Source organism: Lytechinus variegatus, chromosome 6 (assembly GCF_018143015.1).
Source record: "Lytechinus variegatus isolate NC3 chromosome 6, Lvar_3.0, whole genome shotgun sequence".
NCBI lineage: Eukaryota > Metazoa > Echinodermata > Echinoidea > Temnopleuroida > Toxopneustidae > Lytechinus > Lytechinus variegatus.
The window spans coordinates 385,687-507,962 of record NC_054745.1 but is presented as its reverse complement, the minus strand read 5'-3'; the positions used below and the strand labels follow the sequence as shown (position 1 = coordinate 507,962).

Here is a 122,276-nt window from a genome sequence, read left to right as displayed (position 1 = left end):
GATAGAGATGAAGATGTGGAATGGAGGAGAGGTATGAGGGTGGGGTATGTAATAAGATAGAGATGAAGATGTGGAATGGAGGGAGAGGTATGAGGGTGGGGTATGTAATAAGATAGAGATGAAGATGTGGAATGAAGGGAGAGGTACGAGGGTGGGGTATGTAATAAGATAGAGATGAAGATGTGGAATGGAGGGAGAGGTATGAGGGTGGGGTATGTAATAAGATAGAGATGAAGATGTGGAATGGAGGGAGAGGTATGAGGGTGGGGTATGTAATAAGATAAAGATGAAGATGTGGAATGGAGGGAGAGGTATGAGGGTGGGGTATGTAATAAGATAGAGATGAAGATGTGGAATGGAGGAGAGGTACGAGGGTGGGGTATGTAATAAGATAGAGATGAAGATGTGGAATGGAGGGAGAGGTATGAGGGTGAGGTATGTAATAAGATAGAGATGAAGATGTGGAATGGAGGAGAGGTATGAGGGTGGGGTATGTAATAAGATAGAGATGAAGATGTGGAATGGAGGGAGAGGTATGAGGGTGGGGTATGTAATAAGATAGAGATGAAGATGTGGAATGAAGGAGAGGTATGAGGGTGGGGTATGTAATAAGATAGAGATGAAGATGTGGAATGAAGGAGAGGTATGAGGGTGGGGTATGTAATAAGATAGAGATGAAGATGTGGAATGGAGGAGAGGTATGAGGGTGGGGTATGTAATAAGATAGAGATGAAGATGTGGAATGGAGGAGAGGTATGAGGGTGGGGTATGTAATAAGATAGAGATGAAGATGTGGAATGAAGGGAGAGGTATGAGGGTGGGGTATGTAATAAGATAGAGATGAAGATGTGGAATGGAGGGAGAGGTATGAGGGTGGGGTATGTAATAAGATAGAGATGAAGATGTGGAATGAAGGGAGAGGTATGAGGGTGGGGTATGTAATAAGATAGAGATGAAGATGTGGAATGGAGGAGAGGTATGAGGGTGGGGTATGTAATAAGATAGAGATGAAGATGTGGAATGAAGGGAGGTGTGAGGGTGGGGGATCAAGACAACTACCCCCGGACAATTACCCCCTCCCCCCGGAGGACAACTACCCTCCCCAGACAACTACCCCCGGACAATTACCCCCTGAGTACAATTACCCCCCGAGGACAATTACCCCACGGACAATTACCCCCCCCCCGACAATTACCCCTCCTGGACAATTACCCCCCCCCGGACAATTACCCCACACACAAACAAACATACACATGCTCCCACACCTGTATACAGAAAGTAATATACTTGCAAGGTATATTACACATGCCCAATATAAAACACATTGATGTTGAATTGCTGATCCTATAATCATGAGTTTAGAAGTTGGAAAACCTGTAATAATGCTGATATTATATTTTGAAATAGATATAGTAACTTGTTTTATATACTCTTTATAATTAGATCTAATAATCAATTAAACGTATGAATTATGCAGTGTACATGTAGTTTATCAATCGGATTTAAGTATCAGTACATTGTTAACATCCTTGTAGCAAGAGAGAGAATCTGCTGGTCAGACAGCAGATTCTCTCTCTCTCTCCATCAGAAGTGCAATCATGTTAGTTAAAGAACAATTAAAGAACAATTTGCAATAAATGCAAAGGGTCTGTATTACTGGATCACTTACTATTTTTTGGTTATTATCGATCTTATTTATTTGCCAGCGATACATTTTCCCCAATTCAATCATCAAAGTGATAACGGAAAACCACAGCTTCTATCCAATCCTTGCCTTGGAAGATTCTTTTACGAACGATACTGAATACAGAAGAGGAAATGATAAAAACATGGAGCTAAACACAGATTAGCCCCATGGTAAAAACATGGGCAAAACAAGAAGGTTTCTAGCCCAGTCACTGCACAATGCAGAAAAAACTTTCACACTGCGTCCTATGGTTGAAAAGTGCTAGAGGTGCCTGATGAAAGCAAACCAGCTTGGAAACAGTTGCAGAAGTCCAGTCTTGAGGCCATCCGGTCATTGACGGGATGGATGCGTATCACCTCATGTAAGACAATGTCTGATCTCAGCAATTCTTTGGAGCTGGTAATATGCAGATTGGCAAACATGTGATGTGTGTTTCTTCATGCTTATTGTTCTATCAAAGACTACGCCAAGATATCCAACCTTGCATACTGGAGACATATAGCTTCCTCACTGATTAAGACTGGAGTTGTAGTCATAATAATTACGCATATGGAGCTCCAGGAAGTTGATCTTCATCCAACATCGAATCCTCAATGGCAGCATCAACAACAACACCTGCACGAACCTCTCTATCTTTTAACCTTTGGATCAAAAGTCAGGTATGGATGTCATCAGCATAGAAGTGTATATCAAGACCATGTTGCCACATTATAGAGCCAAGAGGAGTGATGTACAGTTTGAAGAACAAGGGACCAAAGACAGACTCCTAAGGAACTCCATAGCAAAGGGTAGTCAAAGGAGACTGCATGCCAGTGATGAAGACAGACTTGACCTTGTAGTCAACCAAAGTCAGAAATAGTCAAATGAAGGGGAGCATGTACATGAATGTAATTAACATGATAACAAATGTGAATGGGAATCTCCCTGACACTTACATAGTGAATAAAAAAATTGGGATGAAAAATAAAACTGTAGAAAGTGAGACTCTATCCTGTTGATAATGGCATGTGAACTCAGAATTTCATACGTGTACATTACATCCCTGTCAAATGTTAGGAATTACTGTGTACATTTACTAAACATCTAGACGGGTGTATGTATTTTCATATTAAAGATAAATTTGACATTCTATCAAATAAACCATCAAACCTTTTAAAGAGAACATTGTGAGTTCTTTTTACATTGCTTGAAGATATCAGGAATGTTTATTATTAATTGCTATTGCCCTCACTGACATCTAGGTGTCTAATTCAGATATTAATGCTTATTCTTTACCTAATGAACATAATTTAATCAAAGGGATATTCTTCTTAAAGTGCATTTTGTGTCATTAGTTATTTAGTGAGTCTCAGAAAGGGAAACATTTCTTAAGAGACCCATATCACAGTCAACTTTAAATTTAGATTTTATAACAGTTTACCATGGATAAAGGATTGATGATGCAAAGTTTGTCTAACAATGTAGAATGATAGATGCATAGAGCTATTGTAGTAGCTATTGTAATAGCTCTATGATAGATGTAAAGATAGAGAGTAGGCATAATATAATTTTTTGGGAGACTATTAGATATTGAGAAAAAGAAAGATGGAGGAGTACATGTAAGGATAGAAAAGAGTGGTGGAATTTTTAAATTACATGTATCCTGTTTGATGAAATGATGAGAACGGGGGGGGGGGGGGGCACTTCCATTGATGAGTGGATACCCCCCTCCCCCGGCCATTTGTGAATTTGCATCAGGCAAAATCCATGTAGAAGCATTGGTATGTTAAATTTATTGAGAAACAGAAAGTTCAATTTTAATGTAATTGCTAAATGTTGGAAACAATTTCAAAATGATTATAACTTGCAAAAGCTGAACATTTAATTCCATCAGAACAATGGAGTATTAAAGCAAGAAAATGATTAAAGATGCAGTAAAAATATTGTGTGTCAAATAACACAGAAGGTTAATTCTTTTAATGATAAAAGATGTGAAAATAAAATACAATAGATACTGGTACATGTATATATTTATCAATTTCAAAATGATTACCGGTATAACTTACAAAAGCTGATACATATAATTCCATTAAAACAATGGAGTATTAAAGCAAGAAAATGATTGATTAAATAACATAGAAGGTCAATTCTTTTAATGATAAAGGACATGAAGTGTCATGGCAAGTTCAGATCTTGCAAGTAGGTCATAGGTTATGTAAATTGTATTTGTTTTCTACTATAGTATATTGGAAAAAGGTCGTATTTTTCCTTTAAGATTTATTGAAAAGAATTGGACGAAGAGGGGAGTAATATGTTTATCTTATCACAACATTGAAATATACATCTCAGAATAAATAGTTCCATTTTGGTAAAGTTATTACATTGAATATGGACTGTTATTAGAAATGAAAATTATATGTAATTATGTAAACTGAATGGAATGAAGTGTACGTCTTTTTTTATGAAATTATATTACAAAATGGTGATAATTCAGTAAAGAGGAAGGATCTTGTGGAAGTGATATGTTACGCGGGAAGGAAACCCGTTTAGTCAGTAGAGATCGATTGTTTTGAAGTCATTGGTCAAGCTACTCAGTGAGGAGAGCGATCATTCAGAGAGTTCTGTAGGATCCAGATAATTTTTGTCACAATCCTGTGGAGGTATGTTGATTGATATGTGCTATTTTATAAGAGAAGAATATCTATGTTTGGGAATATATTATCTCTAAATCATGAACTAAAATTAGAGCATTGAATCGTATTTTGCTGTATTTTTCTGTCATGCATACTACGTGGCATGTTACGTAACAATCGATGTGTGTATATGTGTAACGGGTACCTATCGATTCAAGATGGTAGCACTCTTTCCTTTTTGTCTTGGAATTGCTAAATTAGAAGAATATATTTATGTAGATGTTTTTCTTTAACACTCGATGAATTATTTACCTGGTGTATATAAATAGACGAAAAGTAGAATTTATCAATGTGAGTAATCCGTAAAGAGCATGATCGGTTAAGGGTTCGCATTGAGGTGAAAATTTTTTTTTAAAGTACTTTTATCAAATTTGCTTTTAAGATAATCTTTGATATCTCAGGTTTCAAAAAACTAAGTTTCATGAAGATTGATGATTCCGAAAGTACCGGAATAGTCCATTTTATTCATGGGGGTGCTGCTACCTCTCATCACGGACGGACATTTCTACTCAAATTAAATTCACTCTAGTTTTATTGTTTTTAAAGTTACTCTAATTTGGTTTGGATGTTCTTGCACTCTGAACATTACTCTATTATCAGACATAATATAGTAGAAAAAAAATATTGGGAAGTAATTTTTTTTGGTAGGTGTTAACATTTCCATTTTGAAATTTCCGTCCGTGATGGAAAAAAAGATGAAAAGTTTTTTTATTCTTTATCAGAATAGAAATAAAAAATAAAAAGGTGTAGAGGTATCTCTCTAAACACTGTACATCATTTTATTTGAACATAGCTGAAATCCATACATTTTATCCATATCATAAACTCAATCAAAAATGATCACGGACGGACATTAATTTCATCACGGACGGACAAAGTTAATTCACTCAAATTCATTTCACTCTAGTTTTATTGTTTTCAAAGTTACTCCAATTTTTTTTAATGGTCTTGCACTCTGAACATTTATCTATCATCAAACATAAATTAGCAGGAAAGAAATATGGGAAATAAACTTGTAGATGTTAACATTTCCGTCCGTCCGTGATGAAATTAATGTCCGTCCGTGATCATTTTTATTAGGATAATGTCTATGGATTCAGCTTTTTATTCTTTATCAGAATAAAAACAGAAATAAAAGTGTGTAGAAGTATTTCACTGGACACTGTACATCATTTTATTTGAACATAGCTAAAATCCATACATTTTATGCATATAATAAATCAATCAAAAATGATCACGGATGGACATTAATTTCATCACGGACGGACGAGTGAAATACTTGTGGAAAGATTCATATATGCAAATGAGAAACTTTGCTGAGTAGATTATGAATTTAATTTTAGCTTCTAACTGCAGTGAAAAATGGCTCTGAGAATTATTCAGAACTCAAATGGAATAAACCTACAACTCTTCACAATTTTTTGTGATATCTTTGTTTGGCCGTTATTGGGGCTATATTGTTGTCAGAATTTTTTTTTAAACATTATTGGAATGCAGATAGAGTTGAAAAGCTACATGTATGGTAGTGGATCGTATTACCGAACACTTTTCATGAATTTGATCATATCAAACACATTATTCCAATAAAATTCACTAAACTTTCACCATAAATACACAAATACCTACAAAATATAAACATGCAGAAATTTTGCCGAAATTGTTTTTCATTTTTACGACATCAGCTTCCAATCGGACCCCTCTTCGCAAGTGAAATATTTTGGTCACTTGAAAAGGTATCGTATTACCGAACGTGTGTTTTCTATGGGAAAAGTTGGGAAAACAACAAAGTCACTGATGAGCTATTATGACCATATTTTATTGTTTTGAGGATATAAAGACTTCGAAATTGTGTTTTTGATAATTTTTCATCATTTTTCTATTTAAGTTCCCTTGGAAGGAAGTTGCAAAGGTTTGAGCGTATTTGATTATTTTCTGACGCATATGATGTGCGCGTTCGGTAATACAAGGCCGGTCGGTAATACAATCACTCACTATACATGTATGTGCCAAAAAAGCGGGAAACAAAGTATGGCAAGAACAAGTCCAAAGCTGTAGATTTCACCAATTCAAGCTTGCAGAAAGTGATGGAGAAGAAGTAGAATGCAATGCATAATCTGATAAGTAGAAAAATCAATTTTTCCATACTGTGCAAACCTATGGCTTCACAATGCTTCTAAGAGAACATGACATCACAGTCTTGAGGTTTGTGAAAATTACATGAATACCTTTTTTCGAAGTCCATTTTGGAGCTAATTTTAAGCAAATCGCTTATCTGGTAAACTGTGAAAATGCATAAAGCTTGCACTGCAGTGTTTAGAAGTTTTAATAAGCTTTGGATTGGAATATCAAGTTCAATTTTGGATTCGGTCAGGGCCTAAATACATGAGGGCTGTTGATGTTATGGGGTGTCTCCGCTTTGATATGTGCAAAAGATGGATTTAAAGAGAGCCCCTGACAAGTGTTGATCCAACAAACAAGCATAAGGATCAGCAACCTGTTGATCTTTTCAATTTAGTTTTTGGACCTTAAAAAAAAACATCTTTGCTCTTGGAAAAAATACTTGAATCAACATGATCATTAATCAACTACATGTAGCTGTGGATTTTGAACCTACTAGTATTCTACAATTTAAAAAGACAATATTCTTTACATTCGATTTTGACAAGAACTGTGTTTAGAGCAATCGTATGTCTAGATTATACTGTGCGTCTAGCACCCAGGGGGGCCACTTACATTGACGAGTGGATACCATGCGCGACCAAAAAACACGTAAAAAGGATGTCTTTTTCACGATAGGGCACGTTACGTACGTAACGTGATAAGGGTGTCAAAAACACAAAAATAATGAAAACAGGGTATCTATTTCACTAGGAAATTACGTGTTTAGGGTCGAATTTGCGGGGATGATGAAACAAAATTAAAATGTTTTATAAAGGATGTCCTTTTTGCCCCAACACTTCGTGTTTAGAGTCCGATTTGCGCGAGGTGCAGAAGGTGGGATCGTACTAAACCAAACTACTGTAAAGCCGACGACCGAAGGACCCGGAACAATAAAACATTCCTGTACTTGTTTAGGGGTTAATTTCAGGGAATATTTGCCAAGAGTATCGTTTTGTTTCCAATACTTGTTAAGGGTAGGGTTTCACACGCCAATACTTGTTAAGGGGTGCATTTTCAGAATATGGAAATTACGTGATTAGGGTGCTTTTCGAGACCCCATGGTCGCGCATGGTATCCACTCGTGAATGGAAGTGGCCCCCCCGGGGTCTAGCATAGAAATCAAGTTGCTACATCTTAAATCAAGTTGCAGCAACTTGATTGAAGTTGTAGCAACTTGATTGTGCCACTAATACTGTTTAATATTATTAAAATATGTACAAATCATCAATACAATAGCATTTGTTTACCCAAAAAAGTATTAAGAACTTCTTACAGAGTTCTTCCATTGTATTTTGATAGTGTCCGTCCGAGATGTCCGTCCGTGATGGAAAATATTTGCAATTCTCTCAGAAGTTTGATATTGGTTAAGAATTCAATATGCTGAACATAGAAGCTAACATACCCAAGTGTTAGTTGCATTAACAATTATTGGTCCATGTAAAGCTGTTTAGATAGAAACAATAAAAATGTACAAAAATTCTAAAAACCACATTTCTATCATGTCCGTCCGTGATATGGCACATTTAGTGGATACCTATGTTTGTAGGTAACCATGGCAACAAACTTTTTTCATCATTCAGCATACTTTGTCCTACCCTTCACTATAAAACACAAAGGAACCTTGTTCATCTTATTCCTAATTTGTTACAAGCCTTCAAAACTTTCAAAATCTATCAAATGTCCGTCCGTGATGAACCGATCATGCTCTGATCCGGTAAATTGGCAAATGGTAGCCTCAAGGTCAGCCAAGGTCAAATCGTTTTGTACAAATGGTTCCGATTAATTATCGATTTAACTTAGTACTTTTGCCAGTTCGGTTATATACTTTAAAATTTAAATTGATACGTGATCAATCTATACTATACAATCATATATATTTAGGATTGGTGTATCGTTTATTTATTTAGGAGTTCGAATGGAACTATGTTCATTTGTTGGTGGAACTAGCTGGATTGTGAGGAAAGATTTCTGGGTATTGTACGAAGGTACGAAAAGTTATGAATTTTCCTTCAAATTTAATGACTGTGTTGTTCGTAGCGATATCTTATATTTGTATAAAAGTGATTGGTGATCGATTTGTATTTTTCCTTCGAGCATTGAAGGGTTAATGATATTTTCTTTCTTAGAGCAAGATGTTTGAATTAATAAGTCTATTTTTTGTCAATATGATGTACATGACACTTAGAGATTGAATGTAATTGAATGTAAAAATGTCTGTCAATACACTGAATTTCCCTGTAAGATGTATAGAAATCTAAAGGATATTATGATATAGTTGAGTACCTACTCATGCAAATGTATGTTATTATTGGGGACATCCCGATAGACCGCGGGTCCGATAGACCGCGGGTCCGATAGACCGCGGGTCCGATAGACCGCGGGTCCGTTAGACCGCGGGTCCGATAGACCGCGGGTCCGATAGTCCGCAGTGCGTGTAAAATTATGATCAGATATATCAAATGTCATCGAAAGGTCCAAAGGTCAAATGACGCGAGACCATGGGGTTCTATCAGGTGCGGATCCATGGGGGGTGGCAAGGGGGAACTGCCTCACCCATCCCCCCCGCTCAAAAAAAAGAGGGGAGAGGGGAATAGGAGAGAATAAAAAGAGAGAGGAAGACGGGAAAATAAGATAATAGAAAAGAGAGTAAGAGGGGAAAGGAAAGACAAAGAAAAAGGGAGAAGAACAGGGGAAAGAAGAGAAAAAAAGAGAGGAGGGAAAAGGAAGAGAAGAAAAGAAAGCTAGGAGAAAGGAAAAGGAGGAAAAAGAAGAAGAAAAAAAAAGAGGAAGGAAGAGAAGAATATTTAAATGGAGAGGAAGATGGGAAGAAATATAAGAAAGAAGAGAGATAGAGGAAGAGGGGAAAAGAAGAGAATAAAAAGAGAGGGAGGGAGAGAAGAAAAAAATTAAAAGAGAAAAAAGGGGAAAGGAAAGAAAAAGAAAGAGGGATAAGTAATGGGGGAAAGAGAAAAAAAGAGGAAGAGGGAAAAGAAAGAAAAAAAAAGAAAGGAAAAGAAGAAGAAAAAATAGGAAGAGAATAACATTAAAAAGAGAGAAAGATGGGAAGAAAGATAAGAAAAGGAGAGATGGAAATGAATGTCGAATGTCCCATTTGGGGATTTGAAATCTCATCTTTTTAGGTTGGAATATCAAAAATTTTCAGTTAATCGTTAAAATATGTATCGTCTTGATGACTAACTTATCGACCAGTCCATAATATTTAACATTTCTGCTGGCGCTTCGCGCTCACGGTAATTATCTAGTTACATACGCGTCCTGTTCAGGTTCTCAAACATTGCCCAGAATGTTAAATTTTCAGAACAATATACATGAAATTTAATTTTTGAGATTATGAGATTATAACACATTTATGTTGCTTATAATAGGAAATGACTGTTTGGACATGGGAGTTTGACCCCCCCCCCCACAAAAAAGAGAGAATCAAGGCTAAGAAAAAATAGAGAGAAAGGAAAGGGATTAGGATGAAATATACTACTATTTTCCAAATATTATGTCAAAATCTATCACAACCTTGTATTTTTGTAATAAAAGTGTCAACACATTTGCTTGCTCGCTTCACTCACTGCCAACTTCTTATTAATTTTATGCGATACGCCATATCGAGCCCCCTCGAAATTGTTGGCTCATTACGGCACTTGGACAAATCAACTTTGAGCTTCCGGTCGGAGAAAATATGGGTGAAAAAATGGCCCCTCCCCCTATTGCTGGAAGCTGGGTCCGCCCCTGACTAAGGCTTTCAGGATAAAATGCAGGAAAATTCTAAAAAAAAATCAGATCGCGCTTCGCGTTCTCATTATTTATTTAGGCCTTGTGAGATACCTCAATGTGTTTTTCAAGAATAAAATCTCAGATTTTCTTTAACGTCTTCCCCCCCATTTCATTTATTTCTTATCTTGGTGCCCTCGCCCCCCCCCCCCCGGCTGCACCCATGCTGAATAAATACGCCACTGATGAGGATAACTAGTGGAGATTGCATATTTCCTAGAGGTTATCATTGATAATATTGAAGGGTATACTAAACAACAGTACAGAAACTACAGCTCCCGTTCACAATATTCTAGTAGGGCCTACTCTGGTGAGAAGTTAAACCAAATTGAACCCCCCCCAATCACTCGTGCTTCGCGCTCCCATTGATATTACATCATGGGCGGAAATCCCAGGGGGACGTGTCCCACCTACTCAAAATAGTAGGGGGACACAATATCAAATGTCCCCCTACAATTTTGGTCTTTGATAATCATAGAAATACATCATTCTAAATTGAAATAAAACATGTATTTTATGACGAGATGACCTTACTTTGGCGATGATAACTTTTTTTCCCCCGCCCCTTGTCCCCATAGAAGGATCCAGGGGGCCGAGCTCCCTCCCCCCCCTTGGCGGAGCAAAAAAAAAGAAAAAAAAGGAAAGAAAGAAGGAAAAAGGGAAAAAGAGAAGAGAAAAGGAAGAGAAGGACGACGAAGGCATAAAATAAGATGAGGGGAAGACTTGGAAAATAAAAAGAATCTTTCGTGCAACTATATAAAACATTCGCTCGCGCTTCACGCTCACATTGCCTATTAAGTGATTTACATATCTTGTTCAATATGGAGTTCGAATATCAAGTTGGAAGTCAATATACAACACATATTTCACCTCGGAAATCGAACTTTCATTATTTTGTGTAATTTACAATTGGTTTTAAAAAGTGCTCTGTAAAAATGTAAATTTTATGGTTTGAATGTTAACATTTGCTGCTTGCGCTACGCGCTCGCAAATTTTGATTTATCAGGTACCTATATTTTCGTGTAATCCATAAAGTTCTCAAAATATCCCTTTTCTGGTCTGATTGTTAAGGCGCATCAGCTAGAGCGCTGCACGCTCGCATTTTTATTGGCGAGTTATATAAATGTTTCAATATTGTTTATACAACAAACTACTTAAAATCCCCTTTTCATGACAGTTTATCAAAAATTATAGCTCATCATTATCATTGGCTTATTGAGTGAAAGATTTAGAGGGGTAAGATATGGCCCATCATGCCAAAGTTATTTTTTAAAAATTGTGAACCAGTAAAAAAAAAATTTTATTACACAAACTCATTTTTTATAGATTATGACATCGTACTAAAACTCTTCTCTCTTTTTTTTCTCTTTCATTTTTTTTGTATTTTATCTTCTTTTTTTGAGGGGGGGGGGGGTGCTCTTACCCCCAAGATCATGATCCCCCACCACCTGTATTCCACTGTTCATTACCAACACCATCTACTATCGTCATAAACATCATCAACACCACTAGCTAACATCACCACCACCATCATCGACATCGTTACCATCACTATCATCACCACCTTCCATCTCATAACAATCACCAGTCCATAATTATCTTCATCACATCATCATTATCCTCATCACCACAACATCTTGATCATCATCATGATTATTTCATCTGTGATTTCATACACAGATACTAGTACAATTATGTCACATTATTCATCTCTTACCCTGCCTAAGATGGACTTTACATATTCTCACCCAAAAATGACATTTCAATGATTGTTAGTAAAAATCAATGATTAGGATTTATATCTCCCTTATCAAATCAGCGCGTGTTGAAAATGCCTTGAAAAGGGAACCAGATAATAATGTATTTCGTAACTATTAATGAGAATTAATGAAAAGTAAAATGTCAAAATTCAAACTCGCAGCTAAAGAAGTCATATTTGCGTTTGACAAAAGGAATATTTCAAGCTAAAGCTGTTTGTTGGAATTCTTGTAGAGTAGTGGCACGAATATTCATCCTTGGATAAAGACATGCAAGATTCATTTTCTAAATGTGTTGGAAACGGCATTACCATGGGAATAACAAAAGACGGTATTAATTTCCTTCAGTTCAGTGGTATCCCTTTTCTGCACTTTTATTCCTTTGCATTATTTTTCCTTTTTTTCATTTCTTTATTTGTGCCCCCTGAATGTCCCCCCTAGATACGACCCTGACTGACCTGGGTACAATACTAGTTTTATCTACTTGATGGTAGCTCCCAAAAAACTATCAACTTTTGACATGGCTGCCGAATAAAAAATATATCACTTGGGGGGGGGACCTACATATGGAAGTCAATAAAGCCAACTTTCAAATGACACCAAAATGTGTTGAGCGAGCACTTCCCACTTAAACAAAGGGTAATGAAAATTAGGCTGAGCAGGAAATAGCCTTCCAATTTCAGTCAGTTTTTGAAAGGCAAATCCGTTAGAACCTGCAAAGTTAAGGGTGTTGTGATAAATTAATGATCAATCGTGGCCAGTTTTGGTTGTTAAAGCAAATTTCATAAATTATTAAATTGAACTTTAATTCATGAGTGAAGTTCAACACACATTGCATTTTTTTGGGCAACATTTTAACTTTATTATGTGGATCTCAGCAATGTGTTCATGGGAGTCGGGAGAATAGGGGGTGAGATGGAACTTAAGTGGGAAAAGTAGGTTGATTGAATAAGGTTAAACAGAACATTTAGCCCCCCCCCCCCACCACCCTCTCACTCGCCCTCCCCTTCTGTTGAGAGACTGACTGCTATTACATGTATGTATGAAGTCCAGAGCAGAATTTTCGGAATTTAATGATAAGTTCCAAAACTTGGGGCATCAACTTTTACCTTTTAATCTTTTGTCAAAAATTTATCAATAAATAAACTCAATCAATGCGAAATATGCTTGATCAAACATTCATTTTTTCAATAAATTATTTAATAAATCATCATCGGCATAATCAGTCGATTTCTGGTAATCATTTGGCACCCCTAGTTCAAACACCACCCCCCCCCTTAGTTCAAACTTCAATTTTGCACTCCTACATGGATAGAACATGGCAGGGGATAAGGTTTTAATATCAATGACACCCTTGAAAATGTTATGAGGGAATGTGGTGACTGGGGAGAAAATCTTTGAAGAATTTGAATAGTAAAAACTTAATTGATTCTAGAGCACTTGATGACATGAAAGGAATAGTACATTAATACATAATATGGCCCACATATATAGCGATTATTTTTCTTTGGGGTTGAAAAATCTTGGTAGGGCTTGAGCAATTTTTTTTGGGGGGAGAGGTGGCTTTAATCCCCCCCAAAAAAAAACGTGCCTGAAGAAGAGAAAAAAGGAGGGAAAGAACAGAAAAAGTGGAAAGACAGAGCTAATGAAACAGTGGAATGGGGGAGAAAGGAAAAAGAAGGGGAAAATGAAGCAGAAAAAAGCAAGAGAAAGGAGAAGAGAGTGACGGTCCTACTTTAGGCCTTTTCAGATAAACTAATCGTGTTTTTGAGAATGAAATTATGATTTTCTTAAACTTTGGTCTGCAGGACTATCCCCACAACATATTTATCTTGGTGCCCCCTACAAAAGTTCAAGACCCCCAGTGCACCCAAAGCTAAACAAACCCAACTACTTCATGCACTGATGAGATCGAGTCAATGGATTGCATCATTTCCAAGAGGTTCTCAATAATATTCCTGAGATGATGAAAAGACTGTTGGTGGCGATGGTGATGATGGTCATGATGATAATGATGTTTATGATGATGATAATGATGAACATTGGTGATGACGGTGACGATGGTGGTGATGATGATATTGGTGATCATGATGATGCTGATGATGATTATGATGGTTATTATACTGGTGATACGATGACAATAATGATGATGTTGTGATGATGATGGTGGTGATGGTGGCGATGATGGTGATATGATGATGAAGATTATGGTGATAATGATGGCGATGATGATAGTGGTGATGGCGATGATTATGATGATGGATGAGAATGATGTTGGTGTGATGATGATGGTGGTGATGGCAATAGGTGGTTTCAGACCGCCTCAAAGTTCGCCAGTTCCAGGTATTCTCTGATCGGGAAATTTATCCCGATCAGAAAATACCAGGTATTTTGGTAATGTGAAAGCAAACTACGCGTAATATCCCCGAAAGAAAATACCCGCTAAATAGTAGGTACTTGGCGAAATTACGAGAACTTTCGTGGGGATTTTTCCAAGGTCGCAGGTATTTTGGCGATGTGAAAGCAAATTACGGGAACTTTTATCCCAGCGTGTCGTTGGGCGCGGCGGCGTGGGTGGCTGCTGGGCTAGTGATTTTGAATCTCCCGCCTTGCCTGCTTATCAGACCACACTGCGCATGCTCGTAACTTCGGGAACTTATCCCGAAGGATGTGTTTCGGGGCGGTGTGAATGCAGGAATAATTAACGGGTATTTTTTAGCCTTAAAAAGTTCTCGTAATTTAACAGGGATTCTTGTGATCGAGGCGGTTTGAAACCACCTAATGATTGTGATATTGATGGTGGCGATGATAGAGACAATGATGTTGGTGATGATGTTGAATGACAATGTGATGATGGTGATTAAGATCATGATGGCGATGATAGCGATAGTGATTATGGTGATGATGATAATATAGCGATAACGATTGTGATGATGATGATGATAATTAAGATAATGGTGATGATAATGAAGGCGATGATGATTATAGTGATTATGGTGGTGATGATGATGATGGCGGTGTGATGGCAATGATTGTGACGATCGTGATGGTGGCGATGATAGAGATGATGTTGGTGGTGAACTGGTGATGATGTTCCATTCCTCTTCTACATCCCCTCATCTCCATCGCCTCCTCATCTCTGCTCCTCTCAGCTTCATCTCTCTCTCTCATCATCATCCCCTCCATCCTTTCCATCATAATTTCAATCCCTCCTCTCATCATCTATTCCTCTCATCTCCATCCTTCCTTTCATTTCCATCCTTCCTTTAATCTCCAACCCACTTTTCATAACCATCCTTTTCATATCATCTCCATCCCTCCAATTTCAACTTCATCTCTCCCAAATGTCCATCTAATCACCACAGCACTTTAAGGTCAAATGTTCAGCAGAAAAAAATACATGGGAGTAATAGAACCCAATATTCACAATACTTTTTAGTAGACTCTTTATTTTCTATGTAACAATGTGATAAACTTGATCACAACTAAAATTACTAAGTAACACATAATTTTCTGTTATATCTTACAAACAGTATAGCATAACAAAATATGGTTTTGTTATGCTGTTGAAAAAAAAACATACATAAAGAAAATCAAATAGTGCACCATTCCTGGTATATTTGTTTACTATTTACATATTCACAAATTCATGTGTGCCCAGTCATACTTTTGCCTCTTAGTATAAAAAGCAATTGCCAATCCAACTTCAGACAAATAATTCCTGCTATACTTCCTTAAAGCCTGCTATATTTGTATACTATTACTAGTACATATTCACATATTCATGTGTGCCCATACTATATTTGTTGATTTGTAACTCAAATTGAGAACAATATCCTCTGCTTTGGGTGCAAATGTATATAGACAATCTTAAAACTACGATAGTAACCATGCAAAATTAACATATAATTATTAATTGCCCCTTTTGATTTAAGAATATACTTTTCAAAATTTATTGCATATTGATTACCATGACAACTAACGTAACCCTAACTTACAGAGGGCTCTTTCAAGGTTATTCCACCCCATGAAAATGCTAACTTGAATACATAAAGAAAAATCAAACTAGCATAGTGCTAAAAATTTCATCAAAATCGGATTTAAAATAAGAAAGTTTTGACATTTTAAATTTTCGCTTATTTTTCACAAAACAGGGATATGCACAAATAGGTGAGTAAGTCGATGATGCCCATCACTCACTATTTCTTTTTTTATTGTTTGAATGATAAATATTTCATTTTTTCAAATAGATTTGATTTGACAATAAGGACTAACTTGACTGAACCATATTAGCATTAAACAATGATAATTCCACATGTTCAGGGCGGAATTAATCGTTGTATCACTTGACAATGAGGAGAAAAATAGAATATTTCATATAATAAAATACAAAAGAAATAGTGAGTGGATAACGTCATATAGTCTCCTCATTTGCATACCAGCCAGGATTTGCAGATAACTGTTTTGTGAAATTAAGCGAAACTTCTAAATGTCAAAACTTTCTAATTTTACATCCGACTTTGATGAAATTTTCAGTGTTATGCTTGTTGGATTTCTCTCTTTTTATTCAAATCAACTTTTTGTTAGAGTGGACTTGTCCTTTCAGCACTTCCTTACAATTTTGTTTTAAATAAAAACAAGCTAAGTACGGTTTGCAATCCATGTTGTCTCAACTAAGTCAAACAGCTGGAAAGATGAAGGGGTATGAAATAAATTATTGACAAAATTATTGTAAATTTCAAATATTTGAAGATCTGCAGTCTGCACCACTTGATAATAAAACAAATTCGACCATTTTCAATCTTCACCTTGTCTTGAACAATTTAGAAGCAAATAAAATTTTGATATATCAAAGTTAAGTTAATTTCCTGAACACACTAGAACCATATCTGGTATCTTCTTGAAGATTTACATAACATAAAGGATCCACATAAATTTCGCATTACCATACACAAAAATTAATTTGAAATGTTACAACTTCTATGAAACCTATAAGTAAAATAAGTAAATTTTTTGTTCAATTCAAACAATGTATTCAAGACAAAAAAGTAAATTCATTATTCAATTCAATTGTCCTTTCTTTCTTTCAAAAATTTGAAAATACTAAAAAAAAATAAATTTTACTTTGATATGCCTGGATGAAGTACACAAAAATTGATTTATTGTATCTATAAGGCTGTATTTACCTCATCGATCAGGGGACTGCCGCTCTGATGCCCAAGACATTGGAAATCGGTAATATTTCTGCTCGTGACTGAAAGAAATGGAAAGGCCGTCGCTTGTCGAGTATGAAACCTCTTCTCATCCCTGGTACAGCGCAAGTGCTTCCTCCAGAAGACCCACAGTTACCAATGGAAGTTGCATTAAAAAAGCTGCGACAGTAATCGATAACGAAAAGCAAGTCTTTAGATTTTGATAAAAAGTTAAGTTTTTTCAATTTCAGCAGAATACATTTCATTTTTAAGGTAATATAGGAGCGCCTTGAGCACCTAACAAGGTGAATATGTGCGCAATATAAATATCCTATATTATTATTATTTAATAAACTATTCAATTTTGATAATTATAAATACCCAATCTATTGTCAGCTGTTTACCCCCCCTGCTCTTCAAAACTTAGAAAACAATAAAAAATTGTGATAGTTATTTAAGAACAAAAATAAACAATGACACTTTCCTACAAAAAATGAAAAACTTCATAACTAGTTACATGTACATACCGGTATGCCGGCTACCGAGACATTTTCAAATCTATTTCCTTTTATTTAGTGACATAAAAAAAAAAACCTGTTTAATAAGTGGAAGAGGCGTACAAATACAAAAATAGCACACTCTCGCCACTGGAAAATGGGCAATATGTCAAGAGACGGAAAATTAACTAAAATAAATAAGATCGACCTCGCATAGCTAGTTGAGCTGACTGCCTCATTCAGTCACAATCACAGCACAGCCAGTCGCCCAGCTGGCCGGTGAGGTGAAGCACCGTATCGGTGTCCTTTCCAGGTGTCCTTTCCCACTATCTAAAAAGTTTGCATTAAGTATCAGTTTTGTGAAATGCAATAACTTTAATAAGTATAGGAAATGTGAAAATGGAATATGAAAATACAAAATAGCACACACTTACCATTAAAATATGTAAAGTGACGGAAAAATCAACTCATTTGCTAGTTGTAAGTTGAATGAACACAGCTTGCCGGCGGTATCGGATTTTTCTCGTTTTATTTTCTTTCAAAATAGCTCAAAATGCACTGAAATGTCAATTTTACTGTCGAGAATGTATTGAAGAAACATGGATTATGCGGGATAATACTTTTGAAGTAAAGTTTGAAATTTTATTTAATGAAATATTGAAGAAGAATTCAAGTGGTCGAGTTGTCCGATTCAGAGCCAACCCTGGACAACTCAACCGGGACGAGTTGTCCAGGGCAGCGGGTCGGCTGTCCGGTGGTCGGGCTGTCGCGGAACCACCCTGTTTTTTTAACTAGCACACACAATTGATGTCAGCACTTGTCTTGACAGGTGAGTGAATGAACTTTCATAGATTTCTTGTGATGAGAAATCTTTGAAAACTGAGAGCCCCTGTAAACTTGGACGATCCCAATTTTCTGATCAGCGCCTGTACTACCGGTCTCAGCTAATAACTGGTAACTTTCTGAAGTTACCAGTAGGGCTGTAAACTGAATCGCCAGCGTGCAGCTTTCATGTGGGTCAGAGTGCTGCTCTGAAACTTTCTACAGATATTTTGTTCTTTAGATTCCAAGCTCTTGTTCTTAGAAATATTTTTTTCTAATTTTCTAATAACATGTAGGCAATAGTGTGTTGTTGCTGGCTTACTACATGTATGAAGAAATTTTAAGTTAAAAGTTCATTAGTTTTAGTGACGAATCCAGATCAAAACATTTGAATTGCTTTTATATTTTTTTCATATCAACAATGTTTGTAAAACTGTTGAAAGAAATATTGGTGTCATCAAGAAACTCAAAAAGGTGCTTCCAGCACAGGCGCTATCCATGTGGAATTGTGCATTAATTTTACCGTATCTTAATTATCAGATTCTTGCATGGGGAAATGCCTCTCAAACGAGACTCAACAAAGTATATCTACTTCCGAAAAAAGTACTAAGGAATATGTAATGTGCCCCTTAGATATATGGATTTTGTTTCGTCCGAAACGTATCCTTAAAGTCATTGATTTCGACCATTTACAGTTATTCCAATTCATTTATCAGCTAGATAGAAATAGTGTACCTAATGTCCTACAAAATAAGTTTACGAGAAATAATACATGTACCTTGCATTCATATAATACCAGACAGTCAAATGACTATCACTTAGTAATTTCGAGCAAAACTATATTTTTCACAGGACCCAAATTCTGGAATTCTCTGAACAGAATTAATAAAAAAGGGAACTACCTTGAATCGATTTAAATTACTCATCAAAAAATTCTTCTTAATTCTTAATGATTTAAGGAAATATCTACAGTAGTGTTGATTATTTTTAAGTTAGTATGTAATTTGTGTTAGCAAAAATGTGTCTGTAGGTCTACTGCTCAGTCTTGTGTAATATACATAACAGCACAAGTATTTTAATACACTCTCCTCTTATTTCTTCCAGAATTTGTGTTGGTAGACCTATTGAATGAGAATGGAAATGGAAAAGAAAGATAGAAGGTAAGGATGAGTTGAGGTAAAAAGAACGCAGAGAGCTAGAGCGTAAGAAAAAGGCACATCACCATATTCTTACACTATAATGTAATATTATAATAATACACATTAATTCCAAACTGCATGGATCCAGATTTAACTTACCAGATCGACAGTGGTCAGGGACCGACCAAACTCTGGACCTACTTTCAAACCAAAACCCAAAAAGATTCAAATTGAAGAGAAAGAAAAAAATGAAAACTCCTATTCTCCTAATGAATACCAAAATGAATCCCAAGCCCTGAACAATTTTCACTAGAGACAATGTCATGGAACCTTATGAACATCAAGGTCTACATGTGGGACTAGCATTGTTTGTAAATGCTATATTCTGAGAAAGGAAAGTACAGTTTTTGTCTCACCTGCGAAGCAGAGTGAGACTATAGGCGCCGCTTTTCCGACGGCGGCGGCGTCAACATCAAATCTTAACCTGAGGTTAAGTTTTTGAAATGACATCATAACTTAGAAAGTATATGGACCTAGTTCATGAAACTTGGCCATAAGGTTAATCAAGTATTACTGAACATCCTACTAGAGTTTCATGTCACATGACCAAGGTCAAAGGTCATTTAGGGTCAATGAACTTAGACCATGTTGGAGGAATCAACATTGAAATCTTAACCTGAGGTTAAGTTTTTGAAATGTCATCATAACTTAGAAAATATATGGACCTAGTTCATGAAACTTGGACATAAGGTTAATCAAGTATCACTGAATATCCTGCATGAGTTTCACGTCACATGACCAAGGTCAAAGGTCATTTAGGGTCAATGAACTTTGGCCAAATTGGGGATATCTGTTGAATTCCCATCATAACTTTGAAAGTTTATGGATCTGATTCATGAAACTTGGACATGATAGTAATCAAGCATCACTGAATATTTTGTGCAAGTTTCAGGTCTCATGATTAAGGTCAAAGGTCATTTAGGGTCAATGAACTTTGGCCAAATCGGGGTATCTGTTGAATTACCATCATAACTTTGAAAGTTTATTAGTCTAGTTCATTAAACTTGGACATATGAGTAATCAAATATCACTGAACATCCTGTGCGCATTTCAGGTCACATGACCAAGGTCAAAGGTCAATGAACTTTGGCCGAAGTGGGTGTATCAGTTGAATTACCATCAAAACTTTGAAAGTTTATGGATCTGATTCATGAAACTTGTACATAAGAGTAATCAAGTATCACTGAACATCCTGTTCGAGTTTCAGGTCACATGATCAAGGTCATGTAAGGTCAATGAACTTTGGCCATGTTGGGGTTTTTTGTTGAATAACCATCATCTCTCTGTAAGTTTATTGGTCTAGTTCATAAAAAGTGGACATAAGAGTAACCATGTATCACTGAACATCTTGTGCGAGTTAGAGTAGTATTCAAAGTCAGCACTGCTGCTATATTGAACCGCGTGATGCAGGTGAGACGGCCAGAGGCATTCCACTTGTATTATCATAGTCTTAGAAAAAAAAATATTTTTCTTACTTGGAGCATCATGGCCCAGTGGATTAGTCTCCAGACTTTGAAACAGAGGGTCGTGGGTTCAAATCCCAGTCATGGTGTAATTTCCTTCAGCACTTGACCCAGGTGAGGTAAATGGATATGTAGGAATTAATTCCTCAAAAAGCTGTGTGCACCTGAATAGGTAGCCTAGCTTAGACAGGTAATAATAATAGCAGTGCCCACTGGGAGAACAGTTTTATTTTTCGGAACTTAAGTGGCTACCATGGGTAAATATACCGTTATTATTATGTTGTAGTGAACGCCAGTAATTGTTTTTATTGTTGACTATATTTACATGAATGTATTGCTCTGGTGACAAACATGGGGTGTGGATTTAATGGGCTGTTTTTTGTCTTGAGCATCGACTAGAGGTGAAGGCAAAACTAGAAAGAGATACAAATGGCGTCTGCGTGTTGTCTGTCTGTCATTCGTATCTTGCAATATATTTTTATTCAGTTCCGTCACCGAAGAAGAATTTTTGAGATTGGCCCAGCTCATCCCACCGAGGTACTATTCAGATTTAGGGATACATTTGGGAATCTCATCTGCTGAACTTGATCATATCATTGTCCAACATTCATCGGATTACAAGGATGCATTGATGACAATGTTCACACGGTGGAGAGATGAACAACATCCAGATGAAGATATCAGAGCTCTTCTTGCAGAAGGATTAGAAAAGAGTGACTTAGGGGGATTGTCCAAAGAACTTCTAGCTGGGAATCTAATCCAGAAAACAACAGGTAAGATAATGATAATATCCAATAGACAACATGATACATTGGTAAATTTTGTTCTAAATGAAAACTATGTACCTGTCAGGGATTAGTATGAGAATGAGTTGGCTTACACATGTGAATAAAATGCCTTTTTGAGTATATTAATTTAAAACTATTTCCAGTACTATTACCAGTAAAATTATGCTGTAGGATTTATAATGTTCAAGTCCTCCACAAAAACAGTTGACTTGAATGTACAGAAGATATTCAAACATGCGAAATGTTGAGAATTAGAGACCTCCTAGCCCCCCCCCCCTTGAGATCTACGATCTTATCTGAAACATGCGCTAACTGACCGAGCTACATTACGCTGCCTCCCTAATGATCTTTGTAGTTGTGCTAATTTTTAACTAAAAATTTATTAACCCTATCATATGGGGTTTGGGGCGTGACCTCATAGGCTCCCCTTTGAGATCTCGGCTGCTGACTGAAAATTGACACGCAGGTTGTCTTGGACATAATCTACAAAATTGTATAGTATTTTAATTGATATGCGAAATCATACTTTTCCCTCCAACTCCCTAAATAAAGCTCCAAATTTTCTAATTTCGGGTATAAAATATCTTTGTTGTATTTTTAGCAAGTGTTTGAAAAAAATTGTGATATCAGATCAATTTCTCAGGTATTATATTGTTTTTGCAGTTCCTTATGTTTTTCTTTGTTTTTTTACCTTTTGCTTTGCATTGTTTTTTCAATGAAATTTGTTGGGACTCTTCTGAGATCACAAACAGCATAAAGTAAATACATTTAAACAGGCAAAATTAAAAATAATGATACATTTACGATTTTTGGTTGAAAACACAATCTCCATTGACTTGGTACACAAAATCATGTCTTTGAGCAATTTTAGGTCTGACATGTAGGGGAAGGCGGGGTAAGTTGTGACACTTTTTGCATGTTAGAATTGATATGACTAGTAATATTGTAGAAATAAGTACCTTGCCTTTAAATCTGATTCTTGGGAAATCTTTTTCACCAAAATATAACTTTCTACCCCCACAATGAAAGTCATCGTGACCTTCGAAAAAAACGATGTCAAATAGCTCAACTTGCCCCGTTTGTGGGGTAAGTTGTGCCACCGTCTGGGGTAAGTTGAGCCACAAAAACTATGTACAAAATGTATGCAGGAAGAACCAGGATGTCAATTTTTTATTTAAAGTCTTTTCACTTGCAAATATTCTATAAAATACTGACATCTTCGAAAAGTAAAAGAACTGTCATGTGAATTTGCTCATTTCTGCCTGCATATCAATGGCTTTTTACATTTTTAAAATTTTTTTAAGATACATCACCATAAGAATTACCAATCCTCAACTTGCCCCATGTTGATTTGGCTTAAATTACCCCAGTCCAAACTTATTGCGATATTTTCTCATCCACACATTCATCATGTAAAAGACTATGATAAGAATGAGAATCCATACCTGGAATAACAATATTGTTGTTATTTCTATATATATTTAAAGACGTGTATGGGTAAAAAGCACTAATCTATTTTACACCCTATTTTACTTTTTTGGCTGAAATTTGTATTTTTCCCTCTGAAAAATAGTCAGGGGCCTTAGGCCTTAAATTTGAAGTTTTGGGGACAGAGTTTACAAAAGCACCAAACTTTCCCTATGTCACTATTAGGTCAATAGCTTCATTTTTTCCCACAGAACATGGTGTTGAAAATTGCATCTTCATGCAAAAATATGCTAATTTATGCAAATTAGCAGTATTTTATGCATGAAACCATATGCCATTGGGAATTAATTAAAAAATTTTTTTTTAAAAAGATACCAAACTTTAGGAAAGTCTCTATCAGGTCAATAGCTTTAATTTTTCCCACAGGACATGGCATTAAAAATTGCATCTTCATGCAAAAACATGCTAATTTATGTAAATTAGCAGTAATTTATGCATGAAGCCATATGAAAATGGGAATTAATAAAAGTTAATAAAAAAGATACCAAACTTTAGGAAAGTCTCTATCAGGTCAATAGCTTTAATTTTTCCCACAGAACATGGTGCTGAAAATTGAAACTTTATGCAAAAATATGCTAATTTATGTAAATTAGCAGTAATTTATGGGGCAATTCCACGATAACACTGTGACATTTTGGAACACCTATTTACTCATTAAATGTGGAATACCAACAAACTATCTTTTGAAAAAAATTGGATTATGTAACTATGACTCTAATCACAAGTAACCTACAACAACAACAAAAATCTTTAACTTCATGCTAATTAATGAATTATGCATAATTAATTACAACTGTAACACCGTGACTCAAAATGGACATGCATTTTCTCGTACTTGATTCATTTAATAAACTCTGTGAAGTAACTGAACATTTTAAAAAGAGATTATGTTGTTGAGATGCAGTAGAGACTTGACAGTAATAACCAAGTAGTTTATAGAAAAATAATCAATAAACATGACAATGATGATACATATTATAAACAAATGCACTGTAACACCGTGACTTCTGAACTGCATGTACAAAATGTAGGTAGAATTTTCACATCATTCTTCCTTGACCTATAGTAATCTAAAAGGTATCATTGAGCAATCTTTTATCAATAAAATTTATGTCATACATCAGAGTACATGTAATTAATGAGGATGAAAAATCTAGTTAAAAATTTCACTAACAAAAACAACAAAAAATAAAACTATATACACTGTAACACTGTGACGGTTCTTGTAGGCCCCCATGTTTCATTCATAAGATACGGGAAAAGTTTTACTCAAAAAAGTTATGAACTCTTTCTAATGCAGAAAAACTTTAATGTAAATATGCAGATTAATTGAAATACAATTTCACAAGAAGACAAAGAAAAAAAGCTTAATAGAAACACTCAGCAAACTGATATATACTTTTAATTGCAACTTTATGGTAATTATGCATGTACATGTACGTATACAAAGATAAGTTGAGCCCATAACAATTACAGGAAGAAAAATTAACACACAGCATCTACAGACTTGCATGTAGATATTCGCTCAATTTCCAAGATGTTATAGAAATTTGTAAGATTTCTTGAAGTCCTTTTTAGTTTGCTTCCTGGATTGGCATTGCAAAGTGGTACCGCTCTCTGTTATCCATAACAGGTGCTGGAAACTTTCTCACTATTTGTTTTTCTTCAACCCAACCATACTTGTCAGTGACATCCTTTGCAACAAAAAAGAGTACCCCTTTCATCACTCTTATGATAGTGTATGACATAAAATTCACCGTCTTGAATATCAATCAATTGTGCCACATATTTGAGTGATTTCTGCCGAGCACCTTCATACTGCACCAAAATGCAGTCTCCGATCTTAATTGCATCCTCAGATGGTGGTGCATCAGTCATTCTTGTTGTTGATGTATAACCTGGGGGGGGGCCACTTCCATTTACGAGTAGATACCATGCGCGACCATGGGGTCTCGAAAAGCACCCTAAACACGTAATTTCCATGTTCTGAAAATGCACCCCTTAACAAGTATTGGCGTATGAAACCCTACCCTTAACAAGTATAGGAAAACAAATCGATACTCTTGGCAAATATTCCTGAAATGAACCCCTAAACAAGTAGAGGAATGTTTTATTGTTACGGGTCCTTCGGTCGTCGGCTTTACCTTATTTGGTTTAGTACGACCCCACCTTTTACACCTCGCGCAAAACGGACTCTAAACACGAAGTGTTGGGGCAAAAAGGACATTCTTTATAAAACATGTTAATTTTGATTTATCATCCCCGCAAATTTGACCCTTAACACGTTTTCCTAGCGAAATAGATACCCTTTTTTCATAATTTTTGTGTTTTTGACACCCTTATCACGTTACGTACGTAACGTGCCCTATCGTGAAAAGGACATCCTTTTTACGTGTTTTTTGGGTCGCGCATGGTATCCACTCGTCAATGTAAGTGCCCCCCCCCCCCCCCCCGAATCCAAACCTGCAATAAAAGCATGGGTTTCATCTTCTTGTGGTTTTCTCCATGGTCTCTTTGTTTATACCTTTCCTGGAAACAGCCAAGCCTCCATCCCAACTGACAGAAATCAGCTGGTCACTTCAACAAACATCATTTGGCAGGAACCTACTATGCTTTCTGTGCAATAGCAATGTAGGTCACGGTGTTACAGTTATTGTAACACCGTGACATGATTTAAGTAACTTTTAATTAATTAACAAACTGACTAATTAACTTGTAAGTACTTCTATATGATAGTTATATGTGAGAATGATTTGGGCACTAAAAGATTTTTATATTGTTTGTGTAGTTTTCATAAATTTAAAAAACATCAGTTTTTACTGTAACACCGTGACATTATTTATCATGAGAGTTTAAATGTTCACTGAAGTATAACGCAAAGAAAATTTTGAACTTTGGTGAACCTGTTATGAAATTCAGCCCTAAAACTCAGAAAAACACATTTAGATTTTTATGAATCTTTCAATGGAACACTTGCTACACATATTTAATTTTAATGCATTTTTCACACATTTAAACAAAAATTAATTATGCTAATTTAATTTGCATATTTGGCATCTTAAGGACCAAATTTTTTGCTATTATGGACAGAATTGAAAAATTCAGTCTTTTAGCTTTAATATGATACCAAACTTGTTCAAGTTTGACCATTTCTAAAATTTGATGGTCATGTCCACTTTATCATGGAATTGCCCTATGCATGAAGCCATATGCCAATAGGAATTGATTAATAAAAGTAAATAAAGAGATACCAAACCAAAGAAAGTCTCTTTAAGGTCAATAGCTTTAACTTTCCTTATCAAACACAATATTGAAATCACGTTTTTATGCAAAAATATGTTAATTTATGTAAATTAGAAGTTGATTTATGCATGAATAGTAAAAATTAGTAAAAACGAATAAACAGAAACCAAACTTAAAGAAAATCTCTATCAGATCCATAGCTTTAATTTTCCCTATCAAATGTGCTATTGAAAACCCTGTCTTCATGCAAAATATGCTAATTTTTGTAAATTAGCAAATTATTTTATGTGTATAAATTAGTTCCATTCCAGTGGGTTTAACAGTGGAAAAGGGGCCTAACTGTTGAAGTACCTCTATCACTCAGTTCAAATCTTCAATTGTATGCTATTGAAAATCCCGTTTCCATGCAAAAGTGTGTTATATCATGTAAATTAACAATAATTTTATGTATGAAGCTGTATTCCATTGACTAATCATATATTGCATAAGGCATAAAGCCGTATGCCAACCAGAACAGTGGCAAAAATCGAGCCAGAGCGGCCAGAATCGAGCCGAATTTAGCCCGAATCTTCGATTATCGCCAAATGACGACCTGAATAAGACCCGAATCGAACGATTATGCCCGAATTTGCAGAGTAGGCCTACGCCACAGAATTTCCCGAAAGTGTGCCAGATTCTTTCGAAATGGGCTATAATTTACCGATTCGGCAGCTTTTTGGATGCCATTTTTTCTAATTTCTGGCCGATTCATCTCACTCGTCTATATTCTTCTTTGTATTCGAGTAATGATTCGTACGATATTGGGGGGGGGGGGCAAGAGTGGGACCTTTACTCTACGACTGATACGAATAGGTCTTAATCTTCCCAAAATACCCCAAAATGCCTCCAAATATCCAACCCGAATTCCATCGGAATACATCCCGAATGTGGCCCGAATGGAATTTGTTGTAGTATCATTCGGGAATAGTCTGGAGGGTATTCGGCTGGTTTTGAACATTTCAAAATGAGCTGAATTAGTTTTCAGCGAATGTTCCCGAATTTCCTTGCATTTACGAAGGCAAAACAGAATATTCCTGAAACCACCAGAATACATGTATATGGATGGATTCGCAGCTAATTCGGTTCCGTTCTAACCCTAGCTTTAAGCAAAGGGTTACACCAAAACCAAATTCTCCCAAACAAAGTCGGATCAATTCTGCCCAAAATGGCCTGGATTCGGTACTTATTCATCTCGGATTCGGGGAGCTCCCGGAATCGCTTCGGAAGGATCCGGGACTATTCTGTTCTGCATACCCAACGGAAACATTCGTGGAGAGATTCTGCTTGTCTTGAAAATTTTAAAACCAGCTGAATATCCTCCAAAATACTCCAGAATGTGGCCAAAACACACTTTTTTGAGCCACATTTGGGATGTATTTGGATGGAATTCGGTTGAATTAATTTTGGGGAGGCATTTGGACAATTATTTTGGGAAGTCGATAGCTCCGATTCGGGACCTATTCCAGACAGATTCGACTCTGATTTCAGGGACAGCCTAAAATTGATTGGGAGAATTGGGTCTTGGATAGAGATCAATTCATAAGTCAATCAAGAAAAATCACTGAATGATTCAAGTCACCTTCAATCAAGGGACGACAGAAAAATAAGAAGGATCATGTCTCTTTGCTCAAATCTTATGTGTCTCTGTTCTAAAAAAAATGTACATAGTTGTCAGAGGGGCAGAAATGGACAGCTTTTTCTGCCATGAGAACCATCCATATACCCTCCTCTTTCTGACAGGGGAAAACTCTACTTGGGAAAGAAATCTGACCTCTTGAGTTGATTTGAAAAGAAAGATGAAATACAGTTTTTCTTTTCCATATGATTTCGGGGTTTTTTTTATTGTGAAAGGGGTATGCACAGGATTTATAATTTGCATAAATTTGCATTTTAAACATGATGCTCTCCTCTGGTCGCATGGAAAGTCACCATAATGAATGAATTGTGTAACAGTGTCTCATATGCATAGTGTTGTGCTTGTCCCTCGGTTTAAAACCTCAAAATACGATAGTTGATGAGTTTTACACATATTTGCATAAATTTTGCATAAATTTGCATTAACATTGAAAATTGATTCTTATTCAGGAGCTGTACAGAAATCAATCTAGATTTGATGCCCCGTCAAAATAAATCCCAAATACCCCCCACCCCCCGAAAAAAAAGAAAAGAAATAGGCTTCTATAGAAAAGTTTAGGTCTGTACTATACATATACAGTAATTCACAGTGAATAGTGTGATGTTGCATAATTTTGCACAAATTAGCCCTATGAAAAAGGATTCCAGTCATTGATATCGAGGCATACTATCAAGAAATTAATGCTTTTGGTACCAGTGACACATGTGGAAAAAAAATGTGATTTTGACAATTCTATATGTCGATATATGATAATACATGTGTTTTTATATGTGATTTGCATATAATTTGCATAAATTAACCTTAAAAATTAATTCATACTCACCAATTTTATAAAAATCGACCTGCAGTTGAATGTTTAGCAAAAGAAGACCCAAATACACAAAAATTGGGCATTTGAAAATTATTTTTAGTGAGACATGGTGAATTATGAGTTTTTGCATAAAATTTGCATAAATTAGCATTTTAAAATAGGGTGCCCTTCACCGATTTCGAGGCACCCTATCTAGAATTATTGCTTTTGATACCAGGGACCCACATGCAAAAAATGGCGCTTTTGTAAATCCTGTCCCCAAAATTTTGCTAAGGCCCCTGACTAAAAGTACTTTTTGTTTCAAAGTTGAAAACAAGTGGTGGGATTAAGGGTTATGCAATGGGTCATCAATACATGACACCACAATAATGTCTGATCATTCATTATTAGCCTGGGGGTGGTGGCTGAACTTGCCCCTATGCTCAACTTACCCCGCCTTCCCCTACATCCCCTACTACGCAACATAATGTTGCGTAATTTTTGCTTAACAAAACTGATCTCAAAAGTTGCGAAAGACTAGAAAGTAAAAAGTCAGCGAGCAGTGCAGTAAAAAAATTTCTCGCTGTGAAAATATTGCTTGAATCGTTTGTGGGGGGAAGGGGCTCCGAGGCCCCCCCTCCCCCCTGGCCTGGATGCGAAATTATTTTTCCCACCGCAGTTCTGGAACAAAATATGAATATTCATGACTTGCTTCTTCAGAATACGAGTATATGCACATGGCCTTGACTATCTTACAAAATTAATTCACTCAGTGGTTGTGTTTTGGTGTTCACGTTGCCACGAATGAATCAGCACCATCAAATTTTTCTTTTCGTTCTTTCTCTCCTTCCATTATTTTCTTTTTTTTCATTCTCTCCTCATTCTTTCCTCCCTCTTTAATTCCTCCTTTATATCATTTTTTATTTTATTTTTCCTTTTAAATCTTTTCCCTTATTCTTTCTTTCCCTCCCTTTTCTCCTTCCTGTTTTTCATCTTTCTTTGTTTCTTTCTTTCAAAGAATGAAGGAAACATTTTTTTTCCTTCATTCTTTCTTTTTTCCTCATCCTTTTTTCTTAATTTCTTTTTTTTCTCTCCTTTATTTTGTCTTTCACACATTTGTTCATCTTCCCTTCCTTTCTTTTTCTTTCTTTCTATATTCAATTCAAAGAATGACGGAAACCTTTTTTCTCCCTTTTATTCTTATCCTTTTATTCTTACTTTCTTTAATTTTTTTCCCTTTATTGTCCCCTTCATTTTTTTCTTTCTTCTCAATTCATCTCTTTTCTTTTGTCTTTTCTTTCTCTCCTTTATTTTTCCATTCACCCTCCCTTCCAATTCTTTACATCTTTTTTCACATGTCTAACACTGTGTAGTCCATTGTCCCATATTTCATTTTGTGAAATCTGGTCACCCTGTGGCTGACTAATATTCTGAACTTTACGTTTACCTACAGGGGCTTTCACAATTACTTGTGCGACTGTTTGCAATCACTTGGTCACAATTATGTTGCAACATACACTGTGAAAGGGGCTTAAGTTAGACCCCGGTTAGACCGTGGCAATAAGCCATGGTCGCCTTGGTTTAAATAAGTGTAGTCTGTATATAGAATTGGTAAAACAATTGCCCATTAGGAGCAGGTGAAAGCTTAATAATTGGTAAAGAAAATGCAGATCAATCTATTGTTGATCAAGAAGGGGATCAAGATCAAGAGTTTACTCTGCGATTGCAGAGTTGCATGTGTTAAACAGTTTATAATGTAGGCTATGTTCTGCTCACTGACGTTAATTTGTGCATGACGTTAGATTGTGTTCCATGCTGATACAGCGTAGATCAGAGTCTATCAAGATCTAGGGACTAGACTAGATCTAAGATAAATTTATTTAGATCTAGGACTGGTTCTGTATACGGACTAGACCTATTAAACCAAGGCTACTTCCAGGGGCCGCGGAACCAGGGGGGGCTGGGGGGGCTTCAGCCCCCCCCCCACTTTTTTCCAAAACCGTGTACAAAAACGCAAAACTGACCATACGATTGTGATTTTTAGCATGGTCAGCCCCCCACTTTGAAAACCGTTCTGTGGCCCCTGACTACTAGAAGCTAACCTAATTCAACATAAAGTTTCGCATTAACCAGTTTGAAGTTAACCCTGGCATTAGTTGGCTCCTTGTACTAACGAGTATTAGGCATTAGACAGGTCCAGATTTGAGGTATATTAATGCGCTAGCCTAGGCTAGCCCTAGACTTACATTTTGTCTTGTCATTAATGGCAGCTAGTTTGATAAGTGTTTAAGAATTCGATCTAGATATAGATCTAAGCCTATATGGCCCATGTAACTATGTAAGGGTACCGGTAATTTGAGGGTGCTGATTCATTCGTGGCAATGTGAACACTAAAGACCACTGATTGAGGCACTGAAAAAAAAATTTTATAAAAATTAAGTCCACGCGCATGCGTACTCTTATTCCGAAGACGCAGGTCATGACTATTCATGTTTTGTTCCAGAACTGTGATGGGGAAAATAATTTTACAGACTGGATAGAGTTAAAAACTCACTGTTACGATACAGTTTTGAAGAGAGTTGATGATGTCACTCACTATAAACATTTAGGAATAGGGATAGAGTTAAAAACTCACTGTTATGATACTGTTTTGAAGAGAGTTGATGATGTCACTCACTATAAACATTTAGGAATTAGGGTTAGGGATAGGGTTAAAAACTCACTGTTACGATACTGTTTTGTAGAGAGTTGATGATGTCACTCACTTTAAACATTTAGGAATTAGGGTTAGGGATAGGGTTAAAAACTCACTGTTACGATACTGTTTTGAAGAGAGTTGATGATGTCACTCTAAACATTTAGGAATTAGGGTTAGGGATAGGGTTAAAAACTCACTGTTACGATACTGTTTTGAAGAGAGTTGATGATGTCACTCACTCTAAACATTTAGGAATTAGGGTTAGGGATAGGGTTAAAAACTCACTGTTACGATACTGTTTTGAAGAGAGTTGATGATGTCACTCACTATAAACATTTAGGAATTAGGGTTAGGGATAGGGTTAAAAACTCACTGTTACGATACTGTTTTGTAGAGAGTTGATGATGTCACTCACTTTAAACATTTAGGAATTAGGGTTAGGGATAGGGTTAAAAACTCACTGTTACGATACTGTTTTGAAGAGAGTTGATGATGTCACTCTAAACATTTAGGAATTAGGGTTAGGGATAGGGTTAAAAACTCACTGTTACGATACTGTTTTGAAGAGAGTTGATGATGTCACTCACTCTAAACATTTAGGAATTAGGGTTAGGGATAGGGTTAAAAACTCACTGTTACTATACTGTTTTGAAGAGAGTTGATGATGTCACTCACTATAAACATTTAGGAATTAGGGTTAGGGATAGGGTTAAAAACTCACTGTTACGATACTGTTTTGAAGAGAGTTGATGATGTCACTCACTATAAACATTTAGGAATTAGGGTTAGGGATAGGGTTAAAAACTCACTGTTACGATACTGTTTTGTAGAGAGTTGATGATGTCACTCACTTTAAACATTTAGGAATTAGGGTTAGGGATAGGGTTAAAAACTCACTGTTACGATACTGTTTTGAAGAGAGTTGATGATGTCACTCTAAACATTTAGGAATTAGGGTTAGGGATAGGGTTAAAAACTCACTGTTACGATACTGTTTTGAAGAGAGTTGATGATGTCACTCACTCTAAACATTTAGGAATTAGGGTTAGGGATAGGGTTAAAAACTCACTGTTACGATACTGTTTTGAAGAGAGTTGATGATGTCACTCACTATAAACATTTAGGAATTAGGGTTAGGGATAGGGTTAAAAACTCACTGTTACGATACTGTTTTGAAGAGAGTTGATGATGTCACTCACTCTAAACATTTAGGAATTAGGGTTAGGGATAGGGTTAAAAACTCACTGTTACGATACTGTTTTGAAGAGAGTTGATGATGTCACTCACTATAAACATTTAGGAATTAGGGTTAGGAATAGTGTTAAAAACTCACTGTTACGATACTGTTTTGAAGAGAGTTGATGATGTCACTCACTATAAACATTTAGGAATTAGGGTTAGGGATAGGGTTAAAAACTCACTGTTACGATACTGTTTTGAAGAGAGTTGATGAGGTCACTCACTATAAACATTTAGGAATTAGGGTTAGGGATAGGGTTAAAAACTCACTGTTACGATACTGTTTTGAAGAGAGTTGATGATGTCACTCACTATAAACATTTAGGAATTAGGGTTAGGGATAGGGTTAAAAACTCACTGTTACGATACAGTTTTGAAGAGAGTTGATGATGTCACTCACTCTAAACATTTAGGAATTAGGGTTAGGGATAGGGTTAAAAACTCACTGTTATGATACTGTTTTGAAGAGAGTTGATGATGTCACTTACTATAAACATTTAGGAATTAGGGTTAGGGATAGAGTTAAAAACTCACTGTTATGATACTGTTTTGAAGAGAGTTGATGATGTCACTCACTATAAACATTTAGGAATTAGGGATAGGGTTAAAAACTCACTGTTACGATACTGTTTTGAAGAGAGTTGATGATGTCACTCACTCTAAACATTTAGGAATTAGGGTTAGGAATAGTGTTAAAAACTCACTGTTACGATACTGTTTTGAAGAGAGTTTATGAGGTCACTCACTATAAACATTTAGGAATTAGGGTTAGGGATAGGGTTAAAAACTCACTGTTACGATACTGTTTTGAAGAGAGTTGATGAGGTCACTCACTATAAACATTTAGGAATTAGGGTTAGGGATAGGGTTAAAAACTCACTGTTACGATACTGTTTTGAAGAGAGTTGATGATGTCACTCACTATAAACATTTAGGAATTAGGGTTAGGGATAGGGTTAAAAACTCACTGTTACGATACAGTTTTGAAGAGAGTTGATGATGTCACTCACTCTAAACATTTAGGAATTAGGGTTAGGGATAGGGTTAAAAACTCACTGTTATGATACTGTTTTGAAGAGAGTTGATGATGTCACTCACTATAAACATTTAGGAATTAGGGTTAGGGATAGGGTTAAAAACTCACTGTTATGATACTGTTTTGAAGAGAGTTGATGATGTCACTCACTATAAACATTTAGGAATTAGGGATAGGGTTAAAAACTCACTGTTACGATACTGTTTTGAAGAGAGTTGATGATGTCACTCACTATAAACATTTAGGAATTAGGGTTAGGGATAGGGTTAAAAACTCACTGTTACGATACTGTTTTGAAGAGAGTTGATGATGTCACTCACTCTAAACATTTAGGAATTAGGGTTAGGAATAGTGTTAAAAACTCACTGTTACGATACTGTTTTGAAGAGAGTTGATGAGGTCACTCACTATAAACATTTAGGAATTAGGGTTAGGGATAGGGTTAAAAACTCACTGTTACGATACTGTTTTGAAGAGAGTTGATGAGGTCACTCACTATAAACATTTAGGAATTAGGGTTAGGGATAGGGTTAAAAACTCACTGTTACGATACTGTTTTGAAGAGAGTTGATGATGTCACTCACTATAAACATTTAGGAATTAGGGTTAGGGATAGGGTTAAAAACTCACTGTTACGATACAGTTTTGAAGAGAGTTGATGATGTCACTCACTATAAACATTTAGGAATTAGGGTTAGGGATAGGGTTAAAAACTCACTGTTATGATACTGTTTTGAAGAGAGTTGATGATGTCACTTACTATAAACATTTAGGAATTAGGGTTAGGGATAGAGTTAAAAACTCACTGTTATGATACTGTTTTAAAGAGAGTTGATGATGTCACTCACTATAAACATTTAGGAATTAGGGTTAGGGATAGGGTTAAAAACTCACTGTTACGATACTGTTTTGAAGAGAGTTGATGATGTCACTCACTATAAACATTTAGGAATTAGGGTTAGGGATAGAGTTAAAAACTCACTGTTACGATACTGTTTTGAAGAGAGTTGATGATGTCACTCACTCTAAACATTTAGGAATTAGGGTTAGGGATAGGGTTAAAAACTCACTGTTACGATACTGTTTTGAAGAGAGTTGATGATGTCACTCACTCTAAACATTTAGGAATTAGGGTTAGGGATAGGGTTAAAAACTCACTGTTACTCACTATAAACATTTAGGAATTAGGGTTAGGGATAGGGTTAAAAACTCACTGTTACGATACTGTTTTGAAGAGAGTTGATGATGTCACTCACTCTAAACATTTAGGAATTAGGGTTAGGGATAGGGTTAAAAACTCACTGTTACGATACTGTTTTGAAGAGAGTTGATGATGTCACTCACTCTAAATATTTAGGAATTAGTGTTAGGGATAGGGTTAAAAACTCACTGTTATGATACTGTTTTGAAGAGAGTTGATGATGTCACTCACTATAAACATTTAGGAATTAGGGTTAGGGATAGGGTTAAAAACTCACTGTTACTATACTGTTTTGAAGAGAGTTGATGATGTCACTCACTCTAAATATTTAGGAATTAGGGTTAGGGATAGGGTTAAAAACTCACTGTTATGATACTGTTTTGAAGAGAGTTGATGATGTCACTCACTATAAACATTTAGGAATTAGGGTTAGGGATAGGGTTAAAAACTCACTGTTACGATACTGTTTTGAAGAGAGTTGATGATGTCACTCACTCTAAATATTTAGGAATTAGGGTTAGGGATAGGGTTAAAAACTCACTGTTATGATACTGTTTTGAAGAGAGTTGATGATGTCACTCACTATAAACATTTAGGAATTAGGGTTAGGGATAGGGTTAAAAACTCACTGTTACGATACTGTTTTGAAGAGAGTTGATGATGTCACTCACTATAAACATTTAGGAATTAGGGTTAGGGATAGAGTTAAAAACTCACTGTTACGATACTGTTTTGAAGAGAGTTGATGATGTCACTCACTCTAAATATTTAGGAATTAGGGTTAGGGATAGGGTTAAAAACTCACTGTTACGATACTGTTTTGTAGAGAGTTGATGATGTCACTCACTTTAAACATTTAGGAATTAGGGTTAGGGATAGAGTTAAAAACTCACTGTTATGATACTGTTTTAAAGAGAGTTGATGATGTCACTCACTATAAACATTTAGGAATTAGGGTTAGGGATAGGGTTAAAAACTCACTGTTACGATACTGTTTTAAAGAGAGTTGATGATGTCACTCACTATAAACATTTAGGAATTAGGGTTAGGGATAGGGTTAAAAACTCACTGTTACGATACTGTTTTGAAGAGAGTTGATGATGTCACTCACTATAAACATTTAGGAATTAGGGTTAGGGATAGAGTTAAAAACTCACTGTTACGATACTGTTTTGAAGAGAGTTGATGATGTCACTCACTCTAAACATTTAGGAATTAGGTTTAGGGATAGGGTTAAAAACTCACTGTTATGATACTGTTTTGAAGAGAGTTGATGATGTCACTCACTATAAACATTTAGGAATTAGGGTTAGGGATAGGGTTAAAAACTCACTGTTATGATACTGTTTTAAAGAGAGTTGATGATGTCACTCACTATAAACATTTAGGAATTAGGGTTAGGGATAGGGTTAAAAACTCACTGTTACGATACTGTTTTGAAGAGAGTTGATGATGTCACTCACTCTAAACATTTAGGAATTAGGGTTAGGGATAGGGTTAAAAACTCACTGTTACTCACTATAAACATTTAGGAATTAGGGTTAGGGATAGGGTTAAAAACTCACTGTGACGATACTGTTTTGAAGAGAGTTGATGATGTCACTCACTCTAAACATTTAGGAATTAGGGTTAGGGATAGGGTTAAAAACTCACTGTTACTATACTGTTTTGAAGAGAGTTGATGATGTCACTCACTCTAAATATTTAGGAATTAGTGTTAGGGATAGGGTTAAAAACTCACTGTTATGATACTGTTTTGAAGAGAGTTGATGATGTCACTCACTATAAACATTTAGGAATTAGGGTTAGGGATAGGGTTAAAAACTCACTGTTACTATACTGTTTTGAAGAGAGTTGATGATGTCACTCACTCTAAATATTTAGGAATTAGGGTTAGGGATAGGGTTAAAAACTCACTGTTATGATACTGTTTTGAAGAGAGTTGATGATGTCACTCACTATAAACATTTAGGAATTAGGGTTAGGGATAGGGTTAAAAACTCACTGTTACTATACTGTTTTGAAGAGAGTTGATGATGTCACTCACTCTAAATATTTAGGAATTAGGGTTAGGGATAGGGTTAAAAACTCACTGTTATGATACTGTTTTGAAGAGAGTTGATGATGTCACTCACTATAAACATTTAGGAATTAGGGTTAGGGATAGGGTTAAAAACTCACTGTTACGATACTGTTTTGAAGAGAGTTGATGATGTCACTCACTATAAACATTTAGGAATTAGGGTTAGGGATAGGGTTAAAAACTCACTGTTATGATACTGTTTTGAAGAGAGTTGATGATGTCACTCACTATAAACATTTAGGAATTAGGGTTAGGGATAGGGTTAAAAACTCACTGTTATGATACTGTTTTGAAGAGAGTTGATGATGTCACTCACTATAAACATTTAGGAATTAGGGTTAGGGATAGGGTTAAAAACTCACTGTTATGATACTGTTTTGAAGAGAGTTGATGATGTCACTCACTATAAACATTTAGGAATTAGGGTTAGGGATAGGGTTAAAAACTCACTGTTATGATACTGTTTTGAAGAGAGTTGATGATGTCACTCACTCTAAACATTTAGGAATTAGGTTTAGGGATAGGGTTAAAAACTCACTGTTACGATACTGTTTTGAAGAGAGTTGATGATGTCACTCACTATAAACATTTAGGAATTAGGTTTAGGGATAGGGTTAAAAACTCACTGTTACTATACTGTTTTGAAGAGAGTTGATGATGTCACTCACTCTAAACATTTAGGAATTAGGTTTAGGGATAGGGTTAAAAACTCACTGTTATGATACTGTTTTGAAGAGAGTTGATGTCACTCACTATAAACATTTAGGAATTAGGGTTAGGGATAGGGTTAAAAACTCACTGTTACGATACTGTTTTGAAGAGAGTTGATGATGTCACTCACTATAAACATTTAGGAATTAGGGTTAGGGATAGGGTTAAAAACTCACTGTTACTATACTGTTTTGAAGAGAGTTGATGATGTCACTCACTATAAACATTTAGGAATTAGGGTTAGGGATAGGGTTAAAAACTCACTGTTACGATACTGTTTTGTAGAGAGTTGATGATGTCACTCACTATAAACATTTAGGAATTAGGGTTAGGGATAGGGTTAAAAACTCACTGTTATGATACTGTTTTGAAGAGAGTTGATGATGTCACTCACTCTAAACATTTAGGAATTAGGTTTAGGGATAGGGTTAAAAACTCACTGTTATGATACTGTTTTGAAGAGAGTTGATGATGTCACTCACTATAAACATTTAGGAATTAGGGTTAGGGATAGGGTTAGAAACTCACTGTTACGATACTGTTTTGAAGAGAGTTGATGATGTCACTCACTATAAACATTTAGGAATTAGGTTTAGGGATAGGGTTAAAAACTCACTGTTACTATACTGTTTTGAAGAGAGTTGATGATGTCACTCACTCTAAACATTTAGGAATTAGGTTTAGGGATAGGGTTAAAAAACTCACTGTTATGATACTGTTTTGAAGAGAGTTGATGATGTCACTCACTATAAACATTTAGGAATTAGGTTTAGGGATAGGGTTAAAAACTCACTGTTATGATACTGTTTTGAAGAGAGTTGATGATGTCACTCACTATAAACATTTAGGAATTAGGGTTAGGGATAGGGTTAAAAACTCACTGTTATGATACTGTTTTGAAGAGAGTTGATGATGTCACTCACTATAAACATTTAGGAATTAGGGTTAGGGATAGGGTTAAAAACTCACTGTTATGATACTGTTTTGAAGAGAGTTGATGATGTCACTCACTATAAACATTTAGGAATTAGGGTTAGGGATGGGGTTAAAAACTCACTGTTACTATACTGTTTTGAAGAGAGTTGATGATGTCACTCACTCTAAACATTTAGGAATTAGGTTTAGGGATAGGGTTAAAAACTCACTGTTATGATACTGTTTTGAAGAGAGTTGATGATGTCACTCACTATAAACATTTAGGAATTAAAAGTTTTCAAATTGTCTTGATTTGACAATAAAGGATCTGCTTGATTGGATGACAAAAGGATTAAGTCAATGGCACTTGAAATCAAATCAAATTTTGAAATTTCATATTTCTTATTTTACATACGATTTAAATAGAATTTCCTCAGTGTTGCTCAGTCCTTTTTCCCCTTTTCAACTTTTGTATGGGGTGGTCTTCCCAGTTAGGTTTAGTCTTAGAACTGAGAATAAAGCTTTTTTTATCATTATTTGATATATAGATTACCACCTTTATGTCTTGTATTTGTTTCTTTTATATGATAAAGATGTCTCACAAGAAACTGTATCCTCAAGAGCATCAACTTCAACAGGAGCAGCAGACGTATCGGCATTATCACAGTATGTAAACAAATCAATATTTTACTTGGTGTACACATGGGGGATGTGACCAGAGCATTAAAAATCTGTTTCTTTTTATGCTAGAAAATTTGGACAAACATCAAAATAAGAAATCTAGATCATGATATATAATACTCTTAGATTGATATAAACATTTTGATAAAGACTATAGAGTACCGAAGTGATGAGGTCAGTTGCCATGGTATCATGGAAGCCTGGTTCTAAACAAATGAACCCGACAAATGAAAGCGTTTGTTTCTCATAGGAGAAAATGGCTGCTATGGGAATGATCGCTTGCAATCTATTATTCAGATGAGCCATTGTCATTTGCAAATACAGATGATCGCTAGTGTGACTTTGATCAGAACCAGCCCACCATGACACCATGGCAACTGACGTCACACTTCAGTACTCGAGATGATTGTACAGTATTTTAGTTTAGGTAGAAAATAATACATGTACATGTGTATTCTACTGGGTTTGTACATTACATTTAAGATAAGACAAGGCTTTGCATGATGTAATGCGTACCTCCAAATTTATAGTATAGGGAAGATAAGATTTGATTTTGATAATTGGTACTCAATATTGCATCACAATAATATCAGCACTTGATATTTCTCATTTCTTCTACAGTACCATCAGTGAGAGAGAACTTTTGATGTTGTCAACAGAGATCGGACCAAATTACTACAAGAAAGTTGGCATTAACCTGAATATCTCGTTTGTGACTCTTGATAAAATAAAGAAAGACACACAAGATACTACTGATGCATTGATGACAGTATTCACAAGATGGAGGGATAAACAGCTTCCAGACACAAACATCAGGGCTCATCTTGCAGAGGCTTTATATCATAGTGACTTAGGTTTCCTCTCTCACAAGTTGATTACTGGAAATCTATTAACAAAGTCAAAAGGTAAGGGGAAGAAGGAAGTTAAGATGGCTGCCTTCAAAAGTCAATTCAATCAATTCTTAAAACAAAATACTGTTTTTTTTTCATCTAGTGGCACTATTCCATTGACCTGCTTGATTGGGTTCACTATCATTATGTAATGTAATATTGACAATGATGCACTTATCTTACTTCTTATAGAGTTAGGCTATAAATGGTGATGTTTCAGTTTGTTTGAGCATTTTGATACCTCGTCAAAATCTCTCCTAATTTGAGATGCTGCCACTCAGAAAACAATTTTTTCCCATGGGACTGCGGTCGATTGAAAATGCATGCATTATACAAATAAACTGACATAAATTGACCATGAATTTTTTTTTATTTATGACTGGAATAGTAACACCTACGATTTCAAACTATAAATGCACACAAGAAAACAAAAAACCGAAAAACAAAGAAATAAATAATGTATGTATATTGTACATGTCTATCAGTGAAATGGACTTCTGGTGATCTCTCACAGCTACACTTTTCATGCTAAGGGGGCTCTGATTTAACCATTTGACGGGATCTAATTTTATTTAGAATTGGCAAAATACAATGGTCATTCATGTGACTTTGTCACCTCAAGCCAACTCCCACAATACCTCCCCAATCAATCATTATGTATCTACAAGCATAAGATTGATAAGTATCAAACATTAAAGCAATCGTAAATGTAAAATTGTGAATATATAATACTGCATCTACCATAAATAATGGGATATAGGGCAATAAGAATTGATAAAACCATATAAGAGTGATCAAATGACATGATGTTGAGGCTGAAATATGCTCTACAACAATGAGCTGTTTAAGTTTCGAGGTCACACGACTTGTTGGCCCAATAAATGACATAAGTTAACAAAAAGTGTAAATTTTTTCTCATTTTAGGAGGCACTTTCTTGTTTTTTGGCAAATTAATGGCCCAAATTCACGAAGGTGGTTTTGAAACCCACGATTGAATCGATGGTTAATACAGATTTCCTGTATAAATGTCCGATGCTGATGTACACTTATCAGTGCGCCAAATTAATGCCTGTTACCGTGGTTAAATACACTATTTTATTCATGAGTCCGCTGTTGATGAGTGGACTCTAATTCAAAACAATGGACTCATATAATAAAATAGCGTGGATAGCCACGGCAGCAGGCGTCAATTTGGTGCACTGTGACAATAGCGTGTATCTGCATAAGCGTTTGACATTTTTGGATATACGTTGTAAAATAAGCATAATTCATACAGGAAATCAACATTAACCATGGACTCAACCGTCAAAACCACCCTTGTGAATTTGGGCCTTTAAGTTTTCTGAGATAACCTCATGATCGTGACAAGAAATTTAATTGCATGCATTGTTTACAGGTTCATGTTAATGTGTTGTTTCGCGATGTCAGCACCAAATTAAAAAAAGGGCTATGATCGTCACTGAATTTCCACTTCAATTTATGCTTTGAAACAATACATTTTCTATTGATAAGTTTAAAAGAATTAAATTCATTTAGGACAAAAAAGCTTATGCTTGCAGAAATATGTCTATAATTGTTCCATGGGACTTTAAAGTTAAAAGATGTCACTTTTTTTCCTAGGTACACCTGTGACAATTCCAGTATCAGAGACCAAACCACTTACCCCTGACCTGATTAAGAGATGTACAGATGAGCTCCAAGACAAGTACAGGACTGATTTCTGTATGATAAGAGCTGATCCACTAGATCCTGATTCTATTGTGCCATTCGAAGATATGTACACAAGCCTTTTCTTGGAAAAAGAAAAACGAAGTAAAAGGAGTCAACTTGAGTACAAGGATCTCTTTAATCTCAGAGTCAATGGAGTGTTCCCCAAACGGATTATGATCCAAGGAGAGGCAGGGGCCGGAAAGACCACATTCTTGGCTAAGATTGCATGGGACTGGATAAACGATAGTCCAGATCTCTCAAACTTTGTGTGGGTACTCATTATCCCTCTGCGTGAAGCGAAGCGATACAAGATTGGTCAGATTGTTAAGTCATATCTCTCAAAGGACAACCCAGTAACAGCCTGTCAGATCACAGAGTACATCCGTTCAAATCCAGAAAAGGTATTCATTGCCTGTGATGGATTAGATGAGTTTAGTGGCAAGGTTGTACAGCACTCTGAAACCAAGCAAGGTTCAGAAGGTGCTCAGTCAGAGTCAAATGATCAAACTGACAGGAAATCAGAATCCCAAATGAGCAATAAGAGAGAGCAAAGTTTTGATCAAGGCACAAACAGAAAAAAATCAAGATTAGAGGAGAGCAAACAACCACGGGTAATGCAGCATTTTCCTTCAGGTACATCAAGATCTGCTGATCAAACCACAGTAGGATCAGATACAAGTCCATCAAGTATATCTATACACCAAAGAACTAATCCCAAATCCAGTGTAAATTCTATGGAGAGAGGTGATATCACTGTTGAAGATATTCTTTGCTCAGATGAACTTCATACTTGCTCAGTAATGGTGACAAGCCGTCCATGGAAGGCCAATGAAATAAGATGGAATGATAGTTTAAGAAGACTATACACATTCATCCACGTGGAAGGCTTTAGCAGGGAGAATGCTAAGGTTTACATTCGCAATTACTTCAAAGACACTGAGGCTACAGCAGATGAATTCATCCAATTGTTTGAAAACAATGATATCATATCAGAGAATATGGCGCCATATCCTATCTACATATCTATGCTCTGTCACATGTGGAGAGAACTTGATGACAACAAGAAAGAAGAGTTGAAGTCTTTTCAAACATTCTCTGAAATATTCCGTGAAGTGTTTGAATTCCTAAAGGTGCGTTATGTCCAGAAAGAGATCCCAGATTTAAGTAGCCCATTATTTAATACATATCGCTCTGAAATTGAGAAACCCCTGCAACCAATTGCCAAGGTTGCTTTTACAGGACTACAATCAAATAACCTTATTTTCAATGAAGAAGATCTTGAACAGTACTCAGACTCTGTGGAAACAGCATGCAAAGTAGGGGTGTTGTCACAGGAGAATAAGCTCTCATCCATTCATGATAAGAGCAGTCGCTACCTTCAGTCAACATTCTTCTTTCCTCATAAACTATTCCAGGAGTACATGGCTGCAGTCTATCTTGCTTCTCTCTATGATTCAGATCGCAATGAATTTAAGAGGCTGATTGAGGAAGTAGTGATCCCTAGGAAGGAAGAGTTTAGGTATCTCCTGTACTTCACTGGTTCTCAGAACAAAAACATTGCCAAGTATACCACAAAATGTCTGTTACAAGAGTACACCCAAAGCCAAGAAGATGAGGAGGAGATGAATTTCTTGGTTGATGTAGCTTTTGAGAGTCAGGATGAAGATACCAATGCCATGTTTCGGAATTCAGTATCATCTCTGTCCATCCATGTTGAAAACACACACACTATAGCTGGTTATGCATCCACTGGGATATATTCAAAGGCGGTAAGTTGGATACAAAGGAAAAGTACCCTGATATCATGCATGTTTCTATTTTTTCAATACAGGAGCACTCCTTCAGGAGTTATAGCTAAAACTCATCAGAAAAATCTTATTAGTCTTGAAATGGACTTACATAAAAACAAAAATCCTAAAACATTCAAACATCCATCTTTCAGTTTGTTTTACATTTATTGATATCAGTAATACATGTACATACAGTTGAGGCCAGAAGTTTACATACACCCAGGAAATTCAAAGAAAAGCTGACATTTGTCAAACGTCATAGAATTTACTGTATCTTATAAAATATTTGTGCTATCATGACAAATTTGATATCAAATTAATGAGTATGTCATACCCCTTCATCACATTGCTTTGTCACCAGGAGCTGAAAAATATTTAGGTGACAATTTTTCCCAAAAAATCTTCATATTTTAGACAAATTAAAAATAAAAACTTGACAAAAACATTTCATATTTGTGCTAGTTACTTCTCAAAACAAACATTTCAGATTACACATTTTTGTTCAGTGGTGAAATATTATGATAGAAAATGTAATATAAATCATAGATTCGACATTTATAAATTTTAATGAAACAATGTTTAAAATATAAAAACTAACAATAGAATACAATGGCATTAATATTACTTTTTTTCTTCAACGAAAATTCCACCTGAAATATACTTTGATCTCAACAGTATTCCTATCATGTGGAAGAGCTCAATATGCCCTTTAATTTGATACCAAATTCTTCATGGTAGTATTTATATTTCTGAAGATATAGTAAATTTAATGATGTTTGGCAAGTGAACGAATTTCACTGAATTCCATGGGTGTATGTAAACTTTCGGCCTCAACTGTACATATTGGAATCTTGAATGGGACTGAAATATTGTCCATCTTACCATGTGATATTATTATTATACTGGGTGATTTCAATAAAAACTTAACATCTCGAATCCCCAATTTACATCTAATTATTAAAAATGGCATGAAAGAGTATATTCTTCCAAATAATTTGATACCATATCTATGGGGTATGTGTTAATGCTGGGATGATCAGTAGGTATTCTTTGCACTGATGTAAATTTTTATTTTTGCCAAAGTAAAGCATGACACTGCAATGAATGAATCCAGATGTCAATGATGTCATAAACCTACAAGGGTTGCATTAAATTCAAATTCAAATAATTTACATTATAATTGTTAATCTTTTAAACACTGTTTATTATTAGTTCTCAATTTAACTTTATTGACAAGGGATGTACAAATATGTTTACTAACTCATGTAGGATTATGGCATCATAAAAATCTGGATTCATTCATTGCAGTCATGCCTTACTTTGGTGCAAATCAAAATTTACATCACTGCAAAGAATTATGCAAGTGTGAAGACATACCACATAAATGTGCTATCAAATTATTTGTAGGAAGATACTCTTTCCAGCCGTAAATAATGATTATGCCTCCATGCACGGCTGTACGCAGGAGGGTGGCAGTTACCCCTCCCCCCCACAAATTTTGAAAACTTACATTTTTTACTGAAAATGTTCACAAAATTCACCAAAAGTATGCACAAAATCCTTCAATTTCACTTGACAAAATGTAAAACGCCCCAATGCAAGCTTGGTCGTTTTACTCCCTAGCTTTTGATTGTTTTTTTTTAAAGTTTACACATGCTGCCCCCCCCCCCCTAGTGAAAAATCTCTGCATTCGGCCATGTGTTCATGACATATTTTTACCTTAAATTGGAGTTGTCAAGTTTTTTTTCTATTCACATGGTATATTCGTTGAAATATTCTTTGACTGTTTGAAAACAAGCTTTTCAATACAGTTAAAGCATTGATACTTTGTAAGCATTATTATGTAAGGGTGGTCCTTTTTAGCCCATTCCAAGTTTGCATACATGCAGCACTGCTACCACTTATATTCTTCACTGCCTAGCATATCAACCCATTTGATCATTCTCCAAGATATAACCAAGCTCATCAAATCATAACATCGCGCATGTTCGGAAGGGCAAAAACAGTATTTGAGAATAACAATTCATTTCAATTTTGATAAAGGAATATACACAATGATAGAGACAAGTTATGTATGTTTAATTGATGCTCAATTTTAACTATATTGCATTCTTGATGTCATTCCTTTTTATTAACTTAATGGGCTTAAGTTAATTCAACGGACCTTTTTGAATGAAAAAATGAAATTATTTCTACAAGTACATGTAATGTTTGCTTTTGCAAAGTATGATACACTTGTGGTTTGCCCTTCTATTAAGTTGATGCAATGATCATGAAAATAAAAACCAAAAGACTTCATTTTTGATGGTTTTTACCCTTCTGATCATGACCAGGTTAAATAATGAGTCCTGATAGATCACATAAATTTCCCTGCTCAGATCCTGGATGGTAAAATGAGGGTTATCTTGCTGATGAAGAAATACAGCAGTCTTGCAAACTTGGAATGGGCTGAAATGCACCACTTTTATGTAACAGGGTGTGTATTCAAAACCACTGAAGTGAGACCAGTGAAATTTTCATAGAAGTTAGATTATGAAATAAACTTTCTACTCCTCTACATTTGATTGAGAATACTACCACATTTTAAAATAAAATCAGCCCTTTTTCAGAGGGACATTTTTGGGAGATGCGCCATATAGTTATATTTTTCCTATTTTTGTCTAGCCTGCATAGCAGAGGGAGACTATAGCCATGTACTTTGTACTTGAGGCACTGCTTTTCCGCTAGCGGTGACGTCGTCAACATTGAAATCTTGACTAATGTTAGGTTTTTAAAATATACCTGTAAAAAAAGTATATGGACCTAATTCATGAAACATCCACATAAGGGTAATCGAGTATTACTGAATATATTGCCTGAGTTTCAGGTCACATGACCAAGGTCAAAGGTCATTAAGGGTCAATGAACTTAGACCATGTTGGGGGAATCCCGGGGGGGGGGCACTTCCATTCACAAGTGGATACCATTCGCGACCATTTTAAAGGAATGGATCATCCTGAAAAATGGCAAGTTATAGAGAAATGTCATTTTCGCTCATTTTGTGTGCAATCTCTATGGGAAATGACTTTTTCTCAAAACTGGATTTTACATTCCTCTATTTCGCAAGCCATATCTCAAATTCATATTTGTTGGTTTTCTCTGAGCTTGGAGTATGTTGTAGCTGAGATCGTAAGCTATCGCAAGTGTGGTCTTCGTTTTCCGATCAGATGCTGGGATCATGCCCGTATTTCACTTGCAAAATTGGATTTGAGATCCTCTTAATTTGCTTGTGTAGAAAGTCTATGGGATACAGTGCAGCTCAATTGGTAAGGCATCAGACTTGGGTCCTTAGGGTCAAGGGTCAAGGGTGAACATCAATTTTTTTTTTCTTTTCAACATTTCACAAGTGTTCCTTAATCACCATTACAATTTATATTAGTTTAAATATCGCACAATAAAGTAGGTTAAAATCGTTTTTAATAGGCCTATAACATGTACAATGTGTATCGCCTACACCTACATGTACGTGTATTTCACGTTTTCTCATTTCCCTCTTTTCAAGAGTATTCAACATGTTCTTTTCGTAATAAAAGTTTAGTTTCCAATATGAGCATCGTATTGTTCTCAATAAAAATGGTGATTGTATTCATGATCCTGAAAATCAGAGACGGATCACCTAATTCGTCCTCATGACGAATTAAAATTCTAGTTTAAAACTTAAAATTGCTATTGGAAATGAAATATAATTTTTCATTTTGAATGAAAACAATAGAACAAAAGAACCCAATGACAATCAATTCATAAAAACAAGAGAGTGACATGAGAGCATTGTCTGCTGAGTATCTCTAATAGGCCTACTATCAACTTGATTCTAACAATGTTTTAATTTGTCATTCATATGTACCAGATCATGCTTATATTTGAGTACAAGTCTTTAAAATTATTTTTTTCATTTGAGATGAATACAGGATAGACATATTGAAATAGGCTTCTTAAACTATGTACACACGAAAAATTGTAGATACCACTTTACGATTTACATTTATACTCTTATTACAGAATACACAATTTTAAATTATTCAATGGGGCAATCTCAATATCACATAATGCAATCCAATAGGAAATATAATTGTGATGTATGGCTTTACAATGTACTTTCAGATCATTATGAGTGTTGGTGATTTTGGATCTCCTTGCTGCGGACCAGGTATATCAAAAGAGGTTGCAGTGATGATATGCTCAGCACCGTCACTAAGCGATGTTAGACTGGATGCAAGCTTTCACCCTACCTTCTATGAAACTCTTGCCAGAGAAGGAAGGAAAGCCGCAGTAAGTAGAATTCATCTTAAAGAATAAGATGGTCATGTTGATGTTAGAATTTATAAGGAGGAAGAAGATGATGGGTGATGATAGTAATAATGAGAATGACAGTGCTAAAAACAATACTAATAGTAATTTGTAATTCTAAATTATGTAACACTGTAATCATAGTCCTGATATAAAATTTATATGATTGCAATTTAAGTTGCCTACATTATAGTGATTTATTATGCCAGTCTTGTGCAGTGACGTTCCTAGATACATGTAAGACAAATTAATGATTAAAAACCAATTTGGAAAAAACATTATTTTTTAATATAAATCACAATTTATTGATAAAAAGGGACACAATTACAATAACCCCAGGTTATCGGTTTTAGACGAACAGTATACAGGGCAACATACAATGAATATAAATGTACATAAACAAACATAAAGAAAACGATAATATGCACATGGATTATAACAAGTCATTTCAATTCAATTCATAACAAATTTCATAGTGAAGTAATGCACATGGATTATAACAAGTCAATTCATAACAAATTAAGGAGAAGGGGGAGGAGGAGAAGCTAATACGTGGTTTAACTTAATTCGTTCTAATTTCTTTTTACATGAATTCATAATTGTACAAACATATTGATATGTCAAATATATATAAATTATGCAAAGTATATGAAAAAAGCAAGAATGGTTGGAATTGAGTATTCATATCTTAAAGAAGAATCTTGGGGGCAAATGGGAGCTTGAAAAGTGATCACGATGGGGAGAATGAGGAAGCAATGACTGATGGGAAGAAAGGATATCGAACATAGTATGATAGAAAAGAGGAAGAAGAGAGAGAGACAAAGGGAGAAATATAGGTGAGAGGGCAAAGAGAAGGGAAAAGAAATCAGTCCTTATGCGGTAATAATCTTAAAGGTATTGTTTAACTTTGTGAGCAGCCAATTTAAAAAATTCTCAAACCAAGATGAAACATGTGTACAAGTGCATGTATTTGAACTAATAAACCCTGAAAACAACCATTGAGAATGAAAAGCTAAAACTACAAGGCAAACCCCAATTTTGTAAATAGGCGTCTTATAGACGCCTAAATAGTACACATAACTGTATGGGATGAAAGTGACTAAGATGGTGTTTCCGGTCACTTTATATTTCAATTTTTGAATCAGTAAATAATGATTTTCGAATGCAATTTTTTCAAGGCTTCATTTTTGTAACATATCACAGACATATGTGACAAGTGTGACCTTCTAGCTCAGATTTTTTAAAAGTCAAACCAATGTTAACCAATCACTTTAACAGCGTAATAATGCCAGGAATATTATCAATCTATCATTTCTAAAGAAAGCTAAAACAAAGCAAATGTAGCATATAATGTCATTGATGGTTTGGGATGGAGCTTTGCTCAGACCAGACAAATCAAATGAGGTACAGTGTAGTAGTACTAATTAGCACCAATCTCTAAGTAATGTTTATTTTAAAAATGAGGCCAATCTTTCAACCTAGCTGCTTTTATGAGGCTCTTGGTATTAAAAAGAGATAGAAAGAAACGTTTTAATAGATTACAATGGATAGTTGATGGACAAAGACATTGTACATGTACATTTAAGTGCAGTAGTGTAGCGGTTCTGACCTTCACCTTGTAATCAGAGGGTCGTGTGTTCGGAATACCACCATGGTATGGCGTCCTTTGGCACCCAGGACTAAAATCCAGTTGAAACCAATTGGAGCAAAACCAATTGAAACCAGTTGGCAACTGGTTTCAATAGGGAAATTGGAACAACTGGTTCCAGTTGAAATCCAGAAAGAATTGCAACTGGATCCAATTGAAACCAGTTGCATGCAGCTAATTGGTTCCAGTTGAAACCAATTGGATGCCAACTGGTTCCAGTTGAAACCAATTAGACACAGCCAACTGGATCCAATTGAAACCAATTGGATACAGCCAACTGGTTCCAGTTGAAACCAATTAGACACAGCCAACTGTTTCCAGTTGAAACCAATTGGAAGCCAACTGGTTCCAGTTGAAACCAATTAGATGTAACTGGATCCAATTGAAACCAATTGGATATACAGCCAACTGGTTCCAGTTAAAACCAATTGGATGCAGCCAACTGGTTCCAGTTGAAACCAATTGGATGCCAACTGGTTCCAGTTAAAACCAATTGAATGCCAACTGGTTCCAGTTGAAACCATACTGGATCCAATTGAAACCAATTGGATACAGCCAACTGGTTCCAGTTGAAACCAATTAGACACAGCCAACTGTTTCCAGTTGAAACCAATTGGATGCCAACTGGTTCCAGTTGAAACCAATTAGATGTAACTGGATCCAATTGAAACCAATTGGATTCAGCCAACTGGTTCCAGTTGAAACCAATTAGACACAGCCAACTGTTTCCAGTTGAAACCAATTGGATGCCAACTGGTTCCAGTTGAAACCAATTGGATACAGGCAACTTCTTCCAGCGCAAACCTAATCTAATATCTACACACCAGCTAATATATGAGAAGAAACCTTATTTGTATGAAACCAGAAGAAATGTTCAGAGTCATAATATTCATTATAAAACAACTTTTATTATGAACATAAATGCACGGGTATAAATATAACATTGTATCTTTGGCAAAGGATATCATGACCACTTTTTTCTTTGGCAAATGGCTGACTTTCATCAGTTTATGGTCAACACTCCTAACATAGTTTAGAATACAGACTGAGAGCACTATGGAGAAATTATTATACTTTTTGTCGAGGTAAGTTTTTTTTAGTATGGCAAGACAAAACATAAGTGAATACACCAAAGGTTCATGTAATTTAAGTGACAGACTACCTTGGAAGGATGACATACGTGACTAATAATTGTTAAAGGCACCTATTCAATTACATCCATCTTAAAATTAGACACCCAATTTTTTTCAAGTTATATTTTCTTGGTTACGTTGCACTGTGTTTTCACATTTAAAAAAGGAATATATCATCTGAGTTGTTTCAAAATGGGTTATGTTTCATTTAAGTTAATAAAGGACTCTGATGTTAAACATGGAGTCCCCCCCCCCCCCCCCGAAAAAAGACATAAACAAGTGAAAACAAAGTAATACACCCCCTTGCTCATAATCTTGACAAGGAATTTCAAAGCAACATTTAAATCATGCAGACTAAAGCAAAGTGTCTAAATCTATCCTAAATGTAAATCTATAGAGTGAATAATTATAAGAAATGAACACACTTCCTTTCGTAGCCAAGTAAAGCAAAGTATTAACATTAAGTTTCGTATAATCATTATAATAGTCTGTTTTTCATTTGAGAAAAATATCTGAAAGTTGGGGGTCAAAAATACAGTATCAATAAACTGCTTTAGTTAAATAACAGTTACTCTGGTAAAAACCATCAAAGGAAAAAATGTCTTTATGTTCTGTTTTAGACAAGTTCAAGTAAAACACTAACACATTGTTCTTTAGAATTGCACATATTACATGTATACCGTATTTCCTTTGTCATAGAACGTTATTAGCACACAATGATAGTTTTACAAAAATAAGCAAAATGTTATGCTTATGAATGAAATTATGAACAATTTTTATTAACATTCAGCCTAAATGACATAAATGATACATGGAGCCCCCCTAAAAAAAGACATAAACAAGTGAAAACAAAGTTACACACCCCCTGCTCATAATCTTGACTAGGAATTTCAAAGCAACATTTAAATCACTCTTAAATCTGATGGTGCAGACTAATGCAAAGTATCTGAAGCTACCCTAAATCTATAGACAGTGAATTTCCTTCAGTAGCCAATTTTACTTGAAAACTAGTAAAGTATTACCACTAACAGTTATATAATCATTATCATAGTCTGTTTTTCATTTTAGGAAAAAAAATAATCTTAAAGTTTTTGAAGAACAATACAGTATCAATAAACTGCTCACGTGGAAAAAACAGTTTTGTAGTTCAGGCTAAAAAAAAAAGAAGTTGCTCTTGGAAAAAACAAAAAAGGAAAACAACATTTGTTTATGATCTGTTTTGGACAAGTTGAAGTAAAATATTATCACATTGTTCTTTAGAATTGCACATATACAGTATTTCATAAGTCATAGAAAGTTAACAGCACAAAATGGGTTTACAAATATAAGCAAAATATTAACCTTATGAATAACATTCTTAATTTTTTAACATTCAGCCTAAATGATTGCAAGTTTGGGTGTCTATATATTTTTCCTTTCATAATCCCTGATACATCTGAGGTAGAAAATGAAGTTTAAATCTATATTTTCACAGGTTACTTGAAGTAGAATATACAAAGGAGAAACTTTTTGAAAATATTTTCATATGATTAATTACTATGCGAAAGACAAAGCCATGACCCTGATTAACATTGTAAATATTGAGCTTGTTTTACATTTATAATCATAAAAAGATACCATCAATAAAAATAAAAGTTTAATTCAAAATACTTTTTTCCTTTCTAAAAGACAACATGCATACAGCTGGCAAGGTTGTTTACACAATTTTAAGGTGACAGGTGCCTTTAAATTTGACACTTTTGCAATTACCAGTAAAAAACAGGTGAAATTGTTTGAATGAAAAAAAAGAGAAATACTGTACATGTAAATAAAGCAGACCTTAAATTTCAAATATTTAGGGGAAAAAAATAGTATAAAATGCAAGACCAATAAAATACACAGAAAGGCGAGTATATAAGGCATCAACAGGCATGGCCTAATACCCAGAGTCAGAATTTATATAATATTAACTTTGGGAAGCATGAAACTGTTTCAAGTAAATATTCCTAATCATGATGTATTGTTTTCTCAGCTTTAATTTTCTTGCCTTTGATACTTAGTTTTTTTTGTTCAAGTCCTGAATTTTTTCTCCAATATATTTTTTCATTCGTCCTAGTTCCTGTATTCTTTCCTCCTCGGACATGTTTTTTGTTTGGAGCCTCTCCTCGAAACATTCTGTACAATAAAAAAAAGAACAAAAAAGATGCAGGATTAATATTTTACAATACATAAAGTTCAACTTACACAACAGACAGCAGATCCCAAAGCTAATGAGCAAATAGGAAAAATTAATTCCAACAAATTTGTTAATAGCAAATCTTTTCTTTGAAATTAATCATTTATCCTCGAGACAAACATTGCACCACTGCAAAATAAAGGTTGCTCTAAACTACTGATCTGGGGCCCATTTCATAAAAATTTGCTAATCATAGCAAGTTATTGCGCAACAATGTGTAATTTATGGAATTAGTTATATGTGGGGAAGCTGCTCACATACATGTATGGCGTCAAAAATTGAAAATTTAAAAATGCAAAACTCTTTTGTTGTGTGATGACTTTCATCAAACATTCACCCACAATTTTCTCTAGACTAACATTTTCTGCGACCAAGCAAATATTTTTGACAGTGCTACTCACATACTCTAAAGTCTTGTGAACCTTTTAGTCCATATGAGGGCTGGGTACATTATTTGCATTTTGTACTTATTTGCATGTCCGACCGAAACTTGCTCTATAACATGATTTGGTGCACTATTTCTCATTTTATTCATAAGGTCAGACATATGACTATTTGTATTTTCATCAGCTGAAATCAATTGAATTCAACAGTTATGCCTCAAAAAAGTTGTGTAATAAATTTCATGAAAAACAAAGGAATACATAAGAAATTCATGACATAACAAAAATACATAACTACATTGTTTTTCAACTGAAAATTTTTCACTTGAAATTTTTGGACATGCTCGAAAGAATGTTTTCACCAAAAGTAGCATTCTAGGAGCTTTATGTGGTGAATAAGAGCAAAAAGAATGATTATTCAGAATTATCCTATTGAAGTAAAGGCATTTAAAAATTGAATATCATTTTGAATAAATGAAAGGAAACCAAAACCCAAGAGAAGCAATCTTATTGGAAAGAGTAAAACAAGAGGAACAATTTAAAACAAGTTTCATCAAAATTTGTTGTGAAGTATTAAGCAAGTAATGAAGTTAAAAAGTCTTGTACTTTCTATGGGGACCCTCTTCTGCCAATTTGAGGATCCCGATAGAAAATGCAATACTTCGTAACCCTAATTCTTGGGGGGGGGATAATGGACCCCTCAACAATTTTCGCAATATATTTGCTGCACAAAATTTTTTGACCTCACTGCTATCTCACTTTTTGCTTTCAAGTCTCGCGCAAATTTTGAGACCAAATTTGTGAAGCCTGTGTACATTATGTAAGTGCATGACAGACCCAAAATTGCTCATAAACTTGATTTCATGTACAAATCCAATGCAAATTTTGTATTTAGCCAAAATTCATGTATCATTATTTCTACTTTTACTGATTAAACTTTATTAGTTTTGCCTATTTCTGATCAGAATCAGTCTGGAAAGATTTCCATCACAAAAACAATTAAAAAAAGTAAAAAAAAAGAAATACATAAGAAACCATTAAAATACATAAGAAAATGGTCCAGAATTTTTTCATTCACAATTGTTAATAATGCTTTAGAGAATATTTTCACCAAAAAATAGCATTCTAAGAGCTTTATTTAGTGAATTAGAGCAAAAAGTATGTTTTCATGAATCAATTAGAAAAGTTAATATAAAATAAAAATATATGAATTCAGTGAAATTTACCAATGCAATGATTACATTTTTCTCTACCATAATGCAAATTTTCATTGTGATCGTGCAATCCGTGGCTGAGATCTTAAAGGGGAAGTTCACCCTGAAGAAAACTTTGTTGTAAAAATAGCAGAAAAAATAATGAAAAATATTGCCGAAGGTTTGAGAAAAATTCATCAAATAATTAAAAAGTTATTAGAATTTCAATGATTTGATTTGTGACGTCATATGCGAGCAGCATTCATACATAGTGAATGGTAAAAAAATCAAGGAAATGTCATTTTCTCAGAAAATTGAAAATGGATTTCACTGTACCTTTTGTATACCAATAGACAAATCATTTCACACCCAATCATGAATAGAAAACAAAATTAAGTCATCTGGAACCATACAAAATTTGAAATTCATGCATTTTATATTACATAACAAATGGGGCAGCTGCTCGTTTATGACGTCACAAATCCAAAATTTTGAACTCTAATAACTTTCTTACTCTTTAACGGATTTTCCTCAAACCTTCACCAATATTTTTTACTATTTTTTCTGCTATGTTTACAACAAAGTTTTCTTCAGGATGAACTTCCCCTTTAAGGGGGATAATAATGCCCCCCCCCCCGAAGAACAAGAATCAAAATACCAAGGGAGATTTAGGGTTAAATGTCCATAACTTGCCTATTTCATAACCGATTTTGATGAAAGTTATATTAAAATTTAATAATACAGCCTTTCAGAATACGTTGCACACTACCATCATGCATTAATTTCATTACGCTTGCATGATCAGCAGCAAAGATCTCTCAAAGGGGGTTGAGTCAACTGCCCTCCCACCCAATATTATTTCATCTCTAAGAAAAATAAAAAGCAATTCATGATCATTGAAGCATCGCACGATATGCTTCCAATACAAAGCAAAAAAGTCTGAAAATATACATTTATTGTACTAATTCATAATCAGGACTCATTTACTCATGAGACATAACGGCTCATAATTTCCAACTTCCCTTTCATAGGGAATAATTGTCCTTTACAAATTTGAATAGCATTTTTGAGTCAGATAAAAGCTCAACTAGTAATGCACAGTCCTACATGTATGTCAAAGTATGATATACAAGACTTTTATATTGCCAGAAGAGAAGACAGGAAGAGAAGTTGTGATAGGCAAGGGGTGAGATGGGAAGAACTAAGAGGACGAGGAATTGGAAGTGAGAGAAGGAAAGACAGAGAAAGGGGAGGTCAAGAGGTAGGGATGTTAGTTGAGGTCTGAGTGGGGTTAGACAGAGGGAAGGCAGGAGAGTATGAAAAGTTGACAGGGAGGTGTGACGGGGTGGTGTTCAGAGAGAAGGAAGACAGAAAGAGACAGGATGGTAGGCAGGGGATGAGAGGATGCTGATTTTTTATGGATGGGCGATAAGAGAGAGAGAGGAGGATGTTGACAGGAGATATCTTTATTTCAATTCTACTCTCATTTTATACTGGAAAATATTTCATATCTGATTATGGGTGCAGATATGTTACACTTTACAAGTCATTCTATGCGAAGATGAATTTCTCTTGTGAAATGAACAATGCCTTTCATAGGGATGCCAGTCAAAGCCATAATATTCTAGAGCAGGGGTTCTCAAAATTTTTCTTTGAAGGGCTAGATGAGACGGGCCAAGGTGAAGTGGATCTTCTATCACAAAATTAAATTTGGAGAGTTCTTGATGAGGAAAGAACATACAATCTGATATTTTTTTAACAGTGAGAAATAAATCAGACGAAAGGCATGAATGTTGATTTGATTGATTTCACAATTTGAACTAATTGAAAAAATAAAACTAAGTCCAGGGTATATGAACTTTTGACTCCAAATGTACATACATGGACATAAGTTTTTGGTGGGCTAAAGAAGATCCTGAGTGACTTACTTGTTATGGCATTCATCTTTTGCATGCATAGTGCTGGCTTGGCCACCTTCCCTGGCATCTTCTTGTGCCTTGGGCTCAACTTGCCCTCCACGGAGCTGTTTCGTAGCACTTCTGTTCCATACAACGCCACGGCCAGATCTTTAATAAAGATTGAATGTTTTTTAGCCGCTCGTACTCTCTCCCATACGCTGGTGTTAATGGATATTCCTTCTGCAAGGCAAACCTGCAGATTGAAAAAGAAATGAATATATAATTACATGGTCAAGGCTTCTCTGTCTATAGTATAGACATAGGGTTCTCAAACTTTTTCTCTGAAGGGCCAGATGAGACTCCAAGTAAATCTGATAGGCCCAGGGAAATTATACACATAATGAGCCCCCCCCCCCCTTTACGGTATTAGGAATAAAGGCAACATATATTCAGGTTGGATTCTATAGTGCACATAAGTTTTAAAACTTGATAAAGAACAAACTTTTACAAATTTAAGTCCAGTAAATTATGAAGTAGCAAAGTCCTAACTTTCTTGATAATGAGTGGAATCCAACATAAGGGTACAAGACTACCCCTACTTCAAGATGATTAGGACAGAGAGACAAAAATTAAACAAACACTGAAAATTTCATAAAAATAAGAAAGTTACGATATTACATTTTTTGGTGATAAATTTCCAAGATATATGAACATCCTGGTCTGTATGCAAATGAGGGGACTGATGGCATCATCCACTCACTATTTCTTTTGTATTTTATCATATGAAATATTTGAATTTTCTCCTGATTTCATGCAAAACAGTTTCATTGCTGTATCAACATGTGAAATTTGAAATATTGTATAATTCAAACAATGAAAACTAAAAGGAATTGAATGACATCAACTCTGTTACTTGCATATCACTGAGACTCTGTTTTGTGAAAAATAAGCAAATTTTGTTTTAAGCTTTTAAGCAGTATTCTTGTTTGATTTTTCACTATTTTTATTCAAATCAACTTTTTCCTGTGGTAGACTTGACCTGCAAAAGATGCACAGAGCTGAAAATAAGAAAAAAAAATACTTGCCTCTCCATCAACAGAACTGGAATTTGTTGCTGTATTCAAGGCATCCAGTTCCTTTGGTGGGGATGAAACTGTATGGGGTGCTGTAGGCCGAGATGTAGGACATGAAGCTGTGTTTTGAGAAAGTGTGGCAATAGCTATCCATTTTATGTATCGCATATAACAATATCACTCTCAATAATTTGAGTAGAATATATATAGTGTACAGAGTTATAAGAATGACCATTAAAATGAACCTTTAGTGTTTTATTTTCATTTTCTGATTCAATATGCAGAATACAAGTGGTCGCATTTCATAAGTTGGGTATGCAAAAAGGGTGGCGTATGAACAATTTTCCACACTGTGCCATGGATAAATTGTTGCTACATCACAGCATCTTGACCAAATTTATTGAGTAATATCTCATTTTGAAGCTAGAACTATAGGCTAAATATATTACTATGAATTAGATCAATACAATATCAGGAACAAAAACTATAGCACATTAAGTTTGAAGTAACAGGGGTGGTGGAGCTGGTGGATGCGGAGCCGGTGGATGCGGTAAATGATAAAATATTAATTAAACCTAATTAACAACTTACTATAATCTGTAATATGACTGTTATCCTCATATTTCTGGGTGTTTCAAAGCAGGGAACAACTAAATGTCATAAAAATTTGACAATTTTGAAAATATGCAGCAATTGAATACATGTGTATGTCAGCTCTGATCTGCAACCTAATCAATTAGTAAACCGGAGAGATTTGGTTAATTATCTAATTTGTAATCTCAATTTTTAGCACAAATGTTGTGTATCATTGCAACAAACATTTCTACCCATGATGTTGTTGTTTTGCCAAGCATATAAATACAGTGACAGGTATTTTGGGGGCAAAAATGTGAAATTAAATACTGTTAATTAATTAGTATAATTAATATGCATACAATAATAGATAATTATTCAATTTTTTGTACAGATTTAATTATTGATGTTTCAAGATTATAACTGCAATTTACTAGGGTGATCCAATGTTGCATTAACTTTTGACACCATTTTATGTGCAGCAGGTCCAATTTGAGAAAAACACATTTCAAAATTCACATTTACATTGATGTCTATGTAATAATTAGCTGTTAATTAGTCATTTTAAGGAGAAATAAAGGTAGTCGAGACTTAAAACTTTTTCATTATTTAGAGAATGGTAATAGCTATAACATATAAAAAAATAAAATTTTTGACCATTTTTACCCTGTTCGCGAAATTGGACCACCTTATGACATGCGACCAAGTATGCCATGCATCCAATTTGTTTAACCCTATCTAGGCCGGGGTATTTTGGGAGTTCCTATGGCCGGGGGGGGGGGCCTCCCAGGCCCCCCCCTAAGATCTCAGCCGTCGACCGCGCGATCGCGCCGAAAATTGGCACGCGGGTTGTCTGGGACATAATCTACAAGATTGTATATTAATTTATTTCATGTGAATCACTATGAAGTGATTATGCTAATATATGCGTAATTAGTATGCAAAATCATACTTGTTCCTCTAACTCCCTAAATAAAGCTCCAAATGTACTAATTTTTGGTATAGAAACTCTTTGTGGTGTCCTTAGCAAGAGTACATGAAAAAAATTGTGATATCAACTCATTTTCTTATGTATTATATTGTTTTTTGCAATTTCTTATGTATTTCTTTGTTTTTTTGACCTTTTGTTTTTCATTGTTTTTTCAATGAAATTTGTTGAGGACTCTTCTGTGATCATAAAAATCATAAAATGAATACATTTAGACTAGCAAAACTAAAAATAATCATACATTTATGAATTTTGGTTGAAAACACAATTTGCATTGACTTTGTACACGAAATCACGTTTTTGAGCAATTTTCGGTCTGACATGCACTTACATAATGTTGCGTAATTTCGGAACCACGTACCCGGGTGACGCAAAATTGGTCTCAAAAGTTGCGCAAGACTTGAAAGTAAAAACTCAGCGAGCGGCGCGGTCAAAAAATTTCGCACGGCGAAAATATCGCGCGATTTGTTGAGGGGGGGGGCCTCCGAGGCCCCCCCCCGGCCTAGATAGGGTTAAGTAATATTTTGCGATTTGAAATTAGTAAGGGTTTTATCTCAGCACTTGTATCCAATTCAGAGTAATAAAGAGGGGGGCAAAATCAGGCAGGGCTTTGGTACTCTCATCCAAAACTGATTCAGGCCTGACTACACACAAAAGTTCATGGCTTTTATAGTTTTATAGTGTTCATAAAAAACAGAACTTTGTGTACATGCATGGTACTTTGTATGAAAGAACTGTTTTATATACATTCACCATATTCATTCTCCAAATTATTTAAATAATAATGGAAAAAGGCCCCCATTGATTCTCAATGAGGTACAAACAATGATGTACATGATCCATGAAACAAACAATGATTCACGTAATTGGACCAAGAATTTTTTTTAAGGTTTCAATTTTGATTTTCATCTTTTAATATATGAAAGGTGCTGAAAGTATCTAGCATCATTGAGTCTCTCAGTAGCATGTCATCATATCATCAGAATATATAAATGTACAAGTTATAGACCTACATGTATGTAGGACATGAAAGAAGGTATCAGTATGAACTTGAAATATTCCAAATTGATCTATGAATTATCATTTTATGGTATATTCAACTTCCGTACACTACATGTTAACACCTATTTGTCTAAATATTGTAGCTTCACCTCCCTTTTATATAAGTTTTGTATACCCCCCCCTGAAAGCAATTGCACGATGGGAAGTAAGAAATTTAAATACGGTACACTGAAAGAAATTATCAGTTAGAAAAAAAGAAGGAAAACAACCAGAAATACATAATGAATGGCTATAAAAAGGGTGTCTGTCAATGAAGAGTTGTTTCTTACAGGAATGTACAACTGCATGAATAAAACTTACAAGATGAGGTGCTGGGTGAGGATGAGGTGCTGGCTGAGGATGCGGTGGTGGCTGAGGATGTGGTGGTGGCTGAGGATGCGGTGGTGGCTGAGGATGCGGTGCTGGGCCTGCTGGCCACTGATGTAGTTGCTTTTGCTTGAGAAGTATCACCTGAGATTTAAAAGATGTTTGAATTCAAATTATAAACAGTAATACCAGTTTATTTTTCATGTTACAGTTGGGGGAAAAATAATTGTCTTCACGTTTTTCTGAGTTTAGACATATGTAGTTAGTTACAATATGGAAGTAACAAAAATAATTAACTTACCGAAGAGAGAACGTGCGGAGGCCATCGAAGGGGCAATAGGCTTGTGTTGAACCAATGCTGAGATTTAAATAAGATAATGTATGATGAGGTTGGCTGTCAACACAATATCAAGACTCTACAGTACACTCTTTTAATACATGTGAAAAAGGATTCTTATATTAAGGCATAAATTCCTGCTTCTGTGTAATATTGCACAAAAAAATAGTGTACACTGTTTCTTTCTTAAATAATGTCTTCGGTAATGATTATGAAATCAGTGACATGGCTTCAATATATCAAACAAATTATGGGGGATATATTCTTTGTTACATGTGATATAATAGTCCTGTTGCTCATTTTACCTTTTGGAATTTTGTTGAGGACTTCTTCTTGAAGCCTTCTGTTGAGGTCGCGAAGTGTTTGGTTTTCTTTTTTCAGCTTCGCGACCTCAAGTCTCAGCTTCTTCTCTGTGCTGTCTTCCGAGGAATCTTGCTTTCTCTTCGCGGCCAATTTGTTTGAAATGATTTCTTTCAGCGCCGACTTGTTGGCCTTTGCCATTGCAGAATTTTGTTCTTTCTGAAATTGAGTAACAATGAATGGATTATTATTTAATAATATAACCATACCAAAAATGTATTTTTTTAAATCTTTTTTTTGGGAGGGGGAGTTGTCCTGACATATTTTATCTTACAGGGAATGTCAATCAAGCTGCCAAGCCTATATTTCGCAAATCTGACAGAAACAGATACATACGTACTTATTTGGTGGAAATTCAAAATAATCCTAAAACCAAATACTCTTCCAAAGGAGAATGAAAAATTTAATTAGGTTTGACCATTTGTAGTTTTGGAACTCATATTTTTAAAGTATGGTGGGCTGCGAAATATATGTTGCATAGCATGCTCAACTTATTTTGAAATTTCCTTTCATTATCACTCTCGTTGCAAAATATTAAGGGGGGGGGGGTATTCTACTTATGTGTATTGGACAAAAAAAGAATAATTGATATGACGATGACTACATCCACAAATTGTAGAGCTGTAGTGTGAACAGGGTTTCAAGAATAGTCATTATTAGTCATTATTACATTATATAGTCATTATTCTTGATCATCCTCTCTTCTCTGTCATTCATCAAAATTCCACCCTTTCTTCCATCACCTTCTTTACATTCCTTTAAACATACCAGATTCCCTCTTCCATTCCTCTCTTTTGTTCGTACTCATGTCCACTCATACTCTTGCTAAGTTCTTATTCTCTGATTCATTCTCTCCCTCTGACTTAAATTCATTAATATTCAATAGCAGCTATTCATTTGCCATTTACATGTATATTCATGTATTTCTTTTATTTGCTACCTTTGCTACTTGAATATTTATTATATTATTTATCTCTGCAAATCAAGCATGTAATCATTTTATGCCAAATAAACCCCTGATGTTCAAAGTTGTTCAGCCCAGGGCAGTTCATCACTGGCAATCATTGAGTTAGCCTGTGGTTGTCCACTTCATGTCTCTGTAAGTTAGAACCACGCCCTTTGCCTACCGCTCTGGCCATTCATTCCCCACACATGTACCTTCTACTATATTATACCCATTTTCTCCACCCAGGAAATTAACATTTAAAAACATTCTATTATTCCCAATTGAGTAAAAGTGACAGTGTGCAGAAGTGGATCCTGGTACATGAAATTTTTAAAGCGTAGGGCCCAAAGAGTGCATTTGGGAAGCATCTTGATACATGTACATGCATAACAATGAAACACAAATGCAAACATATCTATTACATTTAATGCCATCTGTTGATTGTACATGTAGCCTTGAAATACACTAAAGCTTGAAAAGTTCATGACCTGATCAGCATAGAGCTGTATTAACAGAGTTGACAGAAAAACAAATACATAAAAAAGATCCAACAACAGCTTTATGAGATATCACTCTTATTTTAACCTTGCTACATGTAGCATTGGAAAAGGCATAAACCCCCAAAAACTATTACCTTCTTCTTTGCAAAGTCTGTTGCATTCTGTTTGGCAGCAAGTTCTGGTGCCTGCTCATCCTCCGTTTCCTCGACCGAGGAGTCTCTGATTTTCGGAATTGCCATCCGAGGCCCATCTCTAATTCTCTTTTGTATCTCCAGTTCAGTCTCTGTTAAGAAACATACATGTATTAATCAGTATGTATAGGCCTACTCTTTAGTTTGAATACTACTCATTACATAAAAACATTCTCATTTACATTACTAGGTAGGCCTAAAATAATGTAATTGCTTGTCCATAAAAGAACACATTTTTTTCAATTTTCTACATGTATGATACTTCTGTATCAATTTGTACCAGTCTTTACCTGTATGCCAACTTAAAGATAAATTCCAGTTTTGGTAACGATCTCAAAATGACTTTTTACAGAATCTAATATAATGACCACCCAAGTGTCTGTTTGTATGAATAAGAAATATGTACAAAAGGATTCTGCGAGAAATTGTGTAATTCCTGAGAAATAAGCAAAATAAGTGCGGATTCGGTCACTTTCGTCGGGTCTTTATTCCAGCAATAATAATGCACTGTCCCATGTGTGCCTATCTGTATTGGGGATCTTCAGTGTGAACGTTTTTCAGCGTAGATTTCAAGATTTCACAAAGTTCAGTTTATGTAACTGTACCAGATCTAGATCCTCGATGATATACTGACAATTAAGCCTGGTTTTACAGACTTTCTCATGAAATCAGTGTTTCCTGCAACTACTGGAATTTCTCTTTAAAAGGGTGTGTTCAGTGTGAGTTTCCAAATTTAAACAGCAACACGGATCATGTTAAAATCATGATTACAAAAAGCAGATGTAATGACCAATGACCAATTTATTGAATTTTAAGGTTTATCAATATTTTGTGAAAATAGTTATATGCTTATGGTCATGAATATTCATTAGGTGGGCTGATGTCACATGCCCACTTCCTTTTTCTTTTGTGAAAACATGAAATCATAAATGTTTGATTTTATCATAATGTGTTTAATGATGTGTTTTCATTATGATAATACGTTACAGCAATAAATAACTACAGTAATGCACATTATAATCGGATGTCAAACTGATTGGTTTCAGTTCTTGGTAGAAAAATGTTGAATAAACCTCATTTCATATAAAAAAAATACAAAAGAACAAGTGGGAATATGACATCATCAGCCCATTGCAGGCATGCCTAGAACTGTTTCACCTGAATAAATCTTTAAAATTTAACTTTGATATTTGTCGCACGATTTCAATCAAATTTTCAGTAGTTTGGCTCTGTGAAGTCTACTCTATTTATCAAAATATACTGTAAATATCTCCAGCCTGGACCATCCCTTTAAGCTTGCTCTCACAGTGGAAGCCTATACAGATCTGTTGCTTAAGCAACCAAAACTGGTCATGGTTGATCATTAACTTATCACAACGGCCTTTAACTTTGCAAAATCGAAAGGATTTGTTTTTAAGAATATTAAAAAAATAAGTAGATTTATACCAACACAATTTCACATGGTAGTCATGCTAGGGTATCATGAAAATTCACTTTTGCATACATGTATAATATGGGAGAATTTATTTCCTTGAGTGGACCTACCTGTAACCTTCAGTTATTGCCAAACTTTTCTGAAGAGCTCATTTGTTAGGTCAATTTTTCATATTTATTGTTTTCTGTCTAAAAAACTAGGCCTATGGATTTTTAGTCGCTCTGATGACAATTAGAAATTTAAGACAATTAGAAATTTAAAACATAAATGAAATAAGAGGCAAAAAAATATATCTTTTCATTTAAATTAGATTTGCTCGCTTGCAAAAGGGGTTAGGCCCCCTACATGCCCTAGATCCAAAATGATAATTAAAAAAAATATATAGGCCTAGCTAGGGTCAATGCCTATACAGACTAGGCTATATCGTCACTAGGCCTATACTTTATCACTTGTTCACTGCTACCATCCTGCCTGTAGTCAATCTACAGGTAGGACTATGGTATGCCAATGCTGTATTGAGCACACACTTAAAAAAAAACATGAAAATATAACTTTTGTGGCCCATATTACTAATTTCCATACAGTTGCAATTTATTTTTCATTAGTAACCTGGGAATAATTTTTGTATTTACCAGAACGTTCAAAAACTTGAATTTTGGGAATATTTTTGTGTACGCCCCCTATTGGTGGAAAGTAATATGGCAAGAAAATTTTCATTTTTCAATCTCTATTTATAATATAATTAAGAAAAAAATAATTCATAAAATTAAATTTCCATAAGAGCCAAGTTATATAATGAATAGCTGTAATGAAAACTGACAGTGTAAGAAAATCAAGCATTTGTCCCATAAAAAAGAGAAAATAGGCCAAACATTGCCACCCTTATTTTGCCACACATGCATGACATGGTCATGGAGATGTAACTGAGATTGTGAGAACAAGGTTATATCATAACCTTGTTCATTGAATGAGTGTACTATGTAGGCTATAACCTGAAGACAGGTATCGTAGTCTAACTTAGACTTATTTTATTTACGTTTAGGCCTACATGATACAAAAAGTGAGAATAAAAAAGTTTTTGTTTTCTCATCAGAAAAAATGGTCCAACTCCAAGAATCTACGTTTTAACCGCTTTTTTGCAATCCATATTCATATCATAATCAGAACAGAAGAGAGGTGACTTATTTCATTTTCAAGAACAATTCACTAGATCTGTTCTATTTCTAGCTATAATCTAAGTGATAACGTACCTGCCAACATCAGTATTTGGGCTTTGTAGAATACATCCATCCCGTCGTCGTCGCACCAAGCCACCATATAACACTTGGACACTTCGTGAAACTTCGCATCAAACCGTTTGATGTCAGTGATGGGAACGGTAGCCTTATAATTATCCCTCAGAAACTTCACATATGCAAAGTTAAACTTGGTCATGGTGACAAAACAACACTAGAATCACCACTGCTGGAATACACGGTGAAACAATTATTGAAACAGATTTTGACGAAATTTGACAACACAATAATAATGGCTGATCTCAGAGAAAGTAGTGAAGACGGATCGTGGTCGTTTCCAAAATGAGCTCGCTGCGTGCTAGCGCTGGGCGCGAATTCGAATTGCGCGGGCATTTAATACGACCGTAGATCGTTCTGCATGATAGTCTTTACTTTCATAATTTTACTTTTGACCTACGGTATTAAGGTAATTTTGTACATCTAGTATATTGCCCAAAGTCAAAGTAAACAAATTAAGAGCTCAATTTATATCATGATGCATTATTTGTAATCCTAAGAATTGTCATTTTATGTATGAATGAAATTAATATGACTGCTTAATATGACAAGTGGTACCGTACGATAAGACTAGATCAAACAGCCAGTGAAGGAATCTGCTGACCTAGCTCAATTCGGATACCGCTCAATAGAGATCTTGGGAGGTGATGGCCAATTTGAAATAAATAGTTGCCACTAATTATTTTTAGTATTTTAATAAAAGAAAAGCATTGAAGTGTTAACATAATATGTATATATCATTAATTTATTTTTTTCTTTAAAATCACTATGCCAAATACCTTGTAATATTTTTCTTAACCAAGCGCGATGTAACAACGGACGGGACACGCGGCCGCGGAATTCGGAATTGCTTTCACCTGAGTCAACTCTAGACTAGGATTTAGAATATTTTCGTAATAATTCTACATATTTTGCAGCTTATTTGTTGATACAAATGGCACATCCTAGAAAGAGAAAATATAAAGATTATCTCGAACCAAATTCAGAGAGCGGGATTCCAAGGACAACTAAATGGAGGCAAGGCAAAGATGCAGAGTCGGAGGCCGAACCAGCAGCAGAGCCAGCGCCAGAGAATGAGGGAGAGGTTGATGATGATCCGGTACTAGTGCCGGCGGTACTGGCAGCAGCAGCAGTTGGCCGGAGGACGTCAACAGAAGATGAGGCGGACGAGAAAACCGGTACCACGAGTTCTGAACTGGAATTCGATGATGATAAATCATCATCACTGATTACATCAGCTGTATCGGATACAGAATCTGTTCATCACCAGTCCCGTGAACTTCGTCCTGGACCTGACATGCCTGATCCAGAATCTGATGTTGATCAAAGTTCAGAGTCCTCAGAGAGTCGGGTGAGTAGCCACTAATTATGTACAGCCTACAGTTTCTAAATGAAAGGCCTACATTTCGCAACCCCGGGCCACTCATTCTATGAACAAGGTGATTACAATTACATGTAGCTTAGCCCTAGCCCTAGGCCTAGGCAGCTAGGCAATGAAAAATATGTGCAAAAATCCAAAAGGATTCTGGAAGAAATTGGTAATTGCTTAGAAATAAGCAAAATAAGCTCAGATGTGGTCTCTTCCGTGGGGTCTTTATTCCAGCAATAATAATACACTGTCCCTCGTGTGCCTGTGTTGCCAGTGTGGTCGTATTTTCAGCTATAGCCTATACGCTGTAGATTTTATGATTTCACAAAGTTCAGTTTTAATATGTAACTGCCATTACCAGTACAGACTTTCTCATGAAATTAGTATTTTACTGCTACTACTATCATTTAGCTTTCAAGAGCCAAATACATGTAATTTAGTGGAATGATCATGATCATTGGGAATACAGTCCAAAGAATTTGCTGAAATTACATGTATATATGGGATGAATCCCACATGTGCAAAGACAGTGTATACGTGTAATTTATTAGGATAAGTTTATACTATAGGACAAGTCCACCCCAACAAAAACTTGATTTTAATAAAAAGAGAAAAATTCAACAAGCATAACATTGAAAATTTCATCAAAATCGGACGTAAAATAAGAATGTTCTGACATTTAAAAATTTTGCTTCATTTCACAAAACAGTTATATGCACATCTTGGCAGGTATGCAAATGAGGGAACTGATGACATCACTCACTATTTCTTTTGTATTTGATTATATGAAATATGAAATATTTTGATTTTCTTGTCATTGTCATGTGAAATGATGTGTCATTCCTCCCTGAACACGTGGAATTCCATTATTTCAACATTTTGTGCTTCAGGCAAGGAGGTCCTAATCATCAAATTCATTGAAATTGAAAGATTGTATAATTCAAACAATAAAAAACAAAAGAAATAGTGAGTGAGTGACATCATCAACTCATTTAGATGCAACAGGCTCGTTCATATCACTATTTTGTTGAAAATAAGTGAAACTTTTAAATGTCATAACTTTCTTATTTTACATCCGATTTTGATGAAATTTTCAGCATTGACCTTGTCTGATTTTTTGTCTATTGATTCAAATCAACATTTTTCTGAGGTGGAGTTGACCTTTAAAAAGGTGTGCATGTGCAACATGTGCATCTAGGTGAATGTCTTAGTGTGTTAAGGTCTGACACCATCAAATCGTGCTGGAAATCTGGCACATATATGTACGCAGTGTTTGAAGGTCCTGCACCATCACATTGTGCTAGTAGTCTGCCACATACAGTGTTTGAAGGTCCGACACCATCACATCATGCTGGAAGTCTGCCACATACATGTGTTTGAGGATCCGACACCATCACATCATGTTGGAAGTCTGCCACATTATACACAGTGTTTGAGGGTCTGACACCATCACACCATGCTTGAAGTCTGCCACATAAGCAGTGTTTGAAGGTCTGACACCATCACATCATGCTGGAAGTCTGCCACATACACAGTGTTTGAAGGTCTGACACCATCACATCATGCTGGAAGTCTGCCACATACGCAGTGTTTGAAGGTCTGACACCATCACTTCGTGCTGGAAGTCTGCCACATACGCAGTGTTTGAAGGTCTGACACCATCACTTTGTGCTGGAAGTCTGCCACATACGCAGTGTTTGAAGGTCTGACACCATCACTTCGTGCTGGAAGTCTGCCACATACGCAGTGTTTGAAGGTCTGACACCATCACTTTGTGCTGGAAGTCTGCCACATACGCAGTGTTTGAAGGTCTGACACCATCACTTTGTGCTGGAAGTCTGCCACATACGCAGTGTTTGAAGGTCTGACACCATCAATTGTGCTGGAAGTCTGCCACATACGCAGTGTTTGAAGGTCTGACACCATCAATTTGTGCTGGAAGTCTGCCACATACATGTACGCAAGGTTTGAGGGTCCTGACAACACATTGTGTGCCAGTAATCCACCACATTCATGAACAATTTTCACAATGATTCAATTGAAATATGTAATTTGAAATCAGTTTTGAACTTCATCATAAATGTAGATATTTATTGCTGACAAGGGGCCCACAAGGCTTAGTAATGATCGTAGAACTTTTCTACCATTGATTGCATTGACTACAATGTACAATCCATCATGAAAATCAAGCCTTTGTGTTATGGGACCCAGGACTTCCATAAAATTGTACATGTAGATGTCAGTTGTAATGTACATGAGAAAGTGGACTGTGAAAAGCGTATTTTGAAACTCCTATATAATCAAGAAAATAAGCCTTGATTTTTTTAGAAGTCTTGCGAAATCACTTCAGCCTCAGTTAAGAATATTGTTACATGTATGTAGAACTAGTAAATTTAAGAAACAGTGTTCCATTAATTGTTGGCTATCATTTGATTTGTTCCAAACATGTATAAGATAATTTTTTTCATTTTCTCAGCATTTTGGGTTTTGTTAAATACACTCCTTAACTACATGTAGGAGGCTTTAATATGGGATTGCTGCCTTTGCTTTTTGCTGCAAAATTAGCAGTCAGTTGTTTAATAAATTATGTATGCAAGGGCAAGTCCAAGAATTCGCGCGCGTTACGTATGGGACATTTCAGAGGCTTCAATGACCTGAAAAATAGTGTTAATTGACTTTGATTAGATTGAATACCCTCATGATAGTAGACATCTAGGAGAAGAATAATCATGGAAAAAATGGTGGCATATGACCTCGACCTTGACCTTTTATAGAGAAAAGATGGGCCGTTACGTATGGGACGCAGAAAAAAGACAATTTTTAAAACAATTTTTACAAGTTGAGAATTCTCTGAAAGTATTTTATTTGACAACTTGTAACTCAGTGTGATAGAAGTCACAATACTCTAGTATATCTAAGGCAAGTTTCATGTCATAAGCCAAATCCCTCTAATTACAGACTCTAATTAAACAAATTAATGACATGTTACGTATGGGACAGTTACGTATGGGACATTTTGTCCCCATAGAGAATGTACACAATTTCCCCCATAATTAAGAAAATTGAAATAATTTAAAATATGGAAATAACAAAAGAGTTTCTGTCTTTTAAAATGTTCTATTGAGACATATTTGATATGACTGACAAGGAAATTAGCCATTTCCACATTTTTTTTCGTGTTTTTCATGGTTTCATGAATTTCTTATGTATTTCTATTGTTTTTTATTTTATTCATATTTTTCCATGTTCACAATTTTTTCGCTTCAATTGTTTTCATTAATCAGTATTCATAACAAATCAGTCTTTAAAAACTAAAGAAAAGGTAAATAATCACTTTTTAGAGCACTCTTGAAATTTGTTTTTCTCCATTCACTTTGTACACAAATCTCCCCATTGACATTGTGTGTAAATGTCCCATACGTAACATGTTGTCCCATACGTAACAATTATTTAATTAACTTTTAATTAAAAAGTAAACTCTATTTTTGAAACTTTTTGGGGTATAACATTTTCATACTTTATAAATTAGAACTTCCCAGAGATGCAACAATACAAGTATTGTATTATGAGAAATAACTTAAAAAAACATCCTCAAAATGTTACGTATGGGACATTCCGCCCTTGGACAAGACCTAATTTGCATAATTAATTAGATGACATCACTTCTTTTCCCCCAAAAGTAATAAGATGTTAGGGGGTCCATGTCCCACCTATGACTAAATCTCACAAGTTTTGTTTTTATTTTCTATGAGTTTTTATAATTGTCCCATACGTAACGCCCATTTTACCAATTATGCAAATTAGGTGCCCCAAATTAGCATAAATATGCATATTATCAAATTTTTCTTAATGAAATTTTAAATTTCAACATATGGGCTTTCTTACCCCACCAAAGATAACTTCTTAAATTAAAGATGAAATTTTGCTTTCTAGGGTGACCTTTTCTTGGACTTGCCCGCAAGTATTAAAAACAGTAAAGTGGATTTGTGAAAAACTCTGTCAGTCAAAGCTACTTTTGTTTTTTAAATTTTGTTTTAAAAAAAATATAACAAATTGCAAACCCTAATTGATTAGTACGTGGCATTTATACCGAAGCTGCAGAGCGATTGTGGCCGGAGCAAATGTCATGGAACCTGTAATTAAGCCCAAACCCTGCTTATTTTGTTTTATATTTTTTTATCATGTGGGCAGTTTAAAGGTAATGGAGTGACATTCAGATAAAAAAACATAACATTCAAAAAAATTTCTCACCCATATTTGTACCATATTTGCAAAGAAATGTGACCTGACTGTACATGTATTTCCTGAAATTCACTCATACATGTATTAATACAATATTTGTTTCAACGGTACACTTTAAATAAGATGGATATTTATAAACATGGTTACTTATTGACAGAGTTTGGGCATCCATTTTTTAGGATAAAACATATCGCTCAAACTAACTACCTCAAACTCTGAACTTTAAATTGCTATCACAAGTTAGAGTCATTGATTGGATTCTCTGTTTTTCAAGATATAATATCTGCATTACATTAAAGAAATGGGGTACTATTTTTGTTAAGACTTAACACATAAAACCGTGGCATACCCAGTTATGGAGTGATGTTTACACAGTGACATCGGAAATATCCACACACAGGCAATATATAATGAATTAATATTTGAGAATTTTCTTTTATTATGATGTAAAATGATGACCTTCAGATTATCCAAAAGAAAATTTATACAAAACTAGCAATAGTTTTCTGTTAAAGTGAAATTAAGTAGAGAACAAACAAAAACCAACAGAAGTCCCATATCAAATTGTTTGTATGGTTTGGATTCTCCTAAAGGAGATGCATAAAAATATGGGTAATTATGTCTCCCTTGTGTACATGAAATTCCATATGAGTCTTGATTTGATAGAAAACTTTGATCCAGATTTGAAATACATGTTCAGTGTTGAGCCAATATTTTTCTGAAAAGGTCCACTTTTGCTTGGAATTGCCCATGTGTATTCACATGTATTTGTTTTGTTTGTATAAACGTGTTATGCAATGTAGGTTCCCTATTAATACCAGCATATTGCTGAAAGGCACCTTCATATGAAGATATTGTTGAAATAAAAAAAAATGAATGAAACCTCTCAAGTTGATCGGACATAATCTTGTTTTTCGACCTCTGAATGCGCCAAGAGGCATTTCAAATTTTGTATGGTTGCCGTTACTGTAGATTGTTCTCTTCTGATCCAATTATCGGTTTATACAGCGTTGCATATGAATCATTTTCAGGTTTAGTGAATTCTGCTACAAAATATTAAAAAAATTGACATACATTTCAAGTTTCAATGTACCTGTTTGAAGGTTTAGAATGGGGAAAACAATTGGTCCACTGAATTGATTCTTCTCTGGTTAAAGCAGATAGTCAAAGAAATGTGACTGGCACATGTACTGTATAGGCTGTGAGCCAAACTTGTACATGTGTATGTATTAGGGAAGAACATCTGCTGCACCAAAGAAATTTGGAGTCACAGTCATAAAACAATGTGGAGCAAATTGCAATGCCGGGAAAATTATTTCCTGTTCACATTTTGAATCTTATTTGAAAATAAACGATCACTTTATTATTTTATTTTCATAACTTGCAGAAAAAACATTGCAACAGAAAAAAAAGGAGTCTTCGCTCAAAAGAAGCTGTTAAAGGGAGGTCTAAAAGAAGGAGAGTTGCCAAGAAATTAAGACTTCACAAAGAGAAAGTTAAAGCAAAAGAACACCTACATGTAAATTATACATGTAGCTCGAGCTCATCTCAGAGTACAACGGCTGATGATTCTAGCTCCCTGGAAAGCGCGTCGACAAAAGGGGATAAACACAGACACAATCCATTCTCGTACAAGAAGGATGAATTTTATTACAATGAAGATCCATTGGCAAAAAAATTTTGCCAGTGGCGAACTCTCCATCGGAAGATGCAGCTATTAGAAAAACAGCCGATTTAGTAAGATGTACGTATACATGTAAGAATGATTATCTAGCTTTCCGAAAGTTTTTGTCCACCATCACTTATAAAGGAATCATCACCACCTTGATCATCACAAGCTACAATCCTATATCTCAAACAAATATAAGCTTTCAAATGAATCTTCATATATAGTTTAAACTATAATTTAATGATGAAATTGTTTGATTAATTGATTACATGTAAATTCCCATGTTTCCCTGTGTAAATGGTATAAAATGCCAAAAAACAGTTACTGGGTACATGTAAGCTGATAAAACCAGCATATTTGTGAATGTTCAAATAGAAGGAAATAAAGATTGCATGTACTGTACTGTAAGAAGTATACAAATTCAAGGTACATGTTCATGGAAATTTTCAAGATGTGATTGAGTTTTGTGATTGAATTGCTGATTATGTAATTTTATACATGATAGTAAATGAAGTACACCATACATGTACATGTATGTACTACTAAGGGACCAGGCTACTGTGGTGTTGTAATTTGGGAAATCACACGTAAATGTGGGTCAGAATTTCAAAATGTGTACATATCTGCATACTGAAGTAATAAGTATAGTGTATATCAACAGTTTTGGTCATTTTATTCAAGTGTCCAGGACTTGAGAATGCTGATTTTTCACATGATAAAATTGAAAATTGGTAGGGTCTGAATAGTTTGATTTCATAGTTCTATCTTTATGATAGCTGGTATTGGACTCTTGATCATATTGGATAGAAACGAGTGATGGAAATAGGCATTGGGTCTTACCGGTAATCACAGGTGTGAACTTTAAAACGAACTCGATATTAATGTCCTCATTGCATTTGAAGAATTTGTGCTCCTTTGTAATTCTTCCTATTTGTGCTTTGAACCAAGTACATGTAAATTCCTTTGGAAAAGTGTATGTAAATGAAATTACATTACAGCTCCTTCCTTGAAGTTGTTCGGAATATGTTGCTGTGCTGAAGCACCAGCCAGGGCAGCCATGCAAATGTATTAATCCATGAGAGGGGCAATTGTTATGGCATGCAATGTACAGTATATTTTAACCCCCCTTTTGATTTTGAATTGAATTGAATGGACATAATAAGGAATAGTCCCCAGGCCCCTTCATGTTTGTGTGACTTGGGTCAATCACATGTGAGGTCTTTACTCTTTTTAATTTATTTATTTCACAGATTGAACATGGAAAAGGGGATGCCTTGGATGATTCTGACTTTGCAGGAGAGGATAGTGACACAGCTGAAGGTGGTCCGGGTACAGGTGTGTATGATTTGAAAGAGCTGATTTATATTTTAGTCTACATGTAAATATCCTTTGTTACATGTACATGTAGATCAAAACTTTCACATTTTTTCAAATCTTTAATCAACAAAGTAGAGATTTTGAAATGATAGTAATGAGCAGGACTAATCAATTTTCATGCTTGATATCGGCCCGTAATATTACAATCCTAATTCATGCACACTGAAAGGTTGTTTCATTTGTGACTCTTAGTTAATCCACTGCAGAATTGCCAGGTGAGAAACTAAAAGTGTCAAACAGAACTAAATGGCTGTGCCAATGCAAGGATTTTAAAGTCACAGGCCAATAAATGTAAGCAAGAATATTATACGACAAGTCCACCCAAACAAAAGTTGGATTTGAATAAAAAGAGAAAAATCGAACAAGCACAACACTAAAAATTTAATCAAAATCTGATGTAAAATAAGAATGTTACAGTATAAAAAGTTTTTGATTTAATATGCAAAGGAGGGAACTGATGACATTGATCACTCACTATTTTATTGAACCCTGTACGTATAGAATTACCATTGTTTAACATTTCATGTTTCAGTCAAGTTGGTCTTTATTGTCAAATCTGTAAAAAATAAAATGTTATATAATTCAAACAAAAAACAAAAGAGATAGTGAGTAAGGGACAGCATCGATTCTCTCATAAATTTCCATGTTACTTAATTGTGCATATAACTATTTTGTGAAAGATAAGCGAAACATTAAAATATCATAACTTTCTTATTTTACATCTGATTTTGATGAAATCTCCAGCATTATGCTTGTCTGATATTTCTCTATTAATTCAAATCAACATTTTTCTGAGGTAGACTTGACCTTTAAGAAATAAATACTGTACATGAAGTAGTATTTCCATAGCTGAAATATAGTATCATGTGAAAATATAGATGTACATGTAGAAAAAAGTGGCTGATATTCTATAGTCTTAATGGATCTCTTAATGTGGAGTTGGTTTAAACCATTCACCATGTGTAATATGAAGATGGGAATGAAAACACAGGCAGAAAATTGAATTGAAAGATGAGAAACAGAGGATATTAGAGCCTTTAGAGGCATTCTTTTCTTAAAAGTGAGTGAAGTCTTGAGAAGGACTGTAAACCAGATGAGATGAGCTGAATATTGAGTAGCGATGGTTTGAGAAGTAGCAGGTTGAAGTGAAGAGAGATTACTCATTGTTTCAGGCAGTGTGACTGACTCCATCTTCAGGAAGACGGACAGTCAACCTGTTAACTACTAATTGTCATCCTTCCATCAATTTGATGACAGATGTACATGTAATCCATTTACGACTATCTGTAATTAGGAGATCTCATATTACAGCATCTGATTGTATTAACGCTTTAAAGAGGATCTGTATAGTATAAAATATTAATTATCTTACAGTCTTTTAATTTTTTTATACACTACATTTTTTGGCAGACATCACAAGTGACGATCTGACTAATGAACGATACAATTTAGGAGAGGACACTGTTGGCACGGACACAAACTTGTCCACAAGTAGAAGTGATGAAGATGTTAATGAACGTGATGCCCTGTTCGAGGATACACTTACCGACATTGGTTTCACAACAGATGAGGATCAAGATAGCGGAGAGGGTGAGGATAGCGGAGAGGGTGAGGATAGCGGAGAGGGTGAGGATAGCGGAGAGGGTGAGGATAGCGGAGAGGGTGAGGACAGGGGAGATAGGGATGATGATGATGCGGGAGATAGGGATGATGATGATGCTCTCAATGGCGCAATTTTCAATGGTTCCCACATTTCTAAAGCAGAAGCAATTCTCATGATTTTATCCTTTGTAATGAGGCATTGTTTATCATCTGCTGCCATATCCCATCTATTAGAGTTGATCAATATTCTTTGTTGTAAAGAAGTCTTCACTTCACTTACGTCAATCATGAATAGTATATTTTCTGGAAGAGCAATATCTCTCACATTTCATTTTTATTGTGTATCTTGCTACAGTTATGTCAAGTCTTTTGCAAATCTGTGTGAAGATCAAGTTCTATGTCCTCAGTGTAATGACACATGTGTCACAAAAAATCTCTGTAATGGCAATTTTTTTGTCACAGCTGACTTGTCTTCCCAGATAAGAGCCCTATTTGAAAGGGCAGATATTGCACCTCACTTGTCTTATCGCCAAACCCGCAAAAAAAAATCTGATGATGCTATTGAAGATATTTATGATGGTGAATACTACCAGAAATTATTGGCTGATGAGGAACTGCTTGGAAATGAAGCCAATTTTTCATATATGTTTAATTCTGATGGCTTACCTGTATTCAAATCATCAAAATATTCTATGTGGCCAATTTTCCTTATGATAAATGAACTTCCCCCAAAGTTGAGACATCAAAATCTTATCCTAGCTGGTGTATGGTTTGGTAAGGTAGAGCCAAAAATGGAGGTGTTTTTAGACAAATTTACAGATTGTGCAAAGAAATTGGCAGAAGAAGGTGTTACTTGGAAAAAGAGAGAAGAAAGAATCCACAGTAAGTTGTTTGGAATATGTTGCTGTGCTGATGCACCAGCCAGGGCAGCCATGCAAAATACAGTTCGCTTCAATGGTTATAATGGATGTAGCCTATGCTACCATCCCGGTAAACTTGTTGAAAGGGTGGTAAAGTATCCCATAGATGTGTGCAATTATAATGATAGGACAGATGAAGAAATATTGGAAGATATGGCACAGTCTGTTGAAGAAGATCGATCAGTGAGAGGTGTAAAAGGTCCAAGCCCCTTGATAAATCTACCACATTTCCCAATTTGTTGGGGTTTTCCCCCAGATTTTATGCATTGTCTCCTCCTTGGTGTAGCCCGCCAGTTGGCTGATCTGTGGTTTGCTTCCACAGCTCTTGACCCATTTTACATAGGTTCAGCGAGAGTAATGGGAGTTATCAATTCCTGCCTTAAATCTATCAGGCCTCCCAGCTCAGTTGTCAGAACACCAAGACCTATCAATGAACGAAAGTACTGGAAAGCATCTGAATGGTACATGTGGCTTTTGGTATACTGCCTGCCTTGTTTGTATGGCATTTTGCCCCATGAGTATTGGAATCACTTAGTTATCTTAGTTCAGGCATCATATTTGCTCTTACAAAAATCCCTCACAAATGATGATCTCCTTAACAGCGATCTTCTGTTTGAATCTTTTGTTGGTAGATGCCAAATATTGTATGGTGCATCCTCAATGACATTCAATGTCCATTCATTGACACATTTATCAAAAAGTGTGCGGAAATGGGGACCACTGTGGACTCATTCATGTTTTCCTTTCGAATCAGGTAATTGGAAAATAAAACGTCAGCTACAAGGAAATAGAGGGATGATAATGCAAGCAATGAGAAAATTTTTGTTTATGCAGATGCTTCCGAACCTTATAACAAAACGTGTAGTTTCCCATGGAGTCAGGGTGTTTTGCAACATGATGTCTTGTTCTGGGAAGAAATCAGCACAAGATTATAGGCAAGATTCTGTTCTTGGTATGGGTACAGTCAGACGGCTGAAGGATTGGGAATATGCTGCATTTATTTCTTCTGGCCTAAGAGTTGAAATAGATAGAATAGTAACCACGTATAAACGAATGAAAAGAAATGGCTTGCTCTTTTGTACATCTGAATATCGAATGGACACAATCAAGAGGAACAACCAGTTAGTGGTTTTTTCTGACAAAAGAATAGGTGAATTGCGTAGTATCATAACTATGGATGACCAATGTTTCATGATAGTGCAATGGTTGATACTTGAAGAAATTGAATCATTCTGTGATGATGAATCTGATGCAAAAATAGCACATATTAAAACATGTACAGGAACTAACAATTTGCTGTCAGCCGTGCTTGCCACTGAAGCAGAAGTAAATTGCTTAGAATTAATTGTGAATGATGTAAGGTACATAATAACTATGCCAAATTATGTGGCATTGAATTAATGAATGACCTAAATGTAAGGTGGGTTAGTTTTTAATCTTGAGTAAAATTTAGAGAATGAAACCCTTGGAAAAATAAATCATTCTTAATATGAAAACAAAAAATATCAAAGAATAAGATCTATTAAATTTAAATAAAAAAAAATACCCTTCCTGCAACTTACAATATGTTTGCATACTTTTAATCTGATGTAAAATGATGACCTGCAGATTATCCAACTGGAAATTGTACATTTCACACAATAGCTTGCTGACAAATTGAAAATACATAAAGTAAAAAATATTGTATTATAACTAAATACAAAATAATTCAATAAATTCAGTATTCATAACCAGATTTTCATGAAATTTTCAGCTTGGAGTGCCGCTTTAAGCTACAGATTCATTTTATGCCCATTCAATACATGAGAAAAGGTTTCTTACAATACAGATATATTTCGTTAATAGGGACCCTTTGAGAATCAAGTGTTAGATTTTAAATATTGCCCATCTATTGTAAAAAAAACACCTTCATTTTATTCATTTTTTGCAAACTGCACAAAATGGATTTTATTGTGACATGCATTTTGCAAAATAGGATTTAATGTGTCCATAAATATGAGTTTGTTAATTTGCAGGTCTATGCAGTGTTAGCAGGGAATTAAAAAGGCCATGGATATTTCTGCAGCATGTTCTTAATTCCAGACCATAGAATATTGGCTGAAATTCCTCGTTTCAATTTCTGGTAAAGATAACAAAATGGAAATTAATTTCTGCTAAAAGCAGTTTTCAGAGTTCTTTCCCTACGTATCGCATGCAAAAGCTACATGTAGAACTAACTTTTTTGTTTACATACATGTACATGTTTATCACAGGAGTGTGAGAGTTCAGCTTTTAGTTGATTTGAGATATTTTTGCTTTTGGGCTCTTTCAATTTCATCTTTTTTTACACTTTTCAGTTACTTTTACCAGTGGTTAATGATATCACACCCCCAATATTAAGGAATGGAAGCATTTGCTTTGCACCAATTTTCAGAATGTCAGCTTGCATGAATATTGACATACATGATTTTACTTGTACCTGTATGTAAATATACAGTACTGTACATGTACATAAATTTCTTTGACTTTTCCAAGAGTACTTTTTCCCCTTTAAACAGACCTTGCCATATAACATGCCCCGTTTTTCTAATGTTAACTATATTTCATATAGCTTTAAATGAATTTGTCGCTGTTTTTACCAAAAAGTAATTTTTTTACGGGCTATTCAATATTTTCAGAGGAGAAGACTATTTTTCTGTAATTTACAATGACATATTTCAGCAAAAATTTATAAAATAAATTCTGATGGGAATGAGAAGGGCATTCAAGGCCACAGCATTTTAAAGTGGTTATGGTTAATGTAATTTTAGCCATGATCTTCTTTGGTCTGTTTTAAGATCTGATTTCATAACTGTTATTATTACCGGTCCTATGATTTAAATGCCTGATCCGGAAAGGAAAGATGAAGTGACACCACATGTAACTCACATTCACTGCACATCTTCATAAACAAAAATTGCATTTGAGGCAGAATAATTCAATAAAAATCAAGTCAACCCAAGAGAAAAAGTTGATTTTAATACTATGGAGAAAAATGCTCAAGTAAGTGTAATGCATATGAAAGAGTCAATGCGAGTCCTTATTTCATTTTTTTTTTATTGTTTGAATTATACAAAAATTTAATTTTTACAGATATGACAATTAGGAACCTACTTTTTGAACCATAAAATATTAGAACAATTGAATTCCTCATTTTCAGGAAGGAAAGAAACTTTGTTGAAACTACATGTATGTATTACGTGACATTGAGGCGAAAATAACATATTTCATGTAACATGTTTAAAAAGAAAGATATAGTGAGTGGGTTTTGTCATCAGTCCCCTCATTTGCACTCCTACCAGGATGTGCATATTATTTTATGAAATTAAGCAAAACTTCAAAATGTCACAACTCGCTTAATTTTTTGTCAGATTGTGATGAAATTTTCAGTGTGATGCTTTGAATTTTCGCTTTCTATTCAAATCATTTTTTTTTGTTGGGGGTAAACTTGGCTTAAATCATTTTGAAGATATGAAAAAAATGAAGTTTATTCAATATGTAGTAATGATATAACAGCTAAATCATCACCCATGGCCTTTGAAAAAAATAGTTTTCAGTTTCTGGTGGCACTGGTCACATACATAACCCAGTGTATTTTTTCATACCTTGTTTGATTGATGCTATAGTAAAAAATTGCTTCTTTTATTTCATTCAATTTTTTTTCTTTTTAGCAATCATAGCGATACTCAAAGAGCTATCAAGAAATTTAAGTTTGGGACCATTTGATTGCTAAGTTCAAAGCCATTGTAGCTGCTTACATGAGGCTCAGGTCGCAATTGGCTCAATGCATGTACATGTACACTTGTTGGATGTCATCTGACAGGTCTTTCGTTCTTTTCCTTGTTATTTTCAGCATAAAGTTTACCCTGGTGTGAAGTTGATTCAATTACCCCCCCCCCAAAAAAAAAAGATAACAAAAACACTGTAGCGAAAATCCATCAAAGATTTACTGCGGGTTTTTAAATATTGAATTTAAAATGTCTTTGACGAGGCCTATGAACTGATCCCTGCCCTCCTCCCCATTGTAAAATTGTGATAAATTATCAGAAAATATACTATTTTACATTTACATCATTATATCACATTGAAACTCACTTTGGTAAGAAATGTGTTATCAGTTTAATGAACTATCCAAAAATGTATTAAAATTAGATTTTAGATACTCATAAACACATATCCTGGTGTGTTGGCTCAGTTGGTAAACGTAGAGTGTCCGTCTCACAAAGAAATTTGGTAGTTCATGCCCTGGCCTTGTCTGACCAAAAAGACGTTAAAAGATGGGAGTTGCTACCATTTTTGGCATACATATAAAATGATTAACGAAAAAGAGCAATGTCCATCTGGCGCTGCACAGTGGCTGTCGGGCCCGCAATCAATAGCAAAATGATTTTTGTGAGTTTATATACCAGATTTCTATTTCAAACAATAAAATGTGGAGTTTAGGAGCTGCATGTATGTGATGTCACAAAATCATAGCAAAGTTTAACACAACCACTTTTTTATGTATTTTCATTGAATCTTAAATTTTCTGCTTGTATTAAAACAAATTTAGTGTCAGGGTGTCCTTTCCCTTAATCACTATCAAAGCTTATCCTTAATCCTACTTCAAACTGATATTATTCTTCAACAGGTTGTGCCATTGGTATTTCAATGGGTGTGATACTCATCTACTGTCATATTTTTTTATAAATAATATAGGGTGTCATTTTGTATTTGATTTTTAGTGATGATTGAATAGAAAAGGTAAAGCATTGAGAGATCTGTGTGGGTTTTTTTCTATAGACGTTTCTATTACAAATTTCACTTGCACGACCACTATAATTGTAAATTTACTCTGGCAATCATGTTTCTAATTAAGTGATCAGAGAAACTGGTTTCATTTTACATTTTTTTTCCTGAATTAAAAGTTATACAATCTGAATTTTGAGCCAATGTATTGATCCATAGATGTGGTAAACTTCAAATATCTACTTTCCACTTGGTCTCATTCCACATAGTGTAAATTCCAGTTCAATAGGCTACACATTTTGTTCCATTGCTACTTGATCTAACCCTTGGTCTTGCAAGAAAATACTTGCAATAATAAATTTCTGTTGTCATTTTGTAGTTAATGTACATCATACATTTTAGAAGTTTTCACTCCTTGTCACACTGCAAATTTTCAATTGTGTGCAAGTTTTTGTATTCCCCACTGATCTACATATACATGCTTGTAAAACAGTAAATTAGTTTGACTTATGTGATTAGTGGAAATCAGATAATCTGGGCATTAGACTGGATGAGAATTACATGAAGACCACATGTAGTGTACACAAAGCGACAATAAGACAAAACTAGACCAATAGCCCATGTATATTTAGACTTTCTGAAAATATGTAGACTATCTGAAAAGTAGGTCAAGTGAATGTACATGTAAACCCATTTCATGGCTACAATATACACCTCTGTTGTTGATCACCATGCAATTGCTTTAATCGCTCTACATAGTTTTTCTAAAGAAGGAAGTAACTATAATGTGTATGGGTCAGAATGGATGGTGGTGAGTTCAAAATTAATACATGTACATGTAGTGAGTTTTACAAATTTGTGTAAAATTTTATCATGTTCAAAGCAGTTTTTTTTTCTTTGACACAATATTTGATACATGTAAATGTCTGTTAGCAAAAGGAGCAACAAAATTTGTTATCTCTTTATTTATTATTTGATGAGATTACCTGCAATATTCATTGTATTGTAAAATTATCTATTGCCTATGCAACTTGAAGATAGCAATACAGCCTGTATCCTTAATTTTTACTCCATATACAAATTTATGTGAGATTTTTAATTTCTCAGAGCAGCCAACCAGTAAAATTTGGTCGTATTAACATGTAGTATGTTTTTGCAACCAAAATACCTCAGTACGTCAATCATTTCAATATTCATAGATCTTACGCAAATATGGGTAATTTGATGAATGTAATTTCAGGTAACTTTATTTTTCCAATCATTGCAACATGAAATAATGTTTTAATCCTTTTGTTTAAATCACAATGAGTTATACCTGCTTCAGTTTTTCCCATCAGCAAAAGCATTGCACATTTTATCAGAGAATTAAGTTGTGGAGACCAAGAAAACAATTTTCATTCCTAGAGGTTGGCAGGTCTGTAAATTTTATCTGATCTACACATGTATGTACGTGTATTGCCCTGTAATTGATTTAAATTTGTGCATCTTTTGACTTTAATGTAATGATTTCTTCACAGAGGATCTGATTTCATTAGTAGTATGAAAATGTACATGTACGATCACATCTGAAGTTATCACTTCTTTCCAAGCCTTTCAGAACATTATTCCATGTCTAATCGATTCTCTGCTCATCCTCGCTCTCCTCGAACTTCATAATTTTCCTTACATGTACATGTATGCATGCATGTACGTCTCTTTTTTTGCATACATGAACATTTCAATTATTAATCGTATCAGACATCTGAGCAGGGCAACTTTGTTGCCTGCTTAAGACTGGGAACAAATTGCTGGTCAATTAAATTCCAATTGTTTATCCACGGGCCCAATTACCCGCTCAGGAAAGTCAATGAGAAAATGCGTGGAAATGTAGCGGGCAATAAAAAGCAGTGCTAATATCCAGGTACCGTATTCTACGCGTCTTTGAACCGCGCAGTGCTGTACGTCATAATGGTAATCAAGTTAAGACAACGCTGGATTCTGCGTCCCCAGGCCAGGGACACGTCATTTCAATTACGTCACAATGGTAAAGTTCAGTGGCCCAGTCTGCTCAACATGATAAACTAGATTCTCATTCTAAAAAATTTAAATGTCTAGATTTTAACGATTTTTGCTCTGGATGCCTGATTTGGTTAATAATAGCAATATTGACTGGCCTGGGGGCGAAAGGACATATATCGCCCTCACTAAATTGATATCACCCTCGTCTGCGACTTGGGCGATATAAATCTAGTTTGGGCGATATATGTCGTATCCTCCCCGAGGCCAGTCAATATTGCTTTATTAAAGGACAAGTCCACCCCAACAAAAACTTGATTTGAAGAAAAAGAGAAAAATTCAACAAGCATAACACTGAAAATTTCATCAAAATCGGATGTAAAATAAGAAAGTTATGGCATTTTAAAGTTTCGCTTATTTTCAACAAAATAGTTGTATGAACGAGCCAGTTACATCCAAATGAGAGAGTTGATGACATCACTCACTCACTATTTCTTTTGTATTTTATTATATGAAATATTTTTATTTTCTCATCATTGTCATGTGAAATGAAGTTTCATTCCTCCCTGAACATGTGGAATTCCATTATTTTCACATTTTGTGCTTCAGGCAATGAGGTCCTAATTATCAAATTCGTAAAAATTGAAATATTGTTTAATTCAAACAATAAAAAACAAAAGAAATAGTGACGTCATCGACTCTCTCAATTAGATGTAACTGGCTTGCTCATATAACTATTTTGTTGAAAATAAGCGAAATTTTGAAATGTCATAACTTTCTTATTTTACATCCGATTTTGATGAAATTTTCAGCATTGTGCCTTGTCTGATTTTCTCTGTTGATTTAAATCAACATTTTTCTGAGGTGGACTTGACCTTTAACACTTCATGATGGCAAATTGTTCTTGTACACTGGCAGTGATTGACTTGAGATTTCTTTTTCTAAGGTGTGAATTATATATATTTCTTGATTAATGTGTCACTATACATGACTTACATGTACATGTAGTTGTTCACTTGTAAAATTTGTTATGTTCATAAAGCTGCTACAAGATCTACTTGTTCATGTACATGTGATTTTATCTACAGTGGGAAAGGCTGCACGCTTTATTTTGTGAACACCTTGACATCCTAAAAATCTGTCAGTTGAAATTTCAATATGGACCTGGTAAAAACAAAGTGACCGAGTGCTTATTGATCAAAACAGTGTCCAATTTCATCACCTTTTCATAGAGAAGTCTCAAAGAGACTTAAATCTGGTAAAGCAACTTTGTTTTTTATGGGGGAAAATGAATCTTATATTATTAGCCATATAGAATTCTTCAAAACTACATGTATGCTGTCAATGGAAAATAATGTAGGAATATACATGTACCGCTATGTATGGTTTGGCTTCTCTATTTTTTTTTTTTTGGGGGGGGCACCCCTTTGCTTAATTTATAAACTTCCACATTAGTTTTAATCCATATATTTGATGCAGATTTGGAAAAGAACTAATATAAGATTTTGTTAGAATGTTTAATTTAGTGTACATGTATATGTAGGGCTTACCGCCCTTACAATTAAAGGCTCTTTTACAAAGGCAGGATTTTACATTTATCCTTTAGTATAAAGAACATGAAAAGTTGTGTTTTTTATTCTGACCATTTTGTTTTAATATAACATATTTATTGTGACTAATAATTATTAACATGTACTTGGTCACTTATCCTTGTGTTCTGAAAAGTAAATTATGTATAATTTTGACCAACATGTATACTCTTAAAGGTTGAACTTTGAATGTGAATTATAATATAAGCCAGTGAGACCATATACCGGTAAGTCATAGTCTGTTTACTTTTGAAAGTCACTCGTAAAGTTGGTTGGTTACGTAGATTACAAATTTTCAACACTTTTTGATTGGTTGTATTGATTATCAGGTCCTCCTCATAAACGTAAATTGTAGTATAGCATTTTAATTTCTTATGAGATCAAGTTATTGCAAAGCAAAACCATACATGTAAAATGCAAAGATATGGATGAAATCTCTTGTGAGACACATTTATAAGAGTTGCATACAAGATCACATTAAATCAACAAATTGAAATGAAATGAATGGCGTGCAGGACCCATTTGTTGCTTTTGTGCAGCTAATTATTAAGTTTGATCCACACTGTTGGTTGATGATTATTTATTGAAATTAATTTCTTGACGTAATATTTACACTCATTGGGACAGTGATTTCTGTTTTTTCTTTTATTTTTTTTCTGAAAACGGTTGATATTGTTTTAAAATTTATCTAAAATTGAAATTTTGTTTGGTGAGTACTTAGCAAAAAAGGGAATGCTGTTTTGCTAAGGTGATTTTAATGAATTTGATATGAAAAGTAATTATTCTCTCATGATTTACCAGTTAATGGAAATCACTGTCCTTTATTCACATTCATTTACATGCATAACAATCTCATGTGAGTGAAATGAGATAATTGTACAATGAAAGCAAAATAAAGGAAGAAAGATAATGAGAATGAAAAAGACTGTGCTCATGAAACTTTATTACAATTCATTCATGAAATTGATTACAAATACAAGAACATGTATACTCATCTTTCCAGTTAGAAGTCATTTCTGGTTACACAATGGGTTCCAGTTAGGATTTCCAGTTGGTCCCAATTAGGATTTCCAGTTACCCAACTGGTTCCAGTTAGGATTTCCAGTTGCCCAACTGGTTCCAGTTAGGATTTCCTGTTACCCAACTGGTTCCAGTTAGAAATCATTTCCAGTTGGAAGTCATTTCCAGTTACCTAACTGGTCCCAGTTATAGGATTTCCAGCTGCCCAACTGGTTCCAGTTAGGACTTCCAGTTGCCCAACTGGTTCCAGTTAGGATTCCTGTTACCCAACTGGTTCCAGTTAGAAATCATTTCCAGTTGGAAGTCACTTCCAGTTACCCAACTGGTTCCAGTTAGGATTTCCAGCTGCCCAACTGGTTCCAGTTAGGATTTCCAGTTACTCAACTGGTTCCAGTTAGGATTTCCAGTTGCCCAACTGTGTTTCATTTGGTTTCAACTGGAAATTGTTAAATTCCCATTAAAACCAATTGAGACCAGTTAAAACCAATTGAAACCAATTGAAACCAATTAAAAACCAGTTGGAAATCCAACTGGTTTCAATTGGATTTTGGTCCTGGGCAAGGCGTCAATCCACAATTTGCCACTCTTCACCCAGGCATTAAATGGGTACCCGGTAGGATGCGAAAGCCTATAAATAGTATGCCTAGCAATTGAGTCTTGGAACTCTTGTTGGAATGCTCCCCAGGGAGTGGAGAAGGTGCATACATTGCATGCGGACCTGCAAGGATCCTTTGATCTGGGTAATATTTCTGTAAAGTGCTTAGTGACATTGTTCCGTTGTGTTAAGCGCTGTATAATGCAAAATATTATTACCAAATATGTATTAACATACCCTCTAGATTGTTTTAAATAACAAACAAAAGGTGCATTAAAGGGGAAGTTCACCCTGACAAAAAGTTTATTATAAAAATAGAAAAAATAATAAAGAATATTGCCGAAGGTTTGACAAAAATTCATCAAATAATTAAAAAGTTATTAGAATTTCAATTATTTGATTTGTGACGTCATATGCGAGCAGCATTCCTACAAAGCGAATGGTAAAAAATCAATTAAATGTCATTTTCTCAGAAAATTGAAAATGGTTTTCACTGTAACTTTTGTATATCAATAGACAAATCATTTCACACCCGATCATGAAAAGAAAACAAAATTAAGTCATCAGGAACCATACAAAATTTGAAATTCATCCATTTTATATTACATAACACATGGGGCAGCTACTCGTTTATGACTTCACAAATCAAAAATTTTGAGCTTTAATAACTTTCTTACTCTTTAACGGATTTTCCTCAAACCTTCACCAATATTTTTACTATTTTTTCTGCTATTTTCACAATAAAGTTTTCTTCAGGGTGAACTTCCCCTTTAGTATCCTGGATATTTTTTGTTTTACATGTAATGCACAGGTTTAGTGTCCAGCTAATTCTGTTATGAAGTTCTGGTTATAATCGCTACACAGGTTTACATAATTACGGTAGGCCTATATATTAAGTAACTGACCAATGCCGATTCATGATTCTTTTCATACTGATGTATGTACAAGGAAGAACATAGCAAATGTATTTAAAGGGGAAGTTCACCCTGACAAAAAAAATGATTAAAATAAGAGAAAATATTAAAAAATATTGAAGGTTCAAGAAAATCCATCATAACGAATAAACGAAGTTATTAAATATTTGATTGATGTTATATGCGAGCAAATTCTTTTCATAATGTTTGGTGAAAATAAATCATCACAAACCATTAAGATACTATTTATGCATTTTATATTATGTATTATTTTGGGCAGCTGCCCTTTTTATCGAAAAATGTAATCGTGGATAGTTACATTTAAGAACAAATTTTTGTACTACATGTATGTAGACAATATTATCTGAGAGTGCTTATAAATAAAGGTGACTAAATGAGAGATTTTTAAAAATCTGGTTAATGCACAGGTATGCTGTCATTTAAAGTGTGTTATACTTTCAAGTGTTTTGACGCAAAACATCTAATTGATGAAAAACATGGAATCGTTTTCAACTTTATAAAATCCATATCTTCCTAGACATCTTTTAATTAATAATACTTCATAATCATGGAAGTTAAAAAGGGAAATATTAGCTTTAAAAGTTACATGTAGGAGAGAAAGTAGATCATTGAATTTGTGCATGTGGTATTTGTATGAGAGTGATATTGAATGACAATGTCCATGATACATGTGTGTATTACAGTATAAGGAATATACATAGAGTGAAGGTAATGAAAAATGACCAGATGGGTTGGATTGAGATGGTTTGCAGGGTGAAGGCTTCTGAAAATGGAATACATCTATGGAGACATGCAGTAGCAGCACATGTTGTTCTTGAAAGAATGTTTGAAATTATTAAGTTCTTTGCATTGAAAAGTAATTATACATGTAGGTCACATCAATTACAGGCTTTTGTAAACTTGTAAATCATCTAATTTTGTTTTGAGAATAACAATAATTGGCATATAGCGCTTTATCATTCTACGACTTCTCAAAGCGCTTTACAATTATTGTTACCCATTCACTTAATTAAGCTTTAAGCAGCCTGTTTTTATAGGTGCACACCTGCTAAACCAACCACAATGATGGTTGTTTCCTACCTGTACTCAATTATTACCTGGGTAAGAGTGGCAAAGTGTTGATTTATGCCTTGCCAAAGGACGCTAGGCCATGGTGGGATTCAAAAACATGACCCTCTGATTACAAGGTGAGAGTCAGAACCGCTACACCACTACGCTTCCACAAGAATAAGGCAGTTTATATTATATAATGCCAACAGTACATGACCAAGATAAATGATTTTGAAAAATTTAATTCTTTCAATATTCAGAGGTTTTAGTATTAACATAATACATGCACAGAAAAGCTATATAATGAAAATCAAGTGTTTGGATCTTTTTAAATTCATCCATATGTGATTCTTCCTAGTCATCTCTTATGATAATACACATGGAAGATATAAAGAGAAATATCAGCTTCAAAAAGGTGGGAGAGAAAGTAGATCATTGAATATCAGAGGTGCATGTGATATGTGTATGAGAGTGATATTGACCATGATACATACAATGTATACAGTACAGTGAGAGCTACATTGAGTGTATACATGGAACATAATAATAGGATGAAATGAACAATGACCAGGTGGTTTAGATTGAGATGGTATGCAGGGTAAAAGGTTACTGAAAATAGAATACAAATATGAAGTAACAAATATATCATAGAGTATCTGAGATTATTATGGTCTTCACATGTATGATCTTTTAAATTAATCATTTTCATGATATCTCATAATTGTTAAAAGTGATGCTGTAATGGAGAATAAGGGTACATAGAATACCTGTAATAATTCATTCTTTCAAAATTCATAGGTATTAAAAATGTGTAGCCTTTAACAAAATACACCTCAACAGAAAAGCTTCAAGTTTAAACAGGTATGGATGCTAAAATGTTATGTTGTGATGCAAACATTAGCCTTATCAACACATTTTTGAACCAGTTTAACTTGAAGCACTACAGCATGATCATACCATCTGATATGTAGATGTATGTTTAATAATCAAAGTTTGTACACATGTAGGTCCATACTCTTCAGATTGTGATTGATGAGCGTCTATCATCAGCCTCTTCACATCACCTAGTAGGAGCTTTATGCTCCCTACCTAACCTGACTAACCTGACACTGAGAGGAGTTTGTGACCAGGAGGAGTTCTGTTCTCATCTGAATGAGAAGGCTTCAACCTTGAAGGTATGTCTGCCTCTACTTTATTCTCACATCATGTTTGGAGAACTTGGAATATTGAAAAAGTGTTTATCTAATGTTATTGTGTTAAATACATTAAAGAACATATTTCATGCTACTTAGAAATATTGTTTGTAAAGTGTTTATAGAGTGTTTATAAATAAAGGAGACTAAATGAGATTTCTTTTTCGAATTTGGTTCTAATGCACAAGTATGCTGTAATTGACAAATTTGTCATATCTTCAAGTGTTTGGTTATGATTGATGTCGAAACATGGAAACCTTTTTAACTTTATCCATATGTGATTCTTCCTAGTCATCTCTAATATGATAATACACATGTCAGCTTCAAAAAGGTGGGAGAGAAAGTAGATCATTGAATATCAGAGGTGCATGTGGTATGTGTATGAGAGTGATATTGACCATGATACATACAATGTATACAGTACAGTGAGAGCTACATTGAGTGTATACATGGAACATAATAATAATAGGATGAAATGAACAATGACCAGGTGGTTTAGATTGAGATGGTATGCAGGGTAAAAGGTTACTAAAAATATAATACATATGGAGTAACAAATATATCACAGAGTATCTGATATTATTATGGTCTTCACATGTATGATCTTATAAATTAATAATTTTCATGAAATCTCAGAAATTGTTGAAAGTGATGCTATGTTGAATAAGGGTACAGAGATAACCTGTAATAATTCCTTCTTTCAAGATTCATATACTTTTCAAATTGTTTAGTTCTTAAACATAATAAACTTCAACAGAAAGCTGTAAAGCCTATTCCAGGTATGGATGCTAAAATATGTTGTGAAATACATCTATGCATATATTAGCATTATCAACACATTTTTGAACCAGTTTAACTTGAAGCATTACAGCATGATCATACCATCTGATATGTACATGTATGTTTAATGATCAATGTTTGTACACATGTAGGTCCATACTCTTACGATTGAGAATGATGAGCCTCTATCATCAGCCTCTTCACATCACCTAGTGGGAGCTGTATGCTCCCTACCTAACCTGACTAACCTGACACTGAGCAGTGTTTGTGACCAGGAGGAGTTCTATTCTCATCTGAATGAGAAGGCTTCAATCTTGAAGGTATGCTTGCTTCTATTTTATTCTCACACCATGTTTGAAAACATAAAATAATGAAAAAGTGTTTATTCGATTTTATGGTGTAAATATGTTAGAGAACATAATTTTTTATACTATTTAGATGTATTGTTTGGGAGTTTTTATGAATAAAGGAGACTAGATAGGTAAATGTTGTGGAAATTTGGCTCTTATGCACAGATATGCTGTAATTGAGAAATTGTCAATTGATTATTTTCAAGTGTTTGGTTATGATGTCAAAACATGGAATCCTTTTTAACTTTATCCATATGCGATTCTGCCTTGTCATTTCTAATATGATAATACACATGGAAGATATAAAGAGAAATATCAGCTTCAAAAAGGTGGCAGAGAAATTAGATCATTGAATATCAGAGGTGCATGTGGTATGTGTATGAGAGTGATATTGACCGTGATACATACAATGTATACAGTACAGTGAGAGCTACATTGAGTGTATACATGGAACATAATAATAGGATGAAATGAACAATGACCAGGTGGTTTAGATTGAGATGGTATGCAGGGTAAAAGGTTACTGAAAATAGAATACAAATATCGAGTAACAAACAAATCATAGAGTATCTGAGATTATTATGGTCTTCACATGTATGATCTTTTAAATTAATCATTTTCATGATATCTCATAATTGTTAAAAGTGATGCTGTAATGGAGAATAAGGGTACATAGAATACCTGTAATAATTCATTCTTTCAAAGTTCATACATGTAGGTATTAAAAATGTGTTGTCCTTTAACAGAATACACCTCAACAGAAAAGATGTGAAGCCTAAACAGGTATGGATGCTAAAATGTTATGTTGTGATGCAAACTTTTTTGAACCAGTTTACTTGAAGCATTACAGCATGATCATACCATCTGATATGTACATGTATGTTTAATGATCAATGTTTGTACACATGTAGGTCCATACTCTTGAGATTTGGAATGATAAGCGTCTATCATCAGCCTCTTCACATCACCTTGTAGAAGCTGTATGCTCCCTACCTAACCTGACTAACCTGACACTGAGAGGAGTTTGTGACCAGGAGGAGTTCTATTCTCATCTGAATGAGAAGGCTTCAACCTTGAAGGTATGTCTGTCTCTACTTTATTCTCACACCATGTTTGAAAACATGAAATAATGAAAACATGTCTATCTAATTCTATTGTGTTAAATACATTAAAGAACATATTTTTTCATACTATTTAGGGGTGTACAATAAAGGAGACTAGATGAGTAAATGTTTTGGAAATTTTGCTCTAATGCACAAGTATGCTGTAATTGACAAATTTGTCATATCTTCAAGTGTTTGGTTATGATTGATGTTGAAACATGGAAACCTTTTTAACTTTATCCATATGTGATTCTTCCTAGTCATCTCTAATATGATAATACACATGTAAGATATAAAGAGAAATATCAGCTTCAAAAAGGTGGGAGAGAAAGTAGATCATTGAATATCAGAGGTGCATGTGATATGTGTATGAGAGTGATATTGACCATGATACATACAATGTATACAGTACAGTGAGAGCTACATTGAGTGTATACATGGAACATAATAATAGGATGAAATGAACAATGACCAGGTGGTTTAGATTGAGATGGTATGCAGGGTAAAAGGTTACTAAAAATAGAATACAAATATGAAGTAACAAACATATCACAGAGTATCTGAGATTATTGTCTTCATATGTAGGATCTTTTAAATCAATCTTTTTCATGATATCGCAGAAATTGTTGAAAGTGATGCTGTAATGTAGAATAAGTGTACAGAGTTTACCTGTAATAATTAATTCTTTCAAAATTCATCTATATTAAAATGTGTTGTCCTTTAACAACATACACCTCAACAGAAAAGCTGTGAAGCTTAAACAGGTATGGATGCTAAAATATTATGTTCTGAAATACATCTATTGCAATTATTAGCCTTATCAACACATTTTGAACCAGTTTAACTTGAAGCATTACAGCATGATCATACCATCTGATATGTACATGTATGTTTAATGATCAATGTTTGTACACATGTAGGTCCATACTCTTGAGATTTGGAATAATGAGCCTCTATCATCAGCCTCTTCACAGCACATAGCAGAAGCGTTATGCTCCCTACCTAACCTGACTAACCTGACACTGAGTGGAGATTGTGACCAGGAGTTCTATTCTCATCTGAATGAGAAGGCTTCAACCTTGAAGGTATGTCTGCCTCTACTTTATACTCACACCATGTTTGGAGAACTTGGAATAGTGAAAAAGTGTTTATCTAATTTTATTGTCTTAAATACATTAAAGAACATATTTCATGCTACTTATAAATATTGTTTGAGAATGTTTATAAATAAAGGAGACTAGATGAGATTTCTTTTTCAAATTTGGTTCTAATGCACAATTATGCTGTAATTGAAAAATTTGTCATATCTTCAAGTGTTTGCTTATGATTGATGTAGATCGAAACATGGAATCCTTTTTAACTTTATCCATATGTGATTCTTCCTAGTCATCTCTAATATGATAATCACATGTAAGATATAAAGAGAAATATCAGTTTCAAAAAGGTGAGAGAGAAATTAGATCATTGAATATCAGAGGTGTATGTGGTATGTGTATGAGAGTGATATTGACCATGATACATACAATGTATACAGTACAGTGAGAGCTACATTGAGTGTATACATGGAACATAATAATAGGATGAAATGAACAATGACCAGGTGGTTTAGATTGAGATGGTATGCAGGGTAAAAGCTGGAATGGAAAATGGATATGAATATGAACATACTGTTTCCTTGCTGACTCACATATTGTAGAAGATAAACACCTGCCTCACAACTTGACATCAGTTTCAAATTAATATTTTTCAATCAACATTACCGGTACATATATCTGTTGGCAAGACAAATGTGTTTTTGTCCTGCTCAATGTAATGTATGTTTAGAGAGTTGGTTTCTGATGATCTGTAGAATATACATCTCAATGGCTGTATAATACTCATATTTTGTACATAATTATATTAAAAATGAATAGTTGTAATGTTGTTTTAACTTTAAATTGTATGTGTGTAATGAAAGAAATGTGTGTTTGTGTGTTGAATGCATGAGACTTGTCAACAATCTCATCCAGTGACCTAGCATAAGCACTGTGTATTAAGCCCAATATTACTGACGTTATTAACATTGAGTTATTATACTATGTTATGCATTGGTTATTGGTGTTTGCGTGTTCTGCTTGTTTGTTTTGTTTATTTTGCTTTATAGGATATAATAATTTATGAAAGGTCATTCAATAAATTCTGTTTGAAATAGGATAGTGGGTATTGACAGGCTGCAAATTGGATTGAAGTGTTAGTACGGGATAGTTTACTACCCTGGGGTGGTATTTTGAGATCCATTTTATCTCCGTTAAAATCAGTGAGATGAAATACCCTTGAAATCTCTCCGAATTGGTATTCTGAGAACAGTTTTATCTCTGTAAGACACACCTTCTAATCAATATCAAATTAGAAACATGCTTTTATAGCTCTCTCGTGTCACTCAACCAATTGAAATCCATTCCGCCAGGTGTGGCAAAGGGGACAGATTGCGTCAATTTATTGACTTCAAATACGCTTGCACTATACGCTTGCGCTTCTTTACAGAGATTTCTTTTTAACAAAAAGGACAATACTCTCATCTTTATTCAAAGTCTCTATATTCTATGAAATACTTTCTGATTTCTGACGTTATGTGTTATTCTCATTAAATATATAATTTTTCTTCATTTTCGTGTCAACATTTGGGGTTAATTCACCTAGAAATATTGGTGATATCAACGTCGCTGAGATAAAATAGCCCCTACCCTCTTTTAAGTTTATTTTTTTCTTCTAAGTTACTTTGGCACAAGCACATCATCTGCGTTGCAATACCCAGATACGCGATGGTTATGTCTACGCAGGCACTGTTCTGTTGCATATCATCTATAGTTACTCAAGATAAAATTGTAAATTTTATTTTGGAGATAAGATGTCATCTCAGTATACCAATTTCATTTTAAGAGATCAAATAAAATATTTTAAAGATAAAATAACCTCAGAATACCGCTCCTGGTATTTAAATATCAATTTCAAATAGTTTGTTAATTCTGTTTGGTTACTACTAGAAGAAAAATTTGTAGGTCTAGCAAAGAAATGGAAATTTACCCAGTATCAAATGCTGTAATGAACAGTCTGCAAAACTATGTGTAGTGTTTGTCTCTGATCATTATATTAAGGTTAACCATGATTAGATATTGTATTCTAGATTAATTTAGTGCCCTAAATTAATCACTGTCCTACATGTACTTCCTGGATGTTATACACCATCGACTTCAATTAATAATGATGAATAGAAATTAGAATGAAATCCAATATTTTTTAGAGAAAGAATTTTCAAAATTGTGAACTTTGTAAAAGAAAAATATTCATGATTTTCTACAAAGACAATTACTATACATGCACATGATCTGTATTAATACATGGAGCTATTCATGTTGAACTAATGGTGCAATCCATTATGCTGTACCAAAGTAATTTACATTCCATTTGTCTAGTAGATGTTTACAATTATTTTGTACTTGACCTTGTAGTCAACCAAAGTCAGAAATAGTCAAATGAAGGGGAGCATGTACATGAATGTTATCAACATGATAACAAATGTGAATGGCTTGTACACATTTTAGGGAATCTCCCTGACACTATTACATAGTATATATAAACAATTTGGATGAAAAATAAAACTTAAGAAAGTAAGTGAAACTCTATCATGTGGATAATGACATGTGAACTCCGAATTTTATACATCTCTGTTAAATGATAGGAATTACTGTGTACATTTACTAAACATCTAGACAGGTGTCATCTTGTTTATTTTCAAAAGATGAATTTAACATTCTATCAAATAAACCGTCTAACCTTTAGAGAACATTAAGAGTTCTTTTTACACTGCTTCAAGGTATCAGGAATGTTTATTATTAATTGCTATTGCCCTCACTGACATTTTGGTGTCTCAGAAAGGGAAACATTTTTTAAGAGACCCATATCATAGTCAACTTTAAATTTAGATTTTATAACAGACACCATGGAAGAAGGATTGATGATGCAAAGTTTGTCTAACAATGTAGAATGATAGATGCATAGAGCTATTGTAATAGCTATTGTAATAGCTCTATGATAGATGTAAAGATAGAGAGTAGGCATAATATAATTTTTTGGGAGACTATTAGATATTGAGAAAAAGAAAGATGGAGGAGTAAGGATAGGAAAGAGTGGTGGAATTTTTAAATTACATGTATCCTGTTTGATGAAATGATGAGAACGGGGGGGGGGGGCACTTCCATTGACGAGTGGATACCCCCTCCCCCGCCCATTTGTGAATTTGCATCAGGCAAATTCCATGTAAAAGCATTGATATGTTGAGAAACAGAAGGTTCAATTGTAATGTAATTGCTAAATGTTGGAAACAATTTCATAATGATTATAACTTGCAAAAGCTGAACATTTAATTCGATCAGAACAATTGAGTATTAAAGCAAGAAAATAATTAATGATACAGTAAAGATAATGTGTGTCAAATAACACAGAAGTTTAATTCTTTTGATAATAAAAGATGTAAAAATAAAAATAAAATAGATACCGGAACATGTATATATTTATCAATTTCAAAATGACTATAACTTACAAAAGCTGATACATGTAATTCCATTAAAACAATGGAGTGTTAATGCAAGAAAATGATTAATGATGCAGTAAAAATAATGTGTGTCAAATAACACAGAAGGTTAATTCTTTTAATGATAAAAGATGTGAAAATAAAATACAATAGATACTGGTACATGTATATATTTATCAATTTTCAAAATGATTATAACTTACAAAAGCTGATACATGTAATTCCATTAAAACAATGGAGTATTAAAGCAAGAAAATGATTGATAAAATAACATAGAAGGTCAATTCTTTTAAAGATATAGGATATGAAGTGTCATGGCAAGTTTAGATCTTGCAAGTAGGTCATAGGTTATGTAAATTGTATTTGTTTTCTACATACGTGTAAGCAAAGGTAAAGTGTGTTGAAAACTCAAAATAATGCAAGGCAATATTGAAGTTCTTTGATATGGTTTTTCATGAATTCAATTTGGTCAATTTTTAGACAATAACAATCAAGAAATTTAAGAGGATACATAACAGTACAAAAAGGACTCACAACACTAAATAATCAAATTGAGAAATTTTATTGTGATAAACACTATATTTATGTTGCATTGTCTCTCTCTCTCTATTTTCTCTTTGTCCTCAGATCTTCCTTCTGTTCTTTCTCATCACTATTTAAAATTCACCTCGTTTCAGTTTTCTTCTTTTGATTTGAATTTGAGGAGATAAGTCCAACTCTGGATCTGCACCTCATATGACTTGTATAAAAATATAAATAAAATAAGAAAGGTATATTCTATGCATAATACAATTTTGAGCATTATAAAAATGAGAATAAAGAAATGATTTAGTGAATTACTATTTCCAATGATGCTTCTATTCTTTCAGGGTTCTTTCCCTCAGATCAGCAAAGGAAATTTCAAGTTCAATGAAAAGCCTCAGAAGGATCTTCAATCATTCCTACAAGCAGTCAGTGACTTGACACGGTAGGTGAACTAATAAACTTAGTAAGCTAAAGGTGACCTCTTCACTCAGGCTGATACAACCTAGATATGATCAATGTATTAACAGTTCTTATACAGCACTCATTAATTTGATCATTACAATGGGCCAACTCATTTATAAATGTATGACAAATGTAATAATTGTACCTAAATGGTCATGAAATGGCTTTTGTAGAAATATGCTCATGTAAATGAAATAACTATTTACAGTACTAATTTATAATTATGAGGAACATAATGATTGCAATTAAACTCATCGTGTTGTGGTCTAGTGGTTCTGACTCTCGCCTTTCAAACAGGGTCGTGGGTTCGCATCCTAGCCATGGCGTGTTTTCCTTCAGCAAGAAATGTATCCACACTGTGCTGCACTCGACCCAGGTGAGGTAAATAGGTACTGGCAGGAAAAAATTCATCAAAAAGCTGTACGCACCATAATCGGTAGACTAGCTTAGCCGGGGTAATATGGGAGTGCCATAAGCACCTAGGAAGGTGGATACTTGCGCTATACAAATCCTATATTATTTTTATTTTATCATGAATCTGCATCATCCAATAGTAATTAATTTATATAAAGTATACAATAAATGTACTTGAAAAGGTCTTGAACAGCTTTTTTATAATACTAAATTCATATGAGGAATGCAATAGTTGTACCCAAATTGTTCATAAATAGCTTTTTAAGATACTAGTTTAAATGTACAAGGAATACAATAGTTGTGTTTAAATTGGTCATGAAACAGCTTTTTGTGCAATTTTAACTTATATGTAAGTAGAATACAGTAATTGTACACCTAAATTGGTTGTGAAACTGCTTTGTACAATACTATACAAATTATACAATGATGGTCAAAGATTTGGCTTAAACTATTAACATCGAAGGAACATCATTAGTACCCTTCCCCTGATGGCCATCGGCCTAAAGACCCCCTCACACTGAATATGCCTTGTGATGGCTGGCGAAAGGCATTTTTTAAGAAATCTCTTTCAATGGTAACTGGTAGTAAATCATATATACCCTTCGTGTTTGGGTTCGTACAGCTTCTGAACTAACAGCTGCAATTATTCAAATTCGCACGGAATCTTGAACATATTTAAGATTTCCCGTCGAATTGTTGGTCATCTGTTTGAATTCGCATCTCTTCTTTAGTCTGCGGTAATCGTTTGTTTATCATGTTTATCGTTCGTTTGTTATTGTCGCGCATAGTCCCTTGTCGCGCTTTTGCCAAAGTGGACCGATCTCGAAAGAAGCCTTAACGAAGCAACACGATGACACAAATGTACAAGATTGCCCGATCTTTTCCCTCGTCTTCGTTTCCAATCGCACGCCATATCAAAACATTGCTCACTGTTCGTTCGTCTTATTGGGTTATATAAACCCTTCGCTTGCCATTGGCTGCCATTTACTCAAAGATGTGAACCGAAAAATCGATATCCTTCACATGTCATATTTATCCTTCGCTTTTAAACCATTCGATAAAATTTGACAATAGTTACTGATCACATGATTTGACGTCAAATTTATTTGAATTTGTTAAATTTGCGAGCATTTCGTGCATTTTTCCCATTCGTCCGCCTAAATTCGGTCAGGTGTGAGGGGGCTTTAAGGGAAAGTGGTACTATTGATGTTTCTGAATGTGAATAGATTTAGCCTGTTCAGAGAATGAGTCTTTGTATCTATGTTGTATATCTGTTCCAGCTATATCATTCCTCATCATATGTAAAAAAATAAAGAAAAAAGTTGATAACTTTCCTTGGGGGAAAAATGGACTATGCGTGACATTGACAAGGAAAATGAACTTTTCGCTGCAAACGTTTTTCTAAGTAAAATTATACGTCTTCTCCTTTTGTAAACTCTCAATGTAACGATCTCAAGCAAGGGATTTGATAATTTATATGTATGAGAAATAAAATTGGTAATGACACAGCTTTTTCCAAGGCTAATTTATATACCTGTACGAGGAATACAATAATTGTATTCAAACTGGCCATGAAACGGTAATATCTGTAGAGCGCTTAGACACGTTCTGATGAGCGCTATTTAAAAGTGGATTATTATTATTTACATTACTAATTTTATATGTTTGAGGAATACAATAATTACACGTATTGGTCATTCACAGGTTTGTACAACAATAATTTTATGTACGAGGAATACAATAAATTGTTCATGAATCGGCTCTTACAATCGTAATATGTTAAAGGTATAGTCCGCGCTGAAAATATTTATATCTAAATAAACAAAATAAAATTAACGAAGCAAAATTTGATCAAAATCGGATAACAAATAATGTTATAACAAGGTTATTGAATTTTAAAGTTCATCAATATTTTGTGAAAGCAGTTACATGCACATCGCCATGAATATACATTAGGTGGGCTGATGATGTCACAATCCCACTTTCCATTTTTTATGTTATCACATGAAATCATGATAGTTTAATTTTTTTCATACATGTGTAAATGATGTCTCCATTATGATGAAGTACATGTAAGATGCGGCAATGAATAACTAATACACTTAATCAGTTATCAGTTCTTGGTAGAAAAATTTTGATTTTCGCATAATAAAATACAAAAGAACAAATTGGTATATGACATCAGCCCACCTAATATTCATAAAGACATGCCTTAAACTGTTTCACAGGAATAATGCAAATCTTTAAAATTCAATAACTTTTTGTAACTTTTTTTATCCGATTTTGATCAAATTTACTCTATTCATTGTGATATATCTCCAGCCTAGACCATCCCTTTGAAGTATTCAGAGCCAATCTATCAAATAAACCTATATTTTGTCACCTTTTCTAAATATTTTATAGCGAAATGGAAGCTCTCTATGAGTCTCTGAGTCTTCCTTAGACGAATTTGAAACTTCTTCTGAGTCTTCCTTAGACGAATATTTTGATGCATGATGTGACTCTGCAACAAGTACAGTCAAGATCTATACAACGGCAATCCACAACCATCTAATTGATCTCCATGAGGCAGTCATATCCTACAATGGTTTGTTTTAGAGCTGTGATATGTATGAACCCATTTTATTTTTAATTCTTTGAATATTATTATGATGTGAAACCAATTTTCACCAGAGGCAAATATGAAGTAGTATATATGGTAAGGATAGACCACATTGGTGATTGACAGGTGTCAATCACAATGGTCAATCAATACTCAGCTCGGCTATATGTCTGGGTACGTTTATGGAAGCGTTGTATATACATTCGTACACTCTTAAAAATATTGGTAGAGGTGACATGATTGAAAGCACTTCATTGCAGCGTACATTGTTCTGTTTTGACGGCGTTACAGCAATGTTACGGCAAAGTCATGAAATAAATTTTTATTTTTGTTGATAGAAGGCGTTTAATCACATCAATTTGTCCAACAACAAAGCACAAGAAAGGGAGAAAAAACACTTGCAAAAATAAATTTCACATCAGCAAATTTTGTTATTTTAATTCAAGTATGAAACAAGATATTAACAAGCAATGCAGATTTCAAATCTGTAGGTATCAGAAAGTACATTCGTATTAATATATTTGGTCACTCTCTTGGAACGTATCAGCATATGATGGAAAAATATCATTTTATCATGATCATAATACAGGTACAGCTTTCTACAGTCTACAAGGTTTGTTGTGTATAATTATGTGCACTAGTTGTCGCTTTCTTCAATCCCTTCCATCTCTTCTTCATCCTCCTCTTCTTCCTGGTATTGAAATAGGACATCAAATTTTGTTCCATGTCTGGCCAACACGCGTTGAACTGCTTTCCGAATATCCATTCCATTATCTACTCTTTCTTTGATGTCAGATAGAATGTCAAGATTGGTGTCATCTTCTTCAAGATACAAGCTATGTCGCAAGAAGTAAGAGTAGTGGTCGAAGAATATTCGTTTGACTGCCCATAAAACTTTTGCGTGGGCATTCTCTCGAGCTTCTTCCTCACTCATACCTTTTGAGATATATTTTTCGTATTTTTCATTTCTCATCTCATCGGTTGCTGCTAGAGCCAGTTTAAACCATTCTTGATAAACCATGTTGTCTTCAGGATCTCCATTGTCTTCTTCTTCGCTGTCTGATTCTATCATTTTAGAATCTTCCTCTATGGTATTTTCATTATCACTGGAGTCTTCATTCTCAGATTCAGTCTCATTCGGTTCCTCATCCATTTCCATTTCTCGATGCGCAGTTTGTTCGTGCCTCTTCACGTCAAACCTGCGACTGTACGTCTTATCGCATAGGGAACACGCAAATCGGTTTGAGAGAGTATTCATGTTGACTCGTAGATGTTAAGCTTGTAAATGATAGTGCAACAATTGCATTACCACTTTATATTGCTTTAACTTTATCATAAGATGCGCCTTAGCGCCACTAGCGCCACCTAACGCCGCCGTAACATTGCCGTAACGCCGTCCAAACAGACCAATGTATGTCACATCGTATAGGCCGAAATGAAATTGACAGATTCTATTTGCAATGTTACTTTACTGTAAAGGAGATAGTCTAAACTTTTCTGAAAGTAGTTTCCAAACAAATTTATTCTAAAATGATATAGCAACGTCCTCTATCGGTCACACTATCCAAACAATAAATGTTCATCAATTACGAACCTCTGTCAACATTGTGATAATCTTGCTGTTATTGGCACTGCATGAAATGTTTCCTCAAGGATTTTGAAAATAAACGGAAAAGGGGCATAAAGGGGCGCCGCATACATGACACTTGAAAATCGTGTTGCCAAGAGGATTTGTGTTTATGATAATAATAATGATAATAATAATGATGATAATATTAATTACCTTGCTTAAACAAAAGAGTGAAAGTATTTTGTTGTTTTATTCAATCAAATCCTTGCAAACATAAACTTTGACGATTTGATCCGATTTACTACCCTCTGTAAATATATAGATATTCTGAACTTCGATCTCGAGAAATACAAACTTGAATAAGACAGTATTCCAAATGATTAAGTGCCCCGAGTCTATCGACAACATTGATACATTCCTGCTCTTCGAATGGACACTCGATCTGAATAATTGTTTTTTTCGAGGTTAAATATTTTGATTATAAACGGAGGGATTGCGCATCACCTCTGTTGTCTTCATCCACCACCTAATCTGTACTCTATTCAGTAACAAGTAGGATATTTTTGGTCAAGTAGGAGATTATCCCATTCATTGAGGAGGAGATGGCCCTATTCATCTGGGATGAGGAAATTACCCTATTCATTACTTGTCCTATTCATTTGGGATGAGGAAATTACCCTATTCATTACTTGTCCTATTCAGTTACAAGTAGGAGATTAGCTCCAGATAACCCATTCGGTCAAGTAGGAGATTACCCCATTCATTACAATAGAGGATTTTTCTCATTCATTACCAAGTGGGGGATTAATCAAATAGATTATCCTATTCACTACTTGGAGGACTGTCCCATTCATTGCCAAGTTGAGGAGTAATCTATTCATCAAGTATTGATTGACCATTGTGATTGACACCTGTCAATCACCAATGTGGTCTATCCTTACCATATATACTACTATATGAATCATAATTTTAATCCTAAAATGACTGATGAGCTCTTTTCATCTGACTTGCAAAGTGATATTTAAGCATCAGAAATAGGCCTGAAATGAATGTCATTGTTACCATTTGGTTATTTTCTGAAAAAAAAAACAATTGAATCATTCAATCAATCAATGTTTACTCCCAGGCCTATTTAGAAGTATCATAACTAATGATTTCATGCAATGCGAGTTAAGAGAATTAAAATAGGCCTATATACATTCAATCAATCGATGTTTACTCCCAGGCCTATTCAGAAGTATCATAACTAATGATTTCATGCAATGCGGGTTAAGAGAATTAAAATAGGCCTATATATAGTCAATCAATCGATGTTTACTCCCAGGCCTATTCAGAAGTATCATAACTAATAATTTCATGCAATGCGAGTTAATAGAATTAAAATAGGCCTATATATATTCAATCAATCGATGTTTACTCCCAGGCCTATTCAGAAGTATCATAACTAATAATTTCATGCAATGCGGGTTAAGAGAATTAAAATAGGCCTATATATATTCAATCGATGTTTACTCCCAGGCCTATTTAGAAGTATCATAACTAATGATTTCATGCAATGCGTGTTAATAGAATTAAAATAGGCCTATATATATTCAATCAATCGATGTTTACTCCCAGGCCTATTCAGAAGTATCATAACTAATGATTTCATGCAATGCGGGTTAAGAGAATTAAAATAGGCCTATATATATTCAATCAATCGATGTTTACTCCCAGGCCTATTCAGAAGTATCATAACTAATAATTTCATGCAATGCAGGTTAAGAGAATTAAAAAAGGCCTATATATATTCAATCAATCGATGTTTACTCCCAGGCCTATTCAGAAGTATCATAACTAATAATTTCATGCAATGCGAGTTAATAGAATTAAAATAGGCCTATATATATTCAATCAATCGATGTTTACTCCCAGGCCTATTCAGAAGTATCATAACTAATAATTTCATGCAATGCGGGTTAAGAGAATTAAAATAGGCCTATATATATTCAATCAATCGATGTTTACTCCCAGGCCTATTTAGAAGTATCATAACTAATGATTTCATGCAATGCGTGTTAATAGAATTAAAATAGGCCTATATATAGTCACATTTGACATCACTTGAAAGTCAAAGAGTAAAACTTACCACAGATTTCGCTTTAAATTTAGAAATGAATCAATTGTACAAAAACTGGTTACCTCCACTGAAAACAAACTTTTATCCATTTTAACTCCATTCTTAAGTGTACATACATGTATGTAATTTTAAATTGTATTGTTAATCTTAATAATTGTTATCATTTTTATACATTGGCATTATGTAAATATTTACAATTCAGACTGTGACTGCCAATCATGTATTTTGCAATGAACCTGAATTGAAATAAATTCATCATAAAGGAGAAAGTCACTCCTTCATTTCTATTATGTTTATCATAAAGGAGAAAGTCACTCCTTCAATTTTAGTATGTTTATCATGAAGGAGAAAGTCACTCCTTCAATTTTATTATGTTTATCATAAAGGAGAAAGTCACTCCTTCAATTCTATTATGTTTATCATAAAGGAGAAAGTCACTCCTTTAATTTTTAATGTTTAACATAAAGTCTTGACAAATCTTACCCATTCTTTCAAAATTAAAAGTGAAGCCTTCGTTTATGTTATTTTCACGAAATTGTATAAATATATATTTATGTTGTAATGATCATACATGTACATTTTCATGTTGAAACTGATTGAGGAATATTAGGGTTATGATCAATCACGGTTTTGAAACCACTTTTTTTTCATGTTATCAATTTTAGAGACATGAAATCAATTTGATATGAACTTTGAAACCAAGTTGCAATCTTTCAGAATGAAAGGCAGTTCTTTTCACACAAATATATAACCTCCCAAAGAATATTTGATTCTCTTCATAATAATATGCACATTCAATGATAACATACAATAGATTACTTGTTTTCTGATGTGTACATACACTGAGTTACTCATCCATTCTCAATTCAATGTTTACATCTAACTTGTAATAATGATAGAGCAAAATGAAAAGATACCATTTGATTATGATAAAGGTAATAATTCTTTACCTTTTAGAAGTGATCCAAATGAAACTACAAGAAGAGAGGGGCGGGGCAATTTCAGATTCATACAAAATTGATTATACAATATAGATACACAAGCTCACAATAGATTACATTGAGTATGATTACTCCTTGGATGAAAATAATCTTCATGTCATTTTTCATCTGTAGCCATGGTATGAGAATGATTTATCTTTTAAACAGAGACTATTAATCAGCTTCAAGTGTTTCATTATATTTCATCTTATTCTTTCCATTGTAAGAAAAAGCAATGTGGAATTATTTTAAGTTAAAAGTTCCTAGTGTATGTGAAGTCTTCTAATTTTAATAACGTATAGAGTCATAAAATGTTAATATACAATGTAAATTAGTAGTGTAAAGTTTAGAAGACAATATTGTCTATAATAAACAAATGGCAGCTGAATTTTGGTTAACTTCAGAAATTTTCTTGGGTACATTGTTAACTGTTTATATCGAACTATTTTTCCATTCCTGTATGTCATTTGCTTTATAAGTTGAATGCCTTTTAATGTTCATTTATTATCACATCTACCATGGATTACTAATTCTTCTGATATAAGATAATTTATTGTATCCATCCATCCTTCCTTTATAGGCCAATTTGGTTTAGGTGGATTTTAATGGTAATTTGAAATGTCGTGTATCAAATGACTAGTTATTGACTTTTGTCAAATTTGTGATTCAGAAAATCCCCAATATGTTACATCTTGAATATAAATCAAAATTTAAACTGTTTGGTCTTAGGGTAATTGAGTAAAAGGATGGTTCCTTTCAGATTATTGTGATGTGGTACGCCTGTATTTTGGACGCAGTGGTATTACTAATTATGTGTTCATACATGTAGTAGAATTTGTGTATCAAATGACTAGTTATTGCCCAAATCCCATTTAATTGAGAAGTTGATTAATGAGTAGAAAGGATTACTTCTGTCAGATTATTGTGAAGTGGTATGTAATGGCGCTCTATGAAGGTATTTGGGCAAGGAAACAAGCTAAAAATGTAAAAGATATCTCCAAATCAATCTTGTTTTTCATGATTGAAGTCTACGTTTTATTCATGTAACTATTTCCAAGTAGTATAAGATTCGGAGTGAAGTTAATATAATATTCGATGGACGTCTAAGTCTTGAAGTCAGTCAGTCTATCTGGATGAGTGTGGGTCTAGTATTCTTATTTTCTCTCTAATAGTCAAGAAGTTATATTTATATCATTTGTTTTCGGGGTGTAACTATTAAAGGTGGGAGTGATCTAAACTTGATCTGATTGGTCTACAGTTAACTGTCTATCAAACTTTCTCTGGTATATGGGGTGTGGTGATGCTCTGTGCAAGTGACTGGGGCTGGAGTGTGAGTCATACTTCTTCCATGAAGTTAGCTGACGTCACTGAGGGTTGGTCTTTTTATGGTCAAGGCTTAGCAGTTAAATGGCATTGGGGGTTTTGGGATTCTAAGATGACATTGGGGGAGTTTGTAAACAAGTAAGGGTGAATGACTGAAAGGATAACAGGAAGTTAAATTCATACTACATATCATCCCCTTTCTTTGGAAAATGAGGCTCCTCTCCTCATTTGGGAAAATGTATACATGTATATGTAACTTCATTCATTTTCATGTTGAAACTGAATGAGGAACATTCGGTTTATGATTAATCACGGTTTTCAAATCACCTTTTTGGTTTGATGTAATCAATTTTATAGACATGAAATCAATTTAATATTGAATTTGAAACCAAGTTGCAATCATTCAGTATGAAAGGCAGTTCTTTTCACACAAATATACATGTATGAACTACCAATGTAATATTTGATTATCTTCATAATGTGCACATTGAATGACAACATACAATAGATTACTTGTTTTCTGATGCGTAGATACATGTACTCATCCATTCTCAACTTAAATGAGAATGAAAATGAGAATGAAACCTTTGGAACAACATAGCTTGTGTGAAAACAGAATAATCAAAGAAACAGATCAACCAAAGTTTGAGACAAATCTGATAAATATCAGAATTTCTTCTTATTCTTCAAAGCAGTATGGATACCCACAGTGTATATGAAGACCAAATGTATTAATGTGTAGAGTAATAAATGATATACATGTATATATATGATGTTAATTAATAGTGTAAAGTTTTAAAAGAATGTATTGTCAATAGTAAACCAATGTCAGCTGATTTTTGATAACTTCAAGAATTTTGTCAGATACGTTGTCTTTTGTTATCTGTTTATATCTCACTATTATCCATTTGTACAGTGTGTATCAAAAAAAAGGTTTACACTTTGAAAAGCCCTGGGAATTAAAAAAAAATATCCAACATGTGGGTAAGTTTTTCAAAAACAATCATGAGTTTGGTCTCATCTATCCAAAGAAAGTAAAAGTTTTGACAGAATGTTATCCTTTAGTGAGCACTGTCCATTTTTGTAAAGCTCGCAGAAATCTGTTTGCACAGAAATGCAAGGGAAAGGACGAAATCAAATTTTACCTGCGAAACATTTCTCATACATTTCCCTTGCACTTTATAGTCAATTGAAATAAAATGGATACATTCAAGCATTTTGTAACAATTTTGGCACCCAAATTGAAATTTAAATACTCAGGAAGCACAACCTTTACCCTTTTTGTGCCAGCTGGATCTGAGGACAACTGAATAGTCTCAAAATATCAGACATCTCCAGCATTTTTTCACAAAGTTGTTATTTAAAGTGGATTTGCTTTTCATTTAATACTTATTTCTCTACGTGGGGGAGTGGGGTGGGGCGCAATGCACTCTTCAAAGTGTTTTGGGCAAGGAAACAAGTTTTAAAAAAGGTAAAAGATATCTCCAAATCCACTTTACTAGTTCAATTATACGTGTTCTTCATGATTTTAAGGTCTACTTAACTTTTATTCGCATAACTATTTCAAAGTTCTGCGCAAATAATTTTTCAAAAGTAAGTGGTGGTCACTCTAGCTGAAATATTTTCGACAGTTATATCGTACCAATGTTAAAATGTGGAAAAATCTTTAAGAAATTAGAAATTGTATAGGATTTTTTCAGAGTTTAAACTTTTTTTTTGATACGCACTGACTTTATTTAGGTCAATTTAATCTGGGAATTAGAGGGGGGGCAAATTCTCCTCTTGGCCAACATTAATAATTGTTTCCGTTAAGGTTAGGGTTGGAGTTGGGTTAGCGGTTAGGGTTAGGGCTAGAGGGTAGGACTAGGGTTAGAGCAGGGTCGTCGCTAAAGTGGGGGTGTGGGGGCGCGACACCCCCCCACCTCCTGATTTGAACATTGTCGGTAAATCATCCCTTCCGTCGGGAATTTTTTTTTAAGAAAACAGAGCGAGAAGGAAAAAAAGGGAGAAAGAGGAAAGAAAAAGTGAAAGAAGAGAAAGAAAAAAAAGAAAGGACGGAAGAAGGAAGAAAGAAAGGAAGGAAGGAAGAAAGGAAGAAAGAAAGAAAGAAAGAAGAATAGGAAAACAAAAGGAAGGAGAACAATCAAATAGAGAAAGAATGAGGTAGACAAGGTTTTGATATAAGGTAAATATGTGTATTGGTGTGATTAAAGATTATAGCCCGTATTCTGAAGTCATGTTTATTTCAAACCCAGGCTTAAAGTTATGGTTTAAGTATGGTAAGCCAAAAGTATCAAATTTTGTTATTAAGTTGAACGTTTCTTATGTTTACTGTGCTCTTTCCTGATTCATCGATGGTGAAGATAATCTATTTATGCTTCCAAGACAATTATGAATGATTTGAGAGCCAAATGAGCTCGCTGAAATATGATTTCTCTACCCTTAGTGATTTATGTAACAATTGGCTATCCATACTTAAACCATAACTTTAAACGTGAGTTTAAATTAAATCTGCTATCAGAATACGGGCCGTGGAGTCAGATGATGAAACTAATTATAAATTGTCTGTTAGGCAAACTCAGGGCTGCTCCATGTACCTTGTTCTTACTTGGTCTTTGAGTTCCATTGTCGGTAAAATAATGTTAAATGGCATACTATTATAAAAAGACGACCTTTTTTTATCCAACTTCTCCATGTAAAAAAATAAGATCGCGCTCGCATCATATATTTAATAAACATTTTGCTTAAAAAAGTACTTACAATGTCCAGTTTTCCGATCGGACATCAATTTCAGCTCGCGCTCGCGTCAATTGGTTGATATATCCACCATATTCATCATGTTCATGGTTACAATCGAGTTTTCAGGTCGAAATATAAAGTTTTTTAGATAGCGCTTCGCGCTGGCATCTTGTGATTGGAGAGAAATGTATTATATCATGGATCCCTATAAGAACAGTCTTTACCAGGTCTTTTTGCTGGCCAGTATATTAAAATTTTTAGCTCGCGCTTTGCGCTCGCATTGATCGTTAAGTTAGATACCCCCATGATGATTACAAAAGCTGCTCACAATGTTCAGTTTTCAGGGCTAAATATCTAAAATATACAAAAATTTGTGCTCGCGTGGTAATTTATATTCAAGCCACATGAATGACCTTATTCGCTCGCATCAATTATTTGGTTATTTACCAACACCATTATGATTACAATAAGTGCTGAGAATGTAATTTGATTAGGTCGGAATGTCAAAAATTTTCAGCTCGCATTATTTGATAGTTAAAATGTGCATCGTCGTAATGGCTAACTGTAAAACGTCCTTAACAGGTCCCTTTTCAAGGCAGAACCCATATTAACAATTTCTGTTATCATCTAGTTACATACGCATTTTGTTTAGGTATACATACATTGCCCAGAATATTCAATTTTAAGGAGAAATACATAAAACTCCCAATATGTTTAGCTCGCGTTCACCGTACGGTTATTGAGATTATTACACTTTTATGTTGTTTTAGAAGAATAAAGCTAAGAAATGACTGTTCGGACGTAGGCGTCCCCCCAAAAAAAAAAATCACGACCAAGAAAAAAGAAAGAGAAAAGGAAAGGAATAAGTAAGAAATATAGCGCTATTTTTCCAAACTTTAATTTTGGTATGGGACAACCCCTTCAAGAAACTAACAAAATCAACTTAGAGTGGTTGATCGAGGAAAATATGGGTGAAAAAATTCGCCCCCCCCCCCCTAGCTATTGGCGGAAGCTGGATCCGCCCCTGCTTCCAAGCTTCTTGTTACTCCGCTAGACATTATTAATATTGTGAAATTGACAGTAATTCACGAAATTGAATGCAACTTATTTTCGTTTCATTATTTTTGATTTTCCTCCATCAATCTTTTCTTTGTTTTCTCTCTTTAATGCTTCTCTGATCCATCAACTCTACTGTATCCTTTCTTTGTGAAGCATCCATTTTTATCTCATCTTCTCACACTTTGTGTATTTCTTTCTGTTTCTTCATCCTATTAATTCATTAAACTTTCCCACCTCTCCAACACACGGTTCATTACATTCTCTTATCCTCTCAATCTCCCAGCCTCTGTCATTTCTTTTTTTCTTTCTTTCTTGGTCTCTTTCTTAGTGCTACTCTCCCAAACCTTAAGTTCTACTTGTCTTAACTCTTATTAAACTGTGGTACCCCTCGTAATCTATCTAACCCTCTCAATCTTTCTCTTTCTTTCTTAGTGCTACTCTCCCAAACCTTAAGTTCTACTTGTCTTAACTCTTATTACACTGTGTTACACCTCGTAATCTATCTAACCCTCTCTTTCTTTCTTAGTGCTACTCTCCCAAACCTTAAGTTCTACTTATCTTAACTCTTATTAAACTGTGGTACCCCTCGTAATCTATCTAACCCTCTCAATTTTTCTCTTTCTTTCTTAGTGTTACTCTCCCAAACCTTAAGTTCTACTTGTCTTAACTCTTATTAAACTGTGGTACACCTCGTAATCTATCTAACCCTCTCAATCTTTCTCTTTCTTAATGCTACTCTCCCAAACCTCAAGTTCTACTTGTCTTAACTCTTATTAAATTACTGTGGTACACCTCGTAATCTTTCTAACCCTCTAAATCTTTCTCTTTCTTTCTTAGTGCTACTCTCCCAAACCTTAAGTTCTACTTGTCTTAACTCTTATTACACTGTGTTACACCTCGTAATCTATCTAACCCTCTCAATCTTTCTCTTTCTTTCTTAGTGCTACTCTCCCAAACCTTAAGTTCTACTTGTCTTAACTCTTATTAAACTGTGTTACACCACGTAATCTATATAACCCTCTCAATCTTTCTCTTTCTTTCTTAATGCTACTCTTCCAAACCTTAAGTTCTACTTGTCTTAACTCTTATTACACTGTGTTACACCTCGTAATCTATCTAACCCTCTCTTTCTTTCTTAATGCTTCTCTCCCAAACCTTAAGTTCTACTTGTCTTAACTCTTATTAAACTGTGTTACACCTCGTAATCTATCTAACCCTCTCAATCTTTCTCTTTCTTTCTTAATGCTACTCTCCCAAACCTTAAGTTCTACTTGTCTTAACTCTTATTAAACTGTGTTACACCTCGTAATCTATCTAACCCTCTCAATCTTTCTCTTTCTTTCTTAGTGCTACTCTCCCAAACCTTAAGTTCTACTTGTCTTAACTCTTATTAAACTGTGTTACACCTCGTAATCTATCTAACCCTCTCAATCTTTCTCTTTCTTTCTTAATGCTACTCTCCCAAACCTTAAGTTCTACTTGTCTTAACTCTTATTAAACTGTGTTACACCACGTAATCTATATAACCCTCTCAATCTTTCTCTTTCTTTCTTAATGCTACTCTCCCAAACCTTAAGTTCTACTTGTCTTAACTCTTATTAAACTGTGTTACACCTCGTAATCTATCTAACCCTCTCAATCTTTCTCTTTCTTTCTTAGTGCTACTCTCCCAAACCTTAAGTTCTACTTGTCTTAACTCTTATTAAACTGTGTTACACCTCGTAATCTATCTAACCCTCTCAATCTTTCTCTTTCTTTCTTAATGCTACTCTCCCAAACCTTAAGTTCTACTTGTCTTAACTCTTATTAAACTGTGTTACACCTCGTAATCTATCTAACCCTCTCAATCTTTCTCTTTCTTTCTTAGTGCTACTCTCCCAAACCTTAAGTTCTACTTGTCTTAAATCTTATTAAACTGTGGTACACCACGTAATCTATCTAACCCTCTCAATCTTTCTCTTTCTTTCTTAGTGCTACTCTCCCAAACCTTAAGTTCTACTTGTCTTAACTCTTATTAAACTGTGTTACACCACGTAATCTATATAACCCTCTCAATCTTTCTCTTTCTTTCTTAATGCTACTCTTCCAAACCTTAAGTTCTACTTGTCTTAACTCTTATTACACTGTGTTACACCTCGTAATCTATCTAACCCTCTCAATCTTTCTCTTTCTTTCTTAGTGCTACTCTCCCAAACCTTAAGTTCTACTTGTCTTAACTCTTATTAAACTGTGTTACACCTCGTAATCTATCTAACCCTCTCAATCTTTCTCTTTCTTTCTTAGTGCTACTCTCCCAAACCTTAAGTTCTACTTGTCTTAACTCTTATTAAACTGTGTTACACCTCGTAATCTATCTAACCCTCTCAATCTTTCTCTTTCTTTCTTAGTGCTACTCTCCCAAACCTTAAGTTCTACTTGTCTTAACTCTTATTAAACTGTGTTACACCTCGTAATCTATCTAACCCTCTCAATCTTTCTCTTTCTTTCTTAATGCTACTCTTCCAAACCTTAAGTTCTACTTGTCTTAACTCTTATTACACTGTGTTACACCTCGTAATCTATCTAACCCTCTCAATCTTTCTCTTTCTTTCTTAGTGCTACTCTCCCAAACCTTAAGTTCTACTTGTCTTAACTCTTATTAAACTGTGTTACACCTCGTAATCTATCTAACCCTCTCAATCTTTCTCTTTCTTTCTTAGTGCTACTCTCCCAAACCTTAAGTTCTACTTGTCTTAACTCTTATTAAACTGTGTTACACCTCGTAATCTATCTAACCCTCTCAATCTTTCTCTTTCTTTCTTAGTGCTACTCTCCCAAACCTTAAGTTCTACTTGTCTTAACTCTTATTAAACTGTGTTACACCTCGTAATCTATCTAACCCTCTCAATCTTTCTCTTTCTTTCTTAATGCTACTCTCCCAAACCTTAAGTTCTACTTGTCTTAACTCTTATTAAACTGTGGTACACCTCGTAATCTATCTAACCCTCTCAATCTTTCTCTTTCTTTCTTAATGCTACTCTCCCAAACCTCAAGTTCTACTTGTCTTAACTCTTATTAAATTACTGTGGTACACCTCGTAATCTTTCTAACCCTCTAAATCTTTCTCTTTCTTTCTTAGTGCTACTCTCCCAAACCTTAAGTTCTACTTGTCTTAACTCTTATTACACTGTGTTACACCTCGTAATCTATCTAACCCTCTCAATCTTTCTCTTTCTTTCTTAGTGCTACTCTCCCAAACCTTAAGTTCTACTTGTCTTAACTCTTATTAAACTGTGTTACACCACGTAATCTATATAACCCTCTCAATCTTTCTCTTTCTTTCTTAATGCTACTCTTCCAAACCTTAAGTTCTACTTGTCTTAACTCTTATTACACTGTGTTACACCTCGTAATCTATCTAACCCTCTCTTTCTTTCTTAATGCTTCTCTCCCAAACCTTAAGTTCTACTTGTCTTAACTCTTATTAAACTGTGTTACACCTCGTAATCTATCTAACCGTCTCAATCTTTCTCTTTCTTTCTTAGTGCTACTCTCCCAAACCTTAAGTTCTACTTGTCTTAACTCTTATTAAACTGTGTTACACCTCGTAATCTATCTAACCCTCTCAATCTTTCTCTTTCTTTCTTAGTGCTACTCTCCCAAACCTTAAGTTCTACTTGTCTTAACTCTTATTAAACTGTGTTACACCTCGTAATCTATCTAACCCTCTCAATCTTTCTCTTTCTTTCTTAATGCTACTCTCCCAAACCTTAAGTTCTACTTGTCTTAACTCTTATTAAACTGTGTTACACCTCGTAATCTATCTAACCCTCTCAATCTTTCTCTTTCTTTCTTAGTGCTACTCTCCCAAACCTTAAGTTCTACTTGTCTTAACTCTTATTAAATTACTGTGGTACACCTCGTAATCTATATAACCCTCTCAATCTTTCTCTTTCTTTCTTAATGCTACTCTTCCAAACCTTAAGTTCTACTTGTCTTAACTCTTATTAAACTGTGTTACACCTCGTAATCTATCTAACCCTCTCAATCTTTCTCTTTCTTTCTTAGTGCTACTCTCCCAAACCTTAAGTTCTACTTGTCTTAACTCTTATTAAACTGTGTTACACCTCGTAATCTATCTAACCCTCTCAATCTTTCTCTTTCTTTCTTAGTGCTACTCTCCCAAACCTTAAGTTCTACTTGTCTTAACTCTTATTAAACTGTATTACACCTCGTAATCTATCTAACCCTCTCAATCTTTCTCTTTCTTTCTTAATGCTACTCTCCCAAACCTTAAGTTCTACTTGTCTTAACTCTTATTAAACTGTGTTACACCTCGTAATCTATCTAACCCTCTCAATCTTTCTCTTTCTTTCTTAGTGCTACTCTCCCAAACCTTAAGTTCTACTTGTCTTAAATCTTATTAAACTGTGGTACACCACGTAATCTATCTAACCCTCTCAATCTTTCTCTTTCTTTCTTAGTGCTACTCTCCCAAACCTTAAGTTCTACTTGTCTTAACTCTTATTAAACTGTGTTACACCACGTAATCTATATAACCCTCTCAATCTTTCTCTTTCTTTCTTAATGCTACTCTTCCAAACCTTAAGTTCTACTTGTCTTAACTCTTATTACACTGTGTTACACCTCGTAATCTATCTAACCCTCTCTTTCTTTCTTAATGCTTCTCTCCCAAACCTTAAGTTCTACTTGTCTTAACTCTTATTAAACTGTGTTACACCTCGTAATCTATCTAACCCTCTCAATCTTTCTCTTTCTTTCTTAGTGCTACTCTCCCAAACCTTAAGTTCTACTTGTCTTAACTCTTATTAAACTGTGTTACACCTCGTAATCTATCTAACCCTCTCAATCTTTCTCTTTCTTTCTTAATGCTACTCTCCCAAACCTTAAGTTCTACTTGTCTTAACTCTTATTAAACTGTGTTACACCTCGTAATCTATCTAACCCTCTCAATCTTTCTCTTTCTTTCTTAGTGCTACTCTCCCAAACCTTAAGTTCTACTTGTCTTAACTCTTATTAAATTACTGTGGTACACCTCGTAATCTATATAACCCTCTCAATCTTTCTCTTTCTTTCTTAATGCTACTCTTCCAAACCTTAAGTTCTACTTGTCTTAACTCTTATTAAACTGTGTTACACCTCGTAATCTATCTAACCCTCTCAATCTTTCTCTTTCTTTCTTAGTGCTACTCTCCCAAACCTTAAGTTCTACTTGTCTTAACTCTTATTAAATTGTATTACACCTCGTAATCTATCTAACCCTCTCAATCTTTCTCTTTCTTTCTTAATGCTACTCTCCCAAACCTTAAGTTCTACTTGTCTTAACTCTTATTAAACTGTGTTACACCTCGTAATCTATCTAACCCTCTCAATCTTTCTCTTTCTTTCTTAGTGCTACTCTCCCAAACCTTAAGTTCTACTTGTCTTAAATCTTATTAAACTGTGGTACACCACGTAATCTATCTAACCCTCTCAATCTTTCTCTTTCTTTCTTAGTGCTACTCTCCCAAACCTTAAGTTCTACTTGTCTTAACTCTTATTAAACTGTGTTACACCACGTAATCTATATAACCCTCTCAATCTTTCTCTTTCTTTCTTAATGCTACTCTTCCAAACCTTAAGTTCTACTTGTCTTAACTCTTATTACACTGTGTTACACCTCGTAATCTATCTAACCCTCTCTTTCTTTCTTAATGCTTCTCTCCCAAACCTTAAGTTCTACTTGTCTTAACTCTTATTAAACTGTGTTACACCTCGTAATCTATCTAACCCTCTCGATCTTTCTCTTTCTTTCTTAATGCTACTCTCCCAAACCTTAAGTTCTACTTGTCTTAACTCTTATTAAACTGTGTTACACAACGTAATCTATCTAACCCTCTCAATCTTTCTCTTTCTTTCTTAGTGCTACTCTCCCAAACCTTAAGTTCTACTTGTCTTAACTCTTATTAAACTGTGTTACACCTCGTAATCTATCTAACCCTCTCAATCTTTCTCTTTCTTTCTTAGTGCTACTCTCCCAAACCTTAAGTTCTACTTGTCTTAACTCTTATTAAACTGTGGTACACCACGTAATCTTTCTAACCCTCTCAATCTTTCTCTTTCTTTCCTAGTGCTACTCTCCCAAGCCTTAAGTTCTACTTGTCTTAACTCTTATTAAACTGTGTTACACCTCGTAATCTATCTAACCCTCTCAATCTTTCTCTTTCTTTCTTAATGCTACTCTCCCAAACCTTAAGTTCTACTTGTCTTAACTCTTATTAAACTGTGTTACACCTCGTAATCTATCTAACCCTCTCAATCTTTCTCTTTCTTTCTTAGTGCTACTCTCCCAAACCTTAAGTTCTACTTGTCTTAACTCTTATTAAACTGTGGTACACCTCGTAATCTTTCTAACCCTCTCAATCTTTCTCTTTCTTTCTTAGTGCTACTCTCCCAAACCTTAAGTTCTAGTTGTCTTAACTCTTATTAAACTGTGGTACACCTCGTAATCTATCTAACCCTCTCAATCTTTCTCTTTCTTTCTTAGTGCTACTCTCCCAAACCTTAAGTTCTACTTGTCTTAAATCTTATTAAACTGTGGTACACCACGTAATCTATCTAACCCTCTCAATCTTTCTCTTTCTTTCTTAGTGCTACTCTCCCAAACCTTAAGTTCTACTTGTCTTAACTCTTATTAAACTGTGTTACACCACGTAATCTATATAACCCTCTCAATCTTTCTCTTTCTTTCTTAATGCTACTCTTCCAAACCTTAAGTTCTACTTGTCTTAACTCTTATTACACTGTGTTACACCTCGTAATCTATCTAACCCTCTCTTTCTTTCTTAATGCTTCTCTCCCAAACCTTAAGTTCTACTTGTCTTAACTCTTATTAAACTGTGTTACACCTCGTAATCTATCTAACCCTCTCAATCTTTTTCTTTCTTAATGCTACTCTCCCAAACCTTAAGTTCTACTTGTCTTAACTCTTATTAAACTGTGTTACACCACGTAATCTATCTAACCCTCTCAATCTTTCTCTTTCTTTCTTAGTGCTACTCTCCCAAACCTTAAGTTCTACTTGTCTTAACTCTTATTAAACTGTGTTACACCTCGTAATCTATCTAACCCTCTCAATCTTTCTCTTTCTTTCTTAGTGCTACTCTCCCAAACCTTAAGTTCTACTTGTCTTAACTCTTATTAAACTGTGGTACACCACGTAATCTTTCTAACCCTCTCAATCTTTCTCTTTCTTTCCTAGTGCTACTCTCCCAAGCCTTAAGTTCTACTTGTCTTAACTCTTATTAAACTGTGTTACACCTCGTAATCTATCTAACCCTCTCAATCTTTCTCTTTCTTTCTTAATGCTACTCTCCCAAACCTTAAGTTCTACTTGTCTTAACTCTTATTAAACTGTGTTACACCTCGTAATCTATCTAACCCTCTCAATCTTTCTCTTTCTTTCTTAGTGCTACTCTCCCAAACCTTAAGTTCTACTTGTCTTAACTCTTATTAAACTGTGGTACACCTCGTAATCTTTCTAACCCTCTCAATCTTTCTCTTTCTTTCTTAGTGCTACTCTCCCAAACCTTAAGTTCTAGTTGTCTTAACTCTTATTAAACTGTGGTACACCTCGTAATCTATCTAACCCTCTCAATCTTTCTCTTTCTTTCTTAGTGCTACTCTCCCAAACCTTAAGTTCTACTTGTCTTAACTCTTATTAAACTGTGTTACACCTCGCAATCTATCTAACCCTCTCTATCTATCTTTCTCTTTCTTTCTTAATGCTACTCTCCCAAACCTTAAGTTCTACTTGTCTTAACTCTTATTAAACTGTGTTACACCTCGTAATCTATCTAACCCTCTCAATCTTTCTCTTTCTTTCTTAGTGCTACTCTCCCAAACCTTAAGTTCTACTTGTCTTAACTCTTATTAAACTGTGTTACACCTCGTAATCTATCTAACCCTCTCAATCTTTCTCTTTCTTTCTTAATGCTACTCTCCCAAACCTTAAGTTCTACTTGTCTTAACTCTTATTAAACTGTGTTACACCTCGTAATCTATCTAACCCTCTCAATCTTTCTCTTTCTTTCTTAGTGCTACTCTCCCAAACCTTAAGTTCTACTTGTCTTAAATCTTATTAAACTGTGGTACACCACGTAATCTATCTAACCCTCTCAATCTTTCTCTTTCTTTCTTAGTGCTACTCTCCCAAACCTTAAGTTCTACTTGTCTTAACTCTTATTAAACTGTGTTACACCACGTAATCTATATAACCCTCTCAATCTTTCTCTTTCTTTCTTAATGCTACTCTTCCAAACCTTAAGTTCTACTTGTCTTAACTCTTATTACACTGTGTTACACCTCGTAATCTATCTAACCCTCTCTTTCTTTCTTAATGCTTCTCTCCCAAACCTTAAGTTCTACTTGTCTTAACTCTTATTAAACTGTGTTACACCTCGTAATCTATCTAACCCTCTCAATCTTTCTCTTTCTTTCTTAATGCTACTCTCCCAAACCTTAAGTTGTACTTGTCTTAACTCTTATTAAACTGTGTTACACCACGTAATCTATCTAACCCTCTCAATCTTTCTCTTTCTTTCTTAGTGCTACTCTCCCAAACCTTAAGTTCTACTTGTCTTAACTCTTATTAAACTGTGTTACACCTCGTAATCTATCTAACCCTCTCAATCTTTCTCTTTCTTTCTTAGTGCTACTCTCCCAAACCTTAAGTTCTACTTGTCTTAACTCTTATTAAACTGTGGTACACCACGTAATCTTTCTAACCCTCTCAATCTTTCTCTTTCTTTCCTAGTGCTACTCTCCCAAGCCTTAAGTTCTACTTGTCTTAACTCTTATTAAACTGTGTTACACCTCGTAATCTATCTAACCCACTCAATCTTTTTCTTTCTTTCTTAATGCTACTCTCCCAAACCTTAAGTTCTACTTGTCTTAACTCTTATTAAACTGTGTTACACCTCGTAATCTATCTAACCCTCTCAATCTTTCTCTTTCTTTCTTAGTGCTACTCTCCCAAACCTTAAGTTCTACTTGTCTTAACTCTTATTAAACTGTGGTACACCTCGTAATCTTTCTAACCCTCTCAATCTTTCTCTTTCTTTCTTAGTGCTACTCTCCCAAACCTTAAGTTCTAGTTGTCTTAACTCTTATTAAACTGTGGTACACCTCGTAATCTATCTAACCCTCTCAATCTTTCTCTTTCTTTCTTAGTGCTACTCTCCCAAACCTTAAGTTCTACTTGTCTTAACTCTTATTAAACTGTGTTACACCTCGTAATCTATCTAACCCTCTCTATCTATCTTTCTCTTTCTTTCTTAATGCTACTCTCCCAAACCTTAAGTTCTACTTGTCTTAACTCTTATTAAACTGTGTTACACCTCGTAATCTATCTAACCCTCTCAATCTTTCTCTTTCTTTCTTAATGCTTCTCTCCCAAACCTTAAGTTCTACTTGTCTTAACTCTTATTAAACTGTGTTACACCACGCAATCTATCTAACCCTCTCAATCTTTCTCTTTCTTTCTTAATGCTACTCTCCCAAACCTTAAGTTCTACTTGTCTTAACTCTTATTAAACTGTGTTACACCTCGTAATCTATCTAACCCTCTCAATCTTTCTCTTTCTTTCTTAGTGCTACTCTCCCAAACCTTAAGTTCTACTTGTCTTAACTCTTATTAAACTGTGGTACACCTCGTAATCTTTCTAACCCTCTCAATCTTTCTCTTTTTTTCTTAATGCTACTCTCCCAAACCTTAAGTTCTACTTGTCTTAACTCTTATTAAACTGTGTTACACCTCGTAATCTATCTAACCCTCTCAATCTTTCTCTTTCTTTCTTAGTGCAACTCTCCCAAACCTTAAGTTCTACTTGTCTTAACTCTTATTAAACTGTGGTACACCTCGTAATCTTTCTAACCCTCTCAATCTTTCTCTTTCTTTCTTAGTGCTACTCTCCCAAACCTTAAGTTCTAGTTGTCTTAACTCTTATTAAACTGTGGTACACCTCGTAATCTATCTAACCCTCTCAATCTTTCTCTTTCTTTCTTAGTGCTACTCTCCCAAACCTTAAGTTCTACTTGTCTTAACTCTTATTAAACTGTGTTACACCTCGTAATCTATCTAACCCTCTCTATCTATCTTTCTCTTTCTTTCTTAATGCTACTCTCCCAAACCTTAAGTTCTACTTGTCTTAACTCTTATTAAACTGTGTTACACCTCGTAATCTATCTAACCCTCTCAATCTTTCTCTTTCTTTCTTAATGCTTCTCTCCCAAACCTTAAGTTCTACTTGTCTTAACTCTTATTAAACTGTGTTACACCACGTAATCTATCTAACCCTCTCAATCTTTCTCTTTCTTTCTTAATGCTACTCTCCCAAACCTTAAGTTCTACTTGTCTTAACTCTTATTAAACTGTGTTACACCTCGTAATCTATCTAACCCTCTCAATCTTTCTCTTTCTTTCTTAGTGCTACTCTCCCAAACCTTAAGTTCTACTTGTCTTAACTCTTATTAAACTGTGGTACACCTCGTAATCTTTCTAACCCTCTCAATCTTTCTCTTTCTTTCTTAGTGCTACTCTCCCAAACCTTAAGTTCTAGTTGTCTTAACTCTTATTAAACTGTGGTACACCTCGTAATCTATCTAACCCTCTCAATCTTTCTCTTTCTTTCTTAGTGCTACTCTCCCAAACCTTAAGTTCTACTTGTCTTAACTCTTATTAAACTGTGTTACACCTCGTAATCTATCTAACCCTCTCTATCTATCTTTCTCTTTCTTTCTTAATGCTACTCTCCCAAACCTTAAGTTCTACTTGTCTTAACTCTTATTAAACTGTGTTACACCTCGTAATCTATCTAACCCTCTCAATCTTTCTCTTTCTTTCTTAATGCTTCTCTCCCAAACCTTAAGTTCTACTTGTCTTAACTCTTATTAAACTGTGTTACACCTCGTAATCTATCTAACCCTCTCTATCTATCTTTCTCTTTCTTTCTTAATGCTACTCTCCCAAACCTTAAGTTCTACTTGTCTTAACTCTTATTAAACTGTGTTACACCTCGTAATCTAACTAACCCTCTCAATCTTTCTCTTTCTTTTTTTAGTGCTACTCTCCCAAACCTTAAGTTCTACTTGTCTTAACTCTTATTAAACTGTGTTACACCTCGTAATCTATCTAACCCTCTCAATCTTTCTCTTTCTTTCTTAATGCTACTCTCCCAAACCTTAAGTTCTACTTGTCTTAACTCTTATTAAACTGTGGTACACCTCGTAATCTATCTAACCCTCTCAATCTTTCTCTTTCTTTCTTAATGCTACTCTCCCAAACCTCAAGTTCTACTTGTCTTAACT

At 34.6% G+C, this 122,276-nt stretch overlaps 4 protein-coding genes across 10 annotated transcripts; 3 read left to right on the top strand and 1 right to left on the bottom strand.

Annotated features, from left to right (window-relative positions):
• The first annotated feature begins 4,182 nt into the window (after nucleotides 1–4,182).
• Nucleotides 4,183–67,383, top strand: LOC121416770. 6 transcript variants are annotated; one of them, XM_041610236.1, is made up of 9 exons: nucleotides 4,183–4,326; nucleotides 8,427–8,504; nucleotides 19,678–19,733; nucleotides 21,722–22,008; nucleotides 39,696–39,768; nucleotides 40,405–40,688; nucleotides 42,294–44,152; nucleotides 48,314–48,481; nucleotides 67,019–67,383. In XM_041610236.1, exons 3-9 carry the CDS (start codon nucleotides 19,702–19,704, stop codon nucleotides 67,136–67,138), a joined length of 2,823 nt encoding a protein of 940 aa, XP_041466170.1. In that variant the 5' UTR covers nucleotides 4,183–4,326; nucleotides 8,427–8,504; nucleotides 19,678–19,701; the 3' UTR covers nucleotides 67,139–67,383. The 6 variants fall into 6 exon arrangements, with proteins under 6 accessions (XP_041466170.1, XP_041466173.1, XP_041466171.1 ...); XM_041610239.1 differs by lacking the exon at nucleotides 67,019–67,383 and adding an exon at nucleotides 60,937–61,036; XM_041610237.1 differs by lacking the exon at nucleotides 8,427–8,504.
• Nucleotides 50,860–67,011, bottom strand: LOC121416772 (platelet binding protein GspB-like). Of its 2 annotated transcripts, XM_041610244.1 has the most exons (8): nucleotides 65,991–67,011; nucleotides 63,249–63,397; nucleotides 61,614–61,827; nucleotides 61,273–61,329; nucleotides 60,966–61,115; nucleotides 58,055–58,161; nucleotides 57,000–57,222; nucleotides 50,860–53,434 (listed from the first exon to the last, which is right to left on the bottom strand). In XM_041610244.1, the coding sequence occupies exons 1-8, from the start codon at nucleotides 66,172–66,174 to the stop codon at nucleotides 53,316–53,318; spliced, it is 1,203 nt and encodes a 400-aa protein (XP_041466178.1). In that variant the 5' UTR covers nucleotides 66,175–67,011; the 3' UTR covers nucleotides 50,860–53,315. The 2 variants fall into 2 exon arrangements, with proteins under 2 accessions (XP_041466178.1, XP_041466177.1); XM_041610243.1 differs by lacking the exon at nucleotides 50,860–53,434 and having other exon boundaries at nucleotides 55,747–57,222.
• Nucleotides 67,139–83,287, top strand: LOC121416771. Its single transcript, XM_041610242.1, has 3 exons — nucleotides 67,139–67,383; nucleotides 74,563–74,647; nucleotides 76,100–83,287. The coding sequence occupies exons 1-3, from the start codon at nucleotides 67,330–67,332 to the stop codon at nucleotides 78,610–78,612; spliced, it is 2,652 nt and encodes an 883-aa protein (XP_041466176.1). The 5' UTR covers nucleotides 67,139–67,329; the 3' UTR covers nucleotides 78,613–83,287.
• Nucleotides 83,288–89,727: 6,440 nt separating this feature from the next.
• On the top strand, nucleotides 89,728–101,826 carry LOC121416721. The gene is made up of 6 exons (XM_041610181.1): nucleotides 89,728–89,739; nucleotides 90,149–90,316; nucleotides 92,376–92,543; nucleotides 93,488–93,652; nucleotides 98,007–98,104; nucleotides 100,942–101,826. The coding sequence occupies exons 1-6, from the start codon at nucleotides 89,728–89,730 to the stop codon at nucleotides 100,979–100,981; spliced, it is 651 nt and encodes a 216-aa protein (XP_041466115.1). The 3' UTR covers nucleotides 100,982–101,826.
• The last annotated feature ends 20,450 nt before the right edge of the window (nucleotides 101,827–122,276 follow it).

Bases quoted from the DNA above. Each gene is read 5' to 3' on its own strand.
- LOC121416770 (XM_041610237.1), top strand. From the start codon at position 19,702: ATGAGAATGGAAATGGAAAAGAAAGATAGAAG. The intron at 22,009-39,695 runs GTAAGATAATGA...TATATGATAAAG, and splicing joins TCTAATCCAGAAAACAACAG to ATGTCTCACAAGAAACTGTA. The intron at 39,769-40,404 runs GTATGTAAACAA...TTTCTTCTACAG, and splicing joins GACGTATCGGCATTATCACA to TACCATCAGTGAGAGAGAAC.
- LOC121416771 (XM_041610242.1), top strand. From the start codon at position 67,330: ATGCCTGATCCAGAATCTGATGTTGATCAAAGTTCAGAGTCCTCAGAG. The intron at 67,384-74,562 runs GTGAGTAGCCAC...TTTATTTCACAG, and splicing joins CAGAGTCCTCAGAGAGTCGG to ATTGAACATGGAAAAGGGGA. The intron at 74,648-76,099 runs GTGTGTATGATT...ATTTTTTGGCAG, and splicing joins TGAAGGTGGTCCGGGTACAG to ACATCACAAGTGACGATCTG.
- LOC121416772 (XM_041610243.1), bottom strand. From the start codon at position 66,174: ATGACCAAGTTTAACTTTGCATATGTGAAGTTTCTGAGGGATAATTAT. The intron at 63,398-65,990 runs GTACGTTATCAC...GTTTCTTAACAG, and splicing joins CCAAATACTGATGTTGGCAG to AGACTGAACTGGAGATACAA. The intron at 61,330-61,613 runs GTAAAATGAGCA...TTTAAATCTCAG, and splicing joins CCTCAACAAAATTCCAAAAG to CATTGGTTCAACACAAGCCT.
- LOC121416721 (XM_041610181.1), top strand. The intron at 90,317-92,375 runs GTATGTCTGCCT...GTACACATGTAG, and splicing joins AGAAGGCTTCAACCTTGAAG to GTCCATACTCTTGAGATTTG. The intron at 98,105-100,941 runs GTAGGTGAACTA...AATATTTTATAG, and splicing joins GCAGTCAGTGACTTGACACG to CGAAATGGAAGCTCTCTATG.